This window comes from Ahaetulla prasina, chromosome 1 (genome assembly GCF_028640845.1).
Source record: "Ahaetulla prasina isolate Xishuangbanna chromosome 1, ASM2864084v1, whole genome shotgun sequence".
Classification (NCBI taxonomy): domain Eukaryota; kingdom Metazoa; phylum Chordata; class Lepidosauria; order Squamata; family Colubridae; genus Ahaetulla; species Ahaetulla prasina.
Window position 1 is genome coordinate 182,093,011 of NC_080539.1, and position 121,005 is coordinate 182,214,015.

General features: G+C 38.9%; 1 protein-coding gene across 2 annotated transcripts; it reads right to left on the reverse strand.

Moving 5' to 3' along the window:
- Window positions 1-524: 524 nt before the first annotated feature.
- On the reverse strand, window positions 525-78,602 carry PTCHD4 (patched domain containing 4). 2 transcript variants are annotated; one of them, XM_058183907.1, is made up of 3 exons: window positions 78,009-78,602; window positions 46,822-47,302; window positions 525-8,955 (listed from the first exon to the last, which is right to left on the reverse strand). In XM_058183907.1, exons 1-3 carry the CDS (start codon window positions 78,555-78,557, stop codon window positions 7,322-7,324), a joined length of 2,664 nt encoding a protein of 887 aa, XP_058039890.1. In that variant the 5' UTR covers window positions 78,558-78,602; the 3' UTR covers window positions 525-7,321. The 2 variants fall into 2 exon arrangements, with proteins under 2 accessions (XP_058039890.1, XP_058039900.1); XM_058183917.1 differs by having other exon boundaries at window positions 78,183-78,587.
- Between the last annotated feature and the right edge of the window lie 42,403 nt (window positions 78,603-121,005).

The following is a 121,005-nucleotide window of genomic DNA, read 5'->3' on the forward strand; positions in this document are numbered from 1 at the left end:
AACTGATTGGCGGTTGGATTGGCCTCCCGGAATACTACCTATCAGCTGTTCCAGGCTGCAGGGATCACTGCCACCATTGCGGCCACCACATATCGCTGCCTCTGCATGCCCCATTTTTGGCCTCTGCACATCCTGTTTTTGGCCTCCACCCGCCCCAATTTCAGCTACCGCACATCCCATTTTTGGCCCATTCCAGGAGGCGATCCCCACCACCTGGAATGGGCCAAAAACAGGATGCACTGGGGCTGAAAACGGGGTGCATAGAGGCGGTGATAGATGGCAGCATCAATGGGTGGCAACGGTGGTGATGGCCGGTGGCGATCCCCACATCCTGAAACAGCTGATTGGTGGTATTCCAGGAGGCAGATCCAATTGCCAATCAGCTGCTCGTGCTAAATCAGGTTGTGTTGAAGCTGACCAGGTTGTTTGCTGTTTGCTGCAGGGAGGCAAAGTGCTGGGAGGCAGAGGCAGATTTTTTTTTCTTGTTTTCCTCCCCAAAAGCTAGGTGCATCTTATAGTCTGGAGCATCTTATAGTCCGAAAAATACGGTAATTTGTTCTGAAACACTAGCCCATTATTGAGACTCTGTCCCCCTTAAGTTTCTTAAATTTCTAGTTGCCTGATGTATATTTGTAAGTAGCATGCATGTACGCATTTTAGCTGAACATGAATATACTGAGAAACAGCTATTATTGCATGCACTCAAGTAACCAGAGGTCTATTTCATTTGCTCAGACATGTTTGATGGCCCAGTTAATAACTATGGTTCATTCCAAGTATCACTGACCTCAAGGCCAGACTAGGTGTAGCAGTAAATACATCACTTTAAATTGCACAAACATTGGCAAATGATATGAATGTTTAAGAAAACAATCAAAATCAGGACAGCAAGAAACAAAGAAAGGAAATTAACCCTTTCCTTCCCTGTTACTGCTTCAATAAAATTTTTCTTCAAGTTCCAAGATGCTAATTTTATTGAGAAAGCAAATCCAGGGAATTCTTTAATGAATATATGATGTTTTAAGTTTGGGTACATCACAGAAACCTTATTTTTTTTAACCCTGACCTTAGCATGAAAAAACATTAACAACAATAGCCCTACTGAAGATCTTAAGCTTTAATGTTTCTCCTAACATGACCATAAGGTCAAATGGAACACTGATGTGCAAGATATAGTGATTTATAAGACTTGAAATACTACAAAGAATTTTCAGATACAAATCAACCGAACCCTCCACTAAATTAAATTTTCAATTTGAATACGAGTATCATTGCAGATGAGTGTCAACATAGTCCTGTCCTTGTAATACAGTTTTATAAGAATCTTATGACGCACAGTAGTTATACTTGGAATTAAAGGACACATTATGGAATGAAAAAAATGACTAGACATGAGCAGTTTGACATAAGTCTATGAACATCATTTTTGGAAATTGTAGCTGACCATTCTCCTATAGTATATATCCCATAAACCATGACATTTATACCCCTACAGCATATATTAAACTATGGTTTAGAGGTAAAACAAAACCATTGATAATATTAAAAGGTCTGTTGGGTTTTTGGCAATATAAAACAAGGCATCACTTTAAAAAATACTATGATAATTGTTTATTAGCAAATACAAAAACATGCAGAAAGCATTGTTACAGTTATTATGTGACTGTAAATGGCTCAAAATACATAACTTACAGTCATCTGCAATCTACGCATATGCAACATTGAACAACTGACATCTATTCTACCACATGTACATTTGTCTAGCTTTTAGACAGTCACAAATTTTAAGCCATTGAATGGGAAAAAACAATAGGGTTTTTGTGGGTGCATGGATTCATATTTAAGAATGTGTGACTGCGCCAACTGAAAAGTTCTGTCCAACAGGGTTGTATAGTATCATAACAGACGCAAGCAATATATAAGAAACTTTGTCGTGGGGCCTACATTGTTGGAAATTAAAGCTCTTGAAATATGTTGCTTTGTTTACACCACCACCACCCATTCAAAAGCCTTACATATCTCTCCTGCCTACAGCATTTATGTGGCCAGTCATTCATTCATAATGTTCTTCCTCTTTTTTGGCCCTCTTCTAGGTGGAAGATTGATGAGACCCCCCTGAGTTTCCAGTTTCTGAAACTACTTTCCTAATTTTATAGCAATGTACTTTAGATGACCTCAACACATCTTTTGCCTTCACTTGTATTAGCAACATGGGATAATTGCCAGGTGACTTGATGCATATTGGGAATTGTTCTGTCAAATCCCTGATCCATGTTCCTGGCAGATGGAGCCCGTCTAGATTCACATGGCACACCTTTGCTTTAATTCCTCATCCTAGTGAATCACAAACTTCTTCAACTCTTTCCTTTCCTGTATTCTTTCACGGTCAGCTGCATGCACCTGCTCTTCCCCAATGCTAAATAAATGTAGATTAGTTTTTATTGTTGTTCATTTCAACTGACATCCTTCCCATTTAGGGGTAGAGTATTATTAATCTTTCATCTTGTCAAAATTAGTATTAATCTCCAAACCCCATTTCTCTTTGAAATATCTGAAACTACACAGGAATGCTGGTGTCACATTCAAAGGTCATTAAATGTAAGGAATCAGATAAAGCCGTCTCTGTCTTTCAAGTTCTTGATGAGTTTTTCAGTGCATCTCTAAAAATGAAGTCTGCTGCTCAAATGTGAGTATAATTCTGCCATACACTTTGAAAGTCTTAAATGTGGAAGGTATATCTACCTTTTAGCCTCCTAGTTGTGGGTGATCAACAATGTATATTGGAAGTAGAGGCATACTTGCAAAGAAATAGTTCTTACAGAAAGGATTTTAAGTCATCACAAATAAATCAGCAATCAATTGCTAGTTGAATGGCAATATATCTTATTAAGAATGTCTGCAACAGAATTCCCTTTTTGTAAGGTCAATTATTCTTGTTCCAAAATCTTCTAAACAAGCTCATTGTGTGATGGAAGAAATATATGACCTGAAAGAGCAATTTCAATGTCTTTAATGGGTGAGGATTTCATGCTTCGTTTTGTTGATGTGCATGCCATTTCTGAATTTAACATAATCTGCCACTTCTTATGAAATCTAAGAACTCAATGATGCTGTTGGATCTCCTTCCTTTTCTCTTGCTCCTTCAGCAACTATGACTTGTCAAAACATTTTATGGACAACTGCCCTCCTTTTAATCCAATTTCATATCAAGAGAAACTGCACCGAAAAGTCCTTGGCTTTACTGTATACTGTAACAACATCAAAATGTCTTCCTTTAATCTTTCAGTAACAGTTTGGATTGTTTTTAATTGCTGCATTTTCCCCATGCACCACCAACATATCAATATCATATGTTGATGAAAAATTGAAGAATGTTCTGCATTGTTTGAAGGAAATATTCCAACTGTTTTCTAGCTGCAAGAATTTCTGTATCAGTTGAAGATCAGGAAATGTATTTTAATGGGCATGTCTTTGTGATTTCTTTTCACAGTTATTCAAGCATTCTTGGAAGTCATGTTTTAGTTCACAGACTATAAAACAAATACATCAAACTGTGGCTAATACTGCTTTCCTTCGCTGTAGAACTGCTTTCCTTCGCTGAATACCTAATTGTATGGAGAACATGTTTGTCCCTGACCAAAATGTAGTCATTTGTTTGGTTTCTCCATCTAGGATTAGCATTCTAACGGATACTGTAATCTATAGATCCACTGTTAAATATGACAAAAACTTCTCAATTCCCCCGCCCCTAGGAATGCCTTTTTATACAGTGCAGCAAAACCTTGATTGCTTTAAAAGTTATTTGTCACAAGAGTTAAACCATCTCATTTTTCTGGATGATTTAAAATAACGTTTTTTTAAAAGGCAAAAATAACACAGCAGAAAAGAAAATCCAGACTAGGGTATGACAAAAGAGATTAGGCATAAAATTATATACGGAACATAAGATGCAGTACAACATATATTATTGGAACACTTTGGATAGTCAATCTACATACCAGTGTTGCTACAGTTAGCAACTCAGCCTGTTGTCCCTTGGTGCAATGCAGATTCTGAACAGTTAACTTTGAGGCAAAGCAAATCTTCCTCTGTTTAATGTATGCTGATCAATTAGAACAGGTTTTAGGCTAACAAAATATCTTGAATATATGTCATGTTGATTCTCATACTCAACTATGAGCCTGATTTGAATAATAATATACCTTACAAGAATTCCATCTTGGAAAGCCAAAGGCTTAATGATGTAATCATATGAGTTACACCCTCATTTGTGAATTTGCTGTGGAAAAATACTAGTAATTCTTTAATTTATATTTATTTTCTAAGTATTGTTTAATTTCAAGATGTAAACAGATAAACCTTTAAGAATGTTATCATTTGTTTCATTATACAGTTAGTCCTCAACTTATAACCACAATGGAGCCCAAAATTTTTGTTGTTAAGTGAGAAATTTGTTAAGTAAGTTTTGCCCCATTTTATGACTTTTTTTGCCACATTTGTTAAGTGAATCCTTGCAGTTGTTAAATTAGTCACACGGTTGTTAAGTGAATCTGGCTTCCCCATTGACTTTGCTAGTCAGAAGGTTGCAAAAGGGATCACATGATTCTTGTGACATTGCAATGGTCATAAATATGAGTCAGTTATCAAGCATCCAAATGTAAACCATGTGACCATGGGAATGCTACAATAGTCTTAAGTTTGAAAAATGGTCATAAGTCCCTTTTTACAATGCCATTGTAACTTTGAACGGTCACTAAACAAACTGTTGTAAGTCAAGGACTACCTGTATATAAAAACCTATATTGTAGCATGACCCACATTTTATGGACATGGCATGTGTTCATGAGGGTAGTGTAATAAAAGGCTGTCTAGCAGCCATTTTGAAAAATGTCTTCAAGAAATATGCCAATCTGCTCATACTATCTTTTTTTATATTCCAACTATATCTTCTATATGACCAAATACCAATTGTTATCAATAATGATTGTCTTACAATGGAATATTATAAGGACAACATTCTTATGTCAAGTAATGCATTCATGGGGATTAAAATCCAGGTACATGTTTAGTTCCCCCAAACACATTAAAGAGAAGAACAATTACTTTGTAACACAGCATATACTTTCTAGATAGAATATATCAGATTAAAATCTTTAATATTTCTAGGTTTGTCTTAAAGGTGTCTGCTTGGATTGGCACAACTACAAAAATATGAAATAATTCAAATGGTTTGGCCTTGATTCACTATGGCATTACATGTTATTGAAGAATATGGCTTTAGGTTAAATAATTAGTAAATCGGAATCTCTTTACAGCAGTAATACCTGGAAACAGTTCGCTAAGTACAAGAAAGAACACAAAGCATGGAAGAAGGGCCAGCACTGAGTTCTGTGGAAGCCTCTTCCACCACCCCTGACTTAGGAATGGGCGAATGGACATTACAGAGGGCTTGTCCTTTTCAGTGGGAGGATTATGAGCACCTCCCATATTCACTTTATCCACCCTTTCCTTTGCGTGGTATTGCTTACAGTTTACTCATCGCTAGTCATTTACATGCCACTTGGGGAAGGTGAGGAGAACTAAGGTGAGGAGGAAGGTGAGCGGGCAACGAGAGTTTTCTCTCTCTGTTTCCATCTAATGATTGTCCAGATATTTGCAGCCCAGATATAGTAGCTGTACCTCTGCATAAATCCATAAATCTTCAATGCACAGCCAAGTGGTACAGTATAGATGATTAGAGTCTGTTAAATGAATCGGCTTCTTTTGAAAAGAATTAGTAATTTTAATCCCTCCCCACATTCCCCTTGACAGTGGTTGTCAACAGTGATAATAATATACAAAATATATTTTTCAGGAAGACATTGCTCATTTATGCAAGGCAACAATGCATGAAGCAAGCCCTTTCCAAAATGCATTTGGGAGAGAAATACGTGGCTTATTATAAATTCAGGGTAAAATTTCACCCAATCTATGTTTTTTGGTTCATTCTTTTTCCATTCCTTCTCTTGCACTTGGAGTTCTAAGCAGAGACTTTACTGGTAGAACAGGTAGTATCATTTTGCTATGGTTTAATTCTAAAGTCATGCAGTAAGAGACACATTTACTGCTTTCATCTACAATTCTCAACAGCCACAAAGCTTTGTTTTTATCGTAGCTATTCTATCAGATATTTAATAGTAATGCTTTATAAAGAACAATTTCTCAAGCAGCCTCATCTCTTGCGTTTGCTAACTCTCACTAAAACATGTATCTTTTCTCAATTTCTTATGGCAAAAGACACAGTCAACTTATCCGTTTGCTAAAGGAAATACTTATCTGGAACGTATTTCAAAGGAAAATCTTGCATTACCTCACATTGAGCCGCCTCAATGGTGCTAACATTGCTATGTATCCAACGTGATCCAGGCACAAAATGATTCCCATGCTGTATCTATGGAATGCGATCTATCATTATAGCTGACACGTTGGCCTGATTAGTATGCTGTGCCTAATGTTGGTACAGAGTATGTGTAGGAAGCGAAAGGACAGCACTGCAGTAATTATAGGTAGCACTGCAGTGTTTCAGCCCTGGGATGCTTGACAGAATTCAAGGAGAGTCTGCTGTGACTCTCATTACTTGTAGTTCTGAGGGGCACTCTATTCATAGAGGAGAGCATAGTCAAATGCCACCTTTGTAGAAGCTAACTTTCTTTAAATAATTTCCTTCACATACTGTACATACAGAACTTATATTTTAGGAGGGGATATTTTGGCTATCAGTAGTAAAACAATTTTCATCTGTGACTTGCAGACAGATAAAGATATATAAAAAATAAGGAAGTACTTGGCTTCAGGTGGAATGAATATCTACTTCCCAATTGCATAGGTTTTATTTGGGCCAACTTTTAAAATATATGATCGCTATTATGGCCATACCTATATTTTCCTGTAACTGTTTCTTTTCTTCCTGTTTTGAAACTATGTGGCCTGCTAAAATCAGTAACTTAGGACAATCTTAATAATTTCATTTGTAAGAGACCTTTTTTTTTTTTTTTTTGGCTAAAACTGCTAATAAGCATTCCCCTCCGTGAAGTCATAGGATTAAAAGGAGAAACTTTTTGGAGGAATTTTTTACCCCCTCTCTCATTTCTTTTCTTTTCCTTTTAAATGGTTATTACTTTAACAACACGTTCACCTCCATGGATCTTATATGCTCCTTCCTTGGGCTTCCTTTGTCTTGCTTCGCAGGGGCCAGCACAAGCAGTGGAGATCTTTACTTTCCTTGCAGCTCCGTGTAACATTTTTTTCAGTACTAAAAAACCCACATATTTTTATTTGACTTTCAGACTGCTGTCACATGGTCAGGATTTTCTTGAATTTCAATACATTCAATTTCTTCTCGCTCCTTTCGTTTGGCTCGTTTCTTTTTCTTGTGGTGTTTTTTGGATGGTGGGAAGAATGTTAGGAAGACAGGTAAAATAACAAAACAGTGCAGAAGTGTGCAACTGCCAGTGAGCAGCAAGCATTTGAACAGTGTGAAGGTCAGGTTTGAAGGCACAAAAAGGAGGGGGACCAACCCAATAAGAAAAGATGTAACATTTTGCAAAATTGATATTCCGTGTTCTTGGAGTGAACTTTTTATACACTGAGTTCTGGTATGCTCAGTTGCTAGTACAAATGTGTAAAGCAGGGGTGCACAGTGATCTATGGAAAAATTCAAAGTGTAAATAAGGCACAATATAGAAATGCAATCCATGTCTACATTCCATAAAGTCATTAAGCCCAGGACACCCAACTCTATTGAGGTGACAGTGAGAATTAACCAGAAATTCCCCAGAGGGTGAATAACAAGGAAGAATGTAAGTAACAAGACCAGCAAGATGCCAAAACTTGAGATCAAGACAGGCATAATTACTGAGAGGCTGTACTGGTCCATGAAGACAAAAGTAGGATTAAAGACAATGAACTTGATGCTTTGTTTCAGGGACAACGGTCTGAGTTTCTCCAACAATTCTATAACGTCGCTTTGTGTTTTTTCACTAGTCCTAGCTACAAGATACATACGGGAAGCAATAATGTTATTTCCATTCCCAGACTTGGAGAAAATGATATCGTTTTTAAAGTGTTGAAACTCAGACTTTCTTAAAAAGGAGTTTTGGAGGATGCTAAGGAAGTCACTTTTATTGGTTGCAGTGATATTCCCAGCTCTCAGGTACTGGTAATATTGTTGAAGCCAGGACAGCGTGTTGAAGCCTTCAGTCAGTTTCTTTAGGTCATCTTGGACAGTGCCATTCCAGTACTCAAGAGGTTCATAGATATAGAATCCTATCACTGGGCTGTAATTGCTGAAGTATTTCTGTTGAATAACAGCATAGGACACACTCGGAGAATCACTAGAGAGCAAATTGATAATATTGACCCCATCGCTGATTTGCAGGCAGCCCATAAAGGAGAAAGAAGCATAAATGAGATACAGTATCACTACAAATGGCTTAACATAGATATTAGTAATCCATTCATTGTAATGCTCCCTTACAAAATGCTGGATAAAGTGATTCTGGTATGGGTCAGCCTCATGATGAGAAGGCTGCTGGTGCCCATCACTCATCATGGTTTGGAACCAAACGGGTTTCCTTTCCAGATATTCTGCAGAGGGGATTTTACAGCAGAAGATACTGTGGTAACGATTCTGCTCCAGCTGCCCGGCAAACACCAGGCAGGAGCCAAAGAAAGAGAAGATGTAGAAGTAGTTCAACAGGATGGAGATGCACATGTTCTGGCAGAAGACTTTCACGGCCTCAATGTTGGTGAAAGGACTGGCACCCATGCCAAAGGCTATGAAGTACAAGGAGCTTGTCATGGTGTAGGAAACCATTACATCCGAATAGGCATCTGCAACCCTGTCTTTAAACGGCAAATTTTCTCTGGTTCGACGCCATCCCGACAGAAGCTCAAATACTCCCTTGGTTCCATGACCTAAACAAGGACAACGAGGAAATATGTTAATTTGTTTTAACTGAATATCACATTTTCTTTTTTAATTCTATTCAACAGGATAACTTGAGTTGGAAGGGACCTTGGAGGTCTTCTAATCCAACCCCCTGTACCGTTTCAAATATATAAATATTCAATTTATAACTTAATTTTTAACTTTTTATTAATCTTTAAAGTTAAGTTGTTAACTTTAACAATTTATAACTGATTACTGTATAGAGTAAATTAAATATGCGGCCTAGAAAGCAATTAGTTATATTTAATCCACTGTTAGTCCCCTCCCCCATACACACACATCTCATTTTATTGTCAAAAGTTTGGTCAACAGAAACTAAAAATCAACACTTTAGCTGCCAACATAAGACAATATTGATGTCCTTATCCTCTTATTAGTGCTTTGTGGTCCAGTCCTTTAAGCAGGATTCTACAAAAGTCCATGGTCCCGGTTGCTTCCTGCCATCAGATGAAAATCTCTATCTTCTCTTTGAGGCAAATGAATGAGTTGATAAACTAGGGGTGTGGAACTGTAGCCTTTCTGATAGTGCCAAATCGCAGCTCCCAGAAGCCTTCACTTCCAGTCAGCCAAACTGGCTGGGGCTGGCAAGAGCTAGTATTCAGCAACTTCCCAAGAACTCCCAGTCCCTTGGAATATGAAAGTCTATGGTTTATAAAGTTGTTTGCGAAATTGATGGAGTTTAAAGGATTTGGACATGTAGGAACCTACATGTCAGAGTTCTGGCACCTCTAATGATCATGCCAGAAAGGATTTTATGCAATTGTCCTTCATGAGGCTGGGTCTGTTGAAAATAGATCATCGCTATATCTTCCCACCTGAGCAAACAGTGGGAGGAACAAGGCAAAAAGGATAATAAACTTTGTATGGCTTGTCCTCTTTTTCTGTCTATGTCAGGAAAACACAGCTTGTAGCAACAGGAAGAGATGTGAATCAGTGAATGCAAAAAATACAAGAAACTTTAATTCTCCTTCAGTGTCTTATGTATGAAGCTTGACCAATTCTGCAAGCACTCTCACTAATATTTTCATCATAATAGTATTGTACAATTATTTTCAATGAACCACAAGCATATACACTAGTGCAATGATGGCTAACCTTTTCGGCACCGAGTGCCAAAACTGGAGCGAGGGTGCACATGTGCGCTGGAGCGCCAGAACCTGAAAGAGAGGAGCTGGCCAGTGTGCATGCGCACAGTAGCCAGCTGCTCTCTTCCAGGTTCCATCATGCACATGTGTGCCAAAACCCGGAAGAGAGCAGCTGGCCGGTGTGCATGTGCACAACGGAACCCAGAAGAGCAGCTGGCAATGGGATGCGTTTCCACAGAGAGGGCTCTGCATGCCATAGGTTCTCCATCACGGCACTAGTGCAAGGAAGGGCACTGCTCATTTTAAATCAACAGCAGCTTTCCCACTGATTTTAATGGAAGCTAAACAAAATAGGTAGCACTACAACATAGTTCTGTCTTCCTAGTTGTTAGTTTGTTGTTTGTTAAATGGGGTATTAGTTATTCTTTGTGAAGTAGATTAATTAAGTTTAGAATTTTTTTAACCAGGTTATTAGGCACAGTTGGATAGGGCATACAAAACAAAACAAAACAAAAACAGCTGGAAAGTAAAATGAGCTTATTTTGATTGTCCAAGAAAAGAATAAAAATAAATTATTTAAATAAGTGCAAGGTTAATTAATTAAAAAAGGAATAGATTTCTTGGTTTAGAAAACCGTAATTCCAATTAAGTCACACACTGGTTAAAAGGCTTGGGCAAGGTTATCAAAACTCAGTATGCTGAAACTTTGTTGCTGCATTGCAACACTTAAAAAATTAAACTGAAGCTACTGAAGATTAAGCACTAACGACAGCCAGCTTTCATTCAAGGATTCTCAAACCTAAGTATAAAAACAGATGCCTAATTTCCTGAAGATATTATTGTGGACGTGAGGAAAGTGTCTCAGGATTGTTTCTCTCATATACTAGTTGTAATATAAACATCACAGTACATACATAATTTATTTAAATATACACATATCAAAGATGAAATAGTAAATGCTACCTTGAAATAAATTTCTACAAATGCTACACCAGGACTATTTATTTATTTATTTATTTATTTATTTATTTATTTAATCAAATTTTTATACCGCCCTTCTCCCGAAGGACTCAGGGTGGTTTACAGCCAGATAAAAAACAACAGAATAAATACAAAATAAAATAATATTTAAAAAACTTATTCAATTTGGCCCGAATTAAAATATCTATTAAAACAATAAAACCCACTAAAATAAAACCGAATAAAATCTAAAATCCTATGCCAGTCCTGCGCGGATGAATAAATATGTCTTCAGCTCGCGGCGAAAGGTTCGAAGGTCAGGAAGTTGGCGAAGTCCTGGGGGAAGTTCATTCCAGAGGGTGGGAGCCCCCACAGAGAAGGCCCTTCCTCTGGGGGCCGCCAACCGACATTGTTTGGCGGACGGCACCCTAAGGATTCCCTCTCTGTGAGAGCGCACGGGTCGGTGAGAGGCAGTGGGTAGCAGTAGGCGGTCCCGTAAGTAACCCGGTCCTAAGCCATGGAGCGCTTTAAAGGTAGTAACCAGCACCTTGAAGTGCACCCGGAAGACCACAGGTAGCCAGTGCAGCCTGCGCAGGAGTGGTGTCACATGGGAGCCATGAGCGGCTCCCTCTATCACCCGCGCAGCTGCATTCTGAACCAACTGGAGCCTCCGGGTGCTCTTCAAGGGGAGCCCCATGTAGAAATCATTGCAGTAATCCAAGCGAGAGGTAACCAGAGCATGAGTGACCGTGCATAGGGCATCCCGGTCAAGGAAGGGGTGCAACTGGCGAATCAGGTGAACCTGATAAAAAGCTCTCCTGGAGACGGCCGTCAGGTGATCTTCAAAAGACAACCGCCCGTCCAGGAGAACGCCCAAGTTGCGCACCCTTTCCATCGGGGCCAATGACTCGCCCCCAACAGTCAGCTGCGGCTGCAGCTGACTGTACCGGGGTGCCGGCATCCACATCCACTCTGTCTTGGAGGGATTGAGCTTGAGCCTGTTTCTCCCTATCCAGACCTGTACGGCTTCCAGACACCGGGCTTCGATAGCTTCGTTGGGGTGGCCTGGGGTGGAAAAGTACAGCTGCGTATCATCAGCGTACAGTTGGTACCTCACCCCAAAACCACTGATGATCTCACCCAACGGCTTCATATAGATGTTGAACAGGAGAGGTGAGAGAATCAACCCCTGTGGCACCCCACAAGTGAGGCGCCTCGGGGTCGATCTCTGCCCCCCTGCCAACACCGTCTGCGACTGGTCAGAGAGATAGGAGGAGAACCACCAATAAACGGTGCCTCCCACTCCCAAACTCCCCAGCCGGTGCAGCAGGATACCATGGTCGATGGTATCGAAAGCCGCTGAGAGATCTAATAGGACCAGGGCAGAAGAATAACCCCTATCCCTGGCCCTCCAGAGATCATCAACCAACGCGACCAAAGCCGTCTCCGTACTGTATCCGGGCCGAAAGCCGGACTGGAACGGGTCTAGATAGACAGTTTCCGCCAGGTATTGGAGTAATTGATGTGCCACCACACTCTCTACAACCTTCGCCACAAAGCAAAGGTTGGAGACCGGACGATAATTTCCTAAAACATCTGGGTCTAGGGAAGGCTTCTTGAGGAGGGGTCTCACCACCGCCTCTTTCAAGGCAGCAGGAAAAACCCCGTCCAACAACGAAGCATTAGTAATCCCCTGGAGCCAGCCTCGTGTCACCTCCTGCGTGGCCAGTACCAGCCAGGAGGGACATATTGCTATACAGCAATAGCTTCCTTAATAGAAACAGACAAAATATTTCATCTTTGAAATCCAATCCTCATCTATTTATCTGCGCAAGACTGGACTAGATTTTAGATTTTAAATTTAAACTGGTTTTAATGGGTTTTATTATGTATACTGTTATTTTTAATTATTCGGCTGTTTGGAATAAGTTTTTTAATTGATGTTTTATCTTGTGTATATATATATATATATATATATATATATATATATATATATATATATATATATATATATATACATTTATATCCCGCCCTTCTCCGAAGACTCAGGGCGGCTTACAGTATATAAGGCAATAGTCTCATTCTATTTGTATATTTTTTACAAAGTCAACTTATTGCCCCCCCAATAATCTGGGTCCTCATTTTACGTACCTTATAAAGGATGGAAGGCTGAGTCAACCTTGGGCCGGGCTTGAACCTGCAGTAATTGCAGGCTCTGTGTTCTAATAACAGGCTTCTTTACCAGCCTGAGCTATCCCGGCAGGCTGCACTGGCTACCTGTGGTCTTCCGTGTGCACTTCAAAAATATGTATTTTTTATCTGCCTGTAAACCGCCCTGAGTCCCTAGGGAGATAGGGCGGTATAAAAATACGAAAAATAAATAAAATAAATAAATCCTAACAAAGAAATTTGGATTGATGTTTTAACCTATCCATAAAAAAATAACTAACATTGGGTAAGATAGGAGTAATATGCAGAAGAGTTAAGAAGAGTGTATATTTTGTCTGAATGACTTTATTTAGTAAAATGTTAACACTAACTCAGCTGCAATTTATATCACAGTGGGTTTCTTGTATGTCATTATTCCCATCATTATCCCTGAATCATGCTGACAGGCTACCCTATCAGTAGCCCAACATTTTAGAATATTCTTTAATCAAGCTGAAAAAAGCAAAGATGTTGCCCCTCCCCACATTCCCTATATTGTATATTGTTGATAGGAGAAGAGCAAGGCCACTTAAAGGTAAAAAGAAGAAATGCTCACTCTTTCTCTCAAAGGGAAAAAAATCCCCCCACTCATCCCTGGCCCTGACATCCAGACCACAGTGTTTCATAAGGGTAGATGAAGTAGACTGCCTAGCTTCTTTGGAGATGTCCTGAAGAGGAAGGTCTCTAAATCAGGCAGTGGCTTTTAATGTAAGTTGGAGCTGAGAAGGTAGCGAGCTTAACTGGGAACACTAAAAACATTTACAGACCAGTGGGAGAAATAGAGCCCACATTGTTTCCCACAATGACAAACGTATAACTGATCTGACCTGAGAAGAGGTGTAGCCCTTTTATAAATCAACAGTAAAGAATGGATTTCAGTAGCAGGTTAGGTTAGAAAGAAATACTGCCAGAACAATGTCTTGAAGTGTATTGAAGATAGAAACAAACTAGGGAACAAGCGAGGTATTATTTTTAAACCAGAACTTCTCTACCGCAAAAACATATGGACTACTAATCTTGATAAAGGCAAAGCAATAGATGCAATCTACATAGACTTCTGCAAAGCTTTTGACTCAGTAGTACACGATAAACTTCTCCTAAAACTAAAATCCTATGGCATTTCAGGACCCCTTCACAATTGGATAACTGCTTTCCTGTCAAACAGACAACAAGTGGTCAAAATTGGCAATGCTCTATCAAATCCTGTCCCTGTCAAAAGTGGCGTTCCTCAAGGTAGCGTTCTTGGACCAATGCTCTTCATACTATACATAAATGATTTCTGTGACCATATCTCAAGTTATTGTGTCCTCTTTGCTGACGATGTCAAACTCTTTAACACCACCAACAATAGTAATACCCTTCAAAAAGACCTTGATTTTGTATCCAATTGGTCTAAAACTTGGCAACTCCAAATTTCAACCAGCAAATGCTCAGTCTTACATATTGGAAAAAAGAACCCAAACACTAAGTACAAGCTTAATGAACATTATCTTACAGATGACCCCCACCTTGTCAAAGACCTTGGAATTTTCATATCAAATGATCTAAGTGCCAAAGCCCACTGCAACTATATAGCAAAAAAGGCTCTAAGAGTTGTAAACCTAATTCTGCGCAGCTTCTTTTCCAAAAACTCTACGCTACTAACCAGAGCATTCAAAACATTTGCCAGACCCATTCTTGAATACAGCTCACCTGTCTGGAACCCGTACCACATCTCTGACATTAATACAACTGAATGAGTCCAAAAATATTTTACAAGAAGAGTTCTCCACTCCTCTGTAAACAACAAAATACCTTATTCCACCAGACTTGAAATCCTGGGATTAGAGAATTTAGAACTCCACTGACTCCGACAAGACCTGTGTTTAACACACAGAATCATCTATTGCAATGTCCTTCCTGTTAAAGACTTCTTCAGCTTCAATAGCAATAATTCAAGAGCAAACAACAGATTCAAACTTAATGTCAACCGCTTCAATCTTGATTGCAGAAAATATGACTTCAGTAACAGAGTTGTTAATGCTTGGAATACACTACCTGACTCAGCGGTCTCCACTCCAGCTCCTAAAAGCTTTAACCAAAAACTGTCTACCATTGACCTCACCCCATTCCTAAGAGGACTATAAGGGGCGTGCATAAGTGCACAAAAGTGCCTACCATTCCTGTCCTATTGTTTCCTTTCAATATATGTTCCTGTATATAATGTTGTGACAAAATAAAAATAAAAATAAAAAATAAATTAAAAAAACCTGATAAAGTGGATCCATCAATGAGTACAATGATTATGGGCTGCTTAGTGGACAGATGCAGTTGACACAAAGGACAAAGTATTTCAAGTGAGAAGATCCTGTAGATCCTGTAGATTCAAGATACTGTAGATTCAAACAGTTTAGCACATAGCTGGGAAAGCACTCCCAAAAGGAGGAACCAAACCGCAGAGGACAATATATGATTTTTTAGAGTTAGGTGATATCACTCTGTAAAACTACCCCTCCCACCCAATACAAACACGTTGTCCTAATTTAACTCCTACATCACTTTAGCTTTTCTATGCATCTAATGAAGTGAAATGTAATTCACTAAATCTAATGCCTTTTAATATATTAGTTAGCGAGAAAAAATGCTACCCTACATTAACACAACTCTCCTCTTACACCGTCTATATCACTCTGGTGAGCCAAGAGTACCTGGAACACCATGTAGAGTCTAGTCTATAGTCTTAGACTATTAGATTCTTTAGTACCAGCTGGCTGAAGGAAGCTAGTTTAGAATAGTTTTGCATGATCAACAATCTGTTTTTTCATGGAGAATCTGAATAATGTAATCAAATGTATGGCGATTATATAACAGAATATTTTGATTTTCTAGTAATGAATCTTCCAGATGAAACAGGACACATACTTGCCACCTAAATCTTTCAATGGACCTTCCCGCCATAAACTTCAACCCAGATTAATAGCCCAATTTAAGAGCTAGATCTCATTTCTACTATAAGCCTGTCACTGCTTTTTGGAAGTACTTTTGACTCTACTTTTGACTCTAAGAGAGGTTTTCCCACCCATCTGCTCCCACTTATGACTGAAACCTATAACATTGTTGCTAGTATCCTTATGATTTATATTGACTGTTTCCTAATATGATTCAATTGCTTATTTGTACCTTATGTCTATCATTAAGTGTTATACCTTATGATTCTTGACAAATGTATCTTTTCTTTTATGTACATTGAGAGCGTATGCACCAAGACAAATTCCTTGTGTGTCCAATCACACTTGGCCAATAAAGAATTCTATTCTATTCTTCAGTAACCAGCTTTGCTGACTCTATCATGGGTCAAATTACCACGGGTCAATCTCCACATGGAAACTTCTTATAGAATAGAATAGAATAGAATAGAATAGAATAGAATAGAATAGAATAGAATAGAATTTTTTATTGGCTAAGTGTGATTGGACACACAAGGAATTTGTCTTGGTGCATATGCTCTCAGTGTACATAAAAGAAAAGATACGTTCATCAAGGTACAACATTTACAACACAAATGATGGTCAATATATCAATATAAATCATAAGGATTGCCAGCAACCAAGTTACAGTCATACAGTCATAAGTGGAAAAAGATTGGTGATGGGAACTATGAGAAGATTAATAGTGCAGATTTAGTAAATAGTTTGACAGTGTTGAGGGAATTATTTGTTTAGCAGAGTGATGGCCTTCGGGGAAAAGCTGTTCTTGTGTCTAGTTGTTCTGGTGTGCAGTCCTCTATAGCATCGTTTGAGGGTAGGAGTTGAAACAGTTTATGTCCTGGATGTGAGGGATCTGTAAATATTTTCACGGCCCTCTTCTTGATTCGTGCAGTATACAGGTCCTCAATGGAAGGCAGGTTGGTAGCAATTATTTTTTCTACATTTACTACATTTATCTAGGATTACTAGATTTTTAAAGTAGTCTTCAACTTGCAACCACAATTGGGACCAAATTTCCTTTGCTATGTCAAGTAATTGTTAAGTGAGTTGCATCAAATTTTATGAACTTTCTTGCTATGGTTGTCAAACAATAACTGCTGTTGTTGAGTGAAATGAGGTCATTAGGTAAATCCAGCTTCCCTCATCGACTTTGCTTGAAAGCCAGCTGGGAAGGTGGCAAATGGTAATCACATGACCCTGAAACACTGCAACCATCTTAAATACATGCTGGTTACCAAGCATTAAATTTTAATCATGTGACTGGGGATACTGCAACAGTCATAAGTGAGAGGACCAGTTGTAAGGCACTTTTTTCAGCGCCATTGTAACTTCAAACAGTAACTAAATGAAAGGTAACTAAAGTCAAGGACTACCTGTCCTGGAATAGGTTACTTTACTCTCCACTTCATTTGTTGTTAAATCAATCACCTATTCATGACTTCTGGAAGAGAGAATTCCTCAGCATGAGATGTAAACAGTAGATGTGCTGCAGTCAGCTTTCCTACTACCAGTGATCGGTCTCATTAGAGACAATTTATTTATTTTATTTATTTATTTATTTATCACATTTGTATACTGCCCTATCTCCCTAGGGACTCAGGGCGGTTCACAGGCAGATAAAAAAGATACATATAAATACAAAATAAAATAACACTTAAAAAACTTATTCTACATGGCCAAATTTTAAAAACAATATAAAATAACCCATTAAAACCAATATAAATTTAAAATCTAATCCAGTCCTGCGCAGATGAATAGATATGTTTTAAGCTCGCGGCGGAAGGTTTGGAGGTCCGGAAGTTGATGAAGTCCTGGGGGGAGTTCGTTCCAGAGGGTGGGAGCCCCCACCGAGAAGGCCCTTCCCCTGGGTGTCGCCAAACGGCACTGCCTAGCTGACGGCACCCTGAAGAGTCCCTCTCTGTGAGAGCGCATGGGTCGGTGAGAGGTATTCGGTAGCAGCAGGCGGTCCCGTAAGTAACCCAGCCCTATGCCATGGAGCGCTTTGAAGATGGTTACCAAAACCTTGAAGCGCACCCAGAAGGCCACAGGTAGCCAGTGCAGTCTGCGCAGGAGAGGTGTCACACGGGAGCCACGAGGGGCTCCCTCTATCACCCGCGCAGTCGCATTCTGAACTAACTGAAGCCTCCGGGTGCCCCTCAAGGGGAGCCCCATGTAGAGAGCATTGCAGTAATCCAATGATGAATCTGCATACAGACAAGAGGTTGAACAACTAGCTTCGTGGTGCGACTGGAATAATCTGGAACTGAACACACTCAAAACCGTAGAAATGTTGGTGGACTTTAGGAGAAACCCTTCCATACTTCCACCTCTCACAATACTAGACAACACAGTATCAACAGTAGAGACCTTCAAATTTCTAGGTTCTATCATATCACAAGATCTAAAATGGACAGCTAACATCAAAAACATCATCCATAAAGCACAACATAGAATGTTCTTTCTGTGCCAACTCAGAAAGCTCAAACTGCCCAAGGAGCTGCTGATCCAGTTCTACAGAGGAATTATTGAGTCTGTCATGTGCACCTCTATAACTTTCTGGTTTGGTTCTGCAACCCAACAAGACAGACACAGACTTCAGAGGATAATTAGAACTGCAGAAAAAACCATGGCTACCAACCTGCCTTCCATTGAGGACCTGTATACTGCAAGAGTCAAAAAGAGAGCTGTGAAAATATTTACAGATCCCTCACATCCTGGATATAAACTGTTTCAACTCCTAGCCTCAAAATAGAGCACTGCACACTGGAACAACTAGACACAGTTTTTTCCAGAACGCCATCACTCTGCTAAACAAATAATTCCCTCAACACTTGTCAAACTATTTACTAAATCTGCACTACTATTAATCTTCTCATCGTTCCCATCACCCATCTCCTTCCATTTATGACGGTATGACTGTAACCTTGTTGCTGATATCCTTTAAGATTTATATTGACTGTTTCCCTATGGCTATCATTAAGTGTTGTACCTTATGATTCTTGACGAATGTATCTTTTCTTTTATGTACACCAAGAAAAATTCCTTGTGTGTCCAATCACACTTGGCCAATAAAGAATTCTATTCTATTCTATTCTATTCTATTCTATTCTATTCTATTCTATTCTATTCTATTCTATTCTACCAGAACAGAGAGTTCTATATAAAATCCATTCTTATGACATTTACAGTCCTATCAATCTCCAGCCAACTTTGTCTTCACTTTCTACAGTACAGATACGGGTAGAGAGCAGGAGCCAATAATAATAGCCAATAATAATAATAATAACTAAAGCCAAGGACTTCAGTTCCAACATAGGAACTGGTTATATTTGGAAATCAGGCCAAAGATTCTGGTATAAGGACAGGCATCATTTCACACTGGATTTACCGTGCTTCCTGACAGCCAACCAAGCATTTGGATTTGAGTCAAGTTTGAAATGGATTAGCACCAAAGCTTTACATAAACGTGACATGAGAAATCTCAGATCTCTGGTAGTCATGTAAGGACCTGCTTTTACGAGAGCATAAAGATGAAAGGAGAAGCAATTCCACTAAATCTATGGCATGAAACTCTGGCAATGAGTTAGCATCTTGACCTTCTCTGAAGCAAGATCTTTCTCCCAAAACTATGCCATGATATTTTATTACAACAAAGGGCTCCAAGAGAAACAAGAAGAGAAAAATATGTCAAGTTACTAACTTAATTACAGAAAAAAATCAGACCTAATAACAGGTTATCCAAAAATGGATAACCACAAATAACACTTTTTGTGAAATTATTATCATGGCAGAGAAAAAGCAACTGAAAGATTGTTTATAAACTGCTACAAAATTCTAGAATACTGGCTGCTCTGGTATAGAGACTGTATAAAACATTTTAAATTTGGTTTAATAAAATATAAATGTATTTCTCTTGTGTGCAAGAGAATTGTTGCCATTCATAATGTTTTCCATCGTTTTATAGCTTAATTTAAAATGGGTATTAGCTATATTTTTTTAAACTAATAAACATCAAGTAATATGAGAATTATATACTGTTCCATCCTACATATTGTAAAATGCTGTATTGAGTAACAGATTAACAGCAATAGCTTTAGTTATCAGACTTGCATCTTTGTTTTACATGAAAAGGTATCAATATTTCAGTTTTATCTTTTGATTAACATCACTCTATCTTACTCAAGGTTATCAGTGTTTGCCTAAGAGAAAGATCTTCATTTTTTAGTTCAAAATGGGTTTGTAAACTCTCTATTCATGAAGTCCCCTTTAGGTTGTGTATTTGAAATAAATATGTAGCAAAATGAAGGAAATAAAAAGGTACTTTAATTTCACCACCAACAAAATTATCCAGGCTTGTTTGGTAATATGCACTGCTGAGCACTTTCATTGGAAAAACTAATTTTATGGAAAGACTTCACAAAATGTAGGTTTAACAAAACCCAAGTGAAGCTATAATAATCTTTCTGAAAACAATTTCTTAATGCAATGTAACTTCTTCTCAACCTGTTTGGCAACCAAATATGTCCTGCTTCCTAGTCCTGCAAAGAACGATGAATTTGTCAGTTTCATTAAAAAAAACGTTTCTCATTTATTCTAATATCACTCTAAGTATCATCAGAAAAATGAACTGATTTTCTCTACCTTCTGCATTAGCAAAGTCAACAGCTACCTCAGCAGAAAGACTAGTGTGGCTGCCTGCCATGAGCTTCTACAGAGGATGAGACTGCCATAAAAAAAGAAATGGAAAATCCAATTCATCAACATGGTTGAATACACAGAAACTCCATCAGATTTTTTTAAAATCTAAGAGCTCAAGCCTGGATGAATAGGTCTGTCAGTTTCTTTTATTCCCACTTTAAAAAAGATCACTTGTTATTTCTATTTTGAAGATATTTATCAATTTCAGTAAAGTCTTATCAAAAACAAAGAGAATAAAAATTTCATCTATCCCCTATACTCTTCCTGGAAATTGCAACAAAACTGTCATAGGAAATGCACCATGAATCCATTCCCACGGACTTCCAAACTGCATATTATCTATGTCGTATTTATTTATTTACAGGACTTTTAAGGCTGCCTGTCCCACTGGCTCTAGGCAGCTCACAACAATCCATAAAAATATAATTAAAAACAAAAGTAACCTTCCCCCCAAGTGCCAGATCAATTGTCCTCAGATTTCGGCCTCCATCCCTGCCTGATGCTTGGGGGAAAAACCAGGTGTTCACAGCCCTCTGGATGAGGCTGCTGAGGACAAGAACAAGCACATTCTGAAATACTTTTAAAAGCCCCTTTCTGTGGAAAGGACATTGTTTGAAATACAGTAACAGGATATGTATGCTGGAATAGTAGAGGTATCGTTCCAATTTGGAATTATGTACACATTTTTATTTGGGCTTTTTACAATTAGGATTTCAAGCTAATTTTTTCTCATTTAATTAACTCACATAGTCTACTAGCAGTATGCAAAATGAATAAATAGAAATAGGAAGTTAATAGCCTAGCACAGAGGTCCAGAGTTGACTGAGTCTTCATTGTTAAAATGCTGCTTACTTCATTCTTAGTTGACTACAGGAAAGTATCGTGTAGGATAAAGCTCTTCGTTAATTTGGGACAATTTTCTGAGTGAAATGGTAGACACTGCATAAATTCCTATTTTGAAGCTATCATGACCTACTCTCTTCTGTCAGCCCCACTCTGTGTGTGTGGGGGGAGACCAGGGGTGAAAGCTAAAAATTTTCCCTACCCGTTCTGTGGGCGTGGTTTAATTGGTGGGCGTAGCTTGGTGGTCAGATGACTGGGTGGGCGTGGCCAATAACAATAAATAATAAAAATAATAAACAAAGTATAAAAAACAATAAGAGATACCAAAAACCATCTTTCCCACTTTACACACACACAACACCATACAACGCAACTGACTCACACACAATGTAAAAGCAGCTGCACTTCACACTTCACACAGCCACAAAAAGCTCAAAAACCAACTTTCACACTTTACATACACACAACACAACTGACACACACACACAAAATGCCACATACAGCTTTCTGAGATTTTGTGTGTTTGTGTAGTTAGAGTGAAACACTACAGAAACACACCAAATCTCAGAAAGCTGCACAAATATTTTATTTTATTATTTTATTTTATTTTATTTCATTGTGGACTTCAGTTCCCAGAGTTCCTCAGCCAGCAAAGCCAGCCAGCATTAGTTGATCCCTGAGGAAATAGATTAGTTAAGCAATTGATTCTGTCTGGCTGAAAGTGAAACTGGGGCTTTCCAGCTGGAAAAAGAGCCATGAGTTCATCAGTAATCAGGTAAGTGCCTTAGAATCTTTACTCTTACTTGTAGAAAACATGTAAGGTTCTGCTGATGAGGAACTCAGGTGAGATCGCCAGAGGAGACTTTAATTTTTTTTTTAAGTTTAAAGTCTCTGCCGATCTCAGCTGAGGGGCAGGATCCTCAAAGGCTTTTTTTTACTTTTAAAGGCATGTTTCGGCTGAAGAAAAGCTGGCTTTTAAAAGTAAAAAAAAAACCTCTGCTGGTGGTGCGGCTCAGCAGAGGCAGGGGGGCGGGGCCTGGGATTTTTGCTACCGGTCCTCTGAACCAGCAGCCGCCATTGCTACCGGATCGCGCGAGCCGGTCCGAACTGGGAGCATATCACCCCTGGGAGAGACCCTTCCAAAATTATGATCTCCTCAGCACAAACACATATTATAAATTATAGACCGATCAAATGATAGGATTCTTGCTTGATATGTCTGTTGATCTCTTGGCTGTTCAATATTTCAATTTAAAGAGAAAAAGAATAGATGTCCATTTGCATCTATTGCATATGCATATGCAGAGAAAGCCAAAGTGGCCATGAAGAATAGTATCCAAAGGAGGATGGGTCACTGGTATCTATGAGAGGGCTCAAAAAAGGCAAGACGGTATCACAGAAGCAACATTGAAATAGAGTTTTGACTGTGCTACTGCAATCACCATCTTGTCTTTCCTGACACCCCCACCAGCACCTCTCATGGACACTGGTGGAGGGAGTGTTTTTGCACAGACTGATTGGCCTAATGGAGTTGGGAAGATCACCATTTCCAATTGTGTCACCTCCAGGTTTGTCCTGGATACTCTAGATTGTCTACATGGGAAATTTTCTATTAGGAGAAGAAAAACAGTACTTTCAAACTGGAACAACTGAGGACCATCTAAGGCAGGGGTCTCCAACCTTGGCAACTTTAAGCCTGGAGGACTTTAACTCTGGGAGTTGAAGTCCGCCAGGCTTAAAATTGCTAAGGTTGGAGACCCCTGATCTAAGGGATGAGGTGAAGGCAATGTCTTGAGGACACGTCCCTCAAAAATGCTTAGCATATTGCCTTTATGTTTGCAATAAGCAGGACACAAAGCCAAGCCCTTAGTATTACCTTGAGGTGGCTCAGATTCAGATGAGGCTCTGCCAAACATTCTAAGCCTTGTGTTGCTTGCAGCTTTTTTCCCCCCGAATCATCATTTTTCCAGCACAGCTAACTATATTACTTCTTGTACCATCCAAAATTAAGTCATGACCTAATTTATTTTGACCTATTCATTTTGGACAGACTAATCTTAACCTGATTTACTTGATTAGACATGACTCAGAGCAACCCAAATGGCTCAACCTGATTTATTTGCTTGACCTGATTTACTTCACTGGGATCTGTCCAATATAGGCTTCATCTTTTGCTGAAGGATCTTAAGTTCCAATTATTGCATAATTGAATATTTATAGAGAATTATCATCATCACCAGCCTTTTAAACATTACTACTTCAACCATGGAAAAATATGTACCATCCATTAGATACCTCTCAGATTACTATATGAGTTATAAAAAACCCATGATGCATTAGAAATTACAGGTGGTCCTGGACTTATGGCCATTCATTTAATGACAGCATTAAATGACAGCTATGACAGCATTGGAAAAAAATGAAAATTATGACAGCATTGGAAAAAAATGACTTATGGTTGATTCTTGACTATTGTAGCATCTCTGGTCACACGATCAAAATTTGGATGCTTGGAAGCTGGCATGTATTTATAATGGTAGCAGCATCTCAGAATTATGTGATGGTTATTTGCAATCTTTGCAAGGGGCTTCTGACAAGCAAAATCAATGAAGGAAGCTAGATTCACTTAACGACTGCAGCAAAAAGGTCATTAAATCAGATCCAATTGATTTAATTACTGCATTGGTTAACAGTGGAAACTCTGGTCCCAGTTGTAGTCATAAGTCAAGGACTAACTGTAGGTTAAACCTTTAAAGCATTGAAAAGATAATTCTGTAGTAAATGATTCAGCTGAATGTGAGTGTTAAGAATGTTTTGAATTTTAAATAAGTAGGCCCAAATACCAGGAGTGGTATCTATTCATCTCCAAAGGCTAAGACTTGAGGATGAATCGTAGCAATACTCTTTGGCAGACTATTTCTTACATAAACCATGATGGATTGAGGTTGTATCTACATACAAATGGCATGCAGAAGACTCTATGTCAGCAGAAAGCAAATCATTAATCAGGTGGGTTAGAGCAAAGTGGCTTATTATAAGTTTGCGGAAAAGTTTGATCCCTACCAGTATCAAATATATTCTGCAAACCTTCCTCCAGCTTCAAAGGACTCAGTGCAGTAAGAGTGGAAAAAACTTCTTTGCAGGTGATCAGAAATTAAGTCTTTCAGTGTTGGGACTAGGAAAAAAGCTTAACATTTTATTTTCAACAGTTTAGAGATCAGCATTTTTTCCTTTTCCAGAACTGTGAGGAATAAAGCTCTCTCTTTCTCAGAGTAAAGACAGACCTTATTTCAAACATGTAGCAAATCAGAAATAAACTCATTTTGCTATTTCAATATTATGGGTTGAAAATGTAACACTGAAAGTGGGAAGTTATCTGCATAGGCCAGCAGAGATGTTAAATCTAAGCTCTGTGTGTGTATGTATGTGTGCGCGTGTGTGCATGTAGGTGTCTATCAAAATGTGCCAGTAGTGTCTGTGCCTCGTTTGGATTGCAGCTCTTCCTATCGCTCACCGCTGGGATTTCTTATATCCCAGCTTTTGGTCCAAAATTGCTTCCTTCCTTCACCTAAAGCATGGATTTAATTAAAAAGCAAATGTCAGATGTGTTAAATAATCCAGGTAGGCAAGGTCTAAGAGAACAGCTACTGTGTAGGAAAATGGAAATTAGGGATGATATACACAGTGAGATAGAGCTGGATTCTTTCGCTGATTTTGTAAGTAGTGTTTCTCATTAAAAGTACAGCAATAATCTGCAATTGTTTCAACAATTTACCAGGCTTCTGGAGATAAGACATTCAAACCTTGAACAAAAAGAACCAGAAGGTAGATCTGGCCCTTCCGACAGACCTCAAAGCCAAACCACAGGAGACTGGAAAATTCATAGTTTGCAGTTGCTTAACAAAAGGAAAAAGTACATTCCCATCTCATCTTAATTTTGACTGCTGAAGTGAAAAAACCTTAAAACACATGGAACTTTAAAGGATCTTGAACTCTTCCACTTCTTTCTCCAAATAAATTCTTAGATTCAAGGTTTTCTAATTGCTGCTCTGTCTTGTGCACCATTGCTGGATCTCAGTATTCTATTAAACACAAAGACTGTACATGTCTGATCTTGCTGTTTTGGTTCTGGAATTCTGATACAACACACTTCTGTAAGGGGAAAAGGGAAGGGGTTGGGAATACGTTCCCTTGTCCATCCTCTAAACCGGGAATTTTACTTTGGAATCTACATGTCTTACAGAGCCAAAATGAAGCCAACAGAAATATTTATAGGCTATAAGCCCCGTTTCAGGAAAATTTTGTAATTTTTGCCTTGCTGTTCAAAGTTGGCTAGATTTTGCCCAAATAATGAGATGCTTTGAAATACATCCCTTTCTCAATGATACTCTGTGCTAGAATACATCACAGTCTCATTTATTGAAATTGGATCTTTAAAAGTGTTTTGGTTCCTGCTGTATTTATCTTTAAGATGCAGTGAAGCAGAATTGATGTTTTCAGTTACAAATTGATGTCATAGCAAAATGACTAATTTAAAAGGTTAGCTTTTAGCACAAGAACATTAAATGAGATGCAGTAAAATCACATCCAGCAAAAGTACACATCCTTAGTGAAAAAGATCTCTGGGGAAATCTGGAAATCTGCCATAGAACATTGGAATGGTTTTAGTTTAGCCAACCAAGCAGACACTAAGAATCAGAGCAAATTCAAGCAAATAGTATATTTAGGAGAAATGCCACTGATAAACCCATTGGACTTTAAAAAGTCCACATTGTTTAGTGGTATCTTAAAGTTGGAGGCTGCAGCATTACATACTCAAAGAGAAAGTGAATTTTTGTGGTTCAAGTGACCTGGATTCTGCTCCCTACTCCTTAAATCCCATAGTAGCCACCTCTGAATCCAGTTTTGGTACCCATCCCCTCAGACTTGGTATGAACTGTGTGCCTTTAAGCAAAATATTTCAGATAATTTGCAACTTTATTAGAAGACTGGCTCAGAAGTGTTGTAATTAAAAACTTGCTCTGTGAGGGAAACCATTTACTAAGATCATTATTATTTGCTAGTTGATGGTGTGCAATTTCAATTCCTAAACTAGGGCATCTTGTTTGTAAGATGAAATAACTTCATGAAAAATTAACCAGTTTAATTTAAAAAAATAAAAGTATTGTTTTTCCATTTTGAAAAAAATGCTCATAGTTTTCTGCAGCTTTTTAATATATTGCATGTTTCTATTTTGAATGCTCATGTTTGCACTGAGAAAATTCTGCAGCTGATATATGTTCATAAAAGCTGAACTGCCCACGATTTTTCCATGATAGGAAAATATAACCTGGGTCAATCATAGGAAAACCCCACAAATAGTCATAGAGGCATTGTGAACTGTCTGCATACTGTTTATTTGTGCACAGATAGAGATAAAACCTAAAGCAACCTTCAACTTCTTCTATGCTCACAAGGGTGTTTTTACATCTGCTGCAATCATGGGAACAGCTGGCCTTTGCAGGTGCCAGTACCAGAAATGTTTTTCGAAACTGAATAATTAAAATTTCTATATGGGAATCATCCTGACAATGAATCACACTAAACTGGATGTTTCTCAACATGAAATTATACACAGGGATGGGATGGTAATGATGCTCAAAAAAAGATATTGCTAAGGATGTGCTTGGTTATATAATTTTAAAAAGAAAAGACTAACATATGTTAGAAATAATGAATATGCTACAACAATACATGCACTTTCTTAAGATGCATCTGATACACATGCTGGATAACTGGCATCAGATGTATTACATAATGAAATAAAACGTATATATTTTAAAACTTATATGAATAAATATTAAATAAAATAAATTAGTACGTATAAGATCAAATCAAGGAACAGAATCAGTATATTCCATTCAGACAAATAGAGCCTGTGGACCTATGGGAAGATTTATGTAATACTGAAAAAAAGAAGTGAAAAAATATTCCCCAAATTCAAAGAGGGAAAGCTCCAAGTTGCTTTCAGAAAAAGGTATCTAAATAGCTAGAGACAGATGGAGGGTGAAAGCCTTGGGTAAGAAAAAAATGTATGGCAACTTAATTTAGGTTTTCAGGGCGGAACAAGAAAGGACAAGGAAAGATATCTAAATCAACTATGTCAACAAGAATGGAAATAATAGGAAAACATATTTTAAGAAGTTCAGTGAAAACATAGGGGACTGCTCAGAACTGATCATAAAAAGGATCCAAAAGAGGCAAATGATGTGTAAGAAAAATAGACTGTGCAAAGACTTGCAGGGTGGCAGATACATATCTAGGAAGGAAATATGGTCAGGAACTGGCTTGATTGATAAGGTACAAGAGACAATACACCAGCTGTTCAATAGGAAGGCTCAAGGCAGGTGCAGATGAAATAACCACTGAATTGTTCAAAGGTTCAAAGACAAAGCTCTTAAAGTATTTTTTATTAAAAAATATGAAACAAGACTGTGCGGTCTCAAGACTGGAAAAGATCAGTGAATGAAGCTGTATTAAAGAAAGAGAGATGAAAAGGAAAGTGCAAACTACTAAACCAATTGTTCTAATTCCTAGCATAAGCCGTAAATTTAAGATCAAGTCTTTCAAAAAAGAATAAATCCAAACTTGATAAGTATCACTTTAGTATCACTAAAGCATTCAGAAAAAAGAATGTGGCATAAAATAGGATAGCTAACATGTGTGTGTGCAGTGGTGGGATTCAGCCAGTTTGCACCACTTCAGGAGAACCGGTTGTTAACTTTCTGAGCAGTTTGCTGAACTGGTTGTTGGAAGAAATCATTAGGGCAGAGAACCAGTTGTTAAATTATTTGAATCCCACCACTGTGTGTGGGGGTGGGGGGGGTTATATTAAATTTATACAGCCGCCCATCTCACTACTGTGACTCTGGGAAATTTACAAAGCTAGAAATCCTCAAAAACAACACACCACCCACAAACAAAATCATTTGAATCATTAAAAACAATAAAACAATTAAAAACATAATGCTGTAGAAGTACCATTCATTTTACTAAAAGCACAACCATTTAGCAGGGTCTACCAACAATACCAGATCCCCTGACCAAATGGCAGAGCCAAGTCTTCAGGCTCTTCTAGAAGGGCAACAAGATCATTTTAACATCATTAAAATAAATGTAATTCCCAATGTACCTAATAGTTTGTATGAAATCCCTATAAGCATTGTGCATGCATGTATGTCCATGCATACCTGTGTTGACTTTTCAGGTCAAACCAGATAGGAAACACAAAATAATAGGGCCAGAATGCATTTTGGAGGCTTTCTAGTCCTATCCCCTGCCCAAAGCCAGATGAGCTAATTCTATTTTATTATAAAGATAGACTGACAAAATTTTACTAATCTGACCGAACATTTCTCCAACTGTCTCCTTTACAACTCAAGAAACTAGGGAGGATCTCTTCTGAGCCTCCTGTCCCACCCCCTATGCAGATGTGGGTTGTGCTATCTCTTATTTGACTATTTCTTTGGTAGCATCTCTTAGTCCAGTCTCCTAAGGTCCAAATATGTGATGGGTTGTGAGAGAATAACTTTGGAAGACAAGATGAAGAGCCACAGCCTAGAGACAATGGTCTGAAGAACAAAATCTGAGCTCAAACCAGAAAAATAAATTGAGAAAGTATCTCAGAACTGACTCTCCCTGGTTCTCCAGAATATAAAGGCAAGGGAGAGAAAAAGCTCTTTCAGATTTGCAAAATGCTGTCACTGAACCCTACAACACAGGTTGTATTAGTATTAGTTTCCCATCTGGACTGACTCTAAAAGGTCTGGCAGTTGATGTTGTGGGGTGATTCAGAACTCAGAATTTATTTTAAAAAATACTTTTGTAGAAGATCTGGATGGAGGTTAAGATATTTGCATTAGATCAACTAGTGGATAAAAAGTATGAATTTTTATCATTTTCTGTGTTTAAAGATAAATGTTCTTTGTCATCTGCTACCCACTGGCAATATTTATAATTACAACATTTATTGACATCTCAATTTGGACTTTAACGCTTTCAGCCTCAGACTCATCTAATTTATTAGAAGGGATCATTAACGCCTTTCAGACCAAAAGATCACAATTGGTCTTTATAAAGATCTGATGTCAATAAATCATTAAAGCTGACATGCAACTTAAGATAAAGATTGAATCAAATAAAGAACTAGAAACCCCCATGATAGATTATGGCTTATAATGAAACAAAACAAAACAAAACAAATAAAACAAAACAACTCAAATTTATTGGACTCCACTGGGTTTGTACAGGAAAAAAAGTAATTTATTCTATTGTTGGAGATGCAACCTGCTAAATTCTTCATTAAAATATGTGGTTTTGCAATGTCCTAAAGTTGATACATTTTGGGAAGAAGTAAGTTACAAAGTTTAATATTTAATATTTTCTAGTGCAACACATTCTTTTGAACCACTTGTATATTATGTGGAAATTGACAGCTGGACCATGGAAACTGATTCTTCAGCATTACAAAGAAAATTTATGGCCCAACTAACCAGCAGATTGAAGAGCTGATATTTTCTTATCTTATAAATGAATCGAATAAAGTTATAAATTTGGCATGGATAATAAAAAGGGTTATTTTTTATTGAAACTGTTATGTAAAAATTTCAAATTACATATTTGTATGAGATGTAAATAATTATGTAAATTATTTAACTTGAATTTTTTTCCTCTTTTCTCTTTCATTGAAAACCCAATACAGATTATGCTAGAATGTGGAATCTATTAAAGCTAATGGGTCTGCTACAACATCAGAATATTCTTCAGAAGAATCTTTACAATAAAGGAAAAGCTAATGTTACAACTGAGTGTCAGCCCTGGAGGCCATCTTTTTCTTTGCATCTTCAGGGTGCCACACTTAGTGCTGTGGGAAATTGGGAGAGGGTTGCACGGAGTTGTAGAGATATCTAGTCATAATAAGATTCTTTTCTCTGGGAATCAAGGTCATTCAGCCTTCACCTGGAGTGGTGTGACTGGGAGGCATCTCCTGTTGGTGCATTGATTGGACCATGTGATGGACATGTGGGTGCAGGGGAAGGGACTTGGACTTTCTTTTGGGTGGGGGAAATCTGGAAGCTTTCAGATTCGGGTTTTCCCAGATGTGCCAATCTCTAATAAAACAGAACTTTGAGGAACCTCAGAGTCTTCTTTCATTGGGGGTGTTACTTGGAACCCTGACACTGAGGTTGGAGAAGCAAATTAATTCTACATGGCAAGGAAACTGAAGTTAGGATGAATATTTCCCCTATATTTTTTTTTACCTTATGCACATTTTAAGAATGGCAGGTTTGGAAGATATAATAATTAGAATCAAAACAGGAAGTAACAAGATTAATAAGTTTATTGGAAGTAAATATTGAGGGTGTTACTTGGAACCCTGACATTAACCCAAATCTCCTTTTAAAACCTCAAACAGCTCCCTGACTTCCAGGGCACTGTCTGGGGTCCTGAGCCCCAAACGCTGACCTGATACTGGGTGGCGTGAAGACTTGGGGAGGATGGAGGAGAGCATGGCGACTACAGAGGAAACTACCGGGACTGGTTCAATAGTCTACGATGAAATCATCTACTCCTCTTCCAAATCTATGGTGAAGGCAGCAGAGGCTACGGAAGTGGAATGCCGACAGGATGCCTGGCCTAAAGAACCGTACCCCTGGCAACCCGCTCAACCGGATCACTCTCTATGGGGCAAGGCTGCGGGATCCGCACCATCCCAAGAGTTGCTACCCGGGGCGACGCTGCGGGAACTGCAGATGGGGCCAAGCAGAATGGAGCAGACCCAAGCCTTTGAATGGAGAGCACCGAGACCAGCAGATCTTAGTGATTCCCAGGAGTGGGGCTTTTCACCGCTGATGCAAAGCCAGTCGCTGGTGGGTCTACTGGAGTTGTTCGACCAGCTCAACATGGGCAGCATCGCACAACCTCCTGTTACCAGCCCACTTGGCTGGGTTCTGGCTCAGCCCACATTCACCTTCCAGGGCCAGGGGACTACAGCAGCACCAAGTGGCATATTGGCCTCATTTCACTTGGCGTGAAGCAGATTGCACCTTAGCCTTCCCCATTGGGCCCGGTCTACTGGGATGACAGCTCCTGCTGGAGTTGGGATGGTGCTGCAGCAAGGCCCGTTAGAATTGTCCAGCCCAGCGCTATGAGGACAAGTGTTGAGAGCACTGAGACCCAACAGTTTATTGGAAGTAAATAAGATGTCCTCAATGTAAAAAGTAAAATGAAAAGTACTAAATATTAAACAGGATAAAGATAATGTCAACCACTAATATGCATGCTCAAGAACTAATGGTGAACGATAGGCTTTTTTTTCTCTTGAGCTCAAGAATAAAAAGAGTTGGGCAGTTTGTTGAACAAGTAAAGAAGAAATTACTTTTGAGGAAAAGCAATAAAATCATGAAAAATAAAAATACTTCAATAACAAAGAGCTAAATAATTAAAGCAATGGTTTCCCCTGTGGTGATGTGTGTGCCTATGAAAGCTGAACACCAAAAATGAAAGAAATAAAATATTTTTGTACATCTGAGGGGTTACTAAGAGTACCATGAACTGCAAGAGCTAATCATTTGGATCTGGCTAAAATAAAGACTATTGTATTTCATAAGGTAAGGATCAGCAAACACAAATGCACAAAGTTGGGCATATCATGTGAGCAGATAATGGATCAGGAAAAAACATTATGCCCGGCAAGTTTGGGAGAGGTAGAAAAATTGAGAAACAAAAAATATGGATGAAAGCATCAATAAAAATAATGGACTATCCTTACTAGATGGAGCTCAGGATGGGAGGTATCTGTCCATATAGTCAGTAATTGTTCAGCCCAACCTGATGGCATCTAACTCATTATATAAGTACTGATTATATCTACGATACTGCAGAATGCATGGAATGACAATAGATTTGTTACTTACAAGCTTTGGAATTAACAGATGTATTTCTACTTTCAAGACACACACTTAAAACCTTGAAAGGTTATGAATTATATCTTCCAAAAAGTCCATCAAAGTACACTTTATATATAAATCTGTATGTTCCTCAGAGGCACTATTTTAGATTCATAGGTCTCTTCCAGAATATAGGTAAAGGTAAAGATTCCCCTCGCACATTTGTGCTAGTCATATCCGACTCTAGGGGGCGGTGCTCAACACCGTTTCAAAGCTGAAAAGCCAGTGTTGTCCGAAGACATCTCCGTGGTCATGTGGCCGGCATAACTAAACACCAGAGGCGCACGGAACGCTGTTACCTTCCCACCAAAGGTGGTCCCTATTTTTCTACTTGCATTTTTTATGTGCTTTCGAACTGTTAGTTTGGCAGAAGCTGGGACTAGTAACGGGAGCTCACCCTGTAATGCGGCACTAGGGATTCGAACCGCTGAACTGCTGACCTTTCGATTGACAAGCTCAGCATCTTAGCCACTGAGCCAAGTTTAAATTGCAAGGAAGAGATATGTTTTAATAGAATTTATTTTTAATAGTATTTAGAAAATTGTGAACTCTCAGAAATACTTACACACTGTCGTGATATGGTATCTCTAACTGATTACCAATAACCCTCATTATCATTAGTGACAAAACTGATTTAACCATTATTGACAACATATTCTTAAAGTTGTATCAACTTCTAAATGGGACTTTGCAACACCATTGACTGAAATAAGTTTATTTTAGTTGACAGTATTTAATAGTTCAGTGATGAGTATGAATTTTAACTACTAGGTTTTTATCTCATTAGAAGACATAGAGTTAGAATATCATTCATATTGGGGAAGGCACTGATGCTCTCAGTAGAAGTGGGAATGGTGAGAGCTGCTTGCAAAGATGTTAGCAAATGGGCCATTTCTGGCCTCCGGAGGACCTCTAGTGGGGGGGGGGAGGCTGTTTTCATCCTCCCCAAGCTCCTAGAAAGGCTCTGGAGCCTGAGGAGAGCAAAAAACGGGCCTTCCTCACACACACACACCCCGGCCCTCTGGAGGCAGGAAAAAGTCTGTTTCCCTACTTCCAGTGGGGCCAGAAGGCCTGAAAATCAGTGGAGCACACGTGCCATAGGTTCGCCATCATGGGTCTATTCGCTTGCAAAAGGTAAGGGAAATTCCAATTACTAAAATTAAGTAATTTTATTGTAAATATATAAACTAAATATATATATATCAACAGAAAACATTATGTGCAATGCATGCAATTGCATATTCATAGTCCAGGACCAGACATAGGTAATTTTTCACAAACCAAAAACAGAAATATACTGGCGGCAATTATCAAAAACAGAGTAATTTATGGAAACAAAAAACAACAGCAATTTGTGATTCAGGGGGATTGTTACTTTCTTTGTTTTTTGAGGAACAGTCTAAAATTCACAGCACCATTAAACAAAATAATGACTTTGCTAGAATTGTAATCGTAAGTGGAAATTGTACTTTCAGACTTGCAAGATTCTATTAATGTAGCTTTAAAATAAAGTGGAATTAGCTTCTCTCGCCATGCATCCTGTATCTGGTAAGGTAAGGCTGACATCAATCTTGCAAGACTCAAAGTACAGTTCTCCCACCATCTCCTTTACAGCCAGATAATTTAGGGAGGGTCCCTCCCCTTCCCCTCCCAAGCCTCTAGGTCTGACCATTAGGCAGCTGTGGGCTATGTTGTCCCTGATCTGACTGTTCCCTAGGCAGCATCTCTTTGTTCAGTCTGCCAAGGTCAATCCCAAATACCATTACAGGAATTAAGCATTTTTGCTGATGGGCAATTCATCTGACGTAATGTATTGTTTCCAGGTAACAGTAAATGATACATGACCTTGTCTCCAAAGGAGGATTCAGAACTTCAAAATCCAAAGAAAAGCAAATGAAGAAAATGTTGGAAATATGATAGTAATTTCCTATCAAATTACAAGCTTCTGCCCTGTTTGGCTGTTTCCTACATTTTTCCCCAAGGTTTTCTTTAGCACTTTTCCTCCGTTTTACATTTTTTCTAAATCCTTGACTTTTGCTGACTCTCTCAATGGTTTTTATTTAATAATGCTCTTTTAAAAAAAACACTTTTCAGAAACTAAAGAACAAGAAATAATCTCTTCCATTTAATGTAGCAAAACTCATTCATTCATTCATTCATTGCAATTTGTTGTTCTCTTAATCTTTAAATGAGTATTCTTTATTCTAATCAGTAGCAGCTATAACGTAATCTAAGGTCCTAACACATACGCATATGATTGAAAGAAGCAACTAGTCTTGCAAACTAATACTTTTATTCATAAACTGTATTTGATATATTTTATTATGAAGTAGAAACATTCCCTATTATCTGTGCATACTTCTATGCCTCGATTTTTTCCTCTCTTAAACTGTTACATAATAATATGAAACACTCCAAGATCATTTTCTGCCAACCTCAAAATGTGTAACAGCAGCAAAAATGATTGGCCCATCAGTGCTCACCCTCTAGTTGTCTAATACGAGAATACAAAAATGTTATTCAATTAGTGTCCTGCTCCTTGAACCGTGTGTAGTAAAGACACTGAAGGATGACATGTTTTTCTTATTCTCATGTTAATCAATTGGAAGAGGAGCAATGACTGTCTCATAGTTGCATGTATTTGATCATTGGGAAAAAAAGAAAAAGCTAAGCAGTTGTTATGAACGAAACATTCCTATCTGCCAAAATGCTATTTTTCTGTGTTGCATCTAAAAGCCCCCCGGTGTGATATAGCCTGCCAAGCAAGTTTGCAATCAAGTACTTTCCCCAGTATTTCTATCCATGCTGCTATGGTGGCTGGAGGAGAAAAGAGGGATACCTAAATTCAACCCCACCCCCATAAAACTCTCTGTAGGCAGACTGTAAAAACAAGAAATATTATTATTATTAAGAGGCTAAATCTCTATGGGAGAAGAAGGGCAATAACCGCAGATGCTGGGAAAGGAGAGGAGGCAAGTGTTCCCACTAGTAAAAAACTAAGCTTCCCACAAAGTTTGTAGCCCCACAGCAATTCAAAAGAAAAGATCACCTTTACTGCAGTTTCAGATACAACAGAGCTGTCAGGAATAAATTGACCCAGAGCTCCAAAACAACTGACATTGTGACATCGGACAGCTCCTGAGCTTATCCAAAGTGACATTGAGCAGATGTGGCCTGAGGTATTTAAATGTCCCTGTAGAAGCAAGAGCTTGATACTGAAATGCAGATGTTCAATGTGTGCTATAGAGCAGGGGTCTCCAACCTTGGTCCCTTTAAGACTTGTGGACTTCAACTCCCAGAGTCCCTCAGCCAGCTGGCTGAGGAACTCTGGGAGTTGAAGTCCACAAATCATAAAGAGACCAAGGTTGGAGACCCCTGCTATAGAGCACAACATGAAGAGGGCAGTCATCACTGTGTTCATAAAGTGTACACTGTATGGTCTCTAATGGTTTAGACCAGCTAGGACTGAATGTAATGTCTACCTCTGAAACAGAAGTGAGCAGCTCTTGCAAAGTTTGGGGTGGGGTGGGGCCCACAATTCACCCGCTCAATCAACTGAATTGAATAGAAAGCATTCTCATATCAAAAGGACTGATGCCCTAGGCAGGGCAAGGTTGTGTTTCAAAGCCTTTTTCTAAGAGATTTGGAGGAGGGTCAGAAGTATGAATTGAAGGCAAACTACTTTCTTTTCAATCCTTAAAAAACCTCCTCCCATGGCCCTAAATTACATTAATTTAATTTCCATTAAAATGTAATTGTCAATAAAATAATTTGGCTTTACTGGTGCAATTTCAGGGGTGGGATCTATTTTCTATTTCTATTCTATTACAATAGAATAGATCTAAATAGATCTATTCTATTTTCATCCTTTAAGGGGTGGAGAGGAGATAAAAAATTCTGCCATTAAAACCAAGTCATTTTGCCAGCAAACTTCACTGGCATATTCTGGCAGCATTGGGAACTGTTAATTGGGTGCTTGGACACCTGCTGTGGCCCACAGATCAGTGAATTATCCCACAAAGTTTGTAGCCCCACAGCAATTCAAAAGAAAAGATCACCTTTACTGCAGTTTCAGATACAACAGAGCTGTCAGGAATAAATTGACCCAGAGCTCCAAAACAACTGACATTGTGACATCGGACAGCTCCTGAGCTTATCCAAAGTGACATTGAGCAGATGTGGCCTGAGGTATTTAAATGTCCCTGTAGAAGCAAGAGCTTGATACTGAAATGCAGATGTTCAATGTGTGCTATAGAGCAGGGGTCTCCAACCTTGGTCCCTTTAAGACTTGTGGACTTCAACTCCCAGAGTCCCTCAGCCAGCAAAGCCGGCCTCTACTTGTTCCTCCCCTCTGAGCCACTCCTCGCCTCCCCGCCTGGGCTCCTTAGGGCCCCAACAGGAAGCAGTTGTTGGCATTAAGCAGCCACCATAAGACAGAGTTGGCAAAACAGCTGGCTCAGTTCAAATTGGATCTGACCGAGAAGGAGGCTCAGCAGAAGCACCTCACTGAGGATTACAAGCATAGGCTTTCAAGCAGAGGGCAGACCTGCAGGAGTACAAGGCCAGGTACCAGCACCTGGAGGCTCAGCAGGCTGAGATGGTTAGCCAGTTCCAGGCCATGATGCAGTCCCACTGGAACAAGGCCCTCCAGCTCTTTGCCACCAGCGGTGCTTCCCTTCAGCCTTCAGCCTTCGCCCAAAGCCCCACACCAGGCTGAAGCAGACCCCAAGTCAGAGTTTCTTTCCCCCTCCAACCTGCACAAAAAGACCCCAAAGGAGGAGACTCTCTGCAGCAATCCCAGCATGGGCAACTGCAAGGAGCTGATGTGGGCCAAGGTGGGATTGCTATTTCTTCCCCGTCTTCCCAGGAGCATGGGACTTCTTGCGACTGGGCCCTGAGCTCCCTTGCAGTTTGTTCTGCTGCTGGAGGATGGGCTGGCTCAGGGAAATTTTGATGAGATTTTATTACCTATTTATTAATCAGGCTTGATGAATTGCTGATCCATTAAACAGATATCTTGACCATATTTTAACAGTTTACAAGAAAAAAATAGTTGCCTTCATTGAAAATCATAATGAAATTACTGTATACTATACTATATCCCCTTCATTCCCTTGATGTATTTCTTGTCTAGGATGACCTGCTTCCACATTGCTTTTAAAAGCCAAAGCATCCCTCCCAAAATTGATGTATTTTCAGTGCTTAATGATTAATTAATGCCTTTCCAGATACCGGCATCATGGGGGGATGTAAACCTACTAAACAAACAAGCAAACAAAAAAGCTTGGTCATTTGTGAAAAAGAAGCCTGCTATTATTTTTCAATGTGTTTAGCCAAAATGTCATTGCAGTACCTGACAACTTGTGCTACTTATAAAAAGAATGAGGGGTCCTTGGTTGTCTCTGAGCTTGCTTGTTTTCTTAGCTACTCATCAGTCCTGACTAGCACTGATGATGTTACCTAGTCTGAGTAATGAAACATCTGCAAGAAAAAAAGGAAGCTCAGAGAGAACCAAGGACCCCTCAAATCAACCCTGAGCTACAAATATTCTCCTTTTATTAGTATAAAAAGAATCAATGGAGATGGTTATTTGTTGGTGGAAGAGACTTCCTGGTTCATTTTGAACCCAAGATTTGATCTAGGACCACGAAACAGAGGTTTTGCCCTTCAACGCAAAGAAATCTAGAAGTTTAGCTGTGAAGAACTGCCCCTAACGCTAGGTAGCTGCAACAGCAGGGCTACAGGTAGTCTTCAACTTATGACCACAATTGAGTTCAAAACTTGTTGCTAAGTGAGACAGTTGTTAAGTGAATTTTGCCCCATTTTATGACCTTTCTTGGCACAGTTGTTAAGTGAATCATTGTGGTTGTTTAGTTAGTAACATGGTTGTTAAGTGAATCTAGCTTTCCATTGACTTTGCTTGTCAGACGCTTGCAAACGTGATCACATGACCCCAGGACAGGGGTGAAATGTAAAAATGTTTGCTACCGGTTCTGTGGGAGTGGCTTGATGGGCATGGCTTGGTGGTCATGTGACCATGTGGACATGGAGCTGTACATTTTGAAGTACATTCTGCCCTTTCTGAAGCGCCCAGCGCTTTGAGTTTCCCTCCGCCACCCAAGCGAACATCAGAGCCTTCTCTTACCCTGCTCTCCATCTCAGAGAGCCACGCATTCCCCCTCTCCCCCAATCCTCTGTACAAACCAGTGGTGAAATCCAAAAATTCCATCCACTTTCTTTCTCTCTCTCTCTCTCTTCCTCCCTCCCTCTCCCTCACTCCCTACCCCAACTTCCCAACCCCCACACCCAGGGAATAACTGTAAGGAAATTCGGCCATGTTCTTTCTGTCTCTGGAAAGATACAAAAATAAACATTGCATTGCAAAAGGAGTGACTCTCAGGCTGTTACAGCACAGTGCTACGAGGTTGCCTCAAGGGGAGCAGATGGAGCTGAATCTCTCTCTTGCTCTCGCTGCCCGACTGCAGCAGAAAATGGCAGGCAGCCCTCTCTGTCTCTCATTTTTCTCTTTCTCCCTCTCTCATTTGTTTTTGTGTATGTGTGTGTGTGTGTGTATGTGTGTGTTCGTGCGTGTGCATGCGTGTGTGTTCCCCTCTACTTGCCTCTTTTTCCAGCCCTTGTTGGGAGATGCACAACTTTTCTGGCTGGGCTGCCCAGCTGCAGAAGCACCAAGCAGCCATGGGGGCGGCTAGAGGAATATAGGGAGATGCGCCCCAGCCAGTGTTTTGGGGCAGAGAAAGTCCACATATTCTTCTCGCCACCTCCATGGCTGCTTTCTGCTTTTGCACTTAAACTTAGTATGTTGCACAATGGGGAAGACAATGTCCCCTCCTCCTTCTCCTGGAGCCCATTACGACGTGGAGCATTGGCTACAGCTGGGCAGCCCAGCCAGTGTCTCGGTGTGTAGAAAAGTCGCGTGTCTCCAAACAAGGGCTAGAAAAAGAGGCAAGTAGAGGGGTGCTTCGCTTCCACTGTGGAATACAGAGTAAGTCTCCATCTGCCACCATCGCCCTTCTCTTCTCAGGGCAGGTGAGGAGTGAGAGGGAGGGAAGGGCAAGGGTGGGCAGCCAGCCAACAGAGAACCACAGGGGGGGGACAAAAGACCTTCATTTATCTGGGAACCTGAAGTGACTCTTGATTTAAATGGTAAAAAGCACCCAAAAAAGAAAGAACAACATCAGCAAAAAAAAACCAAACAAACCCAACCCTCACCTGTTTTTTGAAATGGTTCAAGAGGAAACACACGCACGCACACGCACACAAGCGAGAAAGGGAGAAAGAGAAAGATGAGAGAAAGAGAGATGAGAGGCCGAAAAAAGAGGCAAGTAGAGGGGCGCTTCGCTCCTGCTCTGGAATAGGGAGCGAGTCTCCATCCGCCACAGCCACCCTTCTCTTCTTAGGGCAGGCAAAGTGTGAGGGGGAGGGGAGGAGCCACCCAGTGGTGGGATCAACTGACAGGGAGCATTGGTAATGCCACCTCCGCCACCCTTCTCAGCCCCAGAGCAGCAGCTATGTCTCCACCAAGGGCTGCCTGCCCACCCACTGACCAGGCCAGGCTGCCAACCTCGGAAGGCAAGTGGGCATAGGGGAGTGCCGGGAAAGCAGTATGGAAGGCAGACAAGCATGGGAGGGCTGCAGGGAAGGGAGTAGGCTGCTAGCTCCCTTCCCTGCAACCTTGCCATGCTTGCCTGCCTTCCACATGGCCTTCCGCTCACCTGCCTTCACAAGCTGGCCACAGGGATCCTGGTAAGGCCGCAGGGAAGGCAGGGAAGTATGGCAGGGCCGTGGGCCGCAGGCCGGTTCAGGGGAGTGGCCAGCCAGCGATTACTACCAGTTCTCTGAACCAGCCCCAATCTCCACTACCGGTTCTCCCGAACCGGTCCAAACCGGTAGCATTTCTCCCCTGCCCAGGACATTTCAACCGTCATAAATATGAACCAGTTGCCAAGCATCCAAATTTGATCATGTGACCATAGGAATGCTGTAATGGTTTTAAGCGTGAAAACAATCATGTCACCTTTTTCAGCGATACTGTAAATTTAAACAGTCACTAAACAAATTTTGTAAAGCATTTTAATGGTTGTATGGCATTTTAAAAAGCAAAATAAAAATATTTTGTTTACTGATTTGGTAAGCATTTAAAATTAACCTGCCAATTGAAGTAAAGTCCTGTCCACCATTATACCCTCATTATGCAGAGAGATTGCATGCAGTTCTGTGCTGTTGCCTATAGAGATTCTCAGCCACCCAGGTCATGGTTGTCCCTAAAGTGATGTGGGTTTTTTTCCCCAAAAGGCAACTGGACCTTGTTTTTTCCTTGAAGATGTTTCACTTTTTTCATCCAAGAAGCTTCTTGGAAGCAAAACGTCAAGGAAAAAAAGAAAGTCCAGTTGCCGTTTTGGGGGGTGGGGAAGCACTTTTGGGAGTTCTGTGCTGTTATACAGTGTAAATAATATTAGTTATTGGGAATGCACTTGGTAGGGTGGGAGGAAATGTAGCATTTAGATTACTATATGAAGATATGCAGCAAGTTCATTGTTTTGATATACAAGGAAGTAGATGCAAAATACAGGGGCTCAAAGCACTTGCCTGGCTTTCCTACGGAATGTCTTTTCTCCAGAAGCAATCAACTAGACTGCAGATCCCAGCATCTCTTCTGGGGCATGAAGCTATTGCTATTGTTTTTTTCCGTCAGACAGACTTGTTTGGACTAAGGATCCTATTACGCTCAGTGGAAATTAATGTTCTGCTGAGAAGCTGAAAACACTTCTACATGTTCCCCTACTCTCCTAAATTGCATAAACCCTTTGGAACTAGCATAAAAGAGAGAGGAGGAGGAAGAGATGAAAGAGGTTTTTATAAGCCTTAATTACTCAGGGCATTCTTGTTCTAGATCTGCTTTGGCTCATGCATAACCTCAATTTAGATATGCACAAGTTGATTGTTTAGTGCACTAGCCTAAAAGCAATGTGAGTAACATTTTGGCTCGTCTAGAAAAAATAAAAATAAAAAATACAATATTTTTTTAATGCTATAGATAATTACATCATCACTATGAATGGTATTACCTAACATCGTGTTTCATGGAGGATATTTTTGCATTTCATTAACAGCAGAACAGAAATATAAAATTCTTCCCTTTTGCTGCCACTTCTATATGGAAACAGGCTGAATTCCAAGGCGTGAAATGTCAGTTTTAGAAAGACATCCTCCCTACCTAGTAAGAATCAGGGATGAAAAATGAAGGTATCACACAGAAAGCTCCTTAATGTCATTTCAATCTGTATTACTGATTTACAGGTAGAAAGTGGTTCAACTATTTCAAAAGAGATTTTTTTTCAGATGCCCCTAAATCTCAAAAGAAATTACTTCTCTCATTCCTAGACTACGGAATCACATAGGTGTTATTTACTTTCTTCTATGTGATTCTTATCATCTCACTGATCTAGGTTATCTCCAAGTAGCACAAGATATCATGCGGACCTCTGGCCAAAATAGCTTTGTACAAGTGGAGCATTTTCTTCTGACATGTTCAGAACTGCATATCTATAATTCACTAGATGTTCTTTTAAAATATGATAGAATCTTTAGGGCAAGAGCCAAAATAAAGCAGCAGGCTTTGTGTGAAACAGAGAAAAAGAGAGACATCTCCAACCCATCCTAGCCATTTTGCTGGGACACCCAGCTGATTAAAGCAGCGGTGAAATTCACTTTCCTTCGCTACCGGTACAGGAACAGGAGTGTGCAGGAGTGAGCAAGCGCTATACGCACACATGACTCTTCTGCGCATGCGCAGAACCTTCTGTGCATGCGCAGATGGTAAAAAAATGGGATGTAATGATGTCCTGATGGGTGGCCAGAGCCTCCCGCCACCAGTGTTACTGATTCAGCGAGCCAGATAGAACCGGGGTGGGGGGGTGGGGGTGGATTTCACAGCTAGATTAAAGGTAGGATTTAATCTCTCCTTCTCTCTCCTTCTCTCTGTCTCTCTCTCTTTCCCCCTTTCTCTTTCCCTCCCTCTCTCTCTCTTTCCCTCCCTCCCCCTCTCTGTTTCCCTCTTTGTCTCTCACTCTTTCCCTCCCTCTCTCATTTCCTCCTTTTCTTTCTCTCTTTCCCTCCATCCCTCTCTCTTTCTCTCTCTCTTTTCCTCCCTCCCTCTCTGTCTCTCTTTTTCTCTCTATTTCCCTCCCTCTCTTTCTCTCCCTCTCTTTCTTTCCTTCTCTTTCCCTCTCTCTTCCCCACTCTCTTTCCCTCACTCTCTCTTTCCCTCCCTGAGTGGGGAAGGAACCCCTGAACTGGTGCTGGGTAGTGGGAATCTGATGTCTGTAGGCCGATGAGGCCAGGAGCTGCACGCTGAAGCTCAGCTGGCCAGTGGGGAGGCGGGTCATCTCAACACAGGCAGCTCTGCAGGAAAAGCAACTGACATCCAGGAGGCCAGAACGAGCCAAGATGATGCAGGGGCTCCACGTTGTGGCTCCACATCGTAATGGGCTTCAGGAGGAGACGACCCTGTCTCCCCCCTTGTGAAGTGCGTGAGTGAAAAAGTTCACTCAATCAATTCCAACTTCATAAGATCTTTTTCTTTTGTGAGAAGTTGTAATTGATTGAGTGATTGTTTTTTTTGTAGTCCCACAAACTTTTATTTCCCTGCAAATGATGGCGAGAAATGGAGAAATGCGATGGAGCTGGGCTGGGGCGACGGCACACGTGCCCACAGAGAACCTATGGCACACATATTAAGACAACACAAATTAGCAATTAAGATTTGACAGAGAGCTTGAGCGATTGTTTTAGATGTTTGGCTTTTTTTTAAATTATGCATCGCTGTTTTATAAACAAACAAAATGCAGCCTTAAAAAACAAATGTTTAAAAAGAGTAAACAATAAATTAATATACTTTGTTTTTCCGGAATGGGAGCCATTATTCCCATGATGAAAGAACTGATCACAATTCACCTAGTATTGCTAGCATTTGAAAGTATTCAGAATTCAGTTTGGCCCTGTCCTATTAAGGATAATATATAGATCACACCAGCTCATCTCTGCCATGAAGCATGGTCCTTTCAACCTTAATGAGCTGATGCTTGATGTGGTATGCATTGCTATATTTCAGATAGAAGCAGTGATCGTTTTCTTAAATTAAATCATCTTACAGTTCCTTAAATATAGAAAGCTGGATGTATTCATATCTCTGAATATCCTAAATAATGAAAATGTTTATATATGCACAGTAAAGAGCTTTTAACTACTGTAGCAAAAATATAGAAATTTTGACTGCTGTGCAAATTTATCTTACAATAATTCAGAAATATTTGCCCTGTAGTTTTATTTCATGTGTATATGTGAGCGTGAGAGAGAGAAAGAGAGAGAGAGAGAGAATCTTTGTGACAGTGCTGAATTGTGGCAATTGACCAGTTCTGCAATTTTCTTAGCAAGATTTTTGGAGGTCTTTGCCCTTGCCTAATTCCTAGGGGAAAGAGAAAGTGACAGGCTGGAGGTCACCCAACTGACTTTCATGCCTAAGGCAGAATTAGAACTCATAGTCTCCAGGTCTCTAGGCCAATACCTTCACCAGTTCACCATACTGGTTCTCTTTCTTTCTCTAGTTACATGGAAATTCTGTTAACAATTTTGAAGAGAAAGATATCTGTCTCAAATTAAAATAAAAGTATTTGGTCCCCATTGGCAATAGATTCCACCAGATTTCTAAAAAGGGGAAATAGTCTTCTTTGCTCATGGTGAGCTATAAAGGTGCCATGTATAATTAAATGAGAAGGACCTGAAAATCAAATGGAAAGTGTATTCTTATCGAAAATAGAATGGAATACTTAAAGGCCAAATACATTCCATCTCTACAGAATAAGATCAGTTATTTTAATCTAAAGGCAGACTGACAGAAAACTAATCCTTTGGCTAAAGTTGCAGTTTTCATCTGCTGATCATATCAGTCCATTCATTTAAACTTGCCCAAATACAAGTTATTTGCTTCAAAAATAGGATGGTTTCATGATATTTGTTATTTAATTGAAATAAATGGCATCATAATAACTTATTGGAAACATCTTGGCAATTACTTCAACTTCAGAAAGCTAGAGATTATGGAAAATGTATCATGTCACAGTTGAAAAAAAAATCCTGGAAAATATCTGACTTTTAATTATGTTAATAAAAGCAAAATCTCATTATGGCCAAAGGATCAGCTTCCGTGTGTGTATGTGTGCGTGAGAGAGAAAGAGAGAGAGAGAGAATCTTTGTGATAGTGCTGAATTGTGGCAATTGACCAGTTCTGCAATTTTCTTAGCAAGATTTTTGGAGGTCTTTGCCCTTTCCTAATTCCTAGGGGAAAGAGAAAGTGACAGGCTGGAGGTCACCCAACTGGCTTTCATGCCTAAGGCAGAATTAGAACTCATAGTCTCCAGGTCTCTAGGCCAATACCTTCACCAGTTCACCATACTGGTTCTCTTTCTTTCTCTAGTTACATGGAAATTCTGTTAACAATTTTGAAGAGAAAGATATCTGTCTCAAAATTAAAATAAAAGTATTTGGTCCCCATTGGCAGTAGATTCCACCAGATTTCTAAAAAGGGGAAATAGTCTTCTTTGCTCATGGTGAGCTATAAAGGTGCCATGTATAATTAAATGAGAAGGACCTGAAAATCAAATGGAAAGTGTATTCTTATCGAAAATAGAATGGAATACTTAAAGGCCAAATACATTCCATCTCTACAGAATAAGATCAGTTATTTTAATCTAAAGGCAGACTGACAGAAAACTAATCCTTTGGCTAAAGTTGCAGTTTTCATCTGCTGATCATATCAGTCCATTCATTTAAACTTGCCCAAATACAAGTTATTTGCTTCAAAAATAGGATGGTTTCATGATATTTGTTATTTAATTGAAATAAATGGCATCATAATAACTTATTGGAAACATCTTGGCAATTACTTCAACTTCAGAAAGCTAGAGATTATGGAAAATGTATCATGTCACAGTTGAAAAAAAAATCCTGGAAAATATCTGACTTTTAATTATGTTAATAAAAGCAAAATCTCATTATGGCCAAAGGATCAGCTTCCGTGTGTGTATGTGTGTGTGTGTGTGTGAGAGAGAGAGATGGGGGGGGGACAGTTCCACAGTTATACAGTAGTCCTAAATGCAATTTATTTGGCATGCTTTGTACAGGTAGCCTTCAACTTATGACCACAATTGAGCCCCAAATTTCTGTTGCTAAGTGAGACAGTTCTTCAATGAGTTTTGCTCCATTTTAAGACCTTTCTTGCCACAGTTGTTAAAGGAATCACTGCAGTTGTTAAATTAGTAACTCAGTTGTTAAGTCAATAGCTCCCCCATTGACTTGGCTTGTCAGAAGGTCGCAAAAGGTGATCACATGACCCCAGGACACTGCCACTGTCATAAATAGGAGTCAATTGCCAAGGGTCTCAATTTTGATCATTTGACTATGGGAATGCTGCAATAGTGTGAAAAACGGCCATGAATCACTTCTTTCAGTGCTGTTGTAACATTGAATGCTCACTAAATGAACTGTTGTTAAGTCAAAGATTACCTGTACTTTATTTATGAGTAAACACACATATGATCACATTGCAAAAGCTTAAATCACACTTCATACAAGGAGACTTTATATCAATAAACATGCATGTGGTCAGAATGTTAACTTCCTTTGCAAATTATACTCTTTTTGTCCCAGCTTTGGACACTTTTTCTAGAATTGTTTTAATCTTCTCCCTGCCCTCTTCCTTGATTTTCTGATTGAACGTTTTTCAAAACAGTTCAGCAATGCTCCAATTTTTAAAAAAACATTTTTTTTCTTCATTTTATAAATGAGATCAATAAAAGTACTGCCTCTTGGTTGAGATTTGGTTCTAATCATTTTACCCTCTCAGGTTTCCCCCCTCCCCCCTTTTTTTTTAACAAAGAGATGGGACAACTGCTTAAAAGCTACAGGTAAATCAATCGAGAGATACCTGTACTTATACAACATAGGAGCCATTTACAATTCTGTCATTCAGCAACACTAATCTTATTATTAAGAAGATAAATAATTACCCATTGCGAAGAAAGGGATTCCCAACAGAGTCGAGTTATATTTTCCATCAGTAATGAAAAATATCCCTGCGGCAGTAACACTGGAGATACAGATTGTGAGTACTCCCAAGAGCCCAAGAAATGGCTTGCTGCGAAGGCAATCTTTCATGGAGCTGGAGAGGATGGCCACCAACAGAACAAGCATGAGGCTCACTAAGATCTTGCCCTTGGCTAGGAAGCTGGTCTTGTGAAAGTCCCTCCACAAACTAAAGGAGGCCAGAGAATGCAGTTGTAGATCCTTGTGATGGAGCTGCAGCTTGTGTATCAGTTTGCAGAATTCATTCTCCCACTTCTCACCAATGAGGTCCTGGGCTGCAGAATGGTAAGTCTGGAGGTAGTAAGTGATTTGGACAGCTCTGGCTGACTTGACCCTTTGGTCCTTGCTGTTTGGCAGCTCCATGACTCCACCAAGCTGATGGCCAATAAAGCTGCTTCTCCCATCCTGAGGAGAAAAAACAAGGGACATATATGTTAGGATGAAGCTTTTTCTTAAGGTACAAATAACAGCACTTCTGAATTCTTCCTACAAAGAACTTTCTAGAAGACAAACCCAGCTATCCTGCTTTTCTGCGATGATCAATATTATAAACAATTTGAATCAAAATTTGAAGACCATAAAGACAAAGGAGAGGGGTCTTTGGGGGTGAAGGAAACCTAAGGGAGGACCATGGTCAACTGGAGGAATTGCAAGGATGGCAAGACATCTCAAATCAATCAGCAATGTGTTGTGTATATTAATTTAACTACTACATGTTTTTGCAAACTAGCAGGGAGAACCAACAAAACTATAACATTCACAAATTTTGCTGCCTCCTCCTTTTCTTTATAAAAATGAGAATATTGCCTTACACACTGTAAGCCGCCCTGAGTCTTCGGAGAAGGGCGGGATATAAATGTAAACCCCCCCCCCAAAAAAATACTATATCAATGAGAAGGAGGGAAATAGACTATCCTGACAAACAAATGAACAGCAGAAATGAAATTTGTTTTTTCTTCCATTTATATTTTGGGTTATTTCACATCCAAACAGTGAATAAGAATGCATTTGTTTTGCTTTTCAATCACATTAAAAATTAACGTTAATCCCATAAGAACAAACAGGTTTAAAGAAAAGTGCAAACAAAATTGGAACCAATTATGATCCTTTATGCATGAGACAACATTCACAATAGTTATTTCTCTAACAGACATTATGGACAGAGTCCACGACCAATTACTATCAATCCATCAATAACCATTTGAAATCATAACAGAAAAACTTATCCTCAAATTACATATTTCTCAATTCATCAGGGAGATTGATGGCATATAAATTTAATAAATAAATTGACCTGGAATGATTACCACCAGTTGTTCATTTGTTCAGTTGGTCAAGTTCATTAGGTTATTGTTGATTATTTCTTGACCTGAATGGTAATACAGTGAAATAATTCTTTTTGTAACCCTAATAATCCCATGATTTACATATAGATCTTGAAGCAAAGCTTCAGTCCTATATGCAATTATTTGGAAGGAAGCCATATGGAATTCAATGGGACATACTTGTGTAGAATAGATAGTGGTTTCATTCCAAATGTGTGCATAGGTTTCTCTATTAAGATGAAGACGCCCTCACGCCCTCGTGACGTCTCGCCTGGATTATTGCAATGCTCTCTACATGGGGCTCCCCTTGAAGGGCATCCGGAGACTGCAGTTAGTTCAGAATGCAGCTGCGCGGGTTATAGAGGGAGCCCCTCGTGGCTCCCGTATGACACCTATCCTGCGCAGACTGCACTGGCTACCTGTGGCCTTCCGGGTGCGCTTCAAGGTTCTGGTAACCACCTTTAAAGCGCTCCATGGCATAGGGCCGGGCTATTTACGGGACCGTCTACTGCTACCGGATACCTCTCACCGGCCCGTGCGCTCTCACAGAGAGGGACTCCTCAGGGTGCCGTCAGCTAGACAGTGCCGTCTGGCGACGCCCAGGGGAAGGGCCTTCTCTGTGGGGGCTCCCACCCTCTGGAACGAACTCCCCCCAGGACTCCGCCAGCTTCCAGACCTCCGAACCTTCCGTCGCGAGCTTAAAACACACCTATTTATCTGCGCGGGACTGGACTAGTTTTTTAAATTTTCTAATTTTAAATTTTTAAATTTTATAGGGGTTTTAATTGGTTTTAATATCTATATTATTTTAATAATCAGGCTTTTTGAATATGTTTTCTTAATGGTCTTCTTAATTTGTATATATATGCTGTTTTATTTGCCTGTGAACCGCCCTGAGTCCTTCGGGAGATAGGGCGGTATATAAATTTGAATAAATAAATAAATAAATAAATAAGTTGCTACATTAAATTTCCTTGTTGTAATTGTACTTGGTCAAAGTTAAATAAGACATTTAAATCTTGCTAAATCAGAGCTCTTATTTTCAGATTTGGAAAGCAATTATAATGTGGAATTTCACTATGACAAACAGGTACAAAATATTACAGTTGCTGTTGGCAAAACCACCAGTTTTAAATCAGAATAGTGAAATTTCCTAATTTAAGGAATTCATATCTTTTTAAAACCAAACTAATTAAACTGTTTTTCTAATAAACAACTCACAGAGAAGTCATGCACAATGTTGACTTTTGGATTTTTATACAAAATGACGCAACATCCTTCTTTGAGAACTACTTTGTTAAGTTAAATTATGCTTATCTGTTCCACTACACTGTTTGTAAAATAAGCAAGTAACATTAGCATCTGTGACTCTATAAGACATGAAACTCTCATTTGATTCTCCTGCCATAGGTATTTGGATAGGCAAGTTGTCAGCCATTCAAGGCAGGCAACAGAAAAGTTGTCTACATAGTTAACGTAACGTAACGTAACGTAACGTAACGTAACGTAACGTAACGTAACGTAACGTAACGTAGCGTAGCGTAGCGTAGCGTAGCGTAGCGTAGCGTAGCGTAGCATAGCATAGCATAGCATAGCATAACATAACATAACATAACATAACATAACATAAATATGGACAACTATATGCACATAATTGTGCATATAGTTGTCCACACAGAGAAATCCATGGAAATACTGTCAAATACAGTATTGCAATTATTAGCCATTGATCTCAGATACTTTGTGAAAAACATAAACTTGGCCTCATACTTAAGTAGAAATCCTATGCCTGTAAGGTTAGTCAACAATTTCTTCCTGCACAATTACATGGTATTTATAGGAAGGAACATATAAATTCATTTTCGGATTCACTTCCAGTTCCTGTGGATTGGTCAACATATGACTCATACGTGATCCTTTCAACTATGAAAGGAAGCTGAAATTTTAGATAGACAATATACACCCATTCCATTCACGATCCCCACATCCAACCTATCCCTTCCAAACACTAATGTAATATGCTAATACTACAATAGTGAGAGCTACCTTCCATTCCTAGGAGACACTGAGTATCCAAGGAATGCAAAAAATATAGATTGTAAATCACATGTCTGTCAGTAAAACATCCAGCTTGCTTGCCTGCCTTTGTTTCACACAACTGCTGACTGGATATTTTCATAACAACTGATACGCTACTGATCGTTTAGCCCTAAATTGATAACAAATAGCAATTGTATCATTATATAATCTCATGTCAGTTCTAAAATAAACCAGGAAGGGTTATACTGCATTCAGTAATGAAACAAGAAGAAACAATTCATGATACCACTGATAATATCTGTTAATCATTTTAAAGTGTGATATTTCTTAGAAATTAATTTCTAAATGTGCCACTGAGTCAAGATGCATGAGGATAAACTTGGCAATTCACTGGCAGAAAGGAGGGTCAGCCTTCAGGCAAGGAAAAGCTGTCTATCAAATCTTCATGAAGCGGATGAAAATGTGCACAAATTCAGAAATGGAAGCTTCAGATGTTTTAGTGCCAAACATTTAATTTTGGGGACACAACACTAGAAGAAAATTTAGGGTGTCTCAACTATATTGAACCTGCTTTCTCTTGTGTTTGCATCTGAAAAACTGGGGCATGCTTTAGCATCTGAAAATGCTTAGCACTTTCTTCTTGTTGGAAGCCATTCTGAACATAGGCCTCATCATATCTTGAAGTGTTTGGAAGAGAAGTTGCAATATATTTGGCCCACATTTAAGGCATAGTGGAGCTACTGATATGCTCACTTCCAAGTAGAAGGTAACCAACCTATGTTCTCCTGACTTCTGCTTTAAAGCTCTACTTTGTGATATTTTCTTTATTTATTTTGTCATTGCCACTTGAGCGTACCCCTTGAACTATTCAGTCACAGGCTGCCCTTTGACTTTCTTATCTCTTCTATAGTGAGGGAATGTTTTTTCCCCCAATATATTTATGTTGAGTTATAATTTTTCATTATTTCGTTATTCAATATTTCAATATTTTACTTTTATGCCAATCACCATATTATTCAAGCACACTTAATAATACCATTGTTCAAGTTCTGATTTTCCCTCTTGTTATGCCACTATTATATTTAAAAATATTCCCTTTCTATCCATCGTCTCTTGCCGCTTTAAAGCTTTGTTTGTTTCTTAGCTCGCCTCCCATATTCCTCTCTTGGATCTTTATTTCTATCTGCTTCCACATCTTGATCAATCATTTTAAATATTTCTCCCTTCTCTGCCCTTTTCCATTGTCTAATTTTCAAAATATCTACTCTTGCTCCTATCACTCTTCCAAAAAAGTCTACCTGCAACACTAGTTCCTTTTTAATTCCCTTAAAAGACTCTCCTCTCACTTATTTCATCAGTCATTATTATTATTATTAAGTTATCTCCTTCTTGTCATCTTGTTTTATTTGTTGGTTTATCTGTTCTGTTTTTTCATCTACTCTTTCAATTGGCTCCTCCTCTTCCTAGGCGTCTTGGTCACTCCTTGTCCTTTGTATCATGTTTTCCAGCTCTCCATATAATACTCTGCATTTTATTCATAATCTCCTTGTAGCTGCTTGTCAAAGTATCCTTAATACTTTGCCTCTGCCTCTTGGTTGAGGTTTGGTTCCAATCATTTTACCTTCTCAGGTTTTTTTCCCCTCCCACTCACATTTGCAAACTGGGAGGGAAGGTAAGTGAATCCCACCTCTGCAACAGATTCACAGGCTCTCTTACCCACTCCCACTGATAGTAACTCAGAAGTTCGGGAACTAAGCAGAGGCATTTAATGAAGATGTAAGACCAGAGGGGTAAACTTCCCAGATCTGAGAGGTACCCAAAAGGCATATAAGTGCTAATGGGACAGCAGGCTCTGCAGTTCTAATTTGATGGATCTCAGCAATGCATTTATAAACTTGTTCATTGCATTATTTTTCTTTGAACAGTGCTAAAAAATGTTTCTGGTGAATATTCTATATGATTGTGTGTTCCTCTGGCCTCATCATTTGTTTCTCCTTTGAATATGTTGCCTGATTGATAATTTACTAGTCTTGATCCCTGCTGGCCTGTTGGGTGGATGACTGTGGTCTATCTTCAAAGACACCGCAGAAGGACCTTTTCAAAGGCGATTTCATTCCATCTAGCTGTAATAGAGCCTGAGTGTGCTTTTACCTCTGACCTGTGGTTGATTTACAGATTACTAATTTGCTTCCTGGCAGCCATCTGTGCTGGCACAGAAAACTCAATAATCTGGACTGCAGGATATTTTTTCTATTCCTGAAGTCACTATGGTACTTCTGATGGAGCTTGAGGGCACCAGTTGGCTTGATGGCCCAGCTCAGAATAAGGGCCTGATGATGGGGGGAAGTGGGGAGCAGACATGCATCATGATGTTCCCTACAGAGTTTGCACCCATGAACTGTTACCATTTTTGGCTCTCTCTCCTTCTGAATTTACCTGGGGTTATTGTTAAAATTGATTTAATATTATTTCAAACATGTTTACTGAATGATAATAATCCCAAATGTAGTACAAGAATGATGTAAATATCCTTGTTTGTGGAGAGCTAGAACTGCCAGGTATAAACTTTTAATAATCCAGTAAAGGAGAAAATAGCAGCCATAATCTGCAGCCTTACCTCCTAGTTGAGCAATTACCATCCCAAAAGCTGTGCATGGCCACACATTCAAGGATTACTGAGGTTTGTAGTGGAACCTAAAATTTGCACGATAATCCTGTTATTTTCCTCGGTTTGTGATCAGTACTATTTTTGTTTTATCACTTAGGGTAGAGGTGTCAAATATTCTCTAAATCAGATAATTTCTCAGTTATGTAAATGAAAACTGAGAAATAAATCTTGGAGTAGAACCACTTTCTTTGGTTTGATGCTTATCAGATATGGTGGCCAAATTATGCTGGGAGTTGCAGTGCTAAAATTCATGGGGAGTCTAGGTGGACAAAGACTGGAATTGACTGTTGTAAACCTCATTATCAGCTTCAATGCAATAATATTTCTTAGGGTCTCCATAAGATTACACTGATACCACCAAAAACATCCTATCTTAGATACATATTTCCATTAAACATCATCACACAGCATAGTTGCAGAAGAATCTTGCATTGTTGCTTGGGCAGCTAAGCCATTGCTCAAAGCAGTGTGAATGGAAGGAGAAGAAATGTAAACCTTTCATACGTTTAGTACTCAAAGATACCATTGAAAATCACACACAGATAGATAGATATATATACACACACACACACATACACACAAACATGGACAAAACCTCAAAAAGCTCTCATTGTTTAAAAGGATCAGTAATCCTAAGAAACTGAGGGATTATATTTTGTACACTTTTGTTTTGGAGCTATAGAAATAATGAATTGCAGGGCAATTGTGATTATGGTAATAGCGCTGCAAAGCTCTTGCTGTTGATCATATCCCTTGAACAAAATGCTTGCCCTGACACATGTAACATTTGCAATGGACCAAATTGCTGTGCAAAAGCTTTAGACTTGGCAAAAGCATGGCACTGCATTCCCAGTATTTCCTCTATAGAAAGCAACTGCTAAGCATAGATTTATTTTAAAATAGAATCCAGAAAAATTCTGATAAGCTGTGGGATCACCCCACTAACAGAGAGACAATGTAACTTTATAATATTTTACTACGAAAACATCTCATGACATACCCTAGCTTTCTTTTGAGAAGTTCTACTCTCTTCTTAAACTGAAATCAAGGTTGAGTTTTATTCTATATTCAAAACCCTCCAAAGTAGCAACAAAAATGCCTACTTATGGTATTTATTCCCTGTGTATATGTATACATAAAACATTTTTCAGGCATATCCTAGCCCAGTGATAGCTAACCATTTTGCCTCAGGTGCCAAAAGCGGGGAGAGCGCGTGGGGTCACGCGCGTGCATGCCCACACCCATAATTCAATGCGCCTTGCCCCTCGTGCATGCGCATGCGACCCCCTGCACTCCCCCCACTTTTGGCACGTGATGTCACGTTGGGCTCGGTAGGCCCATTTTTCGCCTTCCCCAGGCTCCAGAGGCTTTCTAGGAGCCTAGAGAGGGCGAAAACGGCCTTCTCCACCCCCCGGAGGCCCTCTGGAGGCTGGAAGTGGCCTGTTTCCTGACTTCTGGTGGGACCGGAAGGCTCATTTTTCGCCCTCCCCAGGCTCCAGAGGCTTTCTAGGAGCCTGGGAAGGGAGAAAGTAGCCTTCCCCACCCCCCCAGAGGGCCTCCAGAGGTCAGAAACAGCCCTTTTCTCAACTTCCGGTGGGCCCGGAAAGCCCAGAAATCAGCTAGTGGTGCACGCCTGCATGCTGGAACTAAGCTAGGGCAACGTTTGTGTGCCCACAGATATGGCTCCGCATGCCACTTGTGGCACACATGCCATAGGTTCGCCATCACAGTCCTAGCCCCTGAAATGACCTTGGAAAGAAGAAAGAATATGGAAGCTGAAACTCATATGCTATGCATTTATTTACAGTTTCTCTATTCTTCCCAAAACAGAAGGCTCTGGGTGAATTACAAATCAGTAATATATAGAAGGCCACAGGGAAAAAAAAAGACTGAATGTAAATAGATAGCTACTACATCAAATGCAATCACTTTTGTAATATATTCCTGCAGCTGGGGGAGGGGGATGTTGCCTGGACTTGCTTAGGCTTACATATATTTCTTCCTATCAATAAAGTATTTCTTTGAGTTACAGAATAAACCCTTCCAGAATGCAAAGATTGATGTGTGTGAGAGGGGTGTGTGTGTATGAGAGAGGAGTGTGTGTGTATAAAGAAATATAGCTCAGATGAGTTAAAGGAACTTTCCATCATAGTTCTATAGCTATTAGATGGCAGAGCATACAGTTGGTTCAGAAGACTGGCCCAGAAATTAGCATGTTTTCCACATTTAAGAAGCATGATGTGAATAATTTGACAGAAGAAGAGAGAACCCTTTGGTAAGTTATTTAGATGATCAGTAGTGTTTTTTTAAAGAGGAAAGCTGACAAAATAGTGAATTAATGGTTAACTACTGAAGCTTATCCCACAAGCAGAAGAAACAGAGATGGAAAAGGATAAGTACTGTTGCAAGTAGCAAGGGGAAAAGACGAAAGAAGTAGAAGAAATTAGCTCTTTCTTTTCATATACTGTTTCAGTAAGTAGGAAAGAAATGACAGATTCCTCATTTCCTTTTTAATTCTAAAGCAGGCTTTAAAAAATGAGAGTGAGGGGGAAAAACAACCTTATGTTGACCTGAGGAAGACTTTCCTGGAATTAGACAGACTTAGTATGCCAGACTCTTCTAGCCTGTTTGTTCCAGAAGGACTTCTCCTGCAGTCTCCTAGAGTTTACTTGTTCTGGGTTGCAACAGGACTGCAGGCATTTCTGACTTAATTAGGCAAAGTGTTTGCTAGTAATGCTGCTTCTGGAATCATATTTCTTTCTGCACCCCCTCCAACCCCCATCGCTCCTGGACTATAAGGTGAGGGACAATTGAAGTTACAATCACATAACATCTGGATAGCCACTCATACGAAGATTCATTCGTACTTTCCAACTATATCCTAGGACCTAAGCCAATCATAACTTCTGATTAATAATATTGCAAAGAGTCAATGGGGCCGTGAAAGGATGAGCTTTAGGAGTGCTAAACAACAATCCCTACAGAAAAGAAGGGCATCTAGAAAAACATTAAGGTGCTACTCGTAAGGATATTCAAAATCTCCTGGATCTTCATAGCCAATTAATAGGCTCTGATTAAATTGAAACAGGTGTTCAATTGAGTGCTTAATGATGTCAGTGTATCACACACTAGAGTACGGTAGTTCACAGCCCATTTCAAGAGGAGGAATTTCAATTGTATTTTGTTTTGCTTAATCTCTTCCGAAAAAAGTGAGCCAAGGTCCTTCTGGGTGGACATAGAAGGTGGAGTATTCCAGCAGTAGTAGAGACAACCAGAACTGAAATTAGAGTTTGCTAAGAAAAATGTTCCTTTTTCTCCTGGCCATTGCTTAACAACATATGCTGTTCCAGCTCAGCTCAGATAAAAGAACAAACTGCAGTGTAGTCAGTACCCTCTTTCCCTCTTGCCCATCGCCCCACTGTGCCTGAATTGTCCTCCACAGCTTTCAAATACTCTCTTGTCTCCAAGTAAAAAGTCAGCAAACTCATGTCTGTTGTGACATGAGCATGGGGAAACTATAACCAGGGTTTCCCCATGTATGCCCATAGCTGCTCAGTAATTTACATGCTCTGGGGTGCCTCCTGCAACAGTTGCGCTATCTGGAGCTGCCTTCAAAAGGAAGACACTAAGACTTTAAAACATGGGAATTTTCTTAACCTCTGAGTGAAAAACTCAGCATGAACAGCCAGACACCCTAACACGAACGCATGTGTCATGTAGAAAGTCCCATAATAAACCTCAGATATAAGCAAGTAATAGTCCTTAGTCCAATAGTCCTGAGTCCTTAGGGAGATAGGGCGGTATAGAAATACGAATAAATAAATAAATAAATAAATAAATAAATAAATAAATAAATAAATAAATAAATAAATAAATAAAAATATTTGGTTTGGGTGAGTGGTTGAGGCACTAGGCTAGAAACCAGGAGGCTGTGAGTTCTAGTCCCACCTTAGGCATGACCGTCTACTTACGGGACCGTCTACTGCCGGCCTCTATCTCCCATCGTCCAGTGCGTTCCCACAGAGAGGGACTCCTCAGGGTGCCGTCAGCCAAACAGTGTCGACTGGCGGCCCCCAGGGGGAGGGCCTTCTCTGTGGGGGCTCCGACCCTGTGGAACGAACTTCCCCTCGGGCTTCGACAACTACCTGACCTTAGGACCTTTCGCCGCGAACTTAAAACTTATTTATTTCGTATGGCTGGACTAGCTTGATTTTACTTTTAAATTTTAATTGAATTTGATGGGTTTTTAAATTTTTGTAATTTTATGGGGTGTATTGTTATTTTAAATTTTTGGGCGAATTTAAATCAGTTTTTTAAGGGTTGTTTTTAACTATTGTGTATGTTTGTATTTTATCTGCCTGTTTACCGCCCTGAGTCCTTCGGGAGAAGGGCAGTATACAAATTAAAATATTATGATGATGATGATGATGATGATGATGATGATGATGATGATGATGATGATGATGATGAAGCCATCTGGGTGACCTTATGTCCATCACTTTCTTTCAGCTCTGAGAAGAAGGTAAGGGCAAACCATTTCCAATGAAACTACTGGGACCTATCTGGGCAGTCATCAGGAGTCAAGAATGACTCAAAGGAACAAAAGGAAAAATTAAATGTCTCAGAAAGATTATAATATGTCAGATCCCCTCATAGCTCCTACAGACAATGCTAGATGGTGGATGCGTATTTAGGACATGATCTTGTGAAAAGGGTTCCTAAGTTTAAAGCAGAGACAGAAATACTAGGGTTATATAAGATACATTGATGTGAACTGAAGTCATGACTATTTTCAATTAGATTTAAAATTTAAGACGTTCAAAAGTATAACTGCATAATACAATGGTGAAAAAAGTAAGGTTCTGCATTTAGACCAGAAAACCAAATGCACAGGTATAGTATAGGTGGTACCTGGCTCAATAGTAGTAAATGTGAGAGGGATCTTGGATCTTGGGAGTCCTAGTGGACAATCATTTAAATATGAGCCAGCAGTGGGTTACAGCTGTGAAAAAAGCCAACAAAGTCCTAGGCTGCATAAACAGAGGGACAGAATCAAGATCCAGTGAAGTGTTAATACCACTTTATAATGCCTTGGTAAGGCCATACTTGGAATACTGCATCCAGTTTTGGTCGCCACGATGTAAAAAACACTCTAGAAGGAGTGCAAAGAAGAGCAACAAAGATGATTTATGGGACTGGAGGCTAAAACAGTTTGTTGGAATAGGATATGTCTCATTTAATGAAAAGAAGGACTGGGGTGACATGATAGTAGTGTTCTAATATCTCAGGGGTTGCCACAAAGAAGAGGGAGTCAAGCTTTTCTCCAAAGCACCAAGAAGCAATGGATGGAAACTAATCAAAGAGAGAAGCAATCTAGAACTAAGATGAAATTTCTTGACAGAACAATTAACCAGTGGAACAACTTGCCTCCAGAAGTTGTGAATGTTCCAACAGTGGAAGTTTTAAAGAAGACAACCATTTGTCTGAAAGTTTCCTGCTGAGCAAAGGGTTGGACTAGAAGACCTCCAAGGTCCCTTCCATTATTCTAGTTATTTTATTCTTATTATAAAAAAATAAGCAGAATACAGTGGTGTCTGCATTCAGTTGACTTTAGTTGTGAGAAAGTGATAAATGTGACAGTTTAATTAGATTTACCCTTGTATTTTTATTTTTATTTATTTTTTTCCCCCTGGGAAACGTGTTAAGTCCTTGAGACAGAATTATCAGGTAGGAGCTACAGTATATCATCAGCTGCAAGATATTACCCACTTTAACAGCCTTGATTACACTATAATACATTGGTTATAGTGGGTTATATATTCTCTGCATGACAATAAGATTGGATTTAAAAACTCTCTCTTCAGCATTTTGGAGATGATAATAGGGTACTGGCTCTGTTTCACCTAGATCTTGAAGAGCACTGAACCAATACAGTCCAAATTCAAATGGGCTTGCTGAATAAATGATATGTAGTCTGAGTCCCAGGATCACAGGACAACCCAAAAGGTCTTGGATGTCACTCTTGGAATTCTTAAAAAAGCCCCATGATTGAATTTTAAAATTTAAAGCAGCAGGAATTCCAAAAAATACATATATACAAACAGCACATAGTCATATGAAGTGTAATTAGTTTATATTCAGACATAGCATGTAAGTAAAATGTAATCAAATTTAGATTTTGCCCTGCCTTAGCATAATCCTCAGAATGACAAATATTGTGTTACTCTGGACTAAAGCTGGTCCCCAATCTTTTTTGGTTGGAGGGCCATTGGAGAGTGTTGAAAAGATGTTTTTTTCTTCTTTCTTTATATATACACCAGTTTTTGACTTCAAAAAACTGGACAATCACAAGATGATAACAGAGAAGTACAGATTAACCTAATTTCCAATTTCCATTTAGGGATCCTCAAGAGTTTTGCCCACATATCTGATGGCTCTACATACAATACTTTCCATAGTAAGTTGGGGTTGCGCCAACTCCCCGACCTCTGAAAGTTCAGATGCGAGCTCAAGACTCTGTTATTTCATTGGGCGGGGCTAGCCTAACGAAACTTTTAAATTGGGGTTTTAGAATGGTTTTATGTTAGTTTTTAATTTGATTTGGCCAAATTTTTAGAATCGGTTTTTTAATAAGTTTTTAATGTTTGTTTATGTTTATGTTTTTATCTTTGGCTGTAAACCGCCCTGAGTCCTTTGGGAGAAGGGCAGTATAAAAATCCAATAAATAAATAAATAAGTGTGGACAAGTGCAAAAAGTCCATTTATCAAGAGCAATGTTCCCAAGGAACTAAGTTTCAAGGGCCAAATCATAATGTGTAGTAAAATATCTATTTTACAGGAAAGCTCACAAGGTGAGACTCAAAGAAACAGTTACACTTAATGCAATTCCTGTATCCAAAGTGAAAGGTAGTGGTAGCTTTTCATCCCACTTTTCCACTAAGGCACTAAGCTAGGATGCACAGTTTCTCTTTGGTTTTTAAGTTTGTGCAGCTATAGCTTATAAGATTCATGGTCTACATCATAATAATTCATTAAGTGTACTGATATGTTGCCATTATTATTTATGTCTATACTCCATGTCCATGTCTCAGTTCCAATGTTGATGCATTTATAAAAGTGTTTTGGTAAATGACAGGATATTCGGTTAAAAATAGAAATAGAATCATAGGGCTGGAAGAGACCCTGGAGGTATTCTAGTCCAACTCCCTACCTATGGCAGGAGACCTTATAACTTCCTGGACAAATGGTTGTCCAATCATCTCTTGAAAACTTCCAGCAATGGAGAACCCATTACTCTAGGAGGCAAACAGTTACTTTGGTTAATTGTTAATTAACTTAAATAATGATTTGGTTAATTGTTAATTAACAGGTCCAAGTTTGAATTTCTGTCAAAAATTTTTTTAAAAAAACTAGCGGTCAAAAGATACAATGAAAACTCTTTAATTTTAAATACATGGACAGACTTAACCATAATTTCAACTGGGAAACAGTGAGTATCCTAGACCAAGCCAAGTCAATGCTAGAGAATTCCTGAAAGCCTGGCATTCAAACAAATCAGCCATCAACAGGCACATAGAGATGCACAATGTCTACATACCATTCAAAAGGGACAATCAAAATAACGTGAAGGAAACAAAAGAACCAAAAGACCTTCTCATCAGCAATTGCCATCCAGATGAGCAGACAATAATACTAATATTAGACCAACAAGCAGTAAACAATACTCGAATAAAGGAGCTTCCAATTCAGACAAACAGTAAACAACAAGAACCCTTGAGAACACTTCCACCAACACTGAGAGGGCAAGCCATTAATATATAAAATAACAGAGCAAACCCTAATTCTTTCTAGTGCTGATGATGTTACCTAGTTTGGTAATGAAAGGTCTGCAAGAAAACAACCAAGCTCAGAGAGCAGCAAGGACCTCACAGTTCAATCCTGAGCTATAAATATATAGCTTCTATAGGAACCTCCATTAATTTATTAAATAATGATTAGTTTCTTATAGTGAATATTTAAGAATACTTCCTTAGGTCTTAATCAATGCTGGTCTTTAAATTTTATCTTTTGGTGCAAGATTTCCTAGAACACTCTATACCAGTGTTGGTGAACCTTTTCAGCACCGAGTGCTGAAACGGGAGTGCATGAGTGCCGGAAACCGGAAAAGCCAATATCATTTGGCATACTGCTATTAGTAGCAAATTTTGGACGATTTCCCACCTGGGTCTCTTCAGTTTTTAATGTTCATAAAGAACATCTTTAGTTGGGCTGATATGGGATCAACAATCCAATGGTTCCACTTGCTATTACATCAGTTTGAAGACTGTAATACACTATTTACAAGAAAGGGTATTTTGATTCTTTTTCTATTGGATAATCCAAACTTCAGAATATTTTTTTTTAATGGATAAAATGGTCAATAAATGAATGGTTGGAGTCAAGGACTACTTTTGACGTTTCAATGGAATAAAGAATGACAGATTCCTATTTTGCCCAAAGAATGGTTAATACCAAAAATTATTGATTATATTTTATTCAACAAATTTTGAATAACCTTTGAACTTATTAGATTCCACTGTGTTTATATAGAAAATATTTAAGCCTATCATTATACAGAATTTTTAGAGATACAATAAGTTTAATGCTTCACTTAAATATGTGTTTCTCCAGTGCTTTACAAATTTTACTATTTAAAAGAAAGATATTATAGGCATTAATTCAACTTTGAAATAAGGTACAATATTTTAGGATGGCCATTTTATTTTAAATTATATCCCCATTGTATGGAAACTGACACCTGAACATAGAAAGTGGATCCTTCATGCATATTTATAGCTAAAAGATTTATTTTTCAGCATTATAAAAATAGATTTATGGCCCTAAATACCTACTGGTCTGCAGAGTTGGTGCTATTACCATGTTTTGAACAAATTACATATAGACATAAATTAGCAGTAGAAGATTATAATGAAATATATGACTGCTATTAAAATACATGAGTAAAATTTATATATATGTATATATATCTATGCCCTGTATAGAAAAAAAAGCGTACTTTTTCCCTTTTTCATAATTTTGCTTATTGTTTACTGATGTTTTTATTGTAATGTGGTTTGTTTTGTCAATAAGTCAGCCAGTTTATTGCAGTCTTAGGCTAGTAAAGTATGTCTATGAGTGATCTGTGAGCACCCATAAATATAATATTTCAATGAATAATATCTCATACAAAATTAAAATACATCTATAAAATAACCTGGCAAGACCAGGATCAATCTATGTCTAAGTTATGTGATAACATTCCATAAATTACATAAAATGTGATATTATATGTAAAGTTACATAAAATTGGATCATATCTAAAATGACATAAAATACATTTATATAGAAGGACCCCAGTCAGGGTCCAGCAGATCTTACATACTGCTTCACAAAACCTAGTCTTGTTCAGTGTAATAAATGACAGTTCTGTAGTTTCGTTTTTTGCATTCAATTAATAAGTGTTTTTAAAAGAAAAGAAATACCTATACAAAAAATGCTGGACTATCTGGACAGTCACAAGGGGGCAGCAATTTTTCTTTGCTGCCATCTAGCGGCTGCTGTCTAGTGGTTTGCAGCTATATCTTATAGCAGTGATGGCAAACCTTTTCGGCACTGGGTGCCCAAATCAGGCACGCGCATGTGTGGAGCACTGGAAACCCGAAGACAACCTGGCCGGCTTGCATGCATGCACCGGAAACCCAACGACCAGATGGTCTTTGGGTTTCCAGCGGTCCAGCATGTGCGAAGACCACCTGGCCAGCATGCATATGCACACCAGAAACCAGGAGAACAGCTGGCAATGGTGCTGGTGCCCACAGAGAGGGCTCTGTGTGCCACCTCTGGCACGTGTGGCACAGGTTTGCCATCACAGTCTTATAGCCTAGAAAACATTATAGCCCACAAACAAACCAGATAACGAATACACCCATCTATGTTTTTAGAAAGCGGGCAAGAAAGCATACAAGTAATAATAAACAAATCAGGCAAGTAAGCTCATAAAGAGTATCACAGTTCCCTAGATGTTTTCTAATGCCTGCTCCAGAGGCAGGGTCCACATTTTTCTAACTACATAAGAGTATTTCCCAATAAAGTTTGCCAAGCAGCAAAGGAAGTGTCCACAGACACAGATTCTACAATGTATGTTTTAAATTGTCCCATTTAAACAAGTTTACAGGACAAGGGAAAGAAAGAGAAGTCATTACTGTGGAACTTACATCATGAGATAATAGTATTTAATAAATATTGGGATATCTGCCTCGGATCCCATGAAAGTCATTTCAAAGGTGTCCCAATTTTGAAGGCTGGTAAAATCAAGCAATATCTTTTGCAATAAGCTGGCTTTTAATTTCTTTTCCTTTTGAAAATTCCAGCTTCTGATATATGTGCTAAGTTAGATATGACAAAATTGTCCCAGAAAAGCTGAAGAAAAAATATCAAACAAGTTCATTTGTTACAGATTCATGCTGCAATATGTCAGTTCAATGATCAAGGAAAAAAAGACTCCAGAACCCATGAAGTAGAATTAAACAATTCTTGAAATGACATTTGAGAATCAGAGTTAAAGCTGAACATGCCAGCTCCATTACAAACAGTGGCAGTCCTGCTATATTGGCCAGATGTGGGAAACCTGCAGCTCACAGGCTACATTTTGAGACCCACAGAATTTGGATGGCAAGCCCACCCAAAATAAGGTTTAAGTCAGGGGTAAAATGCTCCCAGTTCGGACAGGCTCGCACGATCCGGTAGCGATGGCAGCTGCTGGTTCGGAGGACCGGTAGCAAAAATCCCTGCCCCCCCCACCTCTGCTGAGCCGCACCATCAGCAAAGGGTGTTTTTTTTTACTTTTAAAAGCTGGTTTTTCTTCATCCAAAACATGCCTTTAAAAGTAAAAAAAAGCCTTTGAGGATCCCGCCCCTCAGCTGAGATCGGCAGAGCCTTTAAACTTAAAAAAAAATAATTAAAGTCTCCTTTGGCGATCTCACTTGAGTTCCTCATCACCAGAACCTTACTTGTACTTTTACTTGTAGAAAACATGTTTTCTACAAGTAAGAGTAGAAATTCTAAGGCACTTACTTGATTACTGATGAACGCATGGCTTTTTTCCCAGCCCGAAAGTAGTTTCACTTTCAGCCCAGACAGAATCAATCGCTTAGCTAATCTATTTCCTCAGTAATCAACTAATGCTGGCTGGCTTTGCTGGCTGAGGAACTCTGGGAATTGAAGTCCACAATAAAATAAAATAAAATAAAATAAAATAATAAAATAAAATATTTGTGCAGCTTTCTGAGATTTGGTGTGTTTCTGTAGTGTTTCACTCTAACTACACAAACACACAAAATCTCAGAAAGCTGTATGTGGCATTTTGTGTGTGTGTGTGTGTGTGTGTGTGTGTGTGTGTGTGTGAGTTGTGTTGTGTGTGTGTAAAGTGTGAAAGTTGGTTTTTGAACTTTTTGTGGCTGTGTGAAGTGTGAAATGCAGCTGCTTTTACATTGTGTGTGTCAGTTGTGTTGTGTTGTGTGTGTGTAAAGTGTGAAAGTTGGTTTTTGGTACCTCTTATTGTTTTTTATACTTTATTATTTTTATTATTTATTGTTATTGGCCATGCCCACCCAGTCATCTGACCACCAAGCCACACCCACCAATTAAGCCACGCCTACAGAACCAGTAGGGAAAATTTTTAGATTTCTGGTTTAAGTACATAGAAACCTCAGCCTACCATTTCAGTGACATCATGGGCTTTGACTATTTGGCTGCCCCTAACAGAAACATAGACTATGAGCTCCAGCTACCACTCAAATTGCCTCTACCAGCTGAATAACAGTGCTGGAAATAGACCTTCCTAAATGTATTTTTTTGGAAAGCCCATTTTAAATAGGGTTGCCCAGACGTTTGAGGGAACTAGCCAAGTTTCCATGATCTTCTTCCTCCTCCCAAATTTACTGAAGCTACTCAATATTAGTTCCATGAAAGGCAGAGCAGCAATGGAGTCTTTCCAGTGCAGACACCAGAGCATTTGATGCTAAACAGAAGTGCTTTAGATGTTAATCACAAGTAACAGCAAGAACAAAGAGTCTTCTATCTAGAGAGGTATCCCTGTCAGATCTTAGCAGAAAAACTACGGAATCCTCAAAGGCCAGTTAATCCATTTTGCATGAGTTTTCTTATTTAGAAAAAAAAAAACATTCAATATGAGTTTTCTTATTTTAAAAAAATATGCTTTTTCCAAAAAAAAAAAACAAACAAACACCTGAGAGCACCAACTCAGCTGTTTGCAAGAGAAAAATAGTGAATAAAAATTAAAATATAATTTTGCTTTGCAAATGACTAGATATATCCCTAAAGAACAATTGGGGTATCATAGACATTCTTGCACAGAACATAATCCTTTGTTTCTAAACATAACAGAGCCTAAATAATGAGATATGCATTGTGTCGCAATGCAAGTACATTCATAGATGTGTTGTGATTTACAAAGAAGTGCTGTAAACATGGATATATATTTCATCACTTACCCTTCTCCCCAGCCCCCTTCCTGCAGATGCCAATGACACTGCATGATAAGTTAACAACATAATATAAATGCTTCTTTGATGGAGGGGGTCTTTTCCGCCGCCTTGAAAGAGGCGGTGGTGAGACCCCTCCTCAAGAAGCCTTCCCTGGACCCAGCTATCTTTGGTAATTATCGTCCAGTCTCCAACCTTCACTTTGTGGCGAAGGTTGTAGAGAGTGTGGTGGCATGGCAGTTTCCTCAGTACCTGGAGGAAGCTGTCTATCTAGACCCGTTCCAGTCCGGCTTCCGGCCCGGGTATAGCACGGAGACAGCTTTGGTCGCGTTGGTGGATGACCTCTGGAGGGCCAGGGATAGGGGTTGCTTTTGCTGTATATTCAAAAAAAAATTGTCCTTAAATTTATATTTAAATTTTCTTTTGCAAATGATTGAAGAAAAGTCATCTGGTATTGTAAAAATAATATCATTCCAAAGGGTATTAATGGCTGAAGGACAGTTAGAAATATATGGACCCTGTGTCCATAAAGGCACTGACTGTGGTTTGGGCAAAGATGGTCTTTCCTCATCTAGAACTCTCAACCCACTGGAAATCACTGTTGCAGTCTCCTCATAAGGAGCAACTATGTAGAGCAGGGGTCCCCAACCTTTCGGACCTCAGGGACCACCAAATTCATAATTTTAAATCCCGTGGACCACTAATATGATCTGCCTAATGACTGGCTGGGTGGGTGTGGCTAGATGTTCATGTGACTGAGTGGGCATGGCCAACTAAATGTCACTCACATCGAGGGGCACCTTGCCAGCCTCTACTCGCCCCTCCCCTCCCAGCCCCTACTTGCCTCCCCGCTCGGGCTCCTTAGGGCCCCAATAGGAAGCAGTTGTTGGAGCTAAGCAGCCACCACAAGAAAGTTGGCAAAACAGCTCAGTTCAAATTGGATCTGACAGAGAAAGAGGCTTAGCAGAAGCAACTCACTGAGGACTAGGAACATAGGCTTTCCAAGCAGAGGGAAGAGAAGACCTGTGGGAGTGTGGGAAGGCCAGGTACCGGTGCCTGGAGGCTCAGCGGGCTGAGATGATCAGCTAGTTCCAGGCCATGAGGCAGTCCCACTGGAACAAGGACCTCTGGCTCTTCACCACCAGCGTCCAAAGTCCCCCACCAGGAGGCTGAAGCAGACCCCAGGTCAGAATTTCTGCCCCCCTCCAACCCACACAAAAAGACCCCGAAGGGAGAGACTCTGCAGCAACACAAACGTTCCTTGCATGTATCCGTCCCAGGGGCCATAGTTTGAGGACTCCTGATTTAGTGTAATATAAAAAATGCAAATAATTTTTGTGCAGACCACCAAAACTTTCTCGCGGACCACTAGTGGTCCATGGACCACCAATTGGTGACCGCTGATCTAGAGTACTTGTGGATGTTCCCAAGTCCGCTCCTTGTCCAGAGAGGAATCGACTTGCTGATTCTTCATTCTGTTCTAGTTGTTGGCTCCATTCTTGATGGAGCTGTCTTGGAAGTACTGAATCAAAAGTGACTTCTGAGTGCCTTCATTTCTGCCAACTTGAATGCTATCAACAAGGAGCAAAATTCCCAACTTGCCCCAAGTTGTACAACACAAATATTTTTCCTACTACTCTACCACAGGCTATGTGAAAGATGGGAGTGAAATCTTGTCCCTGAAGTTAACTGGAAAAATGTTTAAATGATGCACTATTGGAGGGAGGGAGGGAGGGAGGGAGGGAGAAAAGCAGGAAAAATAATTTAAAACATGCAGGATGTGAAAAATATTTTTACAAGAGTTATAGCCAAGAGCTATAGCCATTGTGCTATCGCAGCACTCCCATATAGGCTAGATCTAAAAAAAAAAAGGTTTATTTATTTATTTATTTATGATTGGTTGATTGATGGATTGATAGAATTTAGAGACTGTCTGGACCTAGATAACTGTGGACAGCTTACACAAAAAGGAACAATAAAAAACAAAAAACAAATCATACACCTCCAGAAGGGGGAAAAACATACACCACCATACACATCAAGCAAAAGAAACCTCCAGGCCTCACAACCACCCTACTCCAGGCCTGTTACTGGAGTGGTAATCGTATAGATCTCAGGGTGGAGGGAATTATTATTCCAGAGGGCAGGCCCCACAACTGAAAGAAACAGGGCAGTAAGAAAAGATTTTTTAGCTGCTTGTTGTATCTGTATGCATGTGCATTTTGACCCTTTGAAATATATATGCTTGAATACATATAAATATATACATAAATATATGCACACATATCAAAATATCTATGTCCAAGAAGACCCACCTAAGGGAAGGAAAGAAATTTTCTAGAAACGTGGAAGAGCACAATAGACAGCAATCTGAACAAAATCCTTTGCAATCTGTTACTTAAGCATGTCATTCCAGGTAAAACTTTCTTGAACTAATTTAGATTAAAAACAGCTTGAGCAAAGACAAGAGCAGCTTACACACTAAATATGAACATGTCTTTTTATTTCCAATAAGAAATTGCTAGTATTTTGACCCACAGTTTTGATTTTGTCTCAACTTGATCATATACTGTTTATTTAACAAATCAGGGGACAATGTGCCATACTCTTTCCTATTCTGATCCTCTTTTCCTCCAAATTCATTTTTACCCTACCTTATTATTTATGTAAAATTCCTGAAAAGAATAATCAGATGTTCTGGCACACATTTATCAGCATTAATATATACTGAATGCTGGCATGATCTGTACCAGTGTTTCTCATCCTTGGCAGCTTGAAGGCGTGTGGACTCCTGGAATTCTTCAGCCAACTCCCATTGTGGGAATTCAGGTTTCTTGCCAATGTTGCGAAGCACTGATCTATACAATCAAAGTCTAGCAAAGGTAAACTGCCTGCTTATGTTCTTTCCCTTGGCCATCTTGCATGAAGTATCTCATCTGATAAGTCCTGATAGAATCACCTTTGCTGGTAAGGTCAAAGGAGAAGGCGGGGGGCGGGAGGGAAACCAAACAGCACAGTGGGAACTTAGGTAGGGTTCCCCAGGTACATGGGAGACCAACAGATTAGAAGATAGAACTCCAAATTCAGAAGAAAAGAAATCAAGAGTAAACCACCTGTTTTCTCACCTAGAGAGGTATATATCAACATGGCTATAATGTTTGGACAACTATATCCACACTAAGGATTCTAATGGGCCTATATGTGATTAAAAGGAAGGAGAGACCTTTCCCCTAGTGTTATTACCTATCTGAAACTGCCCTCGCTTCAGGGGTAAAATCCAGCCAGTTCTATCCAGCTCGGGCAAACCGGTAGCGGTTTGTGGGAGGCTACACCCACCAGTGCAGACATCATAATGTCAATATTTGCAATATTTTAAGCCTCTGTGCATGTACAGAAGGCTTTGCGCATGTGCAGATGACTGCGCGCATGAGCGGAGCAAGCGAGCACAGGGCACACACATTGGCAAACCAATAGGGAAGGTAAGTGAATTTCATTCTGCCTCGCTCCAAGATTTGCATTGAGTATTGATGTTCAGAGAGAAACCGCAATAGATATTCCTGTCTTTAACTTGAAGTGTTTGGCAAGATTCTTTCAGAAAAACAAACTGCAAATGAAAATACTGGAACAATTGAGTTTGGGTCCGTTATGTTTTCATAACAAAATGAAAATCTAGCAAAAAGACTAAGGAACTGCTTGCGTTGGGGCTGGGTGATTTATGCTTTCCCTTTGGACTGTTTGACAGCTAGTTTTGCCCTACCAATAGAAATTGACAAGGTTTATTTTTCATTTGAAGATGAGAAAGCTGTTAATCAGTTTCTTTATTGCAGCATTACCTAGGAGTCTTCTCCAAGTACATTTCCCACAAGAATACTGGAGTATCCTGTTAAGTTGTCATATAATGTCTTCCTTTCTGTTCTTAATCAGACTTCACCATTGTGAATGTAACATTGGATTGTAATAAAGGACTCCTATAAACCAAGCTTTCTCAATCACATCCATTGTAGTTTTCCTCACTGTTGCTCTTTCACAAATACACATACAGACCCTTCCCCCCTCCCCCTCCCTCTCCCTCAAATGATTGTGTTTGGGAAGAAAGCCCCCAAGATCCTGATCAAAATTGTTGGTTCTTCACTGTTCATGGACTTATTTGGAATAGGATCCTTGTCAATTAACAAAATTGAAATATCCCCATCCACTCAACTCACTCAGTAATCCTGCTAAAGAATACCTTTCCTCTGGCGAGATAGGAGTTAGTATGTCCAGACTCTGAGTTGGCAGAGAAGAAAGAAACAGCCTATTTTGTGCAACCAGGTTTGTGAGATCATGCAAAGCATTAAATGTTCAGTCACTGGTTTTATGTCAATATTATTGTGATTTTTATTGGATATCCTGCCTCAGGCACCAATCTCTCTTAGCCCATATCTAATGTCATCCTATTTTATCTATATATCTAACTTCTGAGACAGTTTAGTGAAAATAACTCCATGGTTGAAAGAAGAATATAACTAAGGATTTTCTAGCCCAGATCCATCAACTATATATACTCCACTGATTCTTAATCTCACATCATGCTTCATGTGGTTTGCAAGAATTTAGGAGGAAGAAAATGCTTCCTATTTCAGCTTGTTGCATTAATATTCTGAACTACCTGCACGCATGATAACATCAGAAGCAATAAACTTGATTTGTTTTACAGTCTTCTTTGTAAATTGGCTTTTCATGAGGCACAAAAATGGCAGAGGCCTTTATAGGCATGGATATTTAGTTTCTAGAGCTCTTGCTTTCATGATTACATTTGAGGAAACGGATATCAAAAGCAATAGAAAATACCTTCATATTACAGCTTATGCTACTATAATTTCTTTCTCCTGTAGTTGTCCATCAAAAAAACACTGGTTCTGGTGGCTCCAGGGATCAGATTGGCCTTGATTCTGTGGATCTTCAAAAGACTTAGGCGATTAGTTCTGAGCTCAAGCCTGAGGCCTCACATATGTGAAGAAATCCGTTTCCTGGTTGTACTAATCAATATTTTTATAATTTCTCTTGCTGCTTTGGGCCTTATGTTTTTGTATATGCATATATGTTTTTGCTTGCTTTAATTTCCTATTTGGATAGATAGATAGATAGATAGATAGATAGATAGATAGATAGATAGATAGATAGATAGATAGATAGATAGATAGATAGATAGAGGCAGGCAGGCACACATCTTTAGGAAGACTCATCAGATCATGACTAGATTTCTGTAAGAAGCATTTTAAATTGCTGTGAGATTTAGTGAGTCTGTGTTTCTTTAGTCATTCACTGTTTTCCAATATAGCAGTGATTAGATTGTTGGACTAAGCCGCTCACATAATGGTAGATCCAACGTTTTGGCCCAAAGCACTTTACAGAGTGCTAATATGATAAAAATAGATGTCTTTTAAGGAAGTTCCTCAGTTTGAGAAGCAAGCTAAAATCAAAAAGCAGTACTGTACATAAATAAACATAAAATATGCAACGTTTAAATAGAAGGAAAACATTGATTATAGTTCTAACTTTTCATTTTAAAACTAGCTGTCTCTTGACTAAACTCTGATTAATCCAGGCATTCTGATTTTGGGATGCCAATCTTTCTTCTGGATGAAATAGGAAACAACATTTAATTCCCCCACCCCATAGAACGATGAAATCAAGTTCTGAGAAAATGTATCTGGAATTCTTAAGGCACTACCAGAATCTCAGGGGAAAAAAGAGTCAAGATTCAGTCAGCTAGATTCAAAAATTGCAGAGCTGTACATCAAATTATCTCTGTTTTCAGCAGGCAGCACGATATATCTATTAGACTAGATATACTGAAGTGGCATCTGAAACGGAATACCTATTCAAAAGAGGCAGGACTTGATTGCAAGCTGCTTAGACTGCCATCTTGATGTTTTTTACATCTTTCTCCATGAATACCATCAGAGAAGATTTGTACAACTTATCTACACTTTCAGAAATTTTATTTTAATGTAGGCAACATTTCAAAAAGAATCCTGACGTAAAATCTCATTCAAACTTAACAGACTACAAAACTTTATAGATTTTAGATAGAGAGGCACACAGGCTCCAGAAAAAACTGAAGGACAGTTAGATATATTAATATTAGTATCATTGTGTTATACCTAGGAGCTTCTTCTGGGTAATGGGATAAAGACAAACACATGTTGCATTTACTAGGGAATGTATTAGTTTTTCTAAAACAATAATTAAACATAAATGGAAATGTCAAATTATTTTCTAGGGGCATTAACCTATTTTGTACCCATTGGAATGACTGCAAAGTCTGATCTCCACAATGATTCCTACTCAGGTGAGTGGGATTGTTCAATCCATTTTTCATGCTTATGCTCTTAATTATGGGAAGATTTCCTTTTTATTAATAAACTATCTACTTAATCCTACATTCTTTGCAAGATGCCACCAATTTTCTTGCCACCATCAAGTTTTTATTTTTCTATTATTTTCCTCTGCCTTTGTATCTGATGTCTTGTCAGTTCCTCTACTGATTCCTTCCCTTTCCCTTTCCCTTTCCCTTTCCTCTCCTCCCCTTCCCTTCTGTCTCCTCCCCTTCCTTCACAAAAGGTTCTGAATAGATACCATACTGGCATATTGTGGTTACTGTATTACTGTACTGTATGCTCATTACTGCACACATCACTACATACCAGATAAGCTGTAGCTTCCAAGTGGTCTTTAAGAGAAGTCCCATGTACCTAGACAGGACATTCTCTTTGGAAGAAAATCCTTTTGGCAACCCCCAGATATCTCTTCCTATCCTGAAGGCTATTCCCTTGCACAAAATAGCAGATCTGACCGTGAAGGTCAGGGTGTGTATCAAGGAACATGGCTTTGGAAGTGAAGATGAGTGAACCAAACTTTTCTGTCTTCTTCTAGTCAGAAAGAGAACAACAGAGGTTACCTTGCCAATGCCCCAATAACCTTACCCTCAGCTGGGAAGGAGCAATCAGCCAAAGTGTGTCACTGTCCCAGGGAAGCATTAATTATCTTCAGCAGGTGTAAAAGCACCTAGAGAAGATCTAAACATTTCATATTCTAACATATACCCACAGAGACATTACAGAGACTTGGGGAATTGCACAAGCTTTCCTAATATAAATTGTAAGTTCTTGATACCATTTTTATTCATATACCAAGTTTCTTTTATTCAGTATGATAGCAATTTAACCACAATAAAGATAGACAATTTTTTTTGGTATAGAATTGTTTCCTTAAAAAATACAGGTAGAATAGATAAAATGATTATTTCATTAACTAAAACGATAATATGGCCCTTGATCTATTAAATGAACATGTATCTTGTAAAATGTGATATATTGTCCAAACCTCATACAGCATATTACCTTAGAATTTAGAGGTATAGAGGAAAATAATATACTATTATTTTCAATAGTATAAGAAAATACAGCCATTCTGAAAGCTCGCACTCCAAGTAACCATGTAAAGAGTGTAGCTGAGATACAAAGAGCACAATTACCTGGGGACAGGGGTATGTGTTTCATTTATTTACTCACTTTATACACAAACATCATTCTTTATCCAGTTTCCAGAGTACTGTACTTTATAACTAGAATTTTACTAGCAGATTTCAGTTTAAATCTCAGAAGTGATAAAACTGGAAAGAACAAAAAATATATATGCCCAAAAATTCTGTAAGGAAGACCCATATATAAAATGTCAGCATTAATGAAAATTTTTCACCTCCATTCACCACATATATCACATTACATGACAGGAACAATTGAAAGGGATCTTCCCACTAATGATTACAGCATGCTGGCAGGAGGGGGAGGAAGAGGCGATTTGTATGTCATACTTAGCTAGAGTCATTCGTTGAGATAGAAGTCAGATAAATAAACCAGATAAACCAAATAGTTTAACCATGTTTTGATGAAAATATACTATTATTTTCCTCTGCCTTTGTATCTGATGTCTTGTCAGTTCCTCTACTGATTCCTTCCCTTCTGTCTCCTCCCCTTCCTTCACAAAAGGTTCTGAATAGATACCATACTGGCATATTGTGGTTACTGTATTACTGTACTGTATGCTCATTACTGCACACATCACTACATACCAGATAAGCTGTAGCTTCCAAGTGGTCTTTAGGAGAAGTCCCATGTACCTAGACAGGACATTCTCTTTGGAAGAAAATCCTTTTGGCAACCCCCAGATATCTCTTCCTATCCTGAAGGCTATTCCCTTGCACAAAATAGCAGATCTGACCGTGAAGGTCAGGGTGTGTATCAAGGAACATGGCTTTGGAAGTGAAGATGAGTGAACCAAACTTTTCTGTCTTCTTCTAGTCAGAAAGAGAACAACAGAGGTTACCTTGCCAATGCCCCAATAACCTTACCCTCAGCTGGGAAGGAGCAATCAGCCAAAGTGTGTCACTGTCCCAGGGAAGCATTAATTATCTTCAGCAGGTGTAAAAGCACCTAGAGAAGATCTAAACATTTCATATTCTAACATATACCCACAGAGACATTACAGAGACTTGGGGAATTGCACAAGCTTTCCTAATATAAATTGTAAGTTCTTGATACCATTTTTATTCATATACCAAGTTTCTTTTATTCAGTATGATAGCAATTTAACCACAATAAAGATAGACAAATTTTTTTGGTATAGAATTGTTTCCTTAAAAAATACAGGTAGAATAGATAAAATGATTATTTCATTAACTAAAACGATAATATGGCCCTTGATCTATTAAATGAACATGTATCTTGTAAAATGTGATATATTGTCCAAACCGCATACAGCATATTACCTTAGAATTTAGAGGTATAGAGGAAAATAATATACTATTATTTTCCTCTGCCTTTGTATCTGATGTCTTGTCAGTTCCTCTACTGATTCCTTCCCTTTCCTCTCCTCCCTTCCTTCACAAAAGGTTCTGAATAGATACCATACTGGCATATTGTGGTTACTGTATTACTGTACTGTATGCTCATTACTGCACACATCACTACATACCAGATAAGCTGTAGCTTCCAAGTGGTCTTTAGGAGAAGTCCCATGTACCTAGACAGGACATTCTCTTTGGAAGAAAATCCTTTTGGCAACCCCCAGATATCTCTTCCTATCCTGAAGGCTATTCCCTTGCACAAAATAGCAGATCTGACCGTGAAGGTCAGGGTGTGTATCAAGGAACATGGCTTTGGAAGTGAAGATGAGTGAACCAAACTTTTCTGTCTTCTTCTAGTCAGAAAGAGAACAACAGAGGTTACCTTGCCAATGCCCCAATAACCTTACCTCAGCTGGGAAGGAGCAATCAGCCAAAGTGTGTCACTGTCCCAGGGAAGCATTAATTATCTTCAGCAGGTGTAAAAGCACCTAGAGAAGATCTAAACATTTCATATTCTAACATATACCCACAGAGACATTACAGAGACTTGGGGAATTGCACAAGCTTTCCTAATATAAATTGTAAGTTCTTGATACCATTTTTATTCATATACCAAGTTTCTTTTATTCAGTATGATAGCAATTTAACCACAATAAAGATAGACAATTTTTTGGTATAGAATTGTTTCCTTAAAAAATACAGGTAGAATAGATAAAATGATTATTTCATTAACTAAAACGATAATATGGCCCTTGATCTATTAAATGAACATGTATCTTGTAAAATGTGATATATTGTCCAAACCTCATACAGCATATTACCTTAGAATTTAGAGGTATAGAGGAAAATAATATACTATTATTTTCCTCTGCCTTTGTATCTGATGTCTTGTCAGTTCCTCTACTGATTCCTTCCCTTTCCTCTCCTCCCTTCCTTCACAAAAGGTTCTGAATAGATACCATACTGGCATATTGTGGTTACTGTATTACTGTACTGTATGCCCATTACTGCACACATCACTACATACCAGATAAGCTGTAGCTTCCAAGTGGTCTTTAGGAGAAGTCCCATGTACCTAGACAGGACATTCTCTTTGGAAGAAAATCCTTTTGGCAACCCCCAGATATCTCTTCCTATCCTGAAGGCTATTCCCTTGCACAAAATAGCAGATCTGACCGTGAAGGTCAGGGTGTGTATCAAGGAACATGGCTTTGGAAGTGAAGATGAGTGAACCAAACTTTTCTGTCTTCTTCTAGTCAGAAAGAGAACCATCATTGTTCAGCCATTACTCAATTCTAAGTAGGGATAATTGCATGTTACTATTGTTTATTCCAATCCCCAAGTAAAGTCTTATTTCTAGTTACACAATTCCTTTTCCAGTCACTCGGTATTCCCATCTCTTATAATGAATAATGTATGGGACTTCTGCTTAACTGGATATTTCTAGCTATTACAAGGATAGTGATGTGTGTGGTATGATAATCTAAATATTTCAAACTATCTTGTCCACATTTATGGGTTTTATTTGCAATCCTAATGGTTTCATTTCAAAGGTTGTTAATCTTTCTATTTCATGTCAAAGATTCATTATTTAATGTTCCACATGTTTTGTAAACATTTAATGTGCTTCTGAAAGCTCTTAAACTTCTTCTTATTTGCCAAACTGACATGGATGATTCTCTAAGGATCCAATGGTGACTGAAGTATTGATTTGCTATCATTACTATAGATTAGACACCAAAGCATTTCTGTGAGGCCACATTTCACCAAATGTCACCATTCTTCAGTGACAGAGTTTGCTGGAAGAACAAGGTGTCTCCGTATTATCCAGCCCGAATGCATGCTTATAATCCCGTGGGTTAATTGCACAAGTAATGTCTGTAATCCAAACTCCTAGACTTCATCAGAGGTGCCACCAACTTCAGTCAAACTTTCACCAAAGCCCTCAAAAAATCTTTACATTCCCTCACCATTATCTTCTCACCCAATCAAAAATGAAAAAGTGTGTTCTGCCATATAGATGATGAAATGCTGGAACAGTTCTATGGTTCAGATGCAACTCCTGCAGAATTGGAGTAAAATGTTTCCACCTAGTGGTTGTGTTTCAACTGAAACCTAGCTTTCAATCACTCTTCAAAGATATATAACATAGAAAACTTATATGATAACTTCACTACAGATACTGTTACGAATAATGTAATTCTATTTAATATACTTTTGAGAGACAATTGCTATGTAGTTATAACTACATATAGCTATTATAGCAGTAATCCTAAATGGCATCAATTGGCCAGGATATTTCTGTTCAGGAAAGTCCACAGCTGCATATCAGCTCCATTTCAAAAAGACCACCTAAGCTTCTGATAATATCATTTTCCAGACGCTTGTCCAAAGTATGAATCCAATCATTTAGGAGTCTGTAACCCCCATATATAAACAATCTCCCTATCTAAATAAACCAATTAATGAGACAGGGAATAGGTAATCTTCAGGTGCTTTGGACAAGAAGGCAGGACAAGAAGTAACAGATATGGTAGAAGAGAGAGACCCAACATAGAATTAAGGAGAAATTTCCTGACAGTGAGAGCAATCAATCAGTGGAATGGTTGCCTTCAGAAGTTATAGGTTCTCCCTCACTGGAGGCTTTTAAGAAGAGATTGGACAGCCATTTGATTAAAATGATATAGTATGTCATGCTTGAGCAAGGGGTTGGACTAGAAGACCTCCAAAATCCCTTCCAACTGTTATTCTGTTACATATTGGGTATAGATCAAAAACTGATCAAAACACAAAATATAACATTAACTTCTGGAATCAGGTCATTAAGTAGAAACAGAACCAGTGGAACATCATGCTTACTTTTTTCAATTTAAAGAATCTAGTGAGAAAGATATCTTGACTTTAGAATCTACAACATGATGCTCCAATGTGCCAGTGGTTCTTGGGGCTCAGAAGGTTCTTAACCCTGCCTGATTTTTAAAAAATTCTGTTTGCTGCGCAAAGTATCGGCCTTTGAAATGTCTTTCAGGAAGCAGCCGCTCCAGAGAAATTCTATTGCGCCAGGAGGAAACAGCCATCAAGCATTATTTTTTAAAAAATATTAAAAGAAATAACATCGACTAACTTGCTAACTGGACAGAAATAATTCCACCCCTTGTCATTTTGCTTTCTTCCAACTAAGCTGCACTGGTGGCTCAATCCAAGTTTCAACTCCTAATTCTCACCCTGGACTTGCTGCTCAGCCTTGAGCAGGGAGCTTCTAGAATCACTGCAATTAGCTCATTATTGGTTTGTTGGTTTATTATCCAACATCTGTCAAAAGACTCCCTTCTGGTCTATGTTAAAGATGCTCTCATGCCAAAGGCAGTTTGTGCTGGGAGCAAGAGGTTGCCTTTTTCTACACAACTTCTGCACTCCTAGCCCAGGCTGCTGCTCTTGCTTGTACTGATGACTTCTGAACTGCTCCGTTTCCCTCTTCCAGGCCCCCTCCTCTCCCACAGAATCCCCAGTTAAAATCATGTCCTTGCTATCTCTTATTGTTTAAACAACAACAACAAATACAACATCAATGCTTCTTTTTGCTGTTGAGGACAAGAAATGAAGTGCTGTTTCTTTAATCGGCAAAAGCATGCAATTAAGAGCATACCTTTAATTTAGTGTTGGGATAGCTCACTTGCACCCTGGCAGTTGTCTTATTGGAGAGGGCAGCCTGCCTCAGATCCTCTAGCACTGAAATTATATCATCCAGCACGCATTTCTTATCCTGATTTCTCAACACACACAGATGGGAAAAAGTATAATTATAGCCTTTGTGGTTCACCTTCATTTCCAGCACGGTTCGGTGGATCTGCAGCAGCCCTTCAGCCTGGTGCAAAATATTGCCCCCGGGCTTGGCGAGGAGAATCACCCGGCCATACCTCCCCGGGGTGTGCAAGTCCGAATAGAGATGGCTTTTGGAGCGGTCGAGGGGGAAAAGGCTGTTGGCCAAGCTCCTCTCGATCTTGGCCAAGCTGTGACTCGGGGCCACTAGGAGCTCCAGGTCCATTTCAGGCTGGAAGTGGTTGAGGACGCTGAAGCCGAAGATAATGGTCAGGACTGCGGGCACGGTGAGGAAGAAGACAGGGTGCCGGCTGACGAACAAGCCCAGTTGGTGGCAGAACGACCGGAGCCCTCTGTGGATCACCTGCCGCAGCATCCTCCTCTTCCTCCTCCTCCCGAGCCAGCTTGCGGATGCTCCCGGCCGTCTTCTTCGAAAGCACGGGGGACATCGGGAGCTAAGTGGCCTGACGAGCCCCGCTGCCTGCCTCGGACTTTCGCGCTCCCTCGCTCGCTCGCCCGCTGGCTCTTCCTTCCTCTCCCTCTACTACCCGCTTAAAACACTGCAGCAAGTTGCAGCAAGATGACCAAATATTGATCAATGGGGGGGGGTGAGCGCGTGCGGGGCTACGGGGTGAAGGGGGGGCAGAGGAGGGGGTTCCCTCGGGCTTCCCTCTCCCCCCCTCCCCTTCTCAGCCTTTCAGCCCTGCTTCACTCGCGATCCTCCGGAGGCAGCTCCGGGCTGCTGCGGCGGCGCCAAGGCCCCCTTGTCCTCACCCCCGCTCCTTCCTGGCGCGCTCGTGCAAAGCCCTCCGAAGCGAGGTGGGCGGCGGCATTTCAGGAGTGCAGCGGAGCTCTCGGCTGCTTTGAAGTTTAAGCGCCGGGCGAGCCGGCGAGGCTCCTGGAAGGAGGAGGAGGAAGAGGAGGAGGCTGCGCCTGACCCTGCCTTTCCCTTAAAAAGGAGGCGCGGGAACCCCCTGCCTACCTGAGGGTAGCCCGGCCTCTTTGGCTGTCGGGCGGACGGGAAGCAACCGACCAGGAAGGCGGGAACGGGAAAGAAAGATGAGGCTGCGGCGTAACCCAGCCGGCTCATTGTCTCTCGCGCCCGCCCTTCTTCTGGCGGGAGCAATGCAGCGCCCGAGAGCTGCGGCTCCGGCTCCGGCTCCGGCTCCGGCTCGGCTTCGGAAAGACACCTCCGCCGCCGCCTTCGCCTTCCTTTCTCTCCTGCTTCCTCGCCCGGATGGGGCCTGTGGCTAGCCGAGCGGGTGTCCCCTTCCAGCCGCGCCTTTTGGCCCCGGAAAGAGGTTTAGGCGACGGAGCCGGGGAAGAGAAGAGAGGAAATGGTAAGAAGGGTCAGCCGCTCTCGCCTAAGCTTCGGGCTTGACTACTGTAAGGAGCTGAGGGTGGGACTGCCCTTGATACTGTGCTGAAGTGCTCCTGCTTCTTGCCTTCATGCGCCAGGTACGTGGCCGACGATCTTCTAGGAGAACTGGCTGCCCAGAGGCTTCCAGGTTCAAGGCAGAGCGCTCCTTACTGACTCAGCCAAGAGCTTCCTGTCTCAGCTACCTGCCCACCTCATGCCGGCTGCTGGTCCATCAAAAGATGTGCTCGGGAATCCATCTTTGAAGGCTTTTCAGCAGCTTTGCACCAATGCCCTGAGGCGGACATCACACACACACACACACACACACACCAAGCACCATGCACAAAATCAGACACTAGAATGCAAAATACACCTTTTTTTATGGGACTGCAATATTTCTTTTTCTTTCTTTCTTACTTACTTACTTTCTTTGCCATTTTATTCTTTGGCTGTTTCAGTTTGGAACATTTTTTCCTAATTTTTTTACTATAGGCTATTTCAAGAATTTAAAGACAGCTAATAAAGGACTTTTTACAACAGTAGCATCCTGAGTTGGTCAGAATTAGGTACACTCACACATTCCTACCATCATATCAGGTCTAGACCGAAAAACTGTCACACTGTTTACCAATACATTTACATTTCACAAGGTTAATAGCTTTTAAAACTAGTTTATAAACCAAATGGCTATAAGTATTTCAGAGATTCTCATCTGCCAGATGTCTGTATTCATATTTAGTTTGAACCCCTTTCCTCTAGTTTTGATATGGGCTTTCCTTTGGACAAGAAATATCTTCAGAGTAACCCGCCACTGTCCATTGCACTCCCAAAGTCACAGGTGTTAGAGTGGATGTTTGAGAAAAAGAATTCTCAAACAAATTCTAGTTTAAATGTCAGTATTTAAATTCCTAACTTTTTAAAACCTGATATTATTGGATTTAAATATTTAGTAAAGAAATAATTTAAATTACAATATTTATCAAACTTGAGCAGCATACCATAAAATTATAAATATAGCACAATTAAAATAAAAAAACACAGATTAAAAAACTATACACCAGAGTATGATTGATATGGCAGGGAATCTCCTCTATCACTCTACCAGCCATCTCCAGCATGGAGCACCTGCATTGGGTCCCCAAGCCAACCAGCAGAACCACATTTTGCATTAAGGTTACATTAAAAGATATATTGGCCAAGATATCCCCACAAGCTTTAGGGAGTAGGTAAGCCTATCTTGGTTTATACAGGACAATAATATCTTGATTGCAAAAACCTGGATTTTTCAATCTGGATTAGATGGCAATAAAAATATAGAAAATATTGCTTCCATTCAATAGCAGTCTGAAATTGTGTAATCCAGATATGGTAGCCATAGGATAGACTCTTAATCTAAAATAGTTAACATTAGCAACAATAGATAAAGGCATTCTGCATCAAACTCAGTTGCCAAAACTTTTCCTACACAGGTAATATTACAAAAATCTAATGACAGCTATGCATTAGAGCCATTCAGTCATTGGGAGTTGAGCAGCCTGTACATTGTACATAATATACAATAACTAAATATGTGAGCTTTTTTAGCCATATTCTATGCTTTACGTAGCAAAGGCATATCAAATTGTGAAAGAATTAAAACAAATAGTACATGAAAAGGGACTATATTCAGAAACCTCCTGGAAACTCTTTTACCACTGTGATTGAATATCTTAAAGGTAATTTTTTTGAGACTAACAAATACAATGAAATTGTAGTGCAGTTAAGATCCACTTTACTGTTTACCAATTTTCAGTTTACAAGTAGTACTGCATATGGGAGCATTCTATTTATTGATCAGATTTTTATCCTGCTATTATTACTTTATAAAGTAACTCAAGGTGGTGAACACAATACTCCTTCCTCCTCCTATTTTCCCCAAAACAGCAGCCCTGTGAGGTGGGCTGAGACAGAGTGACTGGCACAACATCACTCCTCTGGCTTTCATGCCTATGGTGGGACTAGAACTCAGGGTCTCATGGTTTCTAGGCCAGCATCTTATCCACTGGACCAAACTGACTGTCCATATTTCTTATTTTTGGGGTCCCAAACTCAATTGTGGTGACTTGCTGTGGCCATCACTTTCAAGTCAACATGCAAACTATCTGTCAAACTTCAATTTTAGTTTGGTCTTCAGGATTTACTTGCTACACAAAGCACACATATAACCCTGTGAAGAATTACCCAGGATGATAGAACATGTGTTTGCAGAGATACACAAAACAACCAGCATGGAAATTGTACTGGTTCTATTTAATCCAAAATTATTAATGTGATTAATTATTACAATTATAAATGAGCAACTGTAGTATCAAATCCTTAGGAAGTAGCAACTTCCTAAGTCACCATGACACAGCTAGAAAATCTGCTGTTTATAGCATGTTAGTGCTGTGAGATGAATTGCATCGGAATGCCAAATGCACTTTCTTCCTTTCATTTCCACAGATAACAAGCTTAGTAGGAAGATAATTAGCTATTTTTATTTTTCACATATGGAAATGGAGGCTGGGAAATCAGGGAGTTTGCTCTGTCATTTAGTAACAACTGAGAAAGGATTTCAAACAGGATTTGAGACCAAGTTTACGAATGAAATGTTCATTACTTGATTATAGTAATAATAAATGACAATTTATTAACAATAAATTGGTGAAACATATCACAACATCAGTGTGCTGAAGTGTACATAGTTTCAAGATGGAAGACCTAGACCAATATGCCTGGGCAGAAAACTAAAAGAAACTTATAGTTTCTTATTAAAAAAAACTATCATTATAATATCTACCTAACAAAAAATCACTGAATGGAATGCAAGCGTTCAAGAGTTTTTCAGAACTCTTTATTTGGCAAGATGATAGGGCTTAATGGTACAAGTCCATATTCAGATTCAATTGCATCTCCTTTTTAAAAGTATTTTATTGCTGTTTATTTCAATTATTATACTTTGTTGCATAGTCAGCCAGATGTTCAGACTGAATTTAGCATTTTAACATACCTATCGGTAGATGGTATTAATTGATGGTATTAAATACATCATTGGAGTATGGAAGCTGTTCGAAGGTAAGTTGTGATTTGTAATTGACTGATGGTGATGAGGAAGATTGCTTTGGGGTTGCACCCAAGGTGCCTATTACTATTGGTACTACCTTTGCTTTCTTTTGCCATCGTCATTCTACTTCTATTTGCAGGTCTTTATATTTTGTTATCTTCTCCAGTTCTTTCCCTTCTGTTCTGTCTATAGGTACTGTCACATCCACTATCAAAAATATTGTCTTTCTTATCAACAATTATTAGGTCAAGGGTGTTATGCAATTATTATTATTATAATGATTCCAATTTTTCAATTCTGAATAAAATGAATTCTATGTTTAGAAGCTTTATAAACTTTTTAATTTAATTAACAGTGAAGAAATTTATTGATTAGAATTATAAGGCTACCAATCTCAAATAAAGTACTTTGGATGGCTAACAAGGTGAAAAAATAATTATACAAGATAACAATAAATAAAACACATAAAACCAAAGAAAAACGGCCACCAAAGACAACCACAAATACATTCAACTCATGAGATCCTGATCTTCAGAGAACAGCCAGATTGTAAGGACTTTACAAAAGGGCAACAGAATTGGGGCTAATTTAAACCCAGGAGGAATGAGGTTCCAGAGGTTAAGTGCCACTATAGACACAGGCAATCCTTCTGACCCAAACAAAATTTATTTTTTAAAAAACAAAACACTTACATGTATTACCATTGAGCAATCCAATATAGTCCAAGTCATTTTTGTAAAACATCAAATGTTTTCAAAAGACAAGCAGCAATAAGTATTAATGCCTTTTTTCCTGTAGAACTTTAATATGTAAAAAGCAAAATTTCTTAGCACTAGATGAGAGCTGCCTTGAATTCAGATATAAAAGTGAAAAATATTTTGCAAAACTTGTAGAACCTTTAACAATGTAGAAGCAAAAATAAAAAATAAAAATATATATTTTATGCCAGTCAATAGGAAAATTCTAAGATATCCATAATTGCTGTAAAGGAACAACTTACTGAATTGCTTTATCTTGTGTTATCGTGAGAAAAATTATTCTATCCAGAAAACACTACAGTACTCTTTAAAATGAATAGTTATGAGTCAATATTATAAAGCTGCACGTATTTATAAAGACAACTCCTTATATTAACCATCTGAAAATCCTTAACTGTTGTATAAAAATCATATTGGATTGTTGAATTTCTTTAAATCTGGAAACCAAAAATTTACTGTCCCCTTCCTAAACACAATTTAAATAACAGTCATTGTCAAACCAATGGTAAACTTCAAAAGATAACTAAATGCAAAAACAAAACAAAACCAACAAAAAATAGAAACAGGAAAAACAAACAAACAAAACCCAGGACAGAATAGAGAAGAATACAAAAAGAAAAAACCCTCTATATAGACAAATAAAAGAGGTAAGCTAGAAGCTATAATACAAAAACAATCCCAGCAACTAAGCAACCTATCTCCAGTATGAAAAAAAAGTAAAACATAATATTTGCAAAGAAAATAGATTGCCATTTCATTTCTTCTTCTGATCTACAAACCTTCATTGCAGTTCCATTTTAGAGAATGTTTAGACTCCAGAATCTAAGGAAAAAGAACAAAAAAAAATCTGGATGCATAAAAAATGTAATTCCCTTCTGACTTGCTGGAAAATATAACTAAACAGATGATATAGCTTGACTGCCTGAGGTGATAGATCTGTAAAAAAATATCTGCTTAACTTATCAGAAAAAAAATCTTATCTGTCATAACAATAATAAAATATTATCTCAAGAAGCACTTTAGAGAAGTTGAACCAAAATTAGACTGGAATTCTGGTAGATGAAAACCGAAACCTAAACAATATGCTGCTCTATTCAATCTCCAATGAAATACATAACAACAGTAGTGACCCATTAATTTGCCATTATATGGAATATTAAATAGATAGATAGATAGATAGATAGATAGATAGATAGATAGATAGATAGATAGATAGATAGATAAGAAACCATGTAAAGTGGTCAGCTCATCCTGACAATATTTATCCATTTTTGCAGCCCATCATAATATTTAACATAATTGGTTTAAAGAATACAGAATAAAAGACTTGGAAGGGACCTTGGAGGTCTCCTAGTCCAACTCTGCTCAAGCAGGAGACCCTGTAGAATTCCAGACAAATGGCTGCCCATTCTCTTCTTGAAAGCCACCTATAACTTCTGAAGGCAAGTCGTTCCATTGATTAATTGTTCTCAATGTCAGGAAATTTCTCCTTACTTCTAGGTTGCTTAGTTTCCATCCATTGTTTCTTGTTTTGTCCTCAGGTGCTTTGAGGAATAGGTTCCCCCTCTTCTTTATATTAATACTTTTATAACCAGCTAATGCTACACTGTGGGGGCTAAAACATCAAATAACACTTTTAAGCATATCATTTTATGGCTTTTAGATATAGAGGGATTTACTAGGAATCAATTAGCAGTTGTTTTTACCAAAGTATTTAAAATGATTTAGATGCCTACAGTAAAAAAAATGCTTCTTATATCTCCTTTGTATCTGTACGTTGATGAAATGATGCTATGCTGGTGTGTGATCATAATAAAAGGTTTGATTTGACTAAATAGTAGGGTACTGAAAAATGCACCAAAGAAGTTGATCTATGTAGAGTTATTTTGTGTCACAATTAAGTTCCTGGTTTAAAAAAAAGTAAATTAACTTTGCTGTATAACTTTGTCTTCACCAGTTGTCACTCAAACATCTGTGTTCATGTTTATCTATTATTAATAATTATTATTACTGTTTTAATTATTTAACGACATAACATTTAGCTTATTGTTATTTTTATTACAATGTATCCTTGTATCCCTTCTTTCTTTCAGGAGCTCAAGGTAGGCAGCATACATAGGGTTCACAAGACCTGTTTCCAAAATAACCTGGGAATAAGATGGGCATACCCTGGATTTCAATCCTAGACAGAAATCAGGAAGAGTAAGTGCTTTTCACTTTGGACCAAATGTCAGGAATAATAACCTCACACATATGAGGGATGTTTAGCAAAGTTAGAGCAGAGGTCATGTGAGTAGATGTAGAAAGTAGCTTCTTTCTGTCATTGTGATCAATGTGTTGTGTCTCGTCCGATCTCACCACCACAGCCGGGGTCTGCTTATCTGCTTCCGAACGCTGAAGAATGTCCTAGCATGCCTCCCGGCCCCAGCCCTGGCTCCATGCCCAGACAGGCTGAGGAGGGGGCATCTCCCGGCCCCAGCCCTGGCTCCATGCCCAGACAGGCTGAAGAAGAGCAAGTATCTCCAGCCCCCAGCTCTGGCTCCATGCCCAGGCAAACGGAGCAACTAGATCCGTCCCCCTCCTCCACAGCATGTGAGCCTGAGGAAGGTCAATTACCAACAGCTGCCGATTGGAGTGACCCTCGCTTCAGAAGAATTGATAGGCGGCGGCGTCAGAAGGAAGGGAGGGGCAGGCCTGGATAAGTGCTGAGTCATGGAGCCACACCCCATGGCCTATATAAAGGATCTGCTTTCTGGCAGTCTCTGAGTCAGGCAAAGTCTAAACATACCTTGCTGAAGTCACTTTCTGGTCTGCTGCCTGCCTTGAGGACTTTGCTAGGACTTTGGCAGAGCTGCAGAGGCACACCTGATTCGGATTTCACTGACCCGGCCGTCAGCGGAGGAGTGGGACACGACACAATGTTTTGCTTCCTGGAATACATATGCAAAGTAGAATGGGAGGGGATGGGGACCATTGGAGCATATCCAGCCAAGAAATAGCTGTTCTTGTTGATCCATTTGGGGACAAACAACAGAGCCAGAAAACATATAGAATGGAATTCTTATTGTGTATATTGCCTTCTTCCCAGGACTGAGGGACAGTGACTAGCCTAAGGTCACAAAGCTGACTTTGTGCCTAAGGTAGCACTAGAACTCATGGTGTCTTTAACCATTACACCAAACCAGCGCCTATAATTAACTATTGAATTAAATATTATGGATATGAACATGAAAGATAAAGGATTTTACATGTTTGCAGAATGACCCAAGAAAAATCAGAAGGAATATTATGGCCTTTCCTTAACAACTGTCCTGCATTAGACTACTGTTACCTAGATTGTCACTGCTTGTACGAGTGGCAAACTATATTTTAAAATGAAAAGAAACACTGAAATCCAGATATAGTATATATATTGCTTTCTTCCACTCCAGCTTAAAAGAAAAAGTTCCGAAAACACACTTTCAACTCAGTCTTTCTTACCTTTCTGATTCAAATAGACTCCCTTGAAGATGATCAAAACAGGGAGGCCAAATTTTAAATGGCTGCTAGATGGCACCAGAGAGCCATAGAAAAGTAATTCTTCACTGCCATCTAATGGTTGTTTGGATTTTTGTATCCCATATCTGATAACACTATCTTGAAGTGAATAACATATTCCAACATAATGTTGGCTTTGATTATGAAAAGGATACTGAGGAACATGGAAAGTCATTCTGTACATGAAGCTACATACATATTTGTTTCTGTATTTAGAAGTAAAGTAGATGATTTAAAAATATTAGAGAATGCTGTAAGCATGTGCCACTACAATGCTTAGATCTGCCCATGTGTACTTTTTCTACAGAATAGAATTACTGGCATCAGCCAGTAATTTTTCCCTGACATTTCCAGTAAGTATGGAAATGGTCCCTCTTTTTTCAATTTGCCATCATCAGAACACTCATTAATATGATTCTAATATAAATTTATTGTCATGAAAGACTCATAATTGTTGTCAATGTGTTATTAAAACAGCAATTAAAGACATAAAAACCATGGTTTAAGCATGCCTTCAACTGTATTTCACTCAGATATGCTCTTGCTAGCAGTATAAAAACCCTGGATGCAATTCAAAGTTCTTGATGACATAAAGAGATGGTTTCAAGAACAGCTAGAAATTGCTATTTCAATACTGTAAAATGAAAATTGGGTTCCAGAAACTGACACTGACAATACACTGATGTGGTTGATAGGTTATTTATATCAGTACTAGGAGCATCACCTCTGCATTTGCATTCCCCTTTGCAAAGTCATTAACATGCTTTAGTAGTTATGAACTAAAGCTTCTCCATTTGCTCCCTTCATGGGGCAAATATCTCTTTTTTCACAGAGTTTCCTGAGTTTCACAGGAACTCAGGTGGGGTTCAAACCCAGCTACAAGTGCTGTAGTCAGCCAATATAGCCAGCAGATCATTGGCTGAAATTACAAAGAATTATCAGAAAAAGGTTGAGGGAGTCCAAGAAATCTAATCTACTTTCCTAGTTCTTTGGAGAATAGAAGAGGTAGGAGAGAAGACACACAAACACAACACACAAAGCATCTCAAGGTGTTTCTGACAGTTATTTATTTTTTTAAACATATTTCTCTGTTGTCACAGTCAAAAATAATGTTAGTAACTTGGAAAAAGTACAAGGAAGATATCTACATCCGAAAGATAAAAGCAACCAAGAAAACAGTACAAAAGGAAAACCATATGAAATAAAGACTAGCAGTGGTAACACCACATCAGGGGAAATAAGAGATTAAACATGTAGCAAAGGAAGCAAACAGTGTACGGAATCATTCGTTTCTTTATTATTTGTTTGGAAATCTATGCTTCAGAATGGTGATACAGCACATGATAGGGCAATAAGTTTTGAATCAACATACCACAAAAGGGGTAAGTTTGCAGAACGCCTGCAAAATCAAGAATCTATGACTCTTATGGGACTGGAATTTGGCACCGTTGTATCTGCTTCAGTGCTGCCATGTCACTACACTGCTGCGGCCAGCTGCAGATATGGAATCATTATTTCCAGTATTCCTTGCCAGCTTCCTACAAGAAAAATTAATGGGGAAGCCAGCAGGAAGTTGGAAGTTGCTCCCACTCCCACTGTTTTTTTGCCCACCCATAATCATGCCGTCTCTCTGTTTATGTAAGTATTGATTTATTATTGACAATGAGCCAGTCTAGTACATTTTTAAATTGGCCAGAAGTTTATAAGGAGGTTGAATTAATTCTTTGCACCTTATTTGTTTTATTGCAGAAATTATCTGCTTTACTGCACAGATAGTCATGATTCAGCCATGTGATTAAGAATGGATTTATAAAGAACAAAGTCCAGTATTTCAGTCAGTGTAGTAACAAAGCCACAATGGCATGTAAGATTTTTGAAGATCAAATGTGAAATTGTGGAATGGAAATAGACAGCTTGCCACGAACTTGTTTTCTTTAGTGGGACTAATATAAAAAGAAAATCAGGAATAGAGTCTCATATGGTAGGAGGCAGAATTTGGTGAGGCTTATTATTGGAATTTGAGAAACAATTGGAATTATGCTTCAATTTCTTGTGTGTGTGTGTGTTTAGTGCATCACTTCATTTAGTTAAAAACAAATGGCCTATTTAATAATCTTTGCTGTATGAACAGATAATTTTGTCTAATGTGGAAATGCAGTGGAAAAATATGAGTTCCATTTGCTCTTATTTCAAGTTCAGATTTATATAGGTAACTTATTGTGCATAATTCTAAACTCTGTTCTCCTTAGCTACTTTTCTTTTAACTCAGATAACACCTAGTTCAGCCACCCTTCACCATTTGTTCTCTTGAGTTTTGAGTATCTAGACATCAAAAAGAATTTAATACAAGGAACCTGATTATGCTGAATTCATTAATATTTTATGTCTAAAATGCTAAGCACATGCTAAGCTGTATACATAATATAAATATTTTGGAGCCTTGATGCAGATCATTAAATTATTGAATATTAATATTTATTCTAATCAAACCAATTTAAATAACATTTTCATTCTTATTACATTCTTGCAATCATATACATGAATGTAAGACATTTATTTTGCAAGCTATGTCTAGAAATCTGGAAAGTAAGAGAAATCAGAAGTAGATTTCACAATATATTAAAATGATATTTTTATGTGTGTGTATGGTGGTGGTTTTGTATTACCTGGAGGTGCGGGCAAGGGGTAACTGTATTTTGAAAACATTTGATCAGCTAAAGAGACCTGAGACCTGCTAACAGCATTGGGGTCTCTTCTATCTTTGTAGATGTGGATATGTATACACTAGGTTTCGCGCCTGACTAAATAATAGAATGACGGGAAGGGATTGGAAGGGATCTTGGCAGTCTTCTACTCCAACCTCCAGCTCAAGTAAGAGACCCTATACCATTTCAGCAGTGGTGGGTTTCAAAAATTTTTACTACCAGTTCCGTGGGTGTGGCTTGGTGGGTGTGGCATGGCTTGGTGGATGTGGCTTGGTGGGCATGGCAGGGGAAGGATACTGTAAAATCTCCATTCCCTCCCCAATCCAGGGGAAGGTTACTGCAAAATCCCCATTTCCTCCCGATCAGCTGAAGCAGAGAATAGATGGGGGCAAGGGAGGGGTGAAATGCTCCTGGTTCAAACCGGATCACCCAATCCGGTAGCGATGCCGGTGGGTGGTTCGGAGAACCAATAGCAAAAATCCCTGCCCCCCCCCGGCCCATGCCCAGCTGAGCCACGCGATCAATAGAGGCTTTTTTTTTACTTTTAAAACCATTTTTTCTTCGGCCGAAAAAATGCTTTTAAAAGTAAAAAAAAAAAAGTCTCTGAAGATCACGCAGCTCAGCTGGGATTGTCAGAACCCTTTAAAAGCATTTTTTCTACAACCTCTTTGGCCAAAGAGGTTGTAGAAAAAATGCTTTTAAAAGTAAAAAAAAAATTGGCCACGGCCACCCAATCACATTACCCCACACACACATACCAAGCCACACCCACAGAACCGGTAGTAACAAAATTTGCATTTCACCCATGGGGCAGGGCCAGTCAGAATTTTTACTACCGGTTCTCCAAACTACTCAAAATTTCCACTACCATTTCTCCAGAACTGGTCAGAACCTGCTGAAACCCACCTCTGCATTCCAGACAAGTAGCTGTCCAGTCTCTTCTTAAAAGCCTCCAGTGATGGAGCACCCACAACTTCTGAAGCCAAGCCATTCTAGGTTGCTTCTCTCCTTGATTAGTTTCCATCAATTGTCTCTTGTCTTGCCTTCTGGTACTTTGGAAAATAGGTTGACCCCCTCTTCTTTGTGGCAGCCCCTCAAATATTAGAACACTACTATCGTGTCACCCCAATCCTTCTTTTCACTAGAGTAGACATACCCAATTCCTGCAACCATTCTTCATATGTTTTAGTCTTCAGCCCCCTAATCATCTTTGTTACTCTGCACTCTTTCCAGAGTCTCAACCAGGGGTGAAATGCTCCCGGATCAGACTGGATTGCACGATCCAATAGCGATCATGGCTGGTAGTTTGGTGATCCAGTAGCAATGGCGGAGCAAAGCTCCCCTCACCCTCATGTCATTACTTCCTGGTTTTAACCAGGTTTTGCACATGCGCTGGTCTGTGCTTGCATGCGGTGCGTGCACTCCTGGACCGGTAAGGGAGGTAAGTAGATTTCACCCCTGGTCTCAACATCTTTTTTATAATATGATGACCAAAACTGGATGCAGTATTCTAAGTGTGGTCTTATTAAGATTTTATAAAGTGATACTAATACTTCCTATGATCTTGATTCTATCCTGTTAATGCAACCTAGGATTGCATTGGTTTTTTTTGACTGCTGCTGCATATTGTTGGCTCATGTCCACTAGGACTCCAAGATCCCTCTCATAGTTACTGCTATTGGGACAAGTTTCACCTAATCTACCTGTACATTTGTTTTTTCTTGCCTAAATGTAAAACTTTACTTTTCTCCGCTTTGAAGTTTGTTAGATAAGGCCCAATGGTCAAGTAGGTTGAGATTCATCTGGATCTTGTGCCCATGTTCTGGAGTGTTGAATGTTGACTATTCCTGCCAGTTTAGTGTCACTGTATGAGTTTAGTGTCATCTGCATGAATTCCCTTTCTATTATCTCATGTAAATTGTTTAGGAAGATGTTGAAGAGTACTGAGCCTAGGACATAATCTTGCCCCCACCGCTTATTTTCCTCTATGTAGATGTAGTTTCATTAAGGCCTATATATTGAGTGTGGTTTTGTCAGCCAGTTACAAATCTATCTGGCAGTGATGTTACTTATCCCACAATTTTTTAGTTTACCAAGAAATAGTTTGTGAACTACCTTGTCAAATGCCTTACTAAAATCCAAGTATACTATGTCCACTGCATTTTGCTGGTCCACTAGTTTAGTTACTTTGTCTAAGAATGAAATGATTCCTTTGGCATGATCTGTTTTGACAAACCCATGTTAACTTCTGGTTTATAACTTTGCTTGCTTCTAGGTAGTGGTGGGATTCAGCCGGTTTGGACCGGTTTAGATGAACCGGTAGTTGTGACCTGCGGGTGGGCCTGCCCACCTGCTCACCCGTCGGTGAGCTATGCCGTCCTATTTAGCTGCATTTTTTTAAGCTGCACACATTCATGCAAGCACATACACATGCTCACATTTTCGGTGCTGGGGAGAACTGATTGTTAAATTGTGTGAAGCCCACCTCTGATTTTAGGTATTCATAGATCTGCTGCTTAATTATCTTTTCCAGGATTTTCCCAGCTATTGATGCCAGGCTGATTGATCTGTACTTTCCTGGATCCGTTTTGTTTCCTATTTTGAAGATGGGAACCACATCAGCTCTTTTCCAGTCCTCTGGTAGTTCCCTGGTGCTCCAGGATCTTTGAAAGACGTGCTTTAATGGTTCTGAGATCACATCTGACAGTTCCTTCAGAACTGGAATATAATTCATCAGGTCCTAGTGATTTGAACTCTTCTAGAGTGGACAAGTGTTCCGTTACTATTTTCTTGCTTATTTTAATTTTTATTCCTAGTCTTTCTTTTACTGTTATGTTTTGGTAGGTTGGGCTGCATTATCTTTTTGTGTGAAGACAAATGCAAACGGTGAATGGAGCAGCTCTGTTTTCTCTCTACTGCCTGTTACTTCCTTGCCATCTTCTCTCATTAGTGGACTAATTGTTTCCTTGACTTTTTCTTGTTTTTTATATGTTGAAAGAAACTTTTAAAAATTATTTTTGACATTGCAAGTTGCAAGTCTTACTGTCAGCATTCCAGAAAACCCTCCCCTGCAGAAAAGACTCTGAGACAAACATCTTTCAAAGTTCTTTTACTAGCATAGGTAAACTGGCACAACTGGGGAAACTCCGAATCTGGGGATTCGGGTTTTTCCTCAGGAAAACAAACTCCAAAAACACCACCCCCTTGACCCCTCTGCTGATCACATGCTCCAATCGCCAACCGTCCCATCTTGAGACATCACTCCAGCCACTCCTTCTCCAGATGCAGTTCTGGCCTGACCTTGACCGGCAGGAAGAATGTTATTATGTTTAATGGCCCCTTCTATCAAATCCCCCCTCCTACTTTCCCACACATGGGAAAGTGGCAGCGCGGAAGCCTCCGGCCTAGTATGGCTTCCAAAGCTGACACTTACTTTATTCTGAGCTTTACTTTTCCTGACTTCATCTTTGCAAATTCGCGCCTGTTTTATCTCCCAAGAAACACCAGAGGCACTGAAAATTAAGACAGCCAGAAAAATCATCATTAGTGGAACCTGCGTGATCATATGTTCATAAAATTCAATTTAAGGACACACACATGTTGTCAAGAATATCAAACTACTACATAATGTTTTCATAAGAGAGGCTATGATATCCACAGACATCTACAGAAAAAAAGAAAAAAATCTTCTTTATTAACAAGATTAACAAAACCTGGCTACCTGCCTTGCACTATACAAAGATACTGCTCAAAAGCAAGACTAGCCAGGAATCAGCTCCCAAAATCAACAAATCAGAAATTAGCCTAGGCAAGGACCCAATCGAGATTCAGCTGGTCAGTCTGGACAATCAGGATCCAGCATTAAAAAACTATCAGAAGTCAGCATTCCAAAAATGGCCAGTGAGAAGCTGGCATGAACAAAATAATAACAGAATAACAGAGTTGGAAGGGACCTTGTAGGTCATCTAGACCAACCCACTGCCCAAGCAGGAGACCCTCCACCAAAAGATCAATTAGGAATTAACACAACCAGAACAGCCAATAAAGACTGGGCACAAAGAAAGAATCAGTCCTCACCGACCCAAACCAATGGGAAACCATCTTGGCTAAAGGCCAGTCAGAACTTTGAACATCTGGCTGTAAAGACAGGAGCCCAGTCAGTCCCTCCTCAGCTTTGGTCTGTGCAGCAGTGTACAGCAGCTTGCCTCTGCAGACAGCAGTAATAGCTGTTGGCAAAACATCAGGAAATCTGATATCTAGAGCATAGTTATTAAATCCTGAAGCTCAGCACTATTCAACACATACCAGTTGTGAAAGATACACCAGAATGCAATTGACGCATTTGTTCATTTTTTATTTATTTATTTATTTTTATTTATTTATTTGTCACAACAATATATATAGGCATCACACAAAAAGATTATACAGTATATAAATATATATATGAGGAAATATAAGGAAGTATAAACATATATATATATAAGAAGAAAAAGAAAAACAATAGGACAGGAATGGTAGGCACGTTTGTGCTCTTACGCACGCCCCTTATGGTCCTCTTAGGAATGGGGTGAGGTCAATAGTAGAGAGTTTTTGGTTAAAGCTTTTGGGATTTTGGGAAGAGACCACAGAGTCAGGCAATGTGTTCCAAGCACTGATGTGTGCATTTTACCTTGGAGCACCAATTTTCTAGGTAAAAATAATAAATACATCTGTTTGTTTAATAGATAACTTACTGGAGACCATATCTGAGACAAAGAGACTCTGGAAGAGAGCTGGAAACATTTCCATCTCCCAGTCTACCTTGAACTGCTTTGGAGTCCTATAAGGGTCAGCAGGGAAAGCCAATGCCTCTGCCAGGAGGATTTGACAACTTGCAAGCTGACTAAATACTGAATGGGATCAAGTGCAGCAATATTTCTGCTTGCACTTCTTGGTGTTGGCAGCTGGAGAACAAGTGAGCATGTTGCATTTGCATAGCTAGCTGGCTGCAAAGAGCTTTTCTGCAGAAGACTGATAAAACCAGTGGAAAGTAATCTTTTTTACTGCTACCCATGCTCAACAAATCCATAATCCTTCATATAGCGAGTGATAAGCTCCATGTTTTGGTATATGATTCAGAAGTCATTCATATCTCTAAACCATATTGATCTTTGTACTGTAATACCATATCCAAAAATGAATATTAAACCAAAACAAGGCAATAGCAGGAAACCCCATATCATATGGGTAAATGTCTCCATACCATTTTATATTTGCAACATAATAAAATTCATCGCCAATTTTTTTCAAAGGATTCTCTTGGATGTCCAATTAAAAAATAAACTTTTTGCTGAGTAGTTATCTAAACACTTATCTAAAAATAGTACGAAATAAATAAATATTTATTAATACAGAATATTTTTTTTTAATTTACATTTATACCCCGCCCTTCTCCGAAGACTCAGGGCGGCTTACAGTGTATAAGGCAATAGTCTCATTCTATTTGTATATTTTTACAAAGTCAACTTATTGCCCCCCCAACAATCTGGATCCTCATTTTACCTACCTTATAAAGGATGGAAGGCTGAGTCAACCTTGGGCCGGGCTCGAACCTGCAGTAATTGCAGGCTACTGTGTTCTTAATAACAGGCTTTACCAGCGTGAGCTAAACCGGCCCAATATCCCAGTTGTTCATTCCAGAATTCTTGGAGATAAGTAATATCCCCCTTAATAATATTCTTTAACTTTTTATTTAAATATACTATAGATTTAGAATAATCCAAAATACATTTAGATAAATTTTAGATTGATACATTTAGATTTTAGATAGATGTATAGGTATCATAACAAAGTAATGATCTTAGCACTTAGGATAGGAATAGGAAGTCAAACTATGCATCAAAGGCGCTTCAGAAAATTCCATCTTAAATAATTTTGGGAGCATTTAAGACAGGAGCAAGCCAAGTTCTAAGGAGAAACTAATCTACAGAGTTGGCTGGGAAGAACAAGACTCCTGGCTCTCATTCTTCCCAGAAGTCAAATATAAGCAAGAACATCTCCCAGGAAGAACATACTGGATGGGCCAATTTAGATAGTAAATCTAATTCAACTCTACTACATTATGCAAAAAGGTGTATGCTTTTTAATTAAGCAATACTGTACAGCATCGACAGACAAGATCATTACTTAATTTATGAGTGATCCAAAGTTATAACTTGACCATTCTGCTGGGATCCAGTCATAAGGGATCCATTTAATTCATTCTGTGAACTACAACCTATAGTGAAGCAGCCCAAGAGGAAAGTGATATAGAGGAGGCAAGACTAAACACCTCATCTGGATTCAGCAGCAACAATAATGACAAAAAATTCTGGACACAAAGCACTACTGATTCTAAAATATTATGTGTTGTGGGTTTTTAATTTTCTTTGCTAATTGTGGTTTATTGTAAATCCCTATATATCAGCCTTGCATTGAAATACCGGTCTCAGAGGATAGATAGATTTGCAAATAACAAGCTTAGAACAAGCATTTCACTCCCACAATACTTATTTTGTCAGAATTCAAACTGTTATTAATAAGTCAAAGTGGTTTAAAGATTTATCTTCCTTTTTTTCATTTGGAAAGTTGAAATTTTATCAAAACAGACAGATAAATTACTGTTCATATCAGGGATGAAATTAAAAATTTTCCCTACCGGTTCTGTGGGCGTGGCTTAATTGGTGGGCGTGGCTTGGTGGTCAGATGACTGGGTGGGTATGGCCAATAACAATAAATAATAAAAATAATAAAGTATACAAAACAATAAGAGGTACCAAAAACCAACTTTCACACTTTACACACATACAATACAACACAACTGACTCACACACAATGTAAAAGCAGCTGCACTTCACCCAAAATGGCCCCTGCAACAAGCAGGAACCTCACACTTTCACTTTACACACACACAACACAACTGACACACACACAAACACACACACACAAAATGCCACATACAGCTTTGTGGGATTCTGTGTGTTTGTGTAGTTAGAGTGAAACACTACAGAAACACACCAAATCTCAGAAAGCTACACAAATATTTTATTTTATTACTTTATTTATTTATTTATTTATTTAGATCAGGGGTCCCCAACCTTAGTAACTTTAAGGTTTGTGGACTTCAACTCCCAGAGTTCCTCATTCAGCAAAGCAGGCAGTCAAAGCAGGCTGTAATCAGTAGCTGAAGTAAAGCATGGTGTTGCCAGCCCGAAAGGAGCAGTAATTATAGGTAAGTGAGGAGTGGGCATTGGGTGGACATGGGTGGGGGCTGTTAAAAAATGATTTTAAAAGCCTGTGAGGATCAGGCAAGTCATCTGGGATCGCCAGAGGAAAAAATAATTTTAAAAGCTCCTCTGATGATCTCAGCTGAAGTTCCCTCATAGCAGCCCAGAACCTCTTAAAAGAATTGTTTTAACAAGCTCTTCGGCTATAGAAAACATGTTTTTAAAGGTTCTGGTGATGAGGAACTCAGGTGAGATTGCCAGAGGAGCCTTTTAAAACTTTTTTTAAAAAAGTTTATTAAAAAGTTGAAAGGCTCTGCAATTTCAGCTGAGCCGCAGGATCCTCAAAGGCTTTTTTTTTTTACTTTTAAAGGCATGTTTTCGGCTGAAAAAAAACTGCTTTTAAAAGTAAAAAAAACAAAAAAACCTCTGCTGATGGTCCAGCTCAGCAGAGGCAGTGGGTGGGGCCAAGGATTTTTGCTACCGGTCCTCTGAACCAGCAGCCGCCATCGCTACCGGATTGAGCGAGCCAGTCCGAACCAGAAGCATTTCACCCCTGATTCATATGCGTTCAGATCATGTTAACCCTCCTTATGTTCCAATGAGAAATTGCCCATTCTTCATGAAATTTTAATATCTACTTTTCTGGCAGAAAGTGGCTTTCAGTTTTGATCCCTGAATCCTACTGCCAACCTCTATGATTCCTCCTTCTACAAAGAAACCACCAAGGAATTTAATAGCAGCATTAGATTTCAGTTTCATTCAAGATGGATGAATCTTTACAACCCAAACGGATAATGAGAGCTCAGGGTATCAAGATTCAGGATGAATGAATCCATGCAGATTGAACATCAATGGAACAGGCTGCCACCTAAGGAAATGATGATTGCTACAGGGCTTCAGATAAAAGGCTTTGATCATCAACTAAAGAGATTCTGCTGGATCCTGCACTCTGCAAAGAATGAGATTAGTTGACCTCTAAGATGCCTTCCCACCATGACTGTGATTACATTTCAGCTCCAGTTTTTAAGGCCTTGTTTCATTTGATCTCTTCCTTTAGAACTTTGGAGATAGAATACATGCTGAAGAAAGACATAAACAAATAAGACAATATATTTTCTCTCAGATTCCAAGTCAGAACAGAACAGAACAGAACAGAACAGAACAGAACAGAACAGAACAGAACAGAACAGAATAGAATAGAATAGAATAGAATAGAATAGAATAGAATAGAATAGAATTTATTGGCCAAGTGTGATTGGACACACAAGGAATTTGTTTTGGTGCATATGCTCTCAGTGTACATAAAAGAAAAAGGAAAAAAAACCTACATCAAAGTACAACATTACAACACAAATGGTGGTCATAGGGTACAATTTAACCCTTAATTATAGCAACAAAAAGTTACAGTCATACAGACATAAGTGGAAAGAGATTGGTGATGGAAACGATGAGAAGATTAATAGTAGTAATTAATAGAATTGGCCAATATAAGAATATTCTCTCTTTACCACAGATAGAACCAGCAATATTTGCAAGAGAGGGAAGTATCTAAAATTTGTGATGACAGTGGTAAATCTGCAAAGTCTGGCCCTTTGTATGTGCACATATAAAAGAGGCAGACAATCACAGCCACTATCAATACAGTTTGTGGTTGATTGCAGTAAAATTGTTAGCTACATTGATACAGATAAATTTATTATCAAAGTACACATGCATGTAATATATGGCTTAAGGCCAGTTATTTTTTTATGTTAAGACACTTGGATGCCTAATATGTCTTCTTCCACTACCACTCCAGAATGCCAGCTGTCCATCCTCATGATAGTTACTAGTTTACACTAAAGAGATATGAACCATGTTAGTCTTTTACAGAAACAGGAATCATTCCTCAAGGAATATGCCAACCTAATTTAGCAAGCTGGATTATACTGTAGGTGACCTTGCACTTAGCACATAATATACTTCCCCTCCTGTCTATCATGGGATTTAGTAATTTAGTTTTTGAAAAGGTCAGCTTTGAACTTTAGCCTATTAATCAAAATGAAGGCAATTCATTGTTGGCTAAGTGAATGTTTCAATTCACTCTTGAGGACACATAGTTCATCCCTTTAAGCTGGTTAAAGTTGTCAGTAATAGAAACAATAAAAGCAATACTAAGGCATCGTTGGCAGATTCACATAATCAGATGAAGAGAATGAAGATATGTGTAAAAATCTAAAAATAGGACCTTTCATTTGTAGATCACTTCTAAACAAGTTCCTCCATTAGCTTCCAGGGCTTTAATAAAGCCAAGTAATTTAAATTCTTTGATACCAACAGTGCATTTTGTATTAAACAATTTAAAAGTTCTCTGAAACAATAAAGAGTCCCGTATCACATTTAGGACTAACATTAGTACCTGTGTTCCCATGGGAAAAAGTCATTTGATTTGATGTATGTGCCTTTGAGAGAGGAACCTTATAAAAAATGAAATGAAATGAACCTTGCTCAATAGTAGTAACTGTGTATAGTAGTAGTAGTAATAGTAGTAACTGTGAGAGGGATCTTGGAGTCCTAGTGGACAACCATTTAGATATGAGCCAGCAGTGTGCAGCAGCTGCTAAAAAGGCCAACACAGTTCTGGGCTGCATAAACAGAGGGATAGAATCAAGATCACGTGAAGTGTTAATACCACTCTATAATGCCTTGGTAAGGCCACACTTGGAATATTGCATTCAGTTTTGGTCGCCACGATGTAAAAAAGATGCTGAGACTCTAGAAAGAGTGCAGAGAAGAGCAACAAAGATGATTGGGGGACTGGAGGCTAAAACATATGAAGAACGGTTGCAGGAACTGGGTATGTCTAGTTTAATAAAAAGAAGGACTAGGGGAGACATGATAACAGTGTTCCAATATCTCAGGGGTTGCCACAAAGAAGAGGGAGTCGGGCTGTTCTCCAAAGCACCTGAGGGTAGAACAAGAAGCAATGGGTTGAAACTGATCAAAGAAAGAAGCAACTTAGAACTAAGGAGAAATTTCCTGACAGTTAGAACAATTAATAAGTGGAACAACTTGCCTGCAAAAGTTGTAAATGCTCCAACACTGAAAATTTTTAAGAAAATGTTGGATAACCATCTGACTGAGATGGTGTAGGGTTTCCTGCCTGGGCAGGGGGTTGGACTAGAAGGCCTCCAAGGTCCCTTCCAACCCTGTTGTTATTATTATTAAATGTACTTTATTGATATCACAATGAGAAGACTGAAAAAACTCTCAGTAAGAATTGCTTAGTGATAGTGATAATATTATCACTTAGAGATGGAAAATAACCATAACTAAATATAATGAAGTTCTCATCATTTGAAGTAAAAAGCAAAGCTCTATAAATCTAATATTATACATGTATGATCCAGCACTATTTCATTTGGTAGAAGGGGTGCTTTGAAATGGTAAAGGAAAGAGTTCCACCTGAATACTGTTTGCCAAAGGCATTGAAGTAAACTACTCTGAATCTGGAAGGATGAGGGATAACATTCTTGAAACCACATTATAAAAAAGAATAATTATAGTATAACATTCCATTTATTTTAAAAGATTAAATGAAATGGTGGTGGGTAGAAAATATTCAATATTTGGATAAATTATATACTACTAAGTTCTATTAATAATTATGAGATACGAGTTATTAAGAACTTATACCAACATTTTGTGATTAAATCAGTTAACATCTTTGATGATACAGACATATTACAATCAGAATAGAATAGCATCTTGAAATTGTGGAAAATAAACTGTCTATGTAGAACAAGGGACTTTTATAAAGATTTGATAAGTTTGAAGAAATCACTGATCATTTTGCAGAAATCAAATATATAATTTTTAAAAATGTAACTGATATTTCTTAGAAATAGATAACCCTAAACTAGGTTTGAAATAGGTCTAGAAGTCAGATTTAGACAAGGAAGTGGATTATGAAATATGATAATCCCTCTAAGGGCTTGGAGAATTTACTTTAAGCAGGAATTATGTTTTAAGATCATACACTGCTAGCATATAACCCCTATTATTAATAATAGAGAGGCAGTTGGTGTAGTGGTTAAGGCATCAGGTAGAAACTGGGAGACTGTGAATTCCAGTCCCAGTTTACACCTTATGCCCAAAGGTGACCTTGGGCCAGTCACTCAATCCTAGGCAATGGCAAACTATTTCTGAAAAACGTCACCAAGAACATTGCAGTGACTTGTCCACACAGTCTCTGAGAATAAGACCCAAATGAACAGAAGGGGGGAAACCCCATTGGTGTTATTCAGCCGGTTCTATCTGGTTCAGGTGAACCGGTAGCAGTGGCTGTGGGAGGCTCCGCCCACCCTCCCGCATGTCATCACGTCCCGTTTTTGACGCTCTGTGCATCTGCAGAAGGTCTTGCGCATGCACAGAGGAGTCACGCACAAGCGAAGCACACACGCATGCACACACTCACATTTTCGAACTGATAGCAAAGGTACATCAATACCACCCCTGGAAAAATCCTATAAGTAGTTCACATATTACATGGGATTTTAAAAAAATGAGTTTCTTTCATTTTTGGTGGGAATGCAATTTGGTCTCAAAATTTTGAAAGTGGTATTTAATGAAAAACTCTAACTAAAACAACCAAATCTTGTACAGGAAAGAATGCTTATCAAATGTAGACTTATTACATGTATTTGATGAAGTTACAAAGCAAGAACGCTATGGTTTACTAATTTTTAATAATAAAGTCAGTCATTGCCTATAAATGGAAATATCTGGATAATGTTTCACTTGAAGTTAAACAAGTCTTTCACTAAATGAGATTTGCCTGATTCCTCTGAGATCTCCAATAAAATTCATGTATTAAAAAAAAGAGAAAATGAAAATTCAAGATTTATTGTATTTATTTATCAGGATTGACAGGATTTCAGTGTATTTTTAAATGACAAAAGTAATATCTATCAGGACTAACTTAGTCAAATCTAAGTCCTGAAAAATGTAACCGTATATTTTAGTAGTGTTAACTGTGAAGTTAAGAAACGTTTTCTTAACTTTTTAGAAAAACCATCAAATGATTTGGGTTTCTTTAAGGGAGAACACATAAGACCATATCTTTTATAAAAAGTGGACAGATGGGGAAAGTTAAAGACAAAGAATATAAACCTGATTTAATAAGATTCTTTATTTTCCCTACATTTGAAACATCTATCATAAAAATTAATGGAATATACTGTATGAGCATGCATATGGGGCACATTTCACCTCTGGAATGAGATTTGTTTAAGAAATTCTTACATTGGCATCGTATTCATCATCTTTCGGTATATCATCTTGGTTATCATAAATGCTGAAAATCTACTTTTGCATGGATATCCTGAATGAAAAGATAGTAGGAACCACAAAACTCTTTTTTTCTTTAAAAGCTCTTATTCTCTGTGAACTCCAGTAATAAAAAGAAAAAGACATCTTCTTGTCTCTTCTTTTTCCTATGGTTCTTGGGGGAATACTAGTTTCTTTAAAAATATGTGGAACACCAGTATTTTCAAAGTATGAAAGTGACTGGTACAATTATGGAGTGGTACAGCCTTGTACTAAAAAAAAAAGCTCTCTGGGAACAAAACTGCTGTTTAAAAAAAGCTGGCCGAGAACAAAATCGTGATTTAAAAAAGCTCTCACAGAACAAAATTTTGATTCAAATACTTTGAAGTGGATTTTGAACCAACAATCCTTACATATCAGGCCTTACGTATGGGCCTCTGGTGGCTCAACAGACTAAACAGTCTGTTATTAACATAGCTGCTTGCAATTACTGCAAGTTCAAGTCCCACCAGGCCCAAGGTTGACTCAGCCTTCCATCCTTTATAAGGTAGGTAAAATGAGGATCCAGATTGTTGGGGACAATAAAAGCTGACTTTGAATATAATATACAAATAGATGAAGACTATTGCTTAACACAGTGTAAGCCGCCCTGAGTCTTCGGAGAAGGGCGGGATATAAATTTAAAAAAAAAAAAAGATTAGGGCAACTGATCTAAGCAGGGTTAATGTTCATTCCTTTGCAAAGTAGCCAGCTAGACCTAGCCTATAAAGTGTTCCAGCCCAAACAAACAAGGAGATTTAAGGCAACATAAGAGAAAAGGACTACAGGTAGTCCTTGAATAATGACCACTCATTCAGTGGCCATTCAAAGTATGACAGTGCTGAAAAAGATTTACAATTGTTTCTTGAACTTGTGGCATCCTCATGGTCACATGATTGTGATTTGGACATTTGACAACCAGTGCACATGTACAACAGTCAGCCAGGTGTTGTCATTTGTGACCTTCACAACTGGCGTCCAACAAGCAAAGTCAATGAGATTGACATGACATCATGCTTAATGATGTCCATAATTTGTCTAATGACCATAGCCAGGACTGATATAATAACAGAGTAACACAGTAGGAAGGGACCTTGGAGATCTTCTAGTCCAACACTCTACTCAAGCAGGAGACCTATACCATTTCAGGTAAATGACTATCCAATCCCAATTTAAAAACCTCCAGTGATGGAGCACCCACAACTTCTGAAGGCAAGCTGTTCTGATTAATTGTTCTCACTGTCAGGAAATTTCTCTTTAGCTCTAGGTTGGATCTCTCCTTCATATGTTTCCATCTGTTGCTTCTTTTTCTGCGTTCAGGTGCTTTGGAGAATAGGTTGACTCACTCCTCTTTGTAGCAGCCCCTGAGATAGTGGAAGACTGCTATCTTGTCACTCCTAATCCTTCTCTTCATTAGACTAGACTTGCTCGATTCCTGCAACTCTTCTTAGCCCCCCCCCCGTCTCCAAATAATCTTCGTTGCTCTTCTCTGCACTCTTTCTAGAGCCTCAACACCTTTTTTGTACTGTGGTAACCAAAACTGGATGCAGTATCCAAGTGTGGTCTTACCTAGGCATTATAAAGTGGGGCTAACACTTCATTTGAGCTTGATTCTATTCCTCTCTTAATGCAACCTAGGACTGTGTTGGCTTTTTCAGTGGGATGCAGCATACTTCTGACTCATATTTAAGTGGTTGTCCATTAGGTCTCCTAGCTCCCTCTCACACTTACTGCTATTGAACCAAATACCACCTATTATATAACTGTGCATTTGTTTTTTCTTGTCTAAATATAAAACCTTGCTTTTCTCACCAGTCAATTTCATTTTGTTAGATTGGGCCCAGTGTACAAGTCTGTCAAAATCCCTTTGGATCTTGAACCTATCTTCTGGAATGTCAGCTATTCCCGCCAGCTTGGTATCATCTGAAAATTTGATGAATTCCCCTTTTATCCCCTCATCTAAACCATTTATTAAGATGTTGAAGACTACTGTGTCTAAGACAGAACCTTGGGGTATCCCACTGTATAATTCCATTAATGCACATGCAGTTTTATTAAGAACTACAAATTCATTTTGGTTAGTTAGCCCATTAAGAGTCTCTCTGATTGTGATATTGTTTGTCCTACATTTTTTATTTTATTTTACCAGGTAGTAGGTTGTGGTCTACTTTGTCAAATTCCTTACTGAGGTCCAACCAAGTTATCAGTCCCAATTGCAGTTGTTAAGGTCTATCTGTACTTTCAATCTGCAGCAGGAAGACATATTCAGAGATTTGTGATGGAAAATGAGTAAAGGCAACAGACCCAAGGCTGGACACCCCTCTCAGTTATGGTAGGCTCCTGCAATTGTTCCAGAACTTGGTTTAAATTAAGTTTCAAATATATCTGGTGCCTGTATGAAACCTCAAGGCATGCACTTTCCCTTTCAGCCCCCAAGCAAGATGCAAAATATGATCTTCAGTGCTAGCCTGGAGATCAGTATTGTATATAAAGCACAAATGGCACAGAAGAGAGGGGTGAGAGTGACCCATCAGACTCCCAAAATATTAGTTCCAGAGTAGGCCAGTTCAGATGGAGAAAATAGTCAGCTGGCAGAATAGAGCTGGTTACTACCTAGAAAATAATCTGCAGCTCCACTACAGACCCCAACTCACTAAGGACAACATAGTGATTAACTTAGGATTTCTTCTTATTTTTTCCAGATCTTTTTCCGTGTTTAATATTTTTCAAAGGCAATTGCTCTTACTGTCACATTAAACCAAGGTTTCTCAATCCTAGCACCTTTAAGCAAAGTGGCTGGGAAGTTCTGGGAGTTAAAGTCCACATATCTTAACGTTTCCAAGCTTGAGGAACTCTGCCTTAAGAACATGAAATTAAAAGGCTGAGAATTTCTATAGTAAGACAGAACAATCGTTTGCATAATTTGACTTAAAATTTTATTTTTTACTAAAATCTTGAGAACAGCTGAATTCAGATGCAAAATGATAGTTTTATACATCTAAATATTTTAAACCAAGTTAGAGAGCATCAAGGACTCCATAGTTCAAGACTGAGCTACAAATATTCTCTTCAATTGTTGTGTAAAAGTTTAATTGTGTGTGTGGGGGGGGTGTCTTTTATGAAGGTTTTACTATGATTGTTTTGGTTTTTCTTACAGTGGATGCTTTGTTCTGTATTATTGTTTCAAATCCTCTAGAAGGATCTCACTGAAAACAATGAAAACAACACTTTGCTTGGGAGGCCATGGTGTTTTTTCACAACACTCTTTTATTCCCCATCCCAACTCAGAAATACATTATTCTTGGCTGTTAATTACTAACAATCTGGCAAAAGAGCATTTTCCTCAGCAGCTGTTCTTACAAATGAACCCAAATTACTATGAATCTTCAGGAGATTTATACTCTTCTCCAAGCATTCTCAGTTTATGACTGGCATGACCAATGAAAGCCACCTGCACTGAATTTTCGGGTCTAACATGAGTTGTTACTATTACTATTCTCATTTCATCTTAATTTCTGAACTGTTTCTCTTTGAATCTCAATTTCTGATTGAGATTTATGACTCTGTTTTTCTATTTTGGGAGGACAGCTTAATAAAGTAGCATTCCTGAGTTCCTTGTAGTATTTATTTTCTAACCTGGCCTACCTCAGAAGGATAACCAAAATATATTTTGGGGAAAAAAACAATTTTCAAAATTCAAAGATCTCCCTTGCAGATTTCTCATGCTCCTTTTTCTGCAAAAATTTCAATAATTATCAGGAAAAAATGCTTCCACAAAGTTGTTTCATAGCGCTATGTGATCTGTATTGCAAAACTCCAAGTAACAACTAGAGGGCAGTAAAGGAGTGCAGAATACTTGATACTGCCATCTAACTATCATCCACATTTTTGCAGTTCAGACTTGATAGTCTAAGACAGAAGCTACTACATAAAGGAACCTTATCCAGAGCACTAACGCTCCCTGAAAAAGCACCCTTTTTCATTTTTTTTTCAGAATGCCTCTGCTCCTTGAATCTGAACTTCAGCCTGACCTAAAACAATTAAAGAAATGAAACTTTTCATCCCACATTAACTCTCTTTCTGTTTCTGTCTTCTTAGAGGCAGAGGTCTCCTCTATGGAAATGCAGGTTGCCTCTGCATCTTTAGATTAGCAGCTCCCTGTCCCAAATCTGCAGAAGCACTACTGCACTCTCTGAGTGGGGAAGTTCTGTATTGGGGCTTAACTTATAAAAGCCAGCCTTGTCTCTCATTCCAGTTTTGTCCCAGAAGGCCTTTTCCAGTGGCCAGAATGCCAGTGAGAAAAAAAAGGAAGCTGTAGGGCCAAACTTACATTCTCAGAGCTGCATTTTTTAAAAAAATGAACAGACGGACAGTTGGGGAGATAGATGATAGATAGATAGACAGATGATAGACATGATATATCATTACATAAAAATACTTTGAAGTCTTTTTAAGTCAGCCTTCAAAAATGTTGTTTGGCTGATCTGCAGTAGATGAAGTTTTTGCTGCTGCCAAAGCAGCTTGGCAAGAAGAGGAAGCAGAGTTCTAAAAAAGGATAATTAAGATACAGGCGCTCAATGTACCCTTCTCATATTTCCTGTTTTAATAGAGGATGGATGATATTCATGCAACAAGAAGCATTCAGCCAATTCCATTATTGCAAACCCAGGAGAATCTGAAGGAACAGCTATTTATCCAGGACAATTTAAAAGAACAACCTGAGAGCCTTAAAAATAAAATTGACCTGGATTCTAGAAGCATTTCCATCTATGCTGTTATTAAATAGCATATTCAGGTCGTTATATTTATTTTATTTTATTTATTTATTTATTTTGTCAAGCATGTATTTTATGACAGATACAAGTATAAATACATGTAAAGGATATGAAAAAAAGGGAACATTAGGACAGGGATGGTAGGCAGGCTGGTGTGCTTATGCACACCCCTTACAGACCTCTTAGGAATGGGGTGAGGTTTACAATAGACAGTCTAAGGTTAAAGTTTTGGGATTTGGGGAAGAAACCAGAGTCAGGTAGTGCATTCCAGGCATTGACCACTCTGTTACCGAAGTCGTATTTTCTGCAGTCTAGTTTGGATCAGTTTACCATGAGTTTGTATCTATTGTGTGCTCTTGTATTGTTTTGGCTGAAGCTGAAGTATTCATTGGCTGGTAAGACATTGTAGCAGATGATTTTTATGCTTAGGTCAGACCGAAGACAGCAAAGTTTTAAGTTGTCTAAGCCCAAAATTTCGAGTCTGGTGGCATAAGGTATTTTGTTGCAAGCAGCGGAGTGGAGGACTCTTCTTGAGAAATATCTCTGGACTCATTCAATTGTATTAATGTCCAATATGCAGTGTGGGCTGTATTCAAGAATTGGTCTGGCAAAAGTTTTGTATGCTCTAGTTTGCAGTTCAATATTACCGGAGAAGAAGCTACGCTTACAGTATATATATGTTATATACTTTTACACTTTCTTCCCCTTCCTCATTTTTATTTTTGATTTGCTTTTCTGTACATTTAGGACACGTATATATGTTTCTAAGTTAGGTTTTGCGTGTTATCAGCATTTTAGATACATAAAAACAATGAATCTACACAATCTGGGAAACTTTGAGGAGACTTCAACCTTTTCTTCTAATCTTCTGGTTCATTCTCTTTCTGTTCTGCCCATCAGCATTCTTTGGCCATAATGGCCTAAACATGGATACATAATTATATTATTTTAGTTACTATAAATTAGATACCTGATCGGCTGACCAAAACATTGATTGCACCTGTGTGAGTTCTATTAAATATCGTTATATGCATTGATATGTGATTAGGACACGATGATATCAGTGAAGAATATTGGTCAGAAAAACAGTATATTGCAACAGTTTGAGGAGAGCATGTTCAACTGCAATCAGAAGATAATTGGTTTTGTTCCTTCTTTATATAATGGAAGCAGGAAAGCTGACCTTCAAGTAACAAAGCAGGACAGGCCATAATCCTCATAAACAAATTGAAGCCAAGCTGTAATCTTACAGCAGAACATCTGGCCCTCCATTTTGTCCATGACAAGGTGACATGATCTCAGAGAAACTCCCACAGGGGAATTCCACTCTCAGCCTGTCCTAGCAAATGGAAAGAAAAACGAGAACGCCCTCAATAATAAACTAAAACAATCCAAAGTGAGGAGCAGTAGAACTGCAAAGAGATCTAAATCACAAGTGGCTATTGAACTATTATTTCAAAAGAAATTGGAAATGATGTAGAAAGAATTCATAACTGTAACCATTCATTTTGTCTTTGAAGAATGGCATTTCTGTGTCCTGTAACTGTGCACAAGCTATATAATAGGCTTCTTTGACTAGAAGAACAACTCATTATAAGCGCAGATTTTAAGGGTTTTTGCTGAATGGAATTATCCATCTATGACTAAGAATACATTTTTGCCTCATTATAAAACTCAGCAAAAATAGTTTAAATGTATTAGTTAAAAAAGAGATAAACTCACTTTTCAAATAGTACTCATTTGGATTTGTCTGATTTTTGTTTATATACAAGAAAATATTTAAAAAGTACCTAAGCTTTTTATTAAAAAACTAAGCTCATCTAAAGCCCATAATACTATACTGAAGGAGAAAAATATGAGTTGAATATGTCACTGTGTATTTACAGGAGCAACTATCTAATATGAGACACCTCTGTCTATCTAGCAAATATGTTAAGGTAGATTATTTCAAAGAGGGTGTATTAAATTAATATTGCATGCTGTATGAATGAATCAATGATATTTCTATCTGTAGATTTTTTTTTAACAATTAGACTGCTTTCTATTCTTTTCTCAGGAATGATAGCCACAATTACCACCACCACCTACAATGTACGTGCAAGAAATACAGAAAAACACAATGATACAGAGAGGAATATTTAGCAATAAAAAGAACTAAAGCAGGCTGGTTTTGCATGTGGTTCTATTTCTCGGAAACTGTTTCTGAATCAGGCAAACCCTCTTACAACATGATAAATTGATATTAAAGAAGAAGGTTAATAAAGTAGAAACCACAGATTACAGGCATGTTTTAGCCAGAGACATTTTACAGATTTTGAGAATGGAAATAACAATGGAATCAGAAGCAGCTTATGTACACCATTTACAGTCAGATAGCCATGTATTTGTTCCCATCTTTTGGCTAGCAAAAAACATGCTAGCGTGAACTGTTTTGCCCTCATTGTTGATCCCTATTTTACTACAAGAATGAGGCCAGTGTTTGGTTGTTTATAGATTTAATGAAGGACAAGTTAAGGGAAACAGTTGGTAAATACCTCATTGTGTCATCGTTTCAGAGATATTTCCTTACCTAAACAGAGAAACAGAAAAAAGCCATGGGAGCATGAGTGACTTCTGACTTCCTGATGGTTTCCCCACTGAGTTTCTGGCTGGAAGCACCAAGAATCTTTCTTTCCTCCCTCCCTCCTTTCCCCCTTTCCTCCTTCCTTTCTGGATTTTTCCTATAGCCACTTATTCAGTCAGTAGTGATCTAAATGGAGCAAGAAATTTTAGTATTAATACCATTATTCTCCGTGGGTTGGAAGCATTGCTGCTGAAAAGCAATCTCCTAGAAGCACTTGCAAATAAGTATGAAAATGAATATTTCAATTTCTTTCATTTGACTTTAGACATTGGAATGCCAGTACAAAAGTTCACTATTAACAGCCAGCTGTACTCTCCTTAGATGCCAATTCATTATTATTCTCTACGTTAGGGTACAGATAGTCCTCGACCTATGACCATTTAATTTAACAATCATTCAAAATTACAAGGGTTCTGAAAAAAGTGACTGGCATTTAATGACCATCGCAAGAGGCCCCATGATCACATGATCAAAATTTGATGTTGACAACTGTTGTTGGCAACAAGCATGTAGTTACAATGGTTGCAGCATCCTAAAGTTTTGAGGTGGTGTTACAAATCCAGGAGTCTAGTTTTTTTACCTAACCTGAAGATTGGTTACTGAACCAGACAAGGCTAACAATTGAAGAAATCCTACCCAAAACAAATCAGGTGAGGGCGAAACAAACTGATGTTGTTTTAGTAGCTATTGGGTTGCATCAAGTCTGCCAACCAAGCATACTGATCTAAAACACCATTGCATTTAGAAGGTGAGGCTACATTAGGATTCCCAAACTCTTCAGCTCATTAACTCTTTTATGAAGGCTTAAATTATTCTTCAACTCCCAAGCATTTATTACATGAAAATAATTTAATAAATACTACTTTAATAATATTACAAATAAGAACAACACCAATGGATATTGACAACCCATCGACTCTTGGGGTTCATATTAATCATTTTGGAGAATCTTGAGCTACTTTCACCATGCTTCAAACACAACTGTGGCATATGTATCTCCACAGTCTGAATGTATCACAATCTGATGTCTTAATAGAATGACATGTGAAGGAAGGGGGTTAGCCTTTCCCCCCCAATGCCTCTTTCCTTAAAGAAACTATTCATCCTTTTGAAATCACAGATATCCATCCATTTCATGGATGGGCAAGACCCACCTGTATATCAATCAATACCCCCGAGAGCCTCCTAGGAGCAATGTGGCAATGGCACTCCACAGGTAAGGCAAAGTTTCAACATATCCACCAACATTCTCCTGCTATGTGCTAAAATATTTTGGAGATGCATCTTCTACCCATTGCAGCAGTATACAACTGATAACTTCTTTCTTGGCTTAATTTAGGCTGGTAGGACAGCCCACTGAAAATCATGATCTCATTGTTTCAGGCACACGTCATTTGAGATAATCTTTAAATTGTGCAACATGGAAATAATGAAGGAAGGAATGGGAAATGGTAAATTGCCAACAGTGGATCCATCCATTCCAATCACCCCATATATCAATGCAGAACCACCCTGGAGGCCCTCTGGAAGAATGCAGAGTGTTCATCCTCTGGAACGCAAAGTCTAAGCCTTTTTCCTTTATATTTGTTGCATTTGTAACTCCGTTTACTATCTATGAAAGGAACAAACAAACAAATAAAAAGGAGGGAGTTAGTCATTTAACTCTAGAGTTATCCCTTCAGCCTATTACATAAAAATAGTCAGGATGAACATCCCCAGATTTTCCTAGGCAGAAGGAAAATGCATAATAGCGTCTGATATCAAACAGAAAATTCAGAAGTAAAAAAGCCAGGGAGGAAGGGAAAAATTAAGCCCTCTGCGGATGTTTGGCTTGACAGGATATGATAGGAGTGGCAGACATGGGCGGGGGGGGGGGGGAATCAGCAAGCCACCAGTTGGGAAAGGCAGAAGGATTTAAGGTAAAGCTTTTGTCAAATATTGACACAACAGTGTAACAGTAGAATCTTACATCTTCAAACTGGCAAGATAGTATTTGAGCATCCTTCTAAGTATGACTGTTGCAAGTCTTACAGAGATAATGATTATGTTTTCAACCACACTGAGAGCTTTAAGAATTAAATTGTCATCCATCAATGCAGATACTCTGAGCAAACAAAAATTGCACTGGTGTGTTCTGGTCTTGGCTACCTATGAATGATAGAGTATGGGGTGGAAGGAACTAGATAGCAGGAACTAATTAAAAACAATCAAAAATAGTTATGGATTCCACATAGAATCACTCTAGGTAACCTTGGGATGTAGCTTCATAATTTGCCTGCCTTTGGTTTTTCTATACAGTGAGAACAGTGAAATGTCTTCTGCAAAACATAAGACAGCATTCCCTGGAGTAATGATGGGAAGGAACAGAACTCCAGAAAACAATTTCCTGTAGCCATGACTGACCAAATTCTTCCCATTCTCCATTTTCATCCTCCTCCACATTCTCATGCTATTTAATGGATATATGTGGGTCACTGGATAGAAAAGTATGTCTTACCTTATAGAAGCACATCCATCTTTACCAGCCCATGTAGGACATATAGAGAGAATCTTGTCCATATGTACACCTACCCTTTAACTGATTCCCCCCATCTCCAATTTACCACCAAATTATCCAGCGTGCCGTACAATCCCCAATGGCACACAGATTTTCCAACAACCACTCTCCTTTGGACAGGGCAATTTCTTTTGAGCATACAATGTTTCTCTGTTATTGAATTGAGCTGCTACTTTTGCTTCCACTTTGAACCCACGTATATATAAGCTGCACCCGTAATAATTTTTTCATGCATAAATGTGCATTCATGTGCATATGCATATTCGCATCCATTCTGTTAAATGAAAAATACATGGTTTCAGAAGTGAAGCTGAATTCCTGTACTGTATAGCAGATTGAGCAAAAAAACATCCACAACCTTCTACTAGCTTGTTAAGAAGAGAAAAATCTAAGTATTACTGCACACTCAAACCATAGAGAGTCATCACAAAACTAGAAGGTCTAGTTTGCAACATTACATTAGAGAACTGTAATTTGATCTTAGTTGAGTTGTGACAGCCTCCTTTTTTTAAAAAAAATGATGTTTTGAGTTTATAGGCAATGCAGAAAACCACTGGTGAAGCTTTGAAGAAAGATTTCTATTGTACATGAAAAAAACAACAGGGCTAATAGAAAATACCAATCTTCCTGACAGTGGCTGGAGCAGATGTTCTTAATGTTTAAAATGGTCACCATGAAAGAAATAACTTTAAAGGCCAATTGAAGAAATTAAATAGATAAGAATTGCCTTCAAATTATGCATACAAAAGGAGATTAATTGAAGTATTTGTAACAGAACTGAAACTACGAGTAAGTCTTGTGATGTAGGTATATTAACAAAATCTTTGATCAAAGACCAAATTGTGTGCAACTTAAAAACAAGACAGTGCAAGAATATGTATTTAGAAAGGTGAATTTTCTCTAGAATAAAGCACCAGGAGTTGCTCACTCATATTTGAAAAATATGAAGGACATCAAAGATAATCCCCTGTACTGGTCATTACTTATGATACAGAGCTATATTAATCAGAAATATGTATTTGACACTAACAAAGAAACCAGCAGTAGGCAAAAATAAAATTACATACAAGAAAAACTTGTATGTAAACCATGTAGCAGTGTGGTATGAAATATATCTATAAACAATGTTCACCATACAGACAGAAATATCACAGATGTGGAAAGTATATTACAAGCTAAAATGTGCACAACTACAGAAACAATTCAAGACACCTATACAGAAGTGTTAAAGGAGTATGAATCCAAAGATTATGTCTTCATTGATTTAACCCTCAGGACAGGGTGAAATAACAGAAAGGAGGCCTGGTTGAGATGATAACCACTAATAGAATCCCTATTCTTTGTAAAGAAAGAAAACTTACTTTTAAAAAAACCTGAGGTGCAAGTCACGGTAATTGGTAAAAGTGACTACAATAGGTTGAAAATAAGCCAGGAACCTCACACAAAGTCATATATTAAAGGTCACCAATTACACTAGATAGCTGCAAACTTCCTTTAAAATGAAGAGTCACTCCATATAATATTAAAGCAATAGTAACAGGAAATCTGGAAAGAACTATCCAAGAACTGGACAAATCTGAAAATTTAGAATATTAGCATTTCAACTGTATGACTTGGGTCTCAGTTTATTTATACTTTGCAAATATTTAGTAATGGCAGATATTCCACCTGTACATCTTCCAGATTGAATGCAAAGTATCAAAGAGGGCCGTGAACCTGAAAGTCATGTGAATGGCATAGACAGAAAAATCCAGTGAATTGTTATATATGGCAAAGCCACTAAAACAGATGAAATTCTTAAGGAGATTCCATAAGACAATCCAAGGCCAGGCACAGGAACAAACATTATCCAGACATTTTCAGAATCTAGGTTGAGTTTTTAGATTTAAAGGTCTGTTTCTCTAAGGTTTCTCTGCATTATTGTATCTTGCTCATTGCAACCCAGAATTTTAAACTGCTTCTATAAAGGTTACTGAGTGATTGATAGATCCAAGATATATATCAGAGATACTCTGCACTGACTTATAGTAAAGCATGAATTGCTCAGTGTTAGGTTTTTAAAATACATCTTCTTATTTTACTAGGACTTGTTAGACATGAGGATGGAGTTACTTTCATCCCATGAAAGTAATCCCATGAAAAACAATGTTGTTCATCCTACTTCAACAGTATTGAACAAAAGACTCAGAGAAAGCACATCTAAATTCTTATCACAATGACAGAGCTATGTCTCCTTGTTCATTCTTTCAAAAAGAAAGTGTAAAGCATTCAGAATACTGGGGACTTCAAGCCAAACTGATATTGCAAAGTTGAGTGGAAGGCATCTTTTTCCCATTGCATCTGAGAATGAATTCAGTTATGTAATGAAGATATATAATTAAAAGAACATACCAACTGAGGGTGATGAAGGTTATCCAAATACTATAAGACCAGCTTTGTGTAACTAAGAAGCTGAACAAACTAATGGAACAGTACTGAACATTTCATGAATAAGATATTTTACTAGGAAAAGCGGCTGTGACGAAATTGGTATTTTTAACAATTGAGCCTACTTATGTTATGAGAGTAATGGTATGTTCCTTGCAAAACAGCTTAACGTTTTTTTTATTGTTCCAGATCAGAACTGCATCAGGAAAGCCTTATCAACACCACAGGTGATGACTGAAGCATACTCATATCTGAATGGTCCTATGAGGTGGGTTCCTTGCATGAAATTAGTTATTGAAACAGCACTCATTAAATACAGTTATATTCTAGGGTTTTTGTGTTATGAAACTCACTGTCTAATACATAAGCCACTTCCCGGTACTGACCATTCCAGTTTCTGTTGCATCTAAATATTTTTCACCATATCCTGGGCTTTCCAAAAGAAAATTAAAGAGATGGAGTTCGCATCAGGAGCCTGGTGCTGTAAGAAGAGTGACTTTATTCTTTTGCTTTATTGAAATAAAATCTATATCAAGTACAACTATTCTATTGGTGCTGAAGAATTAGAGTTTAATTTGGTTCAATTTTTTTTGTTATGGACATCTTTTTCACAAACAATGGAAAAGGCTTGAGGGTTTGTTTTTCAAAAGCCTGTTGTGAGGAAAAATACCAGTCTATTAACATTTCATGTAAGTTTTCCTTAAAGAAATCAAATACGACACATGATGTGCCAATTGAAATGAAGTTGACTTTTAAATTTTTTATTTATTACTTTTTTATTTTGTATGAAAAGACTCACTGACATAAACATTATGTATTTTTGTGATGACTTTTTCACAGTAATTTTGAAAACTAAAATAACTATACCTAGACATCTCTTTTTTTGCAATAGCAATTACTATGAACAGGAGATAATTTTTTTAACCAAAATATTTTTATTTTAGTATAGAGACTAACAGGAAAAGATTTATCTCTCATCTTATATATGTAAAGGAGACATTCCAATACAAAACAGAGTTCATTTGAAGGATAAACCAATCAATGGTAGAGCTCATCATTAGGGCAGAAGATAACAACAACATTCTGGGCTCTAATTAGCAAGTTTGTAGTATGGCAGTCACAAGGTGAGAGCAGTCTTATGCAATCTTCCCCTCTCCCCTGCCCCACACCTTAGAGCTAACCTTGGAGGCTTATATTATCAGCAGCCATTCTTACTTCTAACCCTTCATGCAAATATTTTGAGCTATTTAAATAATGAACTTGATTTTTTTTTCATTTTTCATTTCACTCTTTTGGTTTGTCATTTGTATATCCATTATACTTATTAAGACATCAGCTAATTTCTTTTGTATTTCCAGTGTAATATCCTCTTTCATGCCATTTTTGTAGATTGTCATTTTAAAATCCACTTTCAAATCAGTGTTGATCTTGTCAGGTAAAACTTGTTTCCCTTCCATAATATTTTTTAAACACAATCTATCTATAGAGACAGACACTCTTAAAATTAACTTCTGGGTCCATCATTCTCAAATATATTTCAATGTGTCCACTGTTAAAATATTTTGCTTCATTCTTAATTATTGAGTTTGAGTGTTCTTCTTCAGTTATAATTTTCAGTTTCCTCTAATTCCCCCTAGTGTCCGATTTATAAAATCTTACCTTATTATTTTTAAAAGAATTTTATTTATTTATTAAACACATTTATACATTTATCCAACTCACACAATTACTCCAATTAAAAACAAAAGCATTTTCCCGTGGGAAGGATTCTTTATAATTAATTCCAAAATCTTATTACAATTTTATCTGGACCCAGTCCGTGTTTAATTTTTTAAAAATTCAAGTTTTAATCAGCCTTTTGTTTTTTATTCCCATGTTTTAAAATTCTTAAACTTGTAGTTAAAACTTCTTTCACTAAGAATTGAAGAAACTCACTCATAGCTGTAAAATATGCCAATCCAAATGTTCCCAGTAGCTGAAAAATAGTTAACAAGCAATTTCTAAAAATGATTAGAAGTGGAAGTATTTGAACCAAGAGTGTACCGCATTGACCATGGTTTCAAGAAGATGGGTATTTCCTCATCTCCCAGAGCGCTAAACGCACCAGACACTGTTGTCTTGCAATCTCCTCACAAGGAGCAACTCTCTGGAACTTCTGTAGATGATTTCAAGTCACCTCCTTGTCCAGAGAGGAACTACGAAGGGATAATCTACTCACCAGTATTTCTTTCCACTGCAGTTGTTAACTCTTGCTTTTCATGGCACTGTCTTCAGTCTTCCATTTTCTTCCATGGAAGTCAGCAACCTGGCATTTTCTGTCCTATGGATATGAATTCAGTCATTCTGTTTCTCTGTAGATGTGTTCTCTGTGGGTACACCATTATCCCAACTCCACATCCTGATTCTTTAAGCAATCCAAAGTATTCACTTATCAAATACATCCAAAACTGCTGTACATCCTGTTAATGCAAAATTCCTTTCATATCCCCCCTCTTTCTTTTACATTTAACCAGTGGTGAAATCTAAAAATTGTTGCTACCGGTTCTGTGGGCATGGCTTGGTAGTCATGTGACTGGGTGGGCGTAGCCAACTTGACGTCATATACATCACTCACTGTTAGAGACAGGAGCTGCACATTCTTAAGCACATTCTGTCCTTCTGAAGTCCCCAACGCTTTGAGTTTCCCTCCGCCATCTGGCTTGACTGCCCAAGTAAATCTCGGAGCCTTCTCTTGCCCACTCTCCATCCCGGAGGACTGTACATTTCCCACCCCCCACCAATTCTCCATACAAACCACCTGCCCCATTTCTGCAAAGGTAGAGTCTCCCCCTGCAGGGTGATCCAAAGAGGGGAGAGGGATGCTGCAGAAAAGGCCACCTTACACCCATGCCTCCTGTGCCAGCTCCGCAGGCCAGTGCAGGTAGCTCTTCATCTTGGCGCTCCCTTGCCTGCCGCCGCTGTTCTCACCACACTCCCTCCCCTCCTGGCTGCAGACATCCAACCTCCTGAAGCAACCCTGCCACTGTTCGCTTTCGTTTCATTGTGGGAGAAGAAAGAAAGTAAACGGTGGAAGCGCAGTGGTGCTCCGGGAGGGCAGGCAGGACCTGAGACAGAGGGAAAGGCAAGCGGGCGGCAGTCGGCCAAAGGCCCCATAGAAGCCGAGTGTGCCAGGCCCAAAAGGCAAGAGAACCTCCCCAAGTCCCTCTGAGGAGCCGAGCACAGCAGATCTCCCTCCCTCCCACACCAGCATCAGCCTTACCTTCTAGATCCTCTGCCGACATATTCAGAATGCCCAATGGATCCAGCATGTTGATAAGGCTGACAGCGGGTGGCCCTTGGTGGAGATGCAACCACTGCTCCGGAGCTGAGAGGGGCGCTGGCACCATAGTGATGCTCCAGGAGGGCAGGCAGATGTCCCAGCCCCGGGGCTGCTGCACATGTCCCGGGGCAGCGCAGCGGTGGCATGTCCCTTTGAAAAATCTGAAGCTCTGGAGACAGAATGATACAGATATCTGCCTGAAATATTCATTTATTTATTTATGTATTTGTCAAACATGTACAAGATAACAAGTGTATGAACATAAACATAAACAAAGGAAGTAAATACAAATAAATGGGGACAATAAGATGGGGATTGTAGGCAGGCTGGTGCGCTTATGGACGCAGCCTTTACGGACCTCTTAAGAATAAAGTGAGGTGTATGGTAAATAGCTTAAGGTTGAAACTCTGAGGGTTTGAGGCTTTAACAATGGAATCAGATAGAGCATTCCAGGCGTTGACCACTCTGTTGCTGAAATCGTATTTCCTGCAATCGAGTTTGAAGCTATTTACTTTGATTTTGTATCGTTTGACTATGTACTATTGTGATTGAAACTGAAGAAGTTGTTGACAGGCAAGACGTTACAGCAGACAATTTTGTGTACTATGCTTAAAGACCATAGGTGGCACAATTCCAGATTGTCCAAGCCCAAAATTTTAAGCCTGGTGGCATAGGGAATTCTCTTGTGAGTGGAAGTGGAGTACTCTTCTTGTAAAATACCTCTGAACCCGCTTAATCATGTTAATGTCCGAAATACAGGGTGGGTTCCAAGCGGATGAGCTGTATTCAAGAATTGGTATGGCAAAGGTTTTGTATGCCTTAGTTAGCAATACAATATTACCAGAGAAGAAACTTCACAAAACTAGGTTAACAATTCTTAGTGCCTTTCCTTTTTGGCAATGCTGTAACAATGATCTCTGGGGCTTAGATCATTTGAGGGAAGTACTCCTAAATTCTTGACAGAGTGAGGGTCATCTATGAGATTGCTTCCGACCAGCTTGTATTTGGTGTTCTGATTTTTATTGCCAATGTGTAGGACAGAACATTTATTAGTTGAAATTTGGAGTTGCCAATTACACGACCATTCTGATACATAGTCAAGGTCGCTTTGTAGGGCAGCAGCATTGTCGGTGGTGTTAAATAATTTTACATCATCGGCGAAAAAAACACAGTTGCTTATAATATGATCGCATAGGCCATTAATGTAAAGCGGGAAGAGTGTGGGTCCTAAAACGCTGCCTGAAACATGGTTCATGCACAAGCTCCATATAGGCTGTTATTTTTTAAGATAGCTTTATTTTGCTCTCAAACACAGCCGAAGTCATGGAATCGCAGAGATGCCAAGTTGTTTTCCCACTTGGGTGGAAAGGCCATGTGTTTGCTTCCTCCCTGGCTGTCTTCATTCAGTGTTTTATTCCCTCTTGTACGTTCACTGCGTAGTCCTCAAAGTACCTGGACACACATAGCAATACTGATGCTTCATTTAATCCAATAAATTGTATTAGTAGACTCCTGCCACACTAGATAATTCTCTAGCTTTGGATAATTTCTTGCCAATGGGAACAGGATTATTTTTAGAGAAGAAAGAGAAATCTGTATATCCTCTGGATATGGATGATGCCCCGCATGATTTATTTCAGGCAAGCTATTGCACAGTCAGTGTAACGCTGCTATGTTTAATAAGGAACTTTGGTCTGAAAATAAGTCAATATAAAGACATCTCTAAAAGAAAATTTCCCATCCTTTTCCTGCCCCCAGCGGAGCCACAGCCTTTCTCACATGTTTGTCTTGAGGAGTCTGGGAGTCTCCCTCAATGATATGATGTGAAAAAGACACTGATCCCTCCACCTGGAGCTTGGATTCAAAAAGAAAAAAAACTTAAGGAAACTTTTAGAAGGGCTTTTCTGCTCTCCCCAACAGACTCTATGACATGATAATCAAAAAGGCTTGCAAACTTTCCTCTCACGGATTTTCTTAAATTAACATCTGAGGTTGTATGGTAGTGATGAGAATAAAAAACACTAATTTTCATTTAAAATAAGACTTCAATTCTCAAATAACATTTAGGAACTGGAATACCAATTGATACTATTGGTTAAGTCAAGACTTTGTCAGTCTGTGATCATTCTATAATAGATGGGACTTTTTGATGACAGCAAATAATGTTGTAACTTTTAATCATAAATACTTATTCATAAGTGACCAGCTCTATGGAGGGGCTGTCAAACTCCCGGCCTGAGGGACAGAGGCATCACGTGCTAGCCACGCCCGGTTTAGCGAAGGGGGGGAAGGTCCCAATACGTCACATGACACCACCATGATGACCTGAGTTTGACATCCCTCCTCTACGGGCGTGTGCAACTGTTTGCCTTGTAGGCCAATCACTCCCCAACAATGCCACTTTAGCTTCTGTGTGTCCACCCTATTCCTTCGTTTTTCATGTTCAGCTCAGCTATAAAACCACTTTCTCTTGACACATCCCCTGTAATGCCAGATATCTACACCAGACTTCTGGATTTAAATAAAAGAAATTCAAAATGTTCAATATAGTGGGGCTGATTTCATCAAGAATAAGTATACAGTTCTTGCACCAGTTATTTTGCTGAGATGAAAAGAGAAATTTGAATTTCTTATTTATAGCGAGAGTAATAATGGCTGACTGGAAGCTGCTGAACTATACTTCCTAATGGCCTCAAAGAGTATGACCATTGATGAAGGATGCTGGAGTTCATTCTGAGTAACATTCTGAGGGTATAATTTCTCCATTTGGTGTCATCTCCAGTGATCTCCAGTGATGATTACTCCAGACACTTCCCCAGATGCCTATCCAGATGTCAGTTCAGAGAACGATGAACCAGTTCTGGGCACTTCAGGAGGAGAATTGGTCAATGTCTCTGAGCAGCCAGCTAAAAGTGATTTGGCTGAAGCACAGCTGCAGCAGGACAGTCCTGAGGCTTCAGGTGGGGAAAGCATATAGCTGCAGTCTGTTAGTGATGAGGAGGAAGAACTGCCTTCTGCACCTCATCCAAGAAGATGTAGGGCTGAGAAAAGGCAGGAGCAGCGAAGGTCAGCCTGATTACTTGTGAGGAGG

Bases quoted from the DNA above. Each gene is read 5' to 3' on its own strand.
- PTCHD4 (XM_058183907.1), bottom strand. From the start codon at position 78,557: ATGCTGCGGCAGGTGATCCACAGAGGGCTCCGGTCGTTCTGCCACCAA. The intron at 47,303-78,008 runs GTATGCTCTTAA...TTTTCTCCTCAG, and splicing joins ATCCCAACACTAAATTAAAG to GATGGGAGAAGCAGCTTTAT. The intron at 8,956-46,821 runs GTAATTATTTAT...GTCCTTGTTTAG, and splicing joins AATCCCTTTCTTCGCAATGG to GTCATGGAACCAAGGGAGTA.